The 144,179-nt window shown below is 40.2% G+C and overlaps 2 protein-coding genes across 7 annotated transcripts in view; one reads left to right on the forward strand and one right to left on the reverse strand.

Moving 5' to 3' along the window:
• LOC124870901 (chemokine-like protein TAFA-2) overlaps positions 1 to 2,340 on the forward strand; it is a 10,829-nt gene extending 8,489 nt beyond the window's left edge. For 2 of the 3 annotated variants that reach the window (XM_047369733.1, XM_047369743.1), the window contains exon 5: positions 1 to 826. This exon is cut by the window's left edge and continues 2,777 nt beyond it. Coding sequence is in view for 1 of the 3 variants with exons in the window: in XM_047369754.1 (XP_047225710.1) it covers positions 844 to 855 (12 nt within the window). In the remaining 2 variants the exon portion in view is untranslated. The other variant, XM_047369754.1, reaches the window with a different exon arrangement.
• Positions 2,341 to 19,312: 16,972 nt separating this feature from the next.
• LOC124859099 (chemokine-like protein TAFA-1) lies at positions 19,313 to 85,612 on the reverse strand. Of its 4 annotated transcripts, none has more exons than XM_047351920.1 (6): positions 85,160 to 85,608; positions 84,111 to 84,252; positions 25,620 to 25,760; positions 23,713 to 23,837; positions 20,282 to 20,357; positions 19,313 to 19,922 (listed from the first exon to the last, which is right to left on the reverse strand). In XM_047351920.1, exons 2-5 carry the CDS (start codon positions 84,250 to 84,252, stop codon positions 20,325 to 20,327), a joined length of 441 nt encoding a protein of 146 aa, XP_047207876.1. In that variant the 5' UTR covers positions 85,160 to 85,608; the 3' UTR covers positions 19,313 to 19,922; positions 20,282 to 20,324. The 4 variants fall into 4 exon arrangements, with proteins under 4 accessions (XP_047207876.1, XP_047207793.1, XP_047207708.1 ...); XM_047351837.1 differs by having other exon boundaries at positions 19,313 to 20,146; positions 85,160 to 85,607; XM_047351752.1 differs by lacking the exons at positions 19,313 to 19,922; positions 20,282 to 20,357 and adding an exon at positions 20,365 to 20,510 and having other exon boundaries at positions 84,111 to 84,255; positions 85,160 to 85,612.
• Positions 85,613 to 144,179: the final 58,567 nt, after the last annotated feature.

The following is a 144,179-nucleotide window of genomic DNA, read 5'->3' on the forward strand; positions in this document are numbered from 1 at the left end:
CATTCGCTTATCCAGAACCAGGTCGCGGGGGCAGCAGTCTCAGCAGAGACACTCAGACTTTCCTCTCACCAAACACCTCCTCCAGCTCTTCTGGGGGTTGACCAAGGGGTTTCCAGGCCAGCAGGTAGTCATAGTCCCTCCAGAAGGTCCTGGGCCGTTCCCTTGGGCTCCTTCCTTTGCCTTAAACACCTCCCTATGGAAGCGTCCAGGGGTCATTAGAAAATAATACCTGAGCCACCTCAGCTGACTCCTCTTAATGTGGAGGAGCACCAGGTTACTCCGAGCTCCTCCTGGATGGCCGAGTTAAACACACCATCTCTAAGGGAGTGTTTGGCCACCCTTTGGATAATGCTCATTTCCTCCGCTTGTATTCAGGACCTCGTTCTTTCAGTCATGACCCAAAGTTCATCACCATTGATGAGGGTAGGAAGTCCGCCTTTTAGCTCAGCTTTCTTCACCACAACGGACTGGTACAGCATCTGCATTACTGCAGTAGCCACACCAATCCGCCTGTTGGTCTCTCACTCCATTCTCCCCTCATTTGGGAACAAAACCCTGAGATACTTAAACTTGGCTACTTAAACTTGGCTGGAATGAGTTACCAGTCATACCAGCGTATCTCTTGACAGACTTCAGTTTATGTAATTTCAGACATTAAGCTAAGCTGTAACGATTGCTTGGAGCTGGAGATATAAATGTGTAAATGTCACATTTAAAATAACCAAAAGCCAGATTTTCCAACACACTGAGCTTAATTTTATGAAAAAAAAAAAAAAATCTAAATCAATTTTCCCTTAAAAAAAGCAAATAGCACTAACTCTTTTTTTCTTTACTTGTTTTTAGGTGGCGCGGTAGCAAGACAGAAGCTTCTGCTAAAGAGTGTGATCCTCACCTGGCCTGCTTAGCAATATTGGACCCCTCTCAGACAGATCGGAGAAAAAACAGATATTTAATTATATATCTCCTGGCTGAGCTTAAAATTGCAAAAACCCATTATTTAATTGGCATTCTTTGAACAGTTTTGTTTTGTGTTAATCCCCCAGAGTGAGCAATCTATCAAATTTGAGAAGAGATTAAATGATGTAGTTTTTCCAATCCAAACAGACAGCTGAAGTCTTTGTTTTTGTGCTTGAAATGCTGGGCACATTGTCATGTGTTCAATCAAGGTTTGGACCAAGCTGCTGGCAGACCCTTAAAAAGATTTTGTGGATTTTTCAGGTGGCAGAAAGTGAACTCTGTCTGTGGCTATGTCTTGCTATACCCCAAATACTGAGAAATTTATGATTACACTGTGTAGCAATTGTAGTCGGTGCTGTCCCTTACTCTTAGCTCCCTAACGAGGTCAGGTCCCTTTATAGTCCTTGCCGCAAAGAAGCACTCTTACACTCTACACATGCACACACACAAGCACATGGATAAAAAGGCAGCTTTTTTTACTCCACTGGTCAAAGACCACCACCTGCAAGGCTGTGATGGCATGAACACAAGCATGAAGTCCTGACGCGAAACAAGGACTGTTTGAAATGCTAATCATCAGGAGAAAGTAGAGAAAAGAGAAGAGGAGCTTCTTCACTGCAGAGAGTCTTTACATCAGGCTTTTTTGTTTGTCTCTCTAAACTGAGAGCTCCCATGGAGGAGACTCTTCTTATAATAATGATTTGAAACTGGTGTTTTTCTGCCTTGTAGCGAGATGTTGCCTTTAAAAGAGCAGAATGTTTATTACCACTTAATCAGTTGTCCTCTTAATATGCATAATGCACATATTCCTCCTGGACTCACCCTGATTGCCTCTCTTTTATCTCTTGAGCTCAAACATTTTGCATTTTATCTTTGTTAAAAATGTTTTATTTTTTCCATTTTTAAAATAGCACAAATATAGCAGCTGCAAATCACTCCATTTTAGGCATCACACTTGTATGAAGGTCACATGCTGTGCAGCCTGAAAGCACCTGAATTGTAAGCAGCTTGCTTAACATCACAATTATCCATTAGAATTGTTTCCGTCGAGAGAAGATTCTTTACTGAGCTATCATTGGTTTCAAGCTTTTGTGCAAGATTTGCTTTGTAAACATTTAAGTCATAGTTACTATTTAATGTTTACAGGACTGGGAATGTTGAAAAGATAAATCATGTCATTTTTGGAAGATGACCAAGTGTTCAAGCCGGCCTCCAAACAGCAAGCTGATTGAGAGCAAAATGTCTTTGCACTGCAGAGTTCCTCTCAAATGTCACGTAATAGCTAAACTCAGCTGAAGCTTGAGGCACTGCTGATGCAGTTGGGTTAAAACATGTTTGAACTCAGTTAAATAAAGTTAGACATTGATGCAAAATGCCTTTCTACGATGGCTGGCAAAGTAAGTCATTTCTATTTATATAGCACTTACCAAAGATGTGCTCAACAGAATAGAAACAGGATATGAGCATGAAAGTTAGGCTGAAAAATTATAAAAACAGAGAAGCAATAACATAGAAAAACAGAAAAACCTTAAATAGCATAATGGACACTCTTTAATCTTGTTCAGTTAAGAGCCTGTTTTCAGTTGCTTTTTAAACAGAATGTAAGCTGCATATAGCATTATGAAGTTTAGATGTTGCTTGGAGACAACAATGAGCTTCTGGTAACCTTAATGCATTCAGGCTGTAATAATGAACAAGATCTATATACAGTGATGTTTTTGCATTTTTGTCACACTTCAATATTTTAGATGATCAAACAAATTTTAATATCAAAGATAACCTGATTATTACAACGTACCATTTTTCAAGCCACATCCGATTATTGCCAGGCCTATAGAATTAGGGAAAATGTTAAATAGAACCTGTCTGACAACATGAAGTAGGTTGAAAGATCTCAAAAAGCAATACATCCTTACCAAACTTATTCCAAGGAGGTCAAAGGAACCCAGAACATTTAAAGCACTGCAGGCCTGTTGTTTTAAAAAAGATCAGTGTTCATGATTCAAGAGTATGGTGTGTGTGTGTCAACACATCGACCAAAAAGCTAACGCAGCATTTCAGAAAAAGAAAATACCTACAACCACATAAGGTGGTGGTAGTTTGCTGATCCAATTCTGCTGCTTCAGGACCTGGACAACTCATAATTGATGTTATCAGTTTTGTAATTATGAATCTGAGATTATTATTTAATATTTACTATTAACATTTTTATTTTATCAAATAATATTTCGGTCTGTTAAGGGTTGTCCTGTGAATACCAGCCCAGTAAGTCGATGGTATTAGGACAAAATAGAAAGGTGTGAGACGACCTCTGACATTATTGAACAGCATAAACTCTGCACATACATGGAATGAATTCACACAATTTCTTAAAATACAAGAATTTATTAACAAAAATAAGTCAACTCAAAGTCAAACATATTTCAATCAACAAACACTTTACTATGCTAAAACAATCCAACTAAACTACCAAGCAGAATTAAAGAATAGGGAAGACTAATGGGCTATGTACAATATAAACAAGTTGATCAAAGATGATTGAGAACCATGACCAAAAGAGTGATGCAACATTACCATGTAATATTTATGTTTGAGAACCAAGGATTATCTTGAAGAATCAGGAAATGAAGTTAAGTTAGTCTTGGAACTAACTTAGACAATAATCAGCATACTTTTAGACAACCAATCACAATGCAAGATCAGATACAATATTATTTTAATAAAATAATGTTTTAAATAATGATATGCTGAATAAAACCAACCTTCTGGATATTGAAATTATATTTGAAGAAATATTATTAAGGGAGTATTTTGGAAAAGAGCCAAATCTTTCTGGAGAAATGGGGCTTAATGGTGTTTACTTAGTTATCAAATTTAGTAAATGATGTTTAGGAACTATTATTCACTAGCTTGAAAACCAACAACCTTTCTGTTAAATACTCTTTAGTAGCAAACACGTGTTCTTACCGGTTAGCAGTTGAGCTAACAAAAGAAGCGGATAGCTTAGCACCAGAATCAACACATACCTTTAAAATACCGGGATTAATAAAAGGGTTAAAATGCATAAGCGCGGACGGCACGTTATGAGCAATGTTCTGTTTAAAATCACCCTTTAAATAAAGTTAACCTTAAAACATACAAAGAACACAAACCGTTACATGTGTCGCAGATAGCCTGCTAGCACCAAGATAGGCGAGTTTCACACAAACTTCATAAAATGAAAAACGTTTAGATCATTTAATCCTAAATCTGTCTCTGCCCAAAACACCTAACCTCATGAACCATGGTGAGGAAACGTTGTCCAAGGGGCGAAGCTTGAAGAAACGTCCACAGTCAACAAGCGGTTAGCTTTCAGCTAACCTCGGGGGTTGAAAGTGCGTTCGCTCTGTGAACAAAAGGGTTAGCTCCGGAGCTGTAGCTGGGCGGCTCGTTCTGTCCGCTGCGGTCTCTGCTGTCTTCCTTCCAGACTGGGAGAGACAGCGTCTTTGCAGGGGCTTCTCTCGAACACCGTTTGCGTGGGCTCGGAGAGACAGTCAAGCAATGCTTGTGCCTTAATTACCCCCGTTCATGAATGAAAATACCGGATACACAGACAGTATTTCATCTGTACTTATCTTTGCATATGATCGATGATCGTATGGCTTCCTTGGATCCAGTTGAAGAGTTTATGTCTTTTTGCTATCAAAAGACATCAGCGCGCTTTGTTCCCCTCCTATCCCGATGGTCACCGGTGTGGAAGAGGGCGGATGTAGCAACAGCTGTGCTTTTATTTGGGTAGTGGCGTCACAGGAAGTCCGTAGTTATCCCGTTTCCTGGCTGTGCCGGAAGAAAGTTATTGCACTTTATTTTGAAAGTTCCAGAAAGGTCCGTACCGGAGTTTAATGTTGAAATACATGGCTGTGGGTCCCAACACCAGAAAATCCTAAAAAAGGAATGTCTTCTGACCATAAGTTCAAGCACATCTGGACACCAACAAGGCCACTGGTGAAAGGCCTAAAAAACACAAATTGAAGATTTTGGAGAGGCCAACTCAATTTAAATTCCTAGATTCCCTTTAGTTTTGTCTTAAATAGCCCATTATTGTTCAAAAGCTCTCCAATGTGAATGAAACCATTTCTCCAAAGAATGTTGGGCCATATTTTCCCTACAGCAACGCAAAAGACTCATTGCCAGTTAGAATATTTACTCTGGTTAACTTTGATAACAAAATTAGTTTGATGATTTGATCCTCTGAATTGTGACAAAAAGCAAAGATATAATTAATTTTAAATGGGGGCAAATTCTTTTTTTACTGCACTGTATTTAAGGAACAGAATAATTCCCTTCACTCACCTTGTGAGACCCCACATGTCTGTTGAAGTAAAGATTTTCTGTGTAAGAATGCTAAAGATTCTTCTGTAAAGGTTAGAAGTGAACCATAATAAAACCCAACCAACCCAACCAAATTGTTAAACCTACTAATCATAATAGTGTGGTCGACTGTTTAAAAGGCAGATAAAAGATCTAATAAAACTAAAACACTGTGCTCCCCTAAGTTTGTTGACAGTATGACATCAGGCATGACTTTCAGTAGTTTAGTTTCTGTAGAATATTTCTTTAAAAGAGTTACATTTTGTCTAAATGCTTATTTCTATCCATTGATGTTCCATACCCTGTTAATCTTGTTTGGGGTTTGGCATCTTAGAGCCTATCCCAGTAAACACTTGGCGAAAGGTTCACTCTGGACAGGACACCAAAAACACAAGCACACAGAGACAAACTGCCATGCAATAATAGTTAATTAGGGGCAGCAATAACACATCGTTCTGTATTGTGCTGCTGCACAAGGTGATGGATTATATTATATTGTGAAAGGGTTCATGTGATTTAGCACTCCTCTTCCATAACTATTAATGGGCATATGAGAAAGTGCACTGAAACATTATACTTTATTTCAGAACAATGAGATTAAAATAATTACACATTCTCTTAATGTGATAAAAAGTCAATATGAGTGTGTCAGTAAGACAGTGGATGAAATAGGTGGACACTTTATTGTTATCAATGTTTCTTAGTTTTAAAATAAAAAATACAATTTTCCCATCTTTGGAGTCTTGTGAATGTTATCTTTAGATTCTCTTATCTATACAATGCAGTTACATACAGCACCCTCTGCAATTATTCTGCTGGTAAAGATATGTTAAACCTAAAAATAGATGGATATTTAGGTGCAGAAGTTTTTACTTACACTGAAAAATATATTTTTTAGATCCAACTTTTAATTTAAGCATTTGTTTTCAGTGGAAGAAAAAAAAAACACATTTATAAAAAGTCTTTCTTAACAAAATTATTGATGCCACCACTATCAGCAACCCCAACAGTTTTTGTGAAATATACAGCATGTAAAGGAGGCATTTTGTAACACACGTCTCAGTTTACAGGCAGACAGAACAGGTTATTTTGGAAGGCATACTAGGAAATATATTTTTGACCTACCATCACAAATGGAATTGTGTGGAGCCTGCTAAACTCTACTGGAACTTTAATATAAACTGCCTGGTTTGGTTAATTGAGACTAAGATGGAGCGCTTTAGCAAACACTGCTCAGAGATATGGCATAAAAAGGATGAATGTATGGAAAAGCACCTCATACCTATTGTTCAATTTGGTAAAGGATCTTTGATGCCCTCTGTCAGAAAGCTGGTATTTTCCAGGGTTGCTAATAATTGTGGAAGGTGCTGCAATATACATTGCAAGTAAATGAAAGTGCTGGAGGATCTCCTTTTAGCCCTATCTGTTTTTCCAGTCTTGCTCATTGAAGTATTTTCCTTGTTGGATTCACATTCCACTGAAATGCAAATCTAATTGAACTTAAAGGTCCAGTGACTCCACGAGTGTTTTTAAAGCTTGAACAGATCTTGGCAACTAAACTTTGGAAAGGTCAGGAACTCTGAGAGCTACAACTTTACAAAATCTCAATAGTAGATGAAGTCAATGTAAATGTCTTATTAGAGAAATATTTCCACCATTTCTACTCTGTTTACCTTTGGACACACTAGGTTTTATGCTTTTGTATATTCTTGTATGTAACCCTGACATGAATGTAGTTTACTGTCATGCCTGTAATAATAATACTTAGCCAATTTATTGAATGGGTGTAGTTTGTATCAATATTTTTTTTGTCAAGAACTCCTTGTAAGCAATAAAAGTCTGAAATAAAGAAATAATCTTTTACACCCAGGGGGACTTATGTCAGTGCTGACACCACACATCATTGACATTTGTGTTTCTAGTCTCGAAATACCAAGAGATTTATTTATTTTTTTAAAGGAGTTGTGTGACATTCATTATGCGGTTTTCAGGTATGTGGGGTCTTACAAATAGTTTTGGGAACTTTCAGAGTTGTTGATTACCTTTTTTTTTTCCTGTGATACTGTGAAAACATCTTAAGTCTCTCAGAGAGGTTTTATTTATGTGCTTTTTTTAAAGAATCAGGTAGAAACCCTCTCAGCACCTGTCAAAATGACATCCCCCAATGAAGATGACAGCAGCCAAAATAAGGTAATTAAGTTTGTAGATATTATAAAACCTACACCCTTAGTTGGAAAATGGGAGAGTGCTAATAGCTGAGGTTTGAATACTGAGAACAAAAGGCCATGTTATATTCGCAATGATAACTTAGGAAAAAGGGATTAAATATCCACAAAAGGAGATGAAAAATAATCATTCACCATTTCAGAGTTATGAGTCATTTCATTTTCATTTTACAAACAAGATTCACAGTAATTTCTATCAGCCCATTTAAGATGAGTTTCTAGATGAAATGTGGGATGGCTTCTTCAGTCTCTGAAGTATCCTGTGGCAAATTAAACAGGTACATTTCACAGTGGATTATCAACAGCTATGAATCTAGTACAGCACCACAGGATACATTTGGTGGCTTTGTCATTATGAATATATCCATCAATACAAAACGTTAATGTTGGAGGGAAAGAATTACTGTCTGTGTTCTAAGTTTGCGATTCACTTTGATTTTTAGGACATGTTTTAATGTTAGATTTTTCTCAACACTTTTCTTTCAGGTGTTGAAAATCACTTTGATCTCACTTTGCTGTCTATGTAAACTGGTATCACTTTATTTCAAAGGAGTTTGTGTTTAGAAAAAAGATGTAATTTAATTTTAATGGAAATATATCACAGCAAGGTGAAATAATTCCTTCCTGTCACAGTTTTTGCATTCACACATACATTACTTGATTCATTTCCCAGACCAATGTAGCATTGAGCTCCATTTTTATACATTGTACATTTTTAGTTTACACCACACAACAACATGATTTAGTGTTTTTAGCAATTTTGAGAGCTACCAAATATCCTGGCTGTGTTACAACTTAACACTTCCGTCTAGAACACTGTATGTTTGGAAAACAAGGAATATTTGAAGCGGGAATGTTGTCATGCTGCTGAGTTATTTATTTCATTAGCAAAATTTTACTTGACATTATTTTATCACCGCAGTTTGCAGATGACTTTGTGTCATGGTTGGGTTAATGATAACACCACAGAACATGCAGAGTACATGTGAAGGGTAAATGGTAAGGCCTGCACTTGTATAGCGCTTTATCTAGTCGAAGAACCCCAAAGTGCTTTGCACAGTTATCAGTCATCCAAACCATTCACACACTGACAGTGGTAAACTACAATGTAGCCACAGCTGTCCTGGGGCAGACTAACAGAAATGAGGCTGCCATACAATCAGCGCCACCGAGCCCTCTGACCACCATCGGCAGGAGGAAGTAAGTAGGGTGAATTGTCTTGCCCAAGGACACAACGACTGAGACAGACAGAGCAACCCACAGGTTAAAGGACAAACCCCCTACCACCGTTGCTGTAGACTTGGATTTTAAAAAACATTTTATTAAATACTACAAGATATACACTTTGAGGCAGCTATGTGGTAAGTAGAAGACAGCAGTAATATTTATGAGAATGTGCAACCGAACTAATTTGAAGACACATAGCGGGATAAGATTTGGATGGCATGTGGGATTTTATGTGTGGTTTTGCTAAAACCACATTGCTTTAGGTTATTGCTCATGTTTTGTTTTCTGCGCTTTTATTTGTGTGTGTGTGTGTGTGTGTGTGTGTGTGTGTTCTCTGGCTTGCTTCAGTCAGTCTTACATTCTGCTCTTTTCCTCCCACCTGGTCTTGGTTTGCTGTTCACACTACCTGCACTGTGTCGGTTGTCTGCCTCCACTCCATCAGTATACATGCTTCTTTGTTCTCTGTCAGATTCTCTTTTCCTGGAATAACTGGGTTTTAGCTAACGCTATGTTCTGCTTTGTGGATGAAAGTTTAACTAAAATCTGCCTGTGAGCCAGCATTTTTGTTCATTTATAGATACATTGTAGTAAAAATCCAAGATATAAATTGCTGTGAATGATTGTTTAATGTAAGTTCTTTCCTTTTTAATTTTTCCCTATGAGCTAGGCTACTTTAGCTCTTATCAAGAAGCAGAATCTATCAGCCCAAAAGTTTTGATTTTACTAGAGCAAGGATTATTGTATGTTTACACTGCCTTGTAAAAGTATTCACATCCCTTCATCTTTTTCACATTTTGTCACATTACAACTTCAAACCTTAACACATTTTATTTGGATTTTGTGACAGACCAACAGAAAACAGTGAATAATTTTGAGGTGGAAGAAAAATTATACACAGTTTTGCATTTTCATTCAGCCCTCCTGAGTCCACATTTGACTGAAATTATACCTGCAAGACTTTTGGGGTATATCTCTATCAGCTTTACACCTCTAGAGACTTCTGAACATTCTTCTTTGTAAAATAGCTCAAGCTCATTTGGACTGGATGAGGAATGCCTGTGAACAGCAGATTTCAAGTCTTGCTACAGATCAGGACTTTGAGTTCATCTAAACATTTCATTGTAGTTCTGACAGGCTTAGTGTACTTCTGGAAGGTAAGCCTGCACAGGTTGTCTTCCATGATTCCTTTGTTTTTAGCTCCTTCCATCCCATTTTTTGCATGGCCAACATACCCCCCAGACATGTCACCCATTGAGCATGTTCAGGATGCTCTGGATGGGTGTATATGACAGTGTGCTCCAGTTCCTGCCAATATCCATCAACTTCGCACAGCCATTGAAGAGGAGCGGACCAACATTCCACAGGCCACAATCAACAACCTGATCAACTCTATGCGCAGAAGATGTGTTGCATTACTTGCAGCAAATGGTGGTTACACCATTGATGCTGACTGGTTTTCAGAAAGAGTTCAACCCCGAGTCCCCAGACTCTGTTTCCACCAGGGAATGCATGATGGCAGGATTGAGGAGATCCTCGGAGTACTCCTTCCACCACCCGATAATGTCCTCAGTCGTGGTCAGCAGCCTCCCACCCCCACTATAAACAGCATTGGCGAAGCACTGCTTCCCCCTCCAGAGGCGCCAGACGGTTTGCCAGAATCGCTTCGAGGCCAACCGGTAGTCCCTCTCCATGGCCTCACCGAACTCCTCCCAGGCCCGAGTTTTTGCCTCTGCCACAGCCCGGGCCGGGGCACGCTTGGCCGCACGGTACCCGTCAGCCGCCTCAGGAGTCCCACAAGCCAGCCACAGCTGATAGGACTCCTTCTTCAGTTTGACAGCATCCCTTACTTCCGGTGTCCACCACCAGGTTCTGGGATTGCCGCTGCGACAAGCACCGCAGACCTTACGGCTGCAGCTACGGGCAGCAGCGTCGACAATAGATGCGGAAAACATGGTCCTCTCGGACTCTATGTCTCCAACATCCCCCAGAATCTGGTCAAATCTCTCTCGGAGGTGGGAGTTGAATACATCTCTGGCCGAGGGCTCCGCCAGACGTTCCCAGCAGACCCTCGCTATGTGCTTGGGCCTGCCAAGTCTGTCCGGCTTTCTCCTCCTCCAGCGGATCCAATTCACCACCAGGTGGTGATCAGTGGACAGCTCAGCCCCTCTCTTCACTAGAGTGTCCAAAACACGCGGCCGAGGGTCTGATGATATGACAACAAAGTCGACCATTGACCTACTGCCTAGGGTGTCCTGGTGCCAAGTGCACTGATGGACACCCTTAGGTTTGAACATGGTGTTCATTATGGACAATCCGTGACTAGCACAAAAGTCCAATAACAAAACACCACTCGGATTCAGATCGGGGAGGCCATTCCTCCCGATCACGCCTCTCCAGGTATCACTGTCGTTTCCCACGTGGGCGTTGAAGTTCCCCAGGAGAATAATGGAGTCCCCGGGAGGGGCACTATCCAGCAACCCTGACAGAGACACCAAGAAGGCTGGGTATTCCGAGATGGCTGAGCTGGGGGGCAACAAGCACGCACAGCGTGGGCTCGCGCTGTGCGTGGAGGAGAGCCCGACTATTTCTAGTCGATTTCTCTTGACCTCCCGCACAAGCTCAGGCTCCTTCCCCCCCAGCGAGGTGACATTCGACGTCCCTAGAGCCAGCCTAAGCATCCGGGGATCGGGCCGCTGAGGTCTCCACCTTCGTCCGCCACCTTCGTCTGCCACCCAATCCTCTTTGCACCGGTCCCTCACGGTTCTCCCTGCAGGTGGTGGGCCCAATGGGGGATGGCCTCACGTCTCTCGTTCGGGCTTGGCCCGGCCGGGTCCCGCGAGGAGCAACCCGGCCGCCTGGCGCTCTCCGCCGAGTCCCGACCCCAGGCCTGGCTCCAGGGTGGGACCCCGGCTCCGCCGTACCGGGCGACGTCACGTGCCTCAATGTACTAGTCTTCATGAAGGATTCTTGAACCGCTCTTTGTCTGACCTGTCACCTAGAGCCTGTTTGCCATGGGAGACCCTACCAGAGGCATTTAAGCCCCAGACAACGTAGCCTCTAGGATCATTTGAGCACTCAAACCCCTCCACCACGTTAAGGTGGCGGTGCATTTATGTAGCAAACCAAAAATTGTAAAATAACTTTAAATATGTTACATTTTAGAATCCTTAAAGTAGCCGCACTTTGCTGTAATGATTGAAATAGCCTATTAACCTCTGGTTGTCTCTCAATGAACGTCTGGGAAGTTCTTTCAAGACTCTTTGGAAAACCATTTCAGGTGACTAACCTCATGAAGCTAATGGAGAGAACGCCAAGGGAGAAAAGCAGTAATCAAAGCAAAGGTGGCTATTTGGTAATAATCTAAAATATATAAATGTTTAGTGTTATTTCACACTTTTTGTTTACTACATAATTCCACATGTGTTCATTCACAGGTTTGTTGTGTCTAGTGAGAATCTACAATTTAAATAGTCATGGAAATAAAGAGACCCATTAAGTGAGAAAAGCGTTCTAAAACATTTGACCGGTAGTGTATATAAACAATGTTTTAGATATTTGAGAGGAAAACTGGGAGCAAAAACAAAAGTGTTGCCTTTATATTTCTGTTCAGTGTACAGAGCATTTTATAATGCGACAAAATGGAGAAATTGTATTGGGGTATAAACACTGCTGCAATTGAAAGTATACAAATTGTTGAGCCCATGCAGTTTAGTGTTTGTGATAATGTTTTATACTTATACTTAAGTTCTTGACATGAGTTTCTTCATCAGGCAGTGTTTGGCTTAGCGAGACTTTTAGCAACATCGCTATATTTAGGGAACAAACACACAAATGTAAACAAGCATCTGGAACAATAAAGTCAAAACAGCTTCTGAAGTATGATGCAGCACTGCGGGCGGGGCCGTGCCTTCATGTGTTTAATTTACTGCAGCCTAATTTCTCAAACTATTTTTAAAGTGTCTCGTATGGGTAAATGTGATTTACTGTCAGTACCCATTTGCTTCACGTTTAAGTGTGAGGGACAAGAGGTGGGGACAGAAAATAACCTGGAGCAAGACACGGCGGTCACAGAGAGTTTGGACATGGGTCTGTTGCTGCTCATTTTACGTCTTCAGCCCGGAGGCACCTATGTGTCATAGTTAGTCTGTTCAGGTTCCCGCAAAGCTGAACCACTTTACCAAACCTATTTTTGCAAACCTGAACTAACTGTGTACTACGTGCCGTGTTGTTCACAATAGCACAACAAAAGGCACAGGGAGCTCATCTTTATTTCAAAGCTTCTCTCTCTTTCTCGTTCACAGAGATAAATCCCCTTTCTATTTATAAGGGAGGGGGGGAAAAGCCTTCAAGTATTTATCTCTCCATTCAGCAATTATTTAGCATACCTGTATCCCCGACAATTTTATAGAAGGATTCAATTTTGCGATTCCATAGGCATTTAGGCGACGCTTTCACTCAGAGTGGCACTCAGTGCTTGAGCTCATTTTTCTTCTATAAACCCGCGACACGTGATCGAGGCACAGATTGTCACGTTCATCCCTAAACAATCACATCAGGTTCTCAGCAGATTGCAACTTATTTAAGTCACCACACCTGCAAACTACACACATAAAGCGCTGTGAAAAAGTACTTACTCCCTTACAGATTTTTTTCTGTTTTTGCTTTGCTGTAACACATAAATGTAACCAATTTTAATATCAATGATAATTTGAATGAATACAAATTAGTTTTCAAGAGATTATTTTATTTATTAAGGAATAAACAGTTATCTAAACCAACCATTTGAGGCATTTGCTTGACCAACAACGTACTTGCTGCATGGCACTGTTGCCTTGCAACAATAAGGTGCTGGGTTTGAATCCCAGCCTGGGGTCTTTCTGCATGGAGTTTGCATGTTCTCCCTGTGCATGTGTGGGTTCTCTCCAGGTACACTGGCTTCCTCACACAGTCCAAAAACATGGCTGTTTGGTTAATATGTTACTCTAAATTGCCCTTAGGTATGAGTGTGTGTGTGTGTGTGTGTGTGTGTGGAGTGTTGTTTGACTTGTTCAGGGTTTACCATGGATGGATGGATGGATGGATGGATTGACTTCCTGGTGTTCATGCCACACGTCACCACCTGTCAACCCTTCCTATTTAAAGATGGACTTGCTGGTGTGCTTTGGATAACTGTCCTGCAGCATAACTAAAGTGTGCTTGTGCTTAAGGTCACATACTCAGGGCTGGAAATTTTCCTTCCGGACTTGAGAGCAGAATGGTTCCATCAATTTGTCCAAGTCCTAAAGCACCTAAGTAGACCAACATTATCAAAGTACCACCACCAGATTTGACTGAATGGGCGATATTTCTTACCGCAATATGGATGCATTCTATAGCTTTGATTCCATTAGAATATGCATTTTTAGCCCTCTGATTTAATTTACTCTCTACAATATGCCAGCTCGGGTGTTTGTAAAAAAATCTCCTTTTCCACAATACATAAAATGCCAGCCGAGTGTTCCTGCCTTGGTTTGACATAACTTGATCTAAGCCAGTGCCACAGACAGTGTGCCGGGTGTCATTGTAAATCTATCTAAGCTTTCCTTCTTGTGATCAAGTTGTTATTCCTTTGCAGGGACCCAACGGCATGAAAAGGCCTGGTATTCTCTGCATGAATCATTTAGATGAAAGCCTAAGGGGGAGGGGAAAGGAGCACGAGGCACCTGATGTCAACTTTAATTAGAATCCAGTTTGGTCCACGCTACCTTGACTTTGAAATCTGAGAGTCCTGGAGGGGGAAGTGGAGACAGTTCTCGGTTACAGGATGTGATTAGACTGTGTAATCTTGGTCACCACTGGATGCCACAGAAAACAACCACAAAAAGCAGTTGATAGCTGTTTTCGTGCAAGCCTTTGTATATTTATTCAGCCCTGGAGTTGATTTTAATTGCATTACTAAAAAGACATCCTCAGCATTGATCTTTGCTCATGCAGATAATTTTCTGTGCATTGGGGGTTTGGTCTCAATGGGTGCCATTTCACACCTAACACCTTATCATCTTATCCCGTTGCTCCAAGTTTATATACGTAAAAAGAAAGAAATATAACTTCCAAGTGCAAATATGTGGCGCATGACCAGACAGCTAGGGTGTGTTGAGCGAAAAGTGTCCCATGGGAGCCTCGAATCCCTGGACGTTCCCAGTGCGTCATGAAAAGAGTCAGGGCACATCACCGTCACTTGTGTCTTAAATCTCCCTGCTCTGTGGCACAATGTGAAACATCAGAGCCCCACAGCAGCAACTCAGAGAGCCACATGAAGACTGACAGAAAAAAGGATGCCGCTTGCTTGCATCTTGCACGCATTATAGGCATTTAGAAATCCCATGTTGGACAGAAGAACTTTCAGATTCCTGTCGAAAGTCTAGGAGTCTGAAGGAAAATAAAGCAAAACCTAACATTACTGTTCATAAATTCACACAGAAGTTGCATGGCCACCACAGCTGCCTTTGTAAGGTGTTAGAATGTGAGGACAGGTGATGATGGACAGCGTGCTGTAATTTGGCACCTGCCTCGCTGCACGACTCTCAGAGCCAACAGACAGCACGTCTTGTGCAGGGAGAGAAAAACAGCAGGGGGAATGAATACTGAATAAACGCCATTCAGATGTGCATTGATTGCTAATACACCCACACCTGGATTTACAGTAAAATATCACTCTCATTAAAGCCAAACAAGTTGTTTCTCTCCTTATTAAAACAGCTCCGCTGCATGCAGTTCACTCTTTGCTTGCAAAAGGTAGCATCAATTAAAACGACTTTGTTGGTAACAGCCATATGTCTCACTGAGCTCTTGTGCTCCTATGTGAGTATTGTTGTGCAGCTGAAATTTGTTCTGGGTTTATGTTTTTGATTAGGTCATAAAAGTCAAATCGTTATTTTCTACCTGTTACACAGCATAGATTTTTTTTTTTTGTTTTTGTTTCCAAGTATATTATTTTAAAGCTGCAAATGCATGTTGTCTGCCTGGGGCAAGAAAAAAACATGACTGCAATATTTCTTTTGACAGCGTTGGTCACTGCTTGGGCCTGTGCAGTGGAGTGAACGCTTAATCTATTTCTTCTATGCTCCCTTGGTGGACAGCCAAGATGTGATAACATATTATGAGAGTGTCAAGATTGCATGTGGATAAAGGGTTTTAAGTTACTAATTAAAGCTGTATTTGTACAAAACCATAATACAATGTTCTATCTTTTATCTGAGTAAAAATGGCAAGGTGTTTATTCTTTGCTAGAAGATACAATGTTAGAAATACAGTGCAATGTAACATCAACAAAAGAAACAGCGAGGTATTCATATTTGTCATGTTAAAACCTTAAAACCGCCACTTGTTTTTTTTTTTTTTTTAACTATTCGTGAGGTAGACCAACACAAAGTAGGGCATAAATATGAAGTAGGAGAAAAATGACATCATCACTTTTTCAGCCCCATTTACTCCAACCTGGGCTAAATAAAATCTAGTGCAAGAACACAGGCTCAAGGGGTTGGTTAAAGAACATTAGTGAACAAAATGATCATGAAGACCAAAGAACCCACCGAGCAGGTCAAGTGATAATCAAGACATATTCACACCCAGTGAAGTTTTAAAATTTGGTCACGTTACAACTGTTAATTTATTAGGATTATGTGATAGACCAACACAAAATGGTATACATTTGTGACATGGAAGAAATAGGATAAGTGTTTTTCATTTTTTTTAACAAATGATAATCTAAAAATTGTGGGGTACATTTATAGACCGCCCTCTGTTACTCTGTTACCCCTGAATAAAATTTACTCTTAGAGAATCAGTAATAAGACAGTCTCCACCCAATCCAACTGAGGTTCAGCTATTTTCTAAAGAGGAATGAGCAAAAAATGTGTGCAAATGTGGCAAAGAGTGGCTATAGACTTGGAGTTGGAATTGCAGCGAAACCCGGTTCTGCAGGCTATTGACTCAGAGCATTCTGGAAAAAGAGATATTGGGTCACAACCCCCAGCTATGATGAACTATGGTGGTTATCTAAAGTAGCTTTCACTGCTGTGCCCTGATGTACTCATACTAACAAAGGCAGAATTAGAGGTAAGTATGCCAATGTAAAAACCTTCTGAAATAAATGTGTAGCAAATACCCAGAGTATGCTTCCAAGTTTCTGTAATATTTTCAACATTTTATTGGGAACTGCAGATTTACGCTAGGGCACGTGAACTAGTAGGATAGGTCTGGTGACATCTATGATTTATGCAATACCTTGTGTCTATCACAGAAAACCCAAATAATATACATTGATGTTTGTGGTTATAACATAACCAAATCTTGCATATGAATATTTTTACAGGTGTAGTACTTACATTGTCTGCAAGTGACCTGAGGTTCATGCAGTTACTTTTTTGACTTAAAACAGTTGTGGCTGACAAGCCATGCTTTAAGTTGGCAGATACCAATTTATTTTTAGGTTGAGAAATGAGAACATCTAAAATCATTAATGTCAAGTTCTTCTGCTTTGGTAAATGCCTAAAAAAGACTTCAAATTGACTTCTGTTAATAGATGACACTATACACCACACCGGCAGTTCCTCTGGGAATAATTCCAGAGGGACTTTGGCTTTAAAAGACTTGGTCTGTATCCTGCTGTGCTCTGCCCTTACAACTGCTAGTTCTGATACCCATTCATCTGTGTGTGTAGTAGTCTTTTGAAATATGCATAGCCACACCAATTAATGAACGTGTTTCTGGCTCAGACATACAAGTTTGGGTTAATTAGTTTTTTTTAGCTGCTGATAATGAAAAGTAATAATTTGGGATTTTTGGAAGTATGGTTGATTAGTGTCTTGCTCAGGCTGGATTGAAAGATTTATTATTCTTTGCAGGAGCTATATAGCTTAGCACAAACATAGAAAGCAATAAGAAGTAGATTTTTCCATTTTTTAGCATTACTCCTATTCCTATCCCTACATTCATCCTTGTGGCCTTTAATGTGATGTCACTGCTACTCCTTAATTTTCACGGCTAAGTCCCATTTTACATATTGCTCCTCATCCTTAGGCTTCAACCATATGTGTACAATGATTAGGGAATGCCAAATGTTTCTGAAACATTTTGTGTGGCAACCATTAAAATGAATAGGTAGGGGTTGTGCTTGCAAATACTGTAAAACATGTAAATATTTTCTCATCTAACTTATTTTTTGCAGCAAAATAACAGCTGAAATGTACAATCGGAAGTGTTGCCATATTTTACCTTGTTGGACCATGTTTTGCTGAATATTGGACCATTTGCATGTTGCTGGACGCCACTATGCCTTTCCAATGTTTTCGGCCATTTTATATCCCAGGACTGTCCGCTACTACAAATCCCAGCGGCCACCGCGGCTGATAGGATGCAGCTCTGAGGCCACAGTCCACTATATAACAGAGGATGAGACGGCCCACCATTTCCTTCAGCTTGGGACCTAAACACGGTTACCGGCATCTAAAGCAGCATTCTGGAGAAGAGGTCCCACGTGGATTTCATTCATTCTCATCGTTGGCCAACGAGAAAACTAAGCAAATTAAGCTTACAGGAATAAGAAGGTTTGTAAGTTTTCACTTTGCCAATCGAAGACGTGAGTTTAACACGTAACCAAAAAACCACGGAGTTTCAAGGAGACGGATTGCCATCCTTGTTTTTGTTCCAGTCGACTGCTGACGGTCAGATCATATTTTCCCCTTTCGCCAAAGAGGCCAGAGGACGGAGATTGACCGCTCTCCTTGGAGTTTAACAGCGGACACGCAGTAACTCCCCACGCCTGTAGGAGGAAGCCTGAGTACCTGGTGAGAACCCACGCATGCACGGGGAGAACATGTAAACTCCATGCAGAAAGACCCCCGGCAATCGAACCCAGAACCTTCTTGCTGCAAGGGAACAGTGCTACCAACTGAGCCACTGTGCAGCCGAATAACAGATTTCTAAATTTAAAATGTTACAAGAACAAAAATACAGATCCCGCTGTACTATCAGGTTGATGTTTTGAGATGTATTACATTTGGCTTTTTGTTTATATTCTGCCTTAATGAGAAAAAATTAGATCATGCTGATGTCTGCTGCAGGATTAATGATGCGAACAGACTTATAAAGTGATGTACTGTATGTCTGCATACACCAAATTGCCAAGAACTGATGATGAATCAGTTTTTTAGAGTAGTGTCCCATTTTTTGTAGAATATTTTAACAACTACCTAAAATAAGTTAGTTTGTTTGTTGTTTGTTTAGATTAATTGATTGTGTCGAAAAATTAAATTACAAATTTATTTTAAAAAAAAAACATTGCGGGGGTCCTGCAGGGTTACTTTGGTAGTTATGGAAACTTAATAGATTTTGTGCAATTCAAGTTTTAAATAGCTGTTTTTGGAATTTTTGTATGAATGAACTTCTTTTAGACCAAAAAAAAAATTGTGAAATTATCATACCCCTGCAAACTGAAGATAAGTTAATTATAAGTTTAATTATTCATATGTCACAGTATTTAGATTTAATCAAGTGAAAGTAAAAAAAATGTGTTCAGGTAAGTTACAGGAACAACAATTTTAATGGAATTCAGCATGTATCAATAAAGGGTTTCATATATACAGAATCATCATTTGAACCATTTAACATAAATAAGGCATTTCAAATATTGAAAACAACCCACTGATTGCACATTTCTGTTGGGTTCATCAGTTCCAGGGCAAATGGTCGTGAGTTCAATTCGTGAAGTCATTTAGGAGATGATGAAAGGCATACAAGTAGCCCACACACTAATGGTAAAATGTGTGAAGACACACAAACATCTCTTTCACAATACATTTGTTTCATCTTCACATCATATACTCAATTTCATCAACCTTTGGCTGTTTGGGATTTTGCATGTTAGAGGAAGAGGGAAGATTTACCAACAGCACAAATTAAGTTTTTATGTACACTGGAAAAGACAAACAATTTATGCATACTATTTTACACTCCACAATATTAAAAAAAGAGAAAAAAAAAATCCTGAGGGCTGTCAATTTCTGCACTTGCTTCTTCCATGTCCTTTGATATCTTCTCTCCTGTGTTGGTATTTTGCTGCAGACATCCATCTCGCTAAGCAGTCACCCCCAAAATATTATTCCAAATGCAGAGACAGCCATCCTCCGTGTCAAAGTTGGAAAAAAAAAAAAGATGAAAATAGATTCATTACAGGGTTGTGATGAAGTTCCTCGCAGGCTGCCTGAAGCGTCAGTATTTTCAGGAGCCTCAAGCAAGATGTGCTTTATGTATTCTACATCTGTTTACACTTTTATTTGAAAGTGTTCACATTTCTTGAAGCAACAATAGGTTCATTGTCTCTTGTGATAATTGGTCCAATGACAGTGCTATAATAAGTAAAAAAAAGTGTGAATATCACAGGCATTAGCATGAAATGTCTGCTTACCCTTTGCAAAGATGAGCAATTAGACAAGAGACATAAATTACTACAGTGGTGCTTATGCATATAGAAAAAGACTGACCTTTGAACCAGAGGTATTCCCTTGCATCCTCTGCAACCAAATTTTAATACGTCGATGTTGTGTATGGCTGAGTGTTCTGACAAAAAAATGCAAGGCAGAAATAGAAGGTTAGACTATGTTGTCTAGTCAAACAAGTCAATTTGCAGTAAAATTCAGAAGCAATAACCGCTGTTTAGTTATTCCACAGCCAGCTTCACATTGCTGTACGTTTGTCTCCCTCAGCTCCGCTCTGCAAGCACATTTATTAGGCAAGTGAGTGCTCCGGCCCCGTCATTATTTCTGTGAATGTTTTTCATTTTGAGAATGAATGTTGAATTTCATCATTTTCATTTTAAGACCAGATTTTATTGTAAGTGGAACTTCCACAATGCCAAAAAAATATATATACAGGAGGAAGAGAGAAAAACACTGGATTTAAACTCAAACAAGCTGTCCAACAGCTGATCAAATGTTTAAAACCCTTAGCTGTAAGGAGTCAAAATGTGCACAAAAATCTGACTTTCATGTCATTTTCTATCAGGCTGTCACATTTTTATGACCCACGGATGGGAAAGGCAAAACTGCTTTCTGTCCTTGAACATGGCAGGATTTTTAAAATGCACACACAGGGCCTTTCACAATGCTCCATCACTGCAGAGGTTGGACACAGTGAGACATTCATTTAAAATTTCCTGAAAGATCCTCAGGCGATTGGTACAAAAATGTCATATGGGCGACCCCAAACAATTTCACCTGTACTACGCCAGAGGATCTATTTTGCTGTCCATGAAGAAACAGACAGATCCTCTATCCAATTTAAGGCTCTTGCTGATGCTGACTGCAACCCAAAAACCATAAGAGTTTAAAGAACAAAAGCCACTTCTCTTCCCACACCAAACAACGGCCCTTTTGAACTTGGTATGGGAGCAGCAAACATGGGGCAATGAATGGTGGCAGAAAAGCATATTCTCTGACGAGAATAAAATGTAGCCTGGATGGTCCTGTTGGCTTCTATCATCACAGGGAAGGCAGCTCTATCATGATCTAGAGAGCTTTTTCTTTCAATGGAAAAATAAGGCTTCAGGTTGGTCAGGGGCCTCAAACTGCAGGGTATGTGGAGATGATTTAATGTGCATCTCTCTTTACTGAGGGCCCTTATCTGTGCAGTAATGACTGGATATTTCAAAAGTAGGAAGCAAAATGATATTATGCCTGTCTGACAAAAGTCCCTCTTTTGGACTACTCTAAATGGTCACCTGATGTAAATCTATCTGAAATATTTGGGAATGGATGAAAAAACAAACACTATTTCCCAATTGTATATGCCCTTCTTAAAGCTACAGTAACGAAGCAACTTTTCCGCCACCCTCCTGGTACTTTTTAAGTTCTGTTTGGTGATTTTCTTTAGTCAGTAGTCTGGAACTTTTGATCAACTAGCGAATAGCTTGGTTTAGTTTAAATATCCTTTCCAATTAATTGCGCTCTTTATTCTTTGTTTCTTGCTTCTCTCGTTTCTTTTTACATTTTGATGCTCAATTAATAACCTGATCCAATTCCAGGAGCACAACATGTAAATGCTCACTTTGTGCCGGCCGTATACATACACACATAGACACGAGACACATATCTCTCTCTGTCTAATACATATATACATATATATACATATATATATATATATATATATATATATATATATATATATATATATATATATATATATATATTATATATATATTATATATATATATATTAATATATAGACACACACACTATATTGACAAAAGTATTGGGTCACACCACCAGGTTAATGAATTATCGTGTTCCAATCACTGCCATGGCTGCAGGTGTAAACATTTGGTGTGAAAAAAACTGACTGGCCTGCACAGAGTCTTGACCTCAAACGTCTTGAGCATCTTTGGCTATAATTTGATCGAAGGCTGCAATTCTGTTTTTTTCTAATCTAATTATAAACACACTCCTAAACATTGTGGAAGATGTTTAAATAATAGCTAAAGTTGCTGTTCCTGGCGGCTGTGGATCCATCAATCAATTGGACCTTATAGATTAAGAATAGGAAGTCATCCAAGTTCATGCACATGTAGAAGTAGACAGTCTTGATATGATGATGATTATGCCTTACAGTTTATAAAAAACTAACTTCAGCTGCTCAGAGAATTAGAATATTACTTAAAACAATTGAAAATATATTTTTATTCGAGAAATGTTATGTTACGACCTCTACAATTATAGGCAAGGGAGCTGACTTGTCAGTTGTACAGTAGACAGCCACGGTTATCCTCCATAGGGAGGGTGGGCCACAAAAGGTCAATACTAACGAGTCTGGAATTTCACAGAGTGCTGTATCCAAGAATATTAATGCAAAGTTTAATAGGAAGAAAAGGTGTGGTAGAAAACAAAGGACAAACAGCGGGGATAACTACAGCCTTTAGAAGTTATGCAGAGCTTCTTCGGGATCTTTGGGGAGATTCACAAGATGTGGAATGCTGCTTGAGTCAGTGCTTCAAAAGCCAAAACACACTGTATCAAGGACATGGGTTACAACTGTCACATTCATCCTATTAAGTCACCCCTGAAGGGGAGACAATGTCAGAAGCATATTACTTGGCTTAAGGAGAAACCAGATTGTACCGTTGCTCTGTGGTTTAACGTTCTCTTTTCAGATGAAAGTAAATTTTGCATCTATTTTGGAAATCAAGGTCCCAGACTCTAGAGGGAAAATGGAGAGGCACATAATCCACATTTGCTTGAGGTCCGGTGTGATGTTTTCACAGTCAGCGATGATTTCAGGAGTCGTTTCATTTCAACGTGTTTTATCAAGTCCAAAGCTTTACAGAGACACTGATTCAGTTTTCCCACAGGACTTGGTACCTGCCCATGCTGCCAAAAGTACCAGTACCTGGTTAGACCACTGTGCTTAATTGCCCAGCAAACTCACCTTCCTTGTCAAGAGCAGGATGCAAAAAATCAAAGCCACCAATGCAGATGGACCAAGGCTGTTGTTAAACCAACCTAAGCTTGCTTAACTGCTCAGCAGTGCCACAGGCTGAGTACACAAACTGTACAGTACAGTGGACAATGTACAGTAACTGGACATACTTAGGCTAACATTCTTTTAAAAAATCTTTGTTTTTTTGTAAAAAGAAATTGTAACCGACATAAGCATTTGAAATAAATATATCGCTCCATGTCTAATTCATGTTTTGAATTGAATAAATAAAATATGTTACTCTTCAATGTTATTCTGATTTATAGAGAGATATTTGCATCTAGTGACTTTAACTGATTATAGATCAAAGTTAATTTGTTAAGTTTTAAGTTCAGTTGACTGAACCTCAAACTTATTTTCAACAATGAAATCCATCCTAAACTGGTATAAAAGCACTGAGAGAGAATGATTAATAATTTTTCTCAGTTCTGAAAGGTTAACTTACCCTAGTGGTTTTGATCTTGTTTCCGGCGTAGCACATCCAGCCTGAGTTGTCAGGGAGCGTCTTGCATTCCTCCCCCTCCAGGCAAGGCTCCATCTCACACCACCACTTCCCAATTACTATGGATGCTACAGACAAGAGAATCAGTAGTGGGTATGTTTAACTTTAAATGAGAGTGAAACAAAATCCAGGACCTAAAAAATAGATGAGCACAAAGCCTGAATGGGTAACTCCATTTCAATTGAGCCAAGAGTTACCTCGTACAATTTAGAATTTTGTTTATATTTTTGTGCTCTCTAGTAATGCTGACCCTGTAAATTTCTTCCATATTCTATTACACAGTTATATGACCAATGAAATGTATCTTCTGTTTTGGAAATCAAACCTTTTTAAAGGTTTTTAATCCAGGTTTTCTACAGGTTTTGGTGAGATAAATTTAAGACTTATTGAGACCTCAATAAGACTCTAATGATTTAAATTTAAGACCTACATGAGTCATGAAAAATAACTTCGGTATGTTACCTTAATAACAGATAAATAATGTTTAGACATTTGTCGATTTCCACTGAACTTTAGGTGTTGGTAGTTTTATTACATAAGTTGGTTATTAAAAATAAATCTGCTCTGGGAACGATCACAAGGTTTTGATACCTTGTAATACCACCCAAAACCCAGATAACTTAAAAACTAAGCCACTAAGCCATAATTAAGTGTAACTTAAAACTTAGTGCAGACAATCTGGGTGTATTTAAGCCTTTTTATGCTTTAACTAGAGACTATAAAATTTGAGGCATTGTATTACCTTTTACAACCCAACATAAACCTTGATATTATATTTCATTCTGAACCAGGTTTTACAGCTGATCACACAAATTTATTGATATACGACATTTCAGCATCTCCTGATCCAATTTATCAAGCTAAAATGTTGGACCTTCAGTTGAAGTAGATAATGTTCAATATTTTACATTTCTTTGTCTACTAGAGTCGCCTTTTGCAAGAAACAATGAAGAATATCAGCAGCATAGAGAAAAAATATGTACATTCTGCAATGCAGTTTCTTCTTTGCATGCAATTAGACCTAAATGCTGAGGGGGAAACTTTGACTTTTCTTTCAGAAGAGAGGACTGGGAGGTGTGACTCAGACTTGACTTTAATGCACACCACACACTTTCCATCAGAAGAGAAAATTGCTTTAAATACAGGGTAAGTAGACAGTAAATGGTTTGTAATGTGAGACCGAGGGAAATAATCTGTCAGAGCTGACATCGAGAGATCTCAAATTCCCGCGGTCTGCTCACAGATTGCTGTAATATTTGCAAAAGGATTTAAGATAAAAGCTGCAGGTGAGAGGTTTCCTGGAGCCAATATGTTTTTAAGTTATGTTATACCGATGCACCAAATCCATTTCATGAAAAGGATTGAGGCAGTATTGGAGACATTTGTCAAAGCATACATGTAACCATTATTAAATACCTACCAACTGTATATGTAAACAACATTTATTTTGCCTAAATCTCTTTGTATTTTGCTGCTTTATATTTTTCTCCTCTTCCCTCAGGTATGGTAAACTCTGCCACCGTGTTTGTCTCGATGTGAAGCAAAGCCCCCACTTTCAAAAAACCTTGTGTTTGTCTGTCAGCAACAAAATGTGCTTGTGACATTATCCCTAATGTTGTCTTATTTGAGACAAGGTACTGCATGGTTGGCTTTGTATTTTAGGAGATATGAACAAATCTCTGTATCTTTTGTTTTTTTTGTTCATGGCATCACATTTGATGGAGTGCAATAATCATTTTACTGTAGAAAGCACTGACACATTGTCTAAGCTTTTTTTTTCTGCAACCACAAGACAGGATCTAGTCTAAGCTGATAGCTCAATGTTGCCATTTTATTTCCAAAATACTAACCGTCCACACATGAGGGTCTATTTCTTGTGGTTCCAGCTACCTTGCCAGGCAGACAGGAACACTTCACCGTCTGTGATCGCTCCTCAATTCGGTTCTTATTACAGCATCTGTGAGCAGCTATTACTTCACACGTGCCGCCTTCTGAGGAGGAAAAAAACAGACAAAACATTAAAATATATTGAGTAAACATCAGCCCATATAACTACACTGCCTTGCAAAAGTATTTATACAAATCTTACAAATACAAGTTTATGAAATGGAAAATAACATTTTCTTTTGAGAAAATTGTTCCATATCAATATGTTTCTTTACTCATTTATTTCATTGCAACCTGAAGCAAACCTGTCTTGCTTCAGATCTCATTATAACACACATTCTGGTCATAGGTACATGACAGGTTTCAGATATTTTCAGATACAGAGGCATTCTACCTGTCAGGTTTATAGCATGACCTTTGAGCAGGTCACAACTTAATGGTTGGGACCACAGGACTGTCCTGCCTAAATATAGTTTCATATGGTTTGATCAGATATACAGAGCAGCTTGTATAATGATGGTTTAATAATAAAAACAAATGATATGGAAACTGTGTAATTATATTTAGCTGGAAATCCCAATAAAATATACAGTTTTAGTTTAATTTATGTAATTAGTTGCTGTAAATGAACTTTTCAGAAAAAAATGATAAAATAAACTGACAGTTTTGCATGTTAAATATCTTTTTTATGTGATTAATGACCGCTTTGGTTGGTGCAGTAAATAACTGTTAACAGGTACTTTTGCGAAAGACCCAAGAAATTATTTCTGTGCTTTCCTCTCTCTCTCTCTCTCTCTCTCTCTCTCTCAGAAAGATCCCTGTAGCATGCTGAAAGTAAAAAAAAAAAGATGAATAGATGTGTTGGATTGCAGTATAAAAATTAAACCTATTGACAGAAGGAAAGGTCTGCTTTGGGGTTGTTAGAATTATTAACACTGGAGCCTCCACACAATTATCACCGAAGTGCTGGTTGTGTCCTGAAGGATCACACACCTAGACCATACGGATGTGACCCACACGGAACTACCAGCCTCTCCCACCCACCGTTCTCAGACTCTCCACAGATGAGAGTTGTGCGGTAAAGGACCATCTGACAATTACACCTGTCAGCGTGACACAAGATCAAGGAGGCTGCAGAGAGCAGGAGTGCTGAGAGGGAGAAAATATCTGGTATATTGCCAGCAAAGTGATTAGAAGTTATGTTTGACAATGAGCTGTGGGTTTGTGAAATGCGTCATGCCTGGATTTGCATATCACTTTACGACATTTGAATATTTTAGTTTTCAAGGTCCTCTTGATGCAGAGCGGTTTCTCTTAAGCAAAAATCCATCTCTGCACTCAGCCTTAAGTGAAACCCTGCTGTATAAAAAAGTAAACTGTACCAAATCACTCCAGATGATCTGATAATGATCTGAAGCTACTCATAAGTTACTTTGCTTGCTCTCAGTTAAATAAACTCAGAAATGCATTGACGAGGGGTCAATTGTACATTGTGAAAGATACCACTGAATTAATGTACATTGTTTTGAACAGTTTAGACATTCAACCACTGGATAAGGAAGGCTTGTGTGTAAAAAAAACATATAGTGCCCTGCAATAGTACACTGCTCAAAACAATAAAGGGAACACTTAAACAACACAATATAACTCCAAGTAAATCAAACTTCTGTGAAATCAAACTGTCCACTTAGGAAGCAACACTGATTGACAACCAATTTCACATGCTGTTGTGCAAATTGAATAGACAACAGGGAGAAATCTTTGGCGATTAGCAAGACACACTCAATAAAGGAGTGGTTCTGCAGGTGGGGACCACAGACCACTTCTCAGTACCTACGCTTTCTGGCTGAGGTTCTGGTCACTTTTGAATGTTGGTGGTGCTTTCACACTCGTGGTAGCATGAGACGGACTCTACAACCCACACAAGTGGCTCAGGTAGTGCAGCTCATCCAGGATGGCACATCAATGCGAGCTGTGGCAAGAAGGTTTGGTGTGTCTGTCAGCGTCCAGAGCCTGGAGGTGCTACCAGGATACAGGCCAGTACACCAGGCGACGTGGAGGAGGCCGTAGGAGGGCAACAACCCAGCAGCAGGACCACTACCTCCACCTTTGTGCAAGAAGGAACAGAAGGAGCACTGCCAGAGCCCTACAAAATGACCTCCAGCAGGCCACAAATGTGCATGTGTCTGCACAAACGGTTAGAAACCGACTCCATGAGGATGGTATGAGAGCCCGACGTCCTCAAATGGGGGTTGTGCTCACAGCCCAACACCGTGCAGGACGCTTGGCATTTGCCAGAGAACACCAGGATTGCCAAATTCACCACTGGCGCCCTGAGCTCTTCACAGATGAAAGCAGGTTCACACTGAGCACATGTGACAGACATGACAGAGTCTGGAGACACCGTGGAGAGCGATCTGCTGCCTGCAACATCCTTCAGCATGACCGGTTTGGCAGTGGGTCAGTTATGGTGTGGGGTGGCATTTGTTTGGAGGGCCACATGGCTGGAGTATGTCAGCAGTTCCTGCAAGATGAAGACATTGAAGCTATGGACTGGCCCGCCCGTTCCCCAGACCTGAATCTGATTGAAGATATCTGGGACATCATGTCTTGCTCCATCCACCAACGTCACGTTGCCCCACACACTGCCCAGGAGTTGGCGGGTGCTTTAGTCCAGGATTGGGAGGAGATCCCTCAGGAGACCGACCATCCGCTGTCTCATCAGGACCATGCCCAGGCATTGTAGGAAGGTCATACAGGCACGTGGAGGCCACACACAATACTGAGCCTCATTTTGACTTGTTTTAAGGACACTACATCAAAGTTGGATCAGCCTGCATTTGTTTTTCCACTTTAATTTTATGTGTGACTCCAAATCCAGGCCTCCATTGGTTAATACATTTGATTTCAATTGATGATTTTTGTGTGATTTTGTTGTCAGCACATTAAACTCTGTACAGAACAAAGTATTCAATGAGAATATTTCATTCATTCAGATCTAGGATGTGTTATTTGAGTGTTCCCTTTATTTTTTTGAGCAGTGTATTTCTATTCTATAGCATTTCTATTCAACCCCCTGAGTTAATACTTTGGAAAAGCACCTTTCACTGAAAATACAGTTGCAGATCTTTTCTGTATGTCTCTGTTGACTTTGTGCATCTAGAGCATCTAGAACATTTTCCTTATTCTTCTTCCCAAAATAACTTAACCTCAGTCAGACTAGGTGGGGAGGATCTGTGAATGGCAAATTTTATGTCTTTTGGCAGATTGTCAATTGGATTTTGGTCTAGAATTGACAGGGCCATTCTAACATATGAAGATGCTTTATTCTAAGCCATTTCACGGCAGCTTTGGTGTATGCCCCCTCCTTGAACCGCCACCTTAACGTGGTGGAGGGGTTTGAGTGCTCAAATGATCCTAGAGGCTATGTTGTCTGGGGCCTAAATGCCCCTGGTACGGCGGAGCCGGGGTCCCACCCTGGAGCCAGGCCTGGGGTCAGGACTCGTCGGAAAGCGCCTGGTGGCCGCGTTGCTCCTCGTGGGACCCGGCCGGGCCAAGCCCGAACGAGAGACACGAGGCCATCCCCCAGTGGGCCCACCACCTGCAGGGGTAACCGTGAGGGACCGGTGCAAAGAGGATTGGGTGGCGGACGAAGGTGGAGACCTCAGCGGTCCGATCCCCGGATGCTTAGGCTGGCTCTAGGGACGTGGAATGTCACCTCGCTGGGGGGGGAAGGAGCCTGAGCTTGTGCGGGAGGTCGAGAGATATCGACTAGAAATAGTCGGGCTCGCCTCCACGCACAGCGTGGGCTCTGGAACCCATCTCCTTGAGAGGGGTTGGACTCTCTTCTACTCTAGAGTGGCCCACGGGGAGAGGCGGCGGGCTGGTGTGGGTTTGCTTGTTGCCCCCCAGCTGAGATGAGAAAGGGTCGTATCCCTGCACCTTCGGGTTGGGGAGAGGTCTCTGACTATCATTTCAGCCTACGGGCCGAGTGGTAGTGCAGAGTACCCGGCCTTCTTGGCGTCCCTGTCAGGGGTGCTGGATAGTGCCCCTCGCGGGGACTCCATTAGTCTGCTGGGGGACTTCAACGCCCACGTGGGGAACAACAGTGACACCTGGAGAGGCATGATCGGGAGGAATGGCATCCCCGATCCGAATCCGAGTGGTGTTTTGTTATTGGACTTCTGTGCTAGTCACGGATTGTCCATAACGAACACCATGTTCAAACATAAGGTTGTCCATCAGTACACTTGACACCAGGACACCCTAGGCAGGAGGTTGATGATCGACTTTGTTGTCGTATCATCAGACCTTCGGCCACATGTTTTGGACACTCGGGTGAAGAGAGGGGCTGAGCTGTCCACTGATCACCACCTGGTGGTGAGTTAAATGGTAAATGGACTGAACTTATATAGCACTTTTCCAGTCATACAGACCGCTCAAAGTGCTTTACACTAGCGCCACATTCACCCAATCGCACTCACTAACGCTCACACATTTATACACCAATACGCAGATCGGTAGGCAACTTGAGGTTAAGTGCCTTGCCCAGGGGCACATCGACATATGACAGGAGGAAGCTGGAATCGAACCCACAACCTTCTGATTGCAAGACGACTACTCTTCCTACTGAGCCACAGTCGCCTACAGTTGGATCCGCTGGAGGAGGAGAAAGCCGGACAGACTTGGCAGGCCCAAGCGCATAGTGAGGGTCTGCTGGGAATGCCTGGCAGAGCCCTCGGCCAGGGATGTATTCAACTCCCACCTCCAGGAGAGCTTCGACCAGATCCAGGGGGATGTTGGAGACATAGAGTCCGAGTGGACCATGTTCTCCGCATCTATTGTCGATGCTGCTGCCCGTAGCTGCGGCCGTAAGGTCTGCGGTGCCTGTCGCGGTGGCAATCCCAGAACCTGGTGGTGGACACCGGCAGTAAGGGATGCTGTCAAGCTGAAGAAGGAGTCCTATCGGCTGTGGTTTGCTTGTGGGACTCCTGAGGCGGCTGACGGGTACCATGAGGCCAACCGTGCAGCGGCCCGGGCTGTGGCAGAGGCAAAAACTCAGGCCTGGGAGGAGTTCAGTGAGGCCATGGAGAAGGACTAGCGGTTGGCCTCGAAGCGATTCTGGCAAACCGTCCGGCACCTCAGGAGGGGGAAGCAGTGCTTCGCCAACACTGTTTATAGTGGGGGTGGGAGACTGCTGACCTCGACTGAGGACATTATCGGGCAGTGGAAGGAGTACTTCGAGGATCTCCTCAATCCTGCCATCACGCATTCCGTGGTGGAAACAGAGGCTGGGGACTCTGGGTTGGACTCTTTCATCACCCAGGCTGAAGTCACTGAGGTGGTTAAAAAGCTCCATGGTGGCAAGGCTTCGGGGGTGGATGAGATCCGCCCTGAGTACCTCAAGTCTCTGGATGTTGTAGGGCTGTCATGGTTGACACGCCTCTTCAACATTGCATGGCGGTCGGGGACAGTGCCTCTGGACTGGCAGACTGGGTTGTGGTCCCCCTTCATAAGAAGGGTGACTGGAGGGTGTGTTCCAACTGCAGGGGGATCACACTCCTCAGCCTCCCTGGCAAGGCCTATGCCAGGGTATTGGAGAGGAGAGTCCGACCGATAGTCGAACCTCGGCTTCAGGAGGAGCAGTGTGGTTTTTGTCCCGGCCGTGGAACACTGGACCAGCTCTATACCCTCTACAAGGTGCTCGAGGGTTCATGGGAGTGTGCCCAACCGGTTCACATGTGTTTTGTGGAAAGCATTCGACTGTGTCCCTCATGATACCCTGTGGGGGGTGCTCCAGGAGTATGGAATCGGGGGCCCTTTATTATGGGCCATCCGGTCCCTGTACGAGCGGAGCAGGAGTTTGGTCCGCATATCCAGCACTAAGTCGGACCTGTTCCCGATGCATGTTGGACTCCGGCAGGGCTGCCCTTTGTCACCGGTCCTGTTCATAACTTTTATGGACAGGATTTCTAGACGCAGCCAAGGGGGTCTGGTTTGGGGACCAGTGGATTTGGTCTCTTCTTTTTGCGGATGACGTGGTCCTGCTGGCCCCCTCTAGCCAAGACCTACAGCATGCGCTGCGGTGGTTCGCAGCCGAGTGTGAAGTGGCTGGGATGAGGATCAGCTCCTCCAAGTCCGAGGCCATGGTACTCGACCGGAAAAGGGTGGCTTGTCCTCTTCAGGTTGGAGGGGAGTTCCTGCCTCAAGTGGAGGAGTTTAAGTATCTCGGGGTCTTGTTCACGAGTGAGGGAAGAATGGAGCGGGAGATCGACAGACAGATCGGTGCGGCTGCCACAGTAATGGGGGCGCTGTGCCGGTCCGTTGTGGTGAAGAGCGAGCTGAGCCAAAAAGCAAAACTCTCAATTTACTGGTCGGTCTACGTTCCTACCCTCACCTATGGCCATGAACTTTGGGTCATGACCGAAAGAACGAGATCCCGGATACAAGTGGCTGAAATGAGCTTACTCCGTAGGGTGGCCGGGCACTCTCTTAGAGATAGGGTGAGGAGCTCGGCCATCCGAGAGGGGCTCGGAGTAGAGCCGCTGCTCCTCCACATCGAGAGGAGCCAGTTGAGGTGGCTCGGGTATCTATACCGGATGCCTCCTGGACGCCTTCCTCGGGAGGTGTTCCAGGCACGTCCCACCAGGAGGAGGCCCAGGGGACGGCCCAGGACACGCTGGAGGGACTATGTCTCTTGGCTGGCCTGGGAACACCTTGGGCTCCCCCTGGAGGAGCTGGAGGAGGTGTCTGGAGAGAGGGACATCTGGGCGTCTCTGCTGAGTCTGCTGCCCCCGCGACCCGGTCCCGGATAAGCGGAAGACGACGAGTACGAGTACGAGTACTTTGCTGTATGCTTAGCGTCCTGACGTCCTGTCAGAAAGTGAAACTCCATCCAAAGGTCTTTTGCAGCCCCTGACAGGTTTTCTTCTTTGATTGCCTTGAACTTAGCTACATCAATTTCCCCATTAAATCTGACTAGTTTCATTGTCACTTCTCAAGAATAGCATTCCCATAGCATAATGCTGCCACCACCATGTTTCACAGTCAGAATGGAGTGTTAAGGGTGATGTTCTGTCTCAGTTTTTTTTGCGTTTTGCTTATAGGCAGAATACCTGGCCAAGAAAGGCAGCAGCACACATCATAGTGGACAGACAGATAGACAACAATAACAGGAAAAACATTATAATATGTAAAGTGCGAGCACTTTGGCAAATAAAGTGCAGAAGTTGTTGCTTCAGTAAGAATAATAATAATTAAAAACCGTATCAATTTCCAAGACCTAAAACGGAGGCACTGTATGAAGGATTTCCATTGTTTGTTGCGTAAGATACAGCGGTAGGCTGCTCGTTCATTCCTTTCTCTAACAACCTCTGAGGCCTTCACAGAACAGTTGGATTTATACTAAGATTAAATTATACACAGGTGGACTTTATTTACTAATCACATGACTTTTGAAGACCATTGTTTGCGTTGGTTTTTTATTTAGGAGTATCACAGTAAACCAAACTCAATACAATTGGGAACTACCTCGCTTTGGTCTAGGTTCAAGAGGTATGAAATTCACTTAAAATAATTAAAACCTCAAGCTCTTTCTCAGAGGGGAATAGGTCTGAAGTTGTCCCTGTCATAATCTGACCGGTTTGACAGACATACATCAATTGCTCATTACTTGTTTAGCCATCAAAGCCAATTGAAGGCAGCCTTGTTGTTTTCACAGTATGTATATTTCTCTAGTCAAAATTTTACTTGATGTGCCTACCCTTTGTAATATAAAGAGGTGTTCACATGCATGCCCTTTTCTATTTGTTCTTGCAAGACCTCTCTGTTTCAATATTAACCAACTTACTGTTGCTTCAGTTTAATCGAAGAGGACAAATATTTGCCTTCTTTTTATTCAAGCTGAGTTTGTCTTTCATTGTTTTTAATTTTTAGTGTTTATACGCTGGCAATAAATGCTAATTGGAGTTGGGTGTTCGTTGTTATGATTACAAAAGTAGGGATGCGTGAAATTTCATTTGGAATAGTTTGTCACCGTGGAGATCCCTGTGGAGATGTTTTTGCAGTCTCTTAAAGTACAGTTCTAACTGAACATCAAACTAAGTCATAAGAAGCTTCTATTGAAAAGGGAAAGACAGAGAGGGAACTTTTGTGAGTCGCAATGTTTAATATGGCTAAAAGGGCTTTCTGACCAGGCGACACATCATAGGTGGGAGCAGAAAGCAAAACAATATTTGTCAGTTGTACATAATATCCAGTCAGTGGAAATAGGCGGCCCCTTCATGGTGCTAACCACACAGAATCCCGCTGCAACCGCTAACCGCTAAGATACCAATCACACTGTCACCTTGCATAACTTCAACTTGTGAATTTTGTTAGTTGACTTAATGGTTTCCAAGGTTAGCCAAAACACTAATCCGCTAAATGAAAAATTATTTCTGCTATTAGCTGTTAGTGGATTAGCAGAATTGGGTCATTATACAGTTAGCAGATAATGTTTAATTAATTAAACACAATTTGAAATCTGAAAACATTTATTAATTTTTTTTAAATGAAAAAGAGCTTCATGACAGTATGACCACCTGAGGTTAAGACAATAAATAAACAGCTCATACCTGCAAGTTACATAATTAAAGGTTTGTCGTGGGTTTGGGTCAAGTCAGTTTTGGTCCAGGCCTCTGTTTGTATGTGAGACAGCAGAAGGAGGGGATCATTCAGGCCTCTATTCACACAAGAACAGTCACTGTTTGTCAGTCACGGTTAGCTCTGGCTGGATAATTAGCACAGCCTCACATAACCATTTTGGTTGTAGAAAGTCACTGGGCATGCCCATAGCTCAGGTAGGTGGATCATCACTAAATTGATTGCATTTAACTCTGGATTGACTTTGATCTGAGCAAGTTTTCAGTGTATCTGAAGTGTCTAGTTAAAAGTCTGCATATGTCTGCATAATAGACAGGAACTAATAAACATTACTAATGTAAGAACTTCCAATGAAGGTGTCAATGAGATGGTGTGGGCGGTTAAAAATAAAATATTTTGCAAGTGAATTTCAATGCAAGGTAAAGGATGGAATTAAGAAATATTTGCTTGTAGCAACGTATATGATGTTTTGTAATTTTACCTGTGTTCCTGAAAACATCAATAGCCTTTGGTTAAAATTCTAACATTTTCTGATCATGAAGTCAGTGTGCTAGGATATGGCATGCTGTCTGATGCGCTCAACAAAAGGGCATGTCTGCACAGCATTAATCGTAATGTGCCAGTGGAAGCAGTGGGGCATCATTTGAAAACAACAGCCCACAGGGGTTTGTTCTTCTTAATGCATCGCCTTAATTGCATAAGACAGCCCCAGATTCCTTCTTTGATCTATTAAAAACACACTACTCAACAGAATTAACTTGCATTGCTTGTTGCTAGCAAACAGAGCAAAGAACGCAGGATACTCTATATTTGGAAATCATCACCTCTGAAGAATATATTAAAATCAAATAAAAATGCAAATCAGTATGGTATTTTCAAGCTGGCAGGTGCGTTGGGTACCTTCACACAAAAGCAATGCAACACTTATTAGCACTCTTCAAGTTCACCCATGATTTCAGCCTGCAAGTGCAACACGCTTCATGCTCCAAGAGCCTGTCATTGCCCTCTGAATATTTCAGAGGAAAAGGGAGAATAACATGGATAGATTTGAATGCTTTCTTCAGGTGAGGGCTGGAACCATGCAAGGGTATAATTGTTTTCTGTATTTCCATTTCTCCCATTATCAGGGACAATGAGCAAAGTCAACTTCCCAAATAACAAACACCTTCTGGGTGTGTATGAGTGTTTGCTTGCAATGTGCAGCCACATTGTGATTGACAGAGAACAAGGTTCATGCACAAATTGTCATTCATAAGGTCAAAGGTCACAAAAAACTAAAGGTCACAAGTAGAACTGCTCTGATTTTGTTGCCAGGCTCCCTTCTCCTGCCTTTTCTTTACCCTGAGCGTGGAAACAGACGCTGTCCGGCAAAAAGGTGAACACCACCACAGCCTGTTCGTTTTCAGCTCAGACTGAGATGGAAAAGTCATGACTTTGTGCTATATGTAGTGGCTATTCTGTCATGTCTGGAAGGATCTTTTTATTGTGTTTTCTTTTAGGACATATTTAGCCCCTGCATCGATTTTTCTATTGTTGGTTTGAAAAACAAAAACCAGAGGAAAATGAATGCCTGTTGTGTTTACTGATGCTGTCCATGATCCAAGTTTCTCTGGTCTTTCATGTTACTGGTTTTGGCTTTAATATATAAGCAGTGCCTTGGAGGAGCAATAATATATTTTGACCTTTTTTGCATTTTCTCAAATTACAACTGCAAACTTTACTGATAGACCCACACAATACAGAGCTATGAAAAAGTACTTACCTCCTTCCATATTTAATCTATTTCTACATTCTGTGACCCTTAAATGGTTGAGATTATGAACAACATTTTGATATTAGTCAAAGATCACTGGAGTAAATATGAAGAGTGTCATGATTTGTGGGTGTTTTTGGGTTCTTCTTCCTATTATCATTAATATTCTTGATAGGTTTTGAATCATGCTTCTGTTATTTTCCTGCTTTAGCTTTTGACTTCTAATTCATGTTTTGTCAAGTTAGATTTTTTGGATCTGGTTATGCTTTAGTTTCATGGTTTATTAGTTGTGTTTAAGTTTGTATTCAAGAGTCTTTGTTTTGCTCCAGCCACGTTTTGTTTTCTCCTGTCTGACAATTAACTTTATTCGGTTCACCTGCACCTAGCATTCAGTCTCCTCGTTTCACCTGGTTCTTGTTCTATATATACACATCTGTTCTGTTCATTCTTTGCAGAAACATTTTGGATCACCGTCTCTGTTCATGTCTGTCGTTTTTGATCATGCCAAGCCTATTTTGCCAGCCTGCCCATGTCTGTTTTTGCCGTCACCCTCTTTAGTAAATTTTTGTTAATTAAATCATTTCATTTACCGTCATGCTGCCTGCTCGTCTGCATTCCGGGGTCTTCCGCTACACAAGCCGTGACAAAGAGCAGTTTTAAGGAAAAAATATTATCCATATATTAAGGGAAAAAAAGCTATCCAAACCAGCCAATGTAAAAATGTTATTGAACTACTTGTTAAATCATGAATTAATTGTACTTAACTATATTTTTAAAATTAATTTAACTACTATACCCAGGCCTGATTACTGTCAAAACCTTGACATAAAAAAAATCCCTGAAGTAGACCTGCAAAAATGGCACATATGGGAGTGTACCAAGGTGGAAACCACTGTTGACCAATGAGAGCACAAAGCTCTGTATTACATTTGTAAAAAAAGAACAAGACTGGGATCATCAAGAATTTCAGTTACAGAATTTTTGTTACATTTGGTATAAAGTAACACAAAATTTCAGTAAAAGAACATCATACCAAAGGTTAAACATGGCAGTAGTAGTGTGATGATCTGGGGCTGCTTTGCTGCTTCGGGACCTGGACATCTTACTGGTTTTGCTGCAGGACAATGATCCAAAGTACACCAGCAAGTCCACCTCTGAATGGCTCAAACGAAGAAAAAAAAAGAAAAAGAGGAGAATGATATTTGAGATGCCTGGTCAAAGTCCAGACTTAAATCTGATTTAGATGCAACGGTGGGACCTTAAATGCATACCAGAAAATTTAAATTCCTGCACAGCGATGTGCAAACTCATCACCACCTAAAGCAAACACTTGATAGCAGTTGTTGCTGATAAGGATCTCTTAACCAGTTATTAGGTTTAGAGGGCAATTACTTTTTCACATAGGAGTTGGCTTGGATAGTTTTTTTCATCTTTTGAAATATAAATAGTCATTTGCAAACTGCTGTATGTATGTACTGTTCTTAGGTAATCTTTGTCCAATATTCAAACTTATTTGACGATTTAAGTGGGAAGAAAATTGGAAAAACAGAAGAAATCTGTAAAAGGGGCAAATACTTCTACACAGCACTGTATAATGCATAATTGTGAAATATGTGGAAGAAGGTGCTCTACAGGCAAAAAATTTAAGTCCTGATCTTGAAAATGTTTGCGTGTACAAAACCACGTGCAAACTGGTTTGTCTGAGCAAAGCCGATGTACAAACCAGGTGCAAATCGAATTACATGTAAAATCCACAGAACACCATGCGCAAATTTTCCGCGTGTTTGCCTTCATGAATATGCAAAACCTAAGATGACCCAAATGTGGAAATTTATGGGAGAAAGATATGCAGATGTTATTATTTATCACTTGCAACACAATTTATAAAGACTGAAACGAATTGCGGGTGCTGTCTATATTTAGCACTGGGAAGCAAAAGTGCAAAACTGTGATATTATTTAACAAACAACACAAAACCAGTTTGCCTCATATGCCTTTATTCCAGTCGAGCCTGGAGGAGAGTTTTTGATTGAACACTTGCTCATTTCCTTGTCCCTCACCTAGTTTTTATTCTCTCTTTGTGTTTTCATTTTTTTAAACACTTGTTTTATTGTGGCACTTTGAGATTTAATTAAATATAAAGTGCATTATACATAAAATGTATTACTATTATTATTAACACTGAACATTAACAGCTACCAGAGACCATAAAACCATCACGGAGCCAAAGGGACATGGCAGGAAAATCAAATTATAAAAAAAAACAAAAAAAGTCGCTCCTTGTGCGCAAGACAGATTATTAAATTTTTCCCCCCTCAATATTCTGTTTCGACTTTGTACAAAGAACATTCATGTTGTGTAAATTATTATTGGCCAACCTTGGTTTGCAATGTTTAGGTAAATCCCAGGCCAGCATAACAAAAGAAATCTCACACCTGACAAATTGACTCCCACTCCTGTGCCACTCCCATTTTTGTTTTCTTCATTTAGTCTTTTGGCAATTTCTTTGAAGGACCAGTTAGGTCCCTGTTTTTAGCTGTAGTAAAGGCCAGTTAAAGTAAAAAGAATAATAATGAAGAAATAATAAAATATCAAACAAGGAAACATACCATGCCTATCTTAGCTGAATAAACAAAATGTACATAGTTGTATTTTACTCATTTATTAGGTGATTGTTTCCTTTGAACAATGACATCACTTTTATGTCTCAAATTGCTGAAATGAAAGAAAAATGCACCTAGCAAGAGAACTGTACTTGGTGAACAAAAGTGCAAAAAAATATTACCTTCACAATTTAGAAACTGTACCTCAATGGTTCACAGCCCTGGTCCTCAGGGACCCCTTCACTGCAAGTTTTAGATGTGTGTCTGCTCCAGAACACCTGATTCAAATTCTGACATGACCTCCTATACAGGCATCAAGAATGGAGGGTCAAACTGGACAAAATTAATACAATAAAATCATCATTAAATAAATAAATGTTGTGAATGTCCCATAAGTGAAGTAAATGTAACATGAAAGAAATGTAACATTAAATGTGCCATTAAATTAAAGGTACCATTTATTTATTTCATACATCATTAGAAACAATAAATGTACCATTATATCATGAAATGGACTATTATGCAATTAAATGTGCCACTGAATAATTAAGTGTAATTTTAAAGACGACATGATGTAATTAGTGGTACACTTACATTCAATATTTAATGGTGTATTAAAATAAATTGTACATTTAATGGTATATAAAATTTTTTTCTATTTCACAACGTATTTATTTAATATCTTCCCTTGATGAAGCCTTTCTACGGAGCCCTCGAGGGGACATTGGGTATTTGTTTTCTTTTGTGTCCCCATGCAATACTTTTTGCGTTCCCACGCAATAGTCTTTGTGTTATTTCGCAATACTTTGTGGGATAGTTTCCAAACCAGATAACTGCAAAAATTGAACAAACACTACACCCGTTTTTGAGATTTATTGAGTTTTATTTTGAAATCGGCCTTAAATAAAATTATCTTCAATCAGACTTAAAGACAGTTATTATCCACAAGCTGTCAAACTACTGAACTCTGGACAATAATACTGCACGAAACTACATCTGTGACACTTTATTTGCTTATTGCTGCTGCATGATGTGTGCTTTTTTTTTTTGCAGGCCATTAGTGCTTTTGTTTTTATTGTTTGTTCTTATCCTAAGCATTTAATCACATTGTTGACTGCATGTTAACCTGCATATAACAAATAAACCATACCAATGCCATATCAGTGTTGTTTGTTTTGTGAGCAGTTTGTCATCTGTGCTGCTGTTCCAAAATGCACAGCTTTCTCAAGGTGATTAACAACTTTTGCGAGCTAACACAAAAGTATTGTGTGGGACCGCAAAAGAAAAGAAATTCCCCCATGTCCCCTCGTGGGCTTCCGTACCTTACCTCTTAAATCTTTAGTGCACATGCGAGCAATTTTGCTGGTCAGATGAGACTTGACACATGATGGTACTTTTTGTTTGACAAATAAAGAGATGCAGGGCTGATTCAATCCAGAATTTGCCTTAAAAGTGTGCCTTAATCACTGGTGTACTTGATAACAACTAATCACGTTTTACAAGCAGTAGACTGCGTGTTAACACCGCTGCAAACAACTCTCCTGAAGTTCGGTAATATTTGCGACTTTTCTGTCAGCTCTATGAGTTTAATAGATAACTCCTTACTTCTGACTTTACGTTGCAAATCCAATTTTACCACGTCCAGTTCTCCACCTGCGTCTGCTCCCTCCATTCTGAACGCAGGTGGAAAACATCGATCAGAAGCACTGTTGGCTTGTGGGTCATGTAGTTCATTTGACTCGCATTGTAGTGTAGGCTTATTGGAAAAAAAAACTACACAATGGCGGCGTCGATCCAAGTTTTTTTTTCTTAAAGTTTATAACAAAGTCTCAGTTTTACATTTCCAAAGACAATTGATCCTAGTTTATTTTCCCTCCTATTGGTTAGCTCGCGCTCCCGTCTGCTCCCGTTCATTTTTTATCCTGTACCGTCCCAATCACGTGATCTTTACTAATGCTGTCTCCCATCCCGTGGGATTCCCATGGGAATCCCGTGATTCGTGGGATTCCCGAAAAAATGTCAGCCTCTAATACAGACTAGCAGGCAGGTAATCCACAGACAACAGGTTCAAAAAGTTCAAAAACAAAAATAACCCATTAGGGGAAAACCAAAGTCCAAGAAAACAAAAACAAACCACAAGGGCAGATCAAAGTCGAAACAAAAAACAAAGTCCAGAAGGCCGGTGACGAAGGAGCTGACGGTCTGGATGCCGGCAGAGAAGTAGCCAGTGACGAAGGAGCTGACGGTCAAGAGGTCTGCTGGAAGGAGCCACGACAAAGAAGCTGACGATCATGAGGTCTGCTGCGAAAGAGCCAGCAACGAAGGAGCTGACGGTCAGGAGGCTTAGCTACAGGCGGTTCATCCATGAACCCCTCTCGGAACTCTGGAGCATAGATCAGAGGCTGTCCAGTCCAGACAAAACCCATGCTGGAGTAGGAAGCCTAACCGAAGGCTGGTGACCAACAGAGGGTGCTGGGTGACAGTCCAACAATGCGGGGGAAGTCAGTAGTAGGGGAGCAATGGCAGACGGACCCTCCGTGAAGGAATAGGAGGCGCATGTCCGAACCTGCTCGGAAGAGACTGCCCTTCGGCAACGGTGTTGTCCTGGGCGGGAGGAAAACCCAGCGGGGAATTCGGTCAAGCCCGGTGCAGACGTGGAAGATTCAACCAAGGCTGCAGCTGGTGTGAATGGCTCGGAGGAAGTTGCTGTGGACATGGGCGGTTCGCTGGCTGCGGGTGGTGAGGGTGCTGAGGAGGGCTTGCGGCATTGACGGTGACAGCGTCCCGGCCAAGAAGAGAAACATGCAGGAAACTCGCCAGTGGTTGTGACCGCTGCAGGCGTGGAAGGCTCGGCTGAGCCTGCTGCAGGCGTGGAAGGCTCGGCTTAGCCTGCTGCGGACGTGGAAGGCTCGGCTGAGGCCGCTGCAGGCGTGGAAGGCTCGGCTTAGCCTGCTGCAGGCGTGGAAGGCTCGGCTGAGGCCGCTGTGGACGTGGATGGCTCGGCTGAGACCGCTGCGGACGTGGAGAGCTGAGCAGTGGCTTCAGCAGGCGTGGACGGCAGGCAACGACGGCGCGAGGAGGCTGACATTGGAGTAGGTGGAGTGGCAGTGGTTCGGTTTTGGCCCGGTGCATAGCCTGGTGGCGTCAGCATCAGCTGGGATCCTCCATACACTTCTTCTATTTCCTCCGGCAGAAGAGGAGAAGGCAGGATCTCTATGTCCTTCCCATAAAGGACTCTGGCGTCCTCCTCCTGCTGCTGAATCCATCCCAAAAGGTATGACCCGAGCAGAGACAGTTAGTGAGATGATCACACTTTAATGAGTTGAGCCAACTCACAGATACTGGTGCGGGCTTAACAAGCGATCCAGGTAACAAAGTTTATGATAACAGTCCTGGTTTCTGGATTGCAGGACAAACTCCGCACGGCAAGGACAAACTGACTAAAGACTAACTTAGATCAACCAAATTAGACTAAGGACTCCGCATGGAACAAAGGACAAAGATGAACGTAAATACAAACAAAGGTGGACGTGAAACAATAGGGCAGGTAATCAGGGGTGAACAGGACACAGGTGTGGACAGACTAGGAGACCGAGAGGCAGGAGAACCAAATAGGGATAAACGAGAACATGAGGAGCCAGACAAGACAAACAGTAAACAAACCCAAGAGACCAGAAGATAACAGATCTAAGAATACAACTAAAAACACAGTCAACACCGTAGAACCTAGAAAATAAAACACCAGAAACAAGGACTCAAGAACTAACCATGCTTAGTAACAGAGAAACACCTTATTAAATGTAAACAAATAACAAACCAAAATTCCACGTCGTGACAATCAACTATAATTTTATTTGTCTTTCTTAGAACGGTAATACTTATAAGGTGAACATATTGTTTTAAAAATCTGTTTCTAAGTGTTTTGGTGTTAAGGACTCGGGCTGCAGAATATCTCAGATGCCAACAAATAAGGCACCAGCTTCACTGTGTTTAGCACTGTTTGAAAAAATATCTCAAAAATGTTTTACAGAAAAATAATGCTTACTAATTTGTTGCCAGTTTGCCTTCATCAGAACATTGTTCTTAGAGAAAAAAATATATAACAGAGATTTTAGACCAAAGAGATTCTTTTCAATTTGCCCTGTATCAGATATAATTTTTCTTAAGAATGAGGCCTTGTGCCTCAGTCAGATAACATGCATAAAAAAGGTAAAATAAAATAAAAAAATGTTGAAAGTATAATAATTCCAGATATGCAAAGTTTTAATACACATTAAGACTGTAAAATGATGTTTTCACTGTGGAAAATACTTAAAAGAAATCAAACAACTGCTGTTTATTAAATAAACAAATTCATTGCAATATTTTGGAGAAAACTTTAACCTTTTTTTTACAAATAGCTTCAAGGTTTAACAACTCACAAACTATGCTTTACAGGAACTGACATGAGGAGAAAAAAGATGTATACCGTGCGCACAAAATACTAATATTTGCCCACAAAATACTAATTTGTGCCCACGGAGTACTTATTCGTGCGCATGAAATAATAATTTCTGGTCACAAATTATATATAATGTGCGCACGTAATATTAATTTGTTACCACAAAGTAAGATGCACTGTTATAGACTGCATCATCATTGGGTACTTTGAATCAGTACTTCGTTTCCACAAAGTACTTTTTTGTGACCACAACATAGGTATAACGTGCGCACAAATTAATACTTCATGGGAATTAATTAATATTTTGTGCGCACGTTATATATATGTATTTCATGGCCGCAAATTTATTTCGAACGCACGAATAAGTACTTCGTAGGCACAAATTAGAATTTTGTGGGAATAAATTAGTATTTTGTGTGCACACTATATATTTTTTCCCATGCCATTTCCTGGGCGCTTTTTTTCCTTATCTAATTATGAGGTTGTTCTAATGCTAAAAGTGCATTGAATATCCTCGCATTTTGGGTTTTCACAAATAGCAGGAACAACGTTTTCAGGAATCTCAAACTGTGCGTTAGAAAGTCTCTGTTCAACTAAAGAGAATCAAATGTAGTGCAGGCTCATAAAGGAACTGTGAAATGGGTGTGGGAGGGTTACGGGCTGTGTCCCTGTTCACAGGGTGAGATGTCCCTTTCCAGGGTCTGGGATGCTTTGCTGCCGGTCCACTTCTTTGTCGAGCGTATAAGTATTCTGTGCAGGTGTCTGGTTCCTATCTGCCAGGGCCTGCTATGGCCTTAAGGAACTGGGGCTACCTGCCCTTTGCTGTTCTTGGGCACTGAATGTTACAAGGTTTCTGCCCTTCTAACCATTCTAAAAACTTTGCACCTCCAGGTGACATGTTCGAACACGCACTTACTACTGTCAAAATAAGGTGAGATCTTTCCATGTAATCCATGCAACATTCATTAACTGCTACAGTTAAATCCGTAAAAACTACAATAAATATCCTTTTGTGTAATCCGTGCAATAATTATTACAATACACAGTTGAAGCAGTAGAGTGAAACAAGCATATTCTCATATTCTAGAACTGAGAGACTGGAGAGGCCTGTGTACCATCACATATTAACTGTCTTATATTTTGCAGAAGTATAACCAAGAAGTGTAACCAAAGGAATAATTTATGATGATTTTCCATTTTCAACAAATATTAAATTAAACAACTAATCTTTGATTTTCAAGTTAAAACACATATGATTGAAATATGATTGAGAACTGATAGTTAAAATAGAAAACATTAAGGTTTAGAAATTCTCAATCAGCTACATATGAAAGAGATAATGTTGTGTTGTGTATGAATAAAAAGGATTAAGTTTAAGTAATGGTTTTAAACTGTAAAGGCTGTAACTAAAAGTTTGAGCAGCACCGATGTAAGAATTAAAGCCTCTGTTTAAGAGGAAGTGTAATGTTGAGTGAGACAGGAATAGAGCAGATGTTCAGGAATTGGGGAAGTGAGAGCTGCAGCTTACAGCACAAGGCTGATGACTGAGGCGGGGGTGCAGGTCAAAGAAGAGGCCAGCAGACAGCTCAGGACTGAGGTGATGATGGCATGTCTGATATGGACACGACTCTGGAAATTCCAGAAAAAGAAGATCACCTTATGTCACGGGTGACCAATGGGACAGCCATGGCAACAACCACTGGCCAATGAGCACAAAGAGTTTGGTGGAAATGCTCTATAAAATGGGCAAGAATAGAGAAACTAGTTGGTTGTTTCCTCGCAGAAGACCAGCGAACAAGATCGGACGGAGAAAAGAAGCTTAGTTGGAAAAGGAACAGAGACACAGCCCAGCTGATCGACTGCATTAACAAAAAGGATCAACCCGTTTGCCTTAGAAGGACCGTGCCTCAAGATTAAGAATCTGATTTCATCTAAAGCCTTTTTATCCAGACAACAGAAGTGAACTTGATCGGTGAACAGCTGATTGCTCTAAGTTTCAGGCTTCTGGAAGTCCTGAATCAACCTCATTTATGTCTCCGGGTTTCCTTCAACTCTTCAGCCTCTGGAAACTACTGTCTTCGTATAACAACAAAGATCCTGTTTAACCATCGAAGTCTGGAGCATCAGTACCTGCCACTTAAAGGAAGAAAACAGAAGATTAAGTCGTATTCCCTTCAAGAAACCACTCTTTGTTACCAGAAGAATCTTCTCCATCAGGTGCATTGATGAGCCTCCATCTTCAAAGCCTCTCCAAACTCACTAGTTTTAGCATCAGGGAAAGACAGGTTGAATTGATTGATTCATTCTATTATTGAAATTATTTTGTGTTGCCGAATTTAAGCTGTTACTGACCCCTGCAAAACCGTTACTAATTAAAGAAAGCATATAAAAATTCTAGTTAAATCGTGGACATTCAATTATTTCAGTCACCGTATTTTTGGTTTTTCATTGGTGGTAAAAAAGCCTTGTTGCCTGGTTCTAAGATGATTTAGGAGGTTTTTATAGGTTGCTTTAGCCAAGTTTGTTAAAACAGAGCCCTTGGGGCGCGTGCCGAGCCACTAAAATTAACCTAGCCCATATACCAAGAGCCAGTTGTAAAATTAGGGAATGAGCAGCCGTGAACAAAAGTGACTGTTGAAAGTGTGGATGACTGCGATAGGCTACTCAGTCGTCCAGACCTCCAGTTGAAGAAGGGCGAGACTTTTGTATGAAGGCTGTCAGAGGCTAGGCGAGTCATTTTCCGACACCAGCTTAAACAGAACTTTCAGTAAACCTGCTTAGTAAAACCTTTCAGGTTTAGGCAAGTCCGGACCCGTTGGATGGAGAGGTGGATTGAGCAATCCCTTTAGACATAGGGAAGTAGGAGGGAGGGGTTAGCTCATCGGACGATGAAACTACACATAAACATACACACAAACACGGAAATGCTCAGGCAGGATATGTGAAAACTAAACACTGGGAAACCGAAGTATGTTGGGACCAACAGAATGTTACAAAGCAGATGCCAACTTTAGGTTGTTAGCAGCTAATGGTTGCCAGGCATATATTCTCTCAGTGCTTACAAAATATTCATATCGTAAATACTACAATGCCAATTACTTAAAAGCTGTGAGAGTTTTTGTCAATAGGTTTTGTCAACCAGGCTGACAAAAGGTGAAGAATCCAAGAACCAATTCCTGTCTTACTTTGACATAAGGGGCTCAAACACATTAATTTCCGGTGGGCAAATTTGTAGTTTATTATACTTACTTCTCCAGACAAAGGCTAAGGACCACTCTGGAGAATTGACCTTTCGCAAAACCCCGCTCCCAAACGGTCCTTGTCCAATCACACATCATTAGCATTTCTAGCTATGTAAGCTAGGTCTGACATTCCCCAAGATGGTGAAGCGATGCGCCTATGGTTTATGTAAATCAGACAGTAGGTATCCCAAGAGTTTGTCTGGGGGAGTTGTGTTTTTTCCCTTCCCAAAGCCGAAAACACAACTGGAGCGGTGCCTACAATGGATAAAACGGTGTGGAAGGCCTCACTCCCAGCTGAATGTCTCAAAAAGTAACAAGCATACGTACGTCTGCTCAAAGGTAAGGCAAGTATTGTCCTGCTCTAGAGGTGATAATATCACGGTTATGAATAATATTTGTTAACATTGTGTATTATTTAGGATATTGTTGCCAGAAGATTACCCTCTTACGTTTAGTAAGTTCATTACCTAACTTTGGTAAATGTCTAAGTAGATGTTCACTGTCGTGTTGGCTCTTAATGCTGGTAACCCTCTAACGTTATGTTTTTTCAGTTTAACTACATACAAGTAATTAGCTAACTAACATTTAATGTTAGCCTCCTAACAAGCAACTTAAAATAATTTTGTTTTCATCTTTCATTTAGCATTTCCTGAATGGGAAGCCCACCCCTGAGTATCCCAACCCTGTAGTTGCTGTACAAGTGCTGAAGCAGACTAGGGAGCAGCTCGGAGCCAGTCGAAAGCCACCCAAACATTGGTTGGTCTACATGCTAATAATACTTTATTTGAAAAAAAGGGTTGCACTAGCCCGTTAGGTAGAATGAGCAGTGAGTGCTTATAAGTTGCACTTCTCATTACACCACTTTGAAGAGCAACTGGTGTATAGGCAATGAATAAATACTGTATAGGGATTGAATGCTTGTTTATTGCACTTAAGGCACTGTAAATAACATGTTTACCAACTTGCAGGTTAAATAAATAATAATCATGGACAAAATGTGTATACAGATTAGGTTTTGCTGAGCTGAATGCTTCCAGCTCCAGCTCCTGCACTGATGATGCTGAAGAGACTCAACAGCATGTTGATGACTGTGGTGAGTGATATGTATAATATTAATTAGTTCCATTTTAAAATGAGTGTAACCCTGCCCAATCTCTATTGTACTATTTTGAATATAACCCTCCACGGCATATTGTAACCCCTTTTGCCTCGATCTGGAGGATATTGCGCAAGTATTGCTCCAAAACGAGTCACTAACACGCACTGGTAAATAAGCTATCCCTGTCATGACATGCGCTAACACTCCGTCGGCTACAGAAAGCTTGACGGGCGTAGTAACAGTAACTAAGGGGGCGGGGCTTTTGCGAAAGGTCAATTGGGACACACTACGCACTCAAACCCATCAACGGGAACGCGCAATTCAGGGACACAAGGGTGGAAGTGCGAGTATTGGGACAGGGCCAAAGTCCCACACTGACACCATGACTATGTGTGCAAAACCAGAACTTTTTGTAATTAGAAAGTTAGCCCCTTCACTTCCTCCATTTGCCTTCAGTTTTTACCCCGTTCATCTCTTGGCTGACTATAAAGGAAAATTCCAGCTTATTATGTACATCAGTGTGTATACAACTGGAGTTTTTCAGCTCAGTTTGTGTTGTATGCTCTAGGGCATAGCATGAGAAGAGCTTGATCTACTTTTACTCTACCTTTTATTTCTTATAATAAAAGTTACTTATTTCTATCATCCACCTGCCTCTGGAGCACCACTCACAACTTCACATGATAAAATTAAATGTAAAAGACCTCCAGCTGCAGCTTTAATTAATGGAGTAATAAGAACATTTTACCTATTTTATTTCACAACATTTACAAAAGCTATGCAAGATTCAATGACTTTCAGTTTTCTTTAGGAGATTCTGGCCTGTGTTGATTTATATATTTTTTGACCTGTTGATTTTTAATGTCAGCAACTTCTGTGAGGTGACTGAAGGCTCCAGGAGCTTCCATAACAAAGACAGATAAAAGTCTGAGCCTGATACATATACATCACTGGGTTTCTAGTGTCTCAGAGCTGGTTTGCTTTTTTTTACTGGGCTGTATCATCAGGACAAGCTGTGCTGGAAACTGAATGTAATCTATTGCGATTTAATTTTGACCTGAGTGATCAAGACACATAAACTAACCAACCAATCAGTTCTAATGGCAAATAGCATCAATCAGGATGCTGATAAAGTATTTTGTCTCCTTTGACTTAAACAATTTTGTGACTTTGTCTGTGAAGCATTTTGTTTAGTCTAACATAAAAACTGATTACTGGAAAAGTTGTTTTATTTACAGTAATTTTAGATGTATCAAACTTTAGAATATAATATAAATATAAATAACTTTTGTTGTCCCTCAGTGGAGAAATTCAGGTGTACCAGTAGCAAAGTGACAGGCAAGTCAAAGCATGTAGATTCACACGAAGGTAAAAATATAAAAACAGAAAGCAATAATAAGAGACTATAGAGTAAAGGCAAATTTACATCATTAGAAAAAAAACTGCAGCTTTAAAATTGCTACCTCAGATTCAAAGAAATGTGCAACTGAGTAGGATAATATAAATAATGTACAACAAGTGCATTTATATTTGTATGAATTACAACAATTGACTTAGAATTGGAAAAACTGTGTAAATAACAGCTGGGATGTAAATACTTATCGACTTTGTTGGGAGCAGCGATGGGATGTAAAGTCTGCTGTTGGGAGGAAGGATCTGTGATAATGCTCCTTCATGTAGTTAGGATGCCGCAGTCTGTCACTGAAAGACATCTCCAAGCTCTCAAAGCTAAACTACATCAGCATTTTTTGATATTTAAAAATATATATTGCTGGTCACTGAGGCAGAATATTTAACTGCTGGTGCTAATTGACTCTTGCAGTATTTGACTGTGTAAGCGGTCCCTGACTATCTCCACAGAGGGATTAAAAACAAATATCAAAGTGAATGCAAAGCCTGGGATTTTCTCATTTATTAAAAGGAATAATGAAGTATATATGAAAAGACATGGTCACAAAATCCCCTCCCTCACCAAGGGGCAGGAACAGCATAGTGCCTTAAACAAACTTGTTTAAATATCCTTGTATATAGAGAATATCTGCATTTTCTTTGTTCGACATGTCATACGGTACTAAATGAAAATGCAACGAGAATTAAATAAAACACTTTCCAATATCCCCTCCTTGAACCGCCACCATAACGTGGTGGAGGCATTTGAGTGCCTGAATGATCCTAGAGGCTATGTTGTGTGGGGCTTAAATGCCCCTGGTAGGGTCTCCCATGGCAAACAGGCTCTAGGTGATGGGTCAGACAAAGAGCGGTTCAAGAACCCCTCATGATGACTATATGATCGAGGAACATGATGTCGCCCGGTATGGCAGAGCTGGGGTCCCACCCTTGAGCCAGGCCTGGGGTCGGGACCCGTCAGAGAGCGCCTGGTGGCTGGGTTGCTCCTCGCGGGACCCGGCAAGGCCAAGCCCGAAGGAGAGACGCGAGGCCATCCCCCAGTGGGCCCACCACCTGCAGGGGGAACCGTGAGGGACTGGTGCAAAGAGGATTGGGCGGCAGACGAAGGTGGAGACCTTGGGCTCCCCACGGAGGAGCTGGTGGAGGTGTCTGGGGAGAGGGACGTCTGGGCGTCTCTGCTGAGTCTGCTGCCCCCGTGACCCGGTCACGGATAAAGAGGAAGATGACGAGACTTTCCAATATTCCACATTTATCTGGATGATAATGGTATTTTAGGAAGCCATACATTGGATAACACATTTTAAAAGCTAACAAGCGTCAATGAACAACTAAATTACTTACTATTAAAATGTTTTAACATGAACTGTTACATTTTTCAAAATACTTTTCAAATGTTTCTCAGACTTCCTTCAAATGCTTAATAAGCAGCAGATACGTTGTTAATTTGATGAAAATAAAATGTCTAAAATTTGCAGTCATCATTTTTTGTCAGCTATATGCAAAACATTCACATTTTCAGAATCAAAAAACCCAGTTTGACTTACTCTTTTAGTGCATCCTTGAAGATCAGTATTAGCTAAAACTCAAACTGAAACTCAGACAGCCACCGATGACCTTGAATGATAAACCGAGTTTGTAACAGGGGCCTCAGGAAACTATCTTAAAAATGGGAATATAGCAAATTAAAAAAGGTATCATTATGATTTTTATGTGCAACTTTATCATAGATATCAATGTTATCCTTATTTTGTAAAAATGTATCAAAATGTATTAGCTGCTATTGTGAAGATTTTCCAGAAAGCTTTGTTGATACTTTTACAACCAATACAGGTAGTCCAAGAAATCTGGCAAGCTGGCAAACACACAAACCAGAACATTTCAAAGACAACACATTAACTAAAACTTACTCACTTTGCATTGGTCGCTAGGCAGCTAGTGGCAGCTGATGCAGACGATAATAAAGACTACTCACATACGTTTACTTCTGCATCTAGTAAGGACAGAAAATATTTTCAAATAGCTGTTTTTACTCAGTCTAAAATACAGTCACATTCAACTCTTAGTGTAGTTCTGTGATTAAAATTTTTGTGTTTTAGGGTGTGTCTCAGACAATGCACTCGATGAGCAATCAAAAAAGTTGAGTTTTTTATATTGAGATCATCACATGCAGTTTTAATGATAATTTAATTTTAAATGGAAGTACTAACCATCAGAAATGTTATTATGATGATAATTAGAAAAGCCAGTAATCCTTTTGCATAAACAGTAAAAATGTCAGGATCTGGGTTGTGTTTGTGCTTGCTACATGTGCTCATTCTCAGGTGATGCTGGAGCTCTCAGGTGTGCTGGGTGACAGGTGCGACTTATTCCACTGATTACTCTGAGGAGTACTTAAGCAGGAGGCTGCCAGCACTTCGATGCCAGAGTGTTTTGCCACCAGTTGTACAAGCTCGAGCCAAACACTAAGTTAATGCTTCATACTTTGACCTTGTGTAACTTTGTTTTTGCTCCTTTGCAGATTTTGAAAACCTAAGCTTTGGATCTATGTCACTGAGTTTGACTACGTTTCTGGGAGTTATTTTGGATGATCAAGCCTCCCTATGTTTAGTGGATTTCTATCCTATCATCTGTCTTCGTTTGGATTTCGCATCAAGCTGGCAGTTTTTCTGCTCCTGTCGTCTCCTGGACCAAGTCGTAAGCATAACCTGTCCACCCTTCAACATAAACCTCCGCACACCAAACTCATTACTGTCCGCTCCGAGCTCACACCGAACAGCACCCAGGAGACCTTCTATAGACTCGCCCTCACTAATCCTGGATCCTGAATCTCTCTACCCCTGGGGACCTGACCACAGGTATCTAGTTAGCCGTACTCACGATCATTCAGGTTTAATGTTCTTAGTTACGTTTACTTTCTGTTTCCTCGTATTTACCCAATTTCTTCCCCTCTCTCCTTACAGTGTGTTTTTCGACCATTACGTTCCTCGTTATCACCCTCAAAATAAACTACCTTTTATTCATTCTGTTCTCCGGAGTGCTCTCTGTATGTGGGTCAGATCTATTGCTAACATAATGACAAAAAAATCAGACTACAGAAACTAGTAAGTTATAAATGATAACTTGTAATGAGGTGATATTTATATACCATAGAACTAGACTGTCTCATGATGTCTCAGTAACCTGTTATTGTCATGTTTTTTGGCAAGCTCCTGACCAACATGCAATAAACTCTCAGGAGACAGTGATCAAAGTTTAACATATTTATTACAATACAAAGTAATGGTAATGTCTGGGTCTGGAGGGTACCTTGAACACAGGCAGGGGGATTCACTGTGAGGAAAAGGGGGAAAGATGACTGCAATGAGACAATGGTAGAATGTAGAGAGTTGTGAATCTTTGAGTTTGAAGTTCCAACTTTTACTGGTCATGGAAGAAACTTGTCGTGAGGTTATGGCTCGAGAAGGTTTGAGCAGTAACTCCAAGAAGCTTCATTCAGAGGTTGAGGTAACCTTGGGGAAACAGAGTGTGTGGTTAGCATACAGCCAGGAAATAACTGGGAGATTAAATACAATACAGCTCCTCCTAAGGTCCAGGTGATTGGCTTGATGAAAAGCAGGTGTGTGTGAGCACACCGTTCAACGCCACCCTCCAGAGAAACCTGCAGCTCAGTGGAAGAGAAACACCAAACACATTGATTCCCCCCTCAGAGGCATCCAAGGTGTCATAGGAACAGAGGGACTTGAATTCCCAAAAAAGAGATTGATCCAGGATGAAAGAACGAGCAACCCAAGAGCGCTCATCAGGACCATAGCCTTCCCAATCAATGAGGTACTGCCCACCACAACCTTGCCCACGTTGAGCCCATGATGATCTGTCAGATTGAGAAGGCAGGATATCCATCAATGTTCCAGGAGGGTGGAGCTGGCTCGGAAGGAGGGTACAAGGGGCTGGAATTGACTGGTTTGATCTGAGAAACGTGGAAAGTGGTATGGATACAGAAACTGTCAAGAAGGCAGAGACAGACAGAGGTGGGACTGATGATTGACTCTATTTGACACAGACCAATGAACCTGGGGGACAGTTTCTTGTAGATGGATTTAAGAGTAATATCTTGAGAGGAGAGCCAAACGTTTTGTCTAGGTGTATACTGGTGTGCAGGGATTCTTTTCCGGTAGGCGATCTTGCGGTTTTGTTGAGCAGTGGGATAGACAGCAGAGCTGGTGATAGGCCAGATGTGTTTACAATGGTGAATGTGATGATGAGCTACACTATCAGATGTCCTTTCGGTTGAAACAAGCGAGGCTGATAGGCAAGTGATCCTTTGAAAGAAGAGAGGCCTGTAGCAGTAGGAGACATGTGAGTTGTGAGCATATTCAATCCAGAGAAGATAGTGGCTCCAGTTGGTAGGGTTGGAGGAGGTAACGCATCTGAGGTTCACATGATCTGTTTGCCCATTGAATTGGTAGACACATTTGCTGTGGTCTTGAAGTGTTTTTGAAAAGACAAGGATGTCGTTTAAGCATTGAAGACAAAAAGGTTCAGGAAATCATGGAGGACATCATTTACCAGGGCTTGGAAGATGGCAGGGCGTTAGTAAGACCGTATGTGAAGTGACCTAGAGGTGTTCTGAAGGCTGTTTCCACTCATCTTCCTGGTGTATACACACAAGGTTATAAGCATTGCCGAGGTCAAGTTTGGTAACGATGGTTGCTCAATGAATGGGTACTAAAGCTGATGAGATGAGGGGAAAAGAGTATTTACTACGAACACCGTTACCTGGAATATTTCTCTCTAACGTGCGCTCACTTCCCAACAAAATTGAGGAACTACAACTGCTGTTGGGAAAAAACAGGGACTTTTATTAATCGGCAGTTTTGTGCTTCACGGAGACGTGGCTGTGTGGATTAATACCGGACTCTGCGCTGCAGCTGGCAGGATTCCAGCTCTACAGAGCGGACAGAGACACGGAACTCTCCGGCAAAGCGAAAGGTGGAGGAATCTGTTTTTACCTCAACAGTGGTTGGTGCAACGACGTGACAGTGATTCAGCAGCACTGTTCTCCAGACCTGGAATCCTTCATCATAAACTGTAAGCCTTTCTATTCCCCCCGTGAGTTCGCTTCGTTCATCCTGGTTGGTGTTTACATCCCGCCGCAAGCTAACGTGCAGGTCGCACAGCGCATGCTCGCCGACCAGATACTGAGTGTGGAGCGGACCAACCCGGACTCCTTAGTAATCGTCGCTGGTGACTTTAACAAAGGTAATCTGACCCACGAACTCCCCAAATATAGACAGTTTATAAAATGTCCGACCAGAGAGGACAACATTCTGGATCACTGTTACACCACCATCAGAGACGCTTATCACGCCGTCCCACGTGCTGCACTGGGCCAATCCGACCACATCATGGTCCACCTGATTCCTGCATACAGGCAGAAACTAAAGCTCTGCAAACCTGTTGTGAGGACGACAAGGAAGTGGAGCAGTGACGCTGTGGAGAATCTCCAGGCGTGTTTAGGCTGTACAGACTGGGATGTGTTCAGGACTACTACCAACAGTCTGGACGAGTACACAGAGGCTGTGACTTCCTACATCAGCTTCTGTGAGGACAGCTGTGTACCATCATGCACCAGGGTGAGTTACAACAACGACAAACCCTGGTTCACAGCTAAACTCAGAAGGTTAAGACTGGATAAGGAAAAGGCCTTCAGGAGTGGGGACAAAGACATATACAGAGAGGCAAAGTACAAGTTTGGCAAGGCAGTGAAAGAGGCCAAACGACTGTACTCTGAGAAGCTCCAAAACCAGTTCTCAGCCAACGACTCTGCGTCTGTCTGGAAAGGGCTCAAGCAAATCACCAACTACAAGCCGAAAGCCCCCCACTCCATCCGACGCCTCGCCAACAACCTGAACGAGTTCTACTGCCGCTTTGAAAGACAAAGGGACAGTCCTGCAACCATCCCCCACGACGCCCCCCAACAGCTGCAGCCACAATCCACCACCCCCATCTCTCCAACCTCAAGAGGGGCCTTGGCACCTCCAACCCCCACCCTGAAGTCCCTTACTTACCCACGCCGAGGACGGCTCTTTCCATCCAGGAGAGGGACGTAAACAAACTCTTCAGGAGACAGAACCCCCGGAAAGCTGCTGGTCCGGATTCTGTCTCACCAGCCAGCCTGAAGCACTGTGCTGATCAGCTGTCTCCAGTCTTCACAGACATTTTTAACACCTCACTGGAGACATGTCATGTGCCAGCCTGCTTCAAGTCTTCCACCATCGTCCCTGTTCCCAAGAAGCCAAGGACCACAGGGCTTAATGACTTCAGACCCGTCGCCCTGACCTCTGTGGTGATGAAGTCCTTTGAGCGCCTTGTGCTCTCACACCTAAAAGACATCACCGACCCCCTCCTGGACCCCCTGCAGTTTGCCTACAGAGCCAACAGGTCTGTAGATGATGCAGTCAACCTAGCCTTTCACTTCATCCTCCGGCACCTGGACTCCACAGGAACCTATGCCAGGATCCTGTTTGTGGATTTCAGCTCTGCCTTCAACACCATCGTCCCAGCTCTGCTCCAGGAGAAACTCTCCCAGCTGAGTGTGCCCGACTCCACCTGTAGGTGGATAACTGACTTCCTGTCTGACAGGACACTTGTAAACTGTAACTCTATGCGTTACATTAACGCTCAGCTTGGACTCCTGCTTTACTTGCACTGCCATACTTGCACAATGATCACCTGCACTGTTGTATTGCTCTTGCATCTTATACTGCTCTATATTTACTCTCACTCACTTAAAACTGTGCACATATATTTATATTACATTATAGATATGTTTAAACTGTTTAATTTGTATTGTATTGCACTGACTACGCCAAAACAAATTCCTTGTATGTCCAAAAACGTACTTGGCAATAAAGCTTTTCTGATTCTGATTCTGATTCTTTACTCTATATTATGATCTGATTTGTGCTTACTGAACAGTCAGTTGTGATATTCTTCAGGAACATGGGTGAGCCATGTACAGCAGGCATCATCACTGTCAGCCAACAGGAGGAGATAAGGAATGGCACACTGCAAGCAGGAGGAGTGGCAGTTAGTAGACCAGGACTCAATTCCTGACTCAGTCCAACTTAAATCTGATTTACCAGTGGTAGTCAATAGCTAACGAGTAGTGAGATTTTGGAAAAACAAAGCAACACTATGGTTAACCGAGATAACTGGTTCAAGTAGTGTTGTCCGGTGGGTGATTTGTGGGTGTCGTTTACTATCTATAGCTGTGACCTTTATGAGAGAGAAAAAGGGATGGTTTCAGTGTTGCATTGGCAAACAAAGGATGGATAAATTATATTTTGTTCACAACCAGAATCTATCAGGGCACAGAGAGTTAGTGAGTCATTGTTGAAAATCACAGCTGCTGGGAGTGTAAGTCAGGAGTATACACCTGATATGGGTTGGTCTGTCAGTTCCCGCAATTTTACAGACCAACCCTCCCTTTTGGCTGCACAGGGCAGGATGCTATGAAGTATCCAGGGGTGCTATAGTATATACATTCTTTGGCCTCAATTCTTTGCTGCCTTTCCTTAAGTGAAAGTCTGTTGTGACTATTTAATTTTTCCTTATTTCTCTCTTTCAGACAGTTATCCAATCTGGTTGCCTGTTTGATGAGCATGATCTCCGAAGTCCATTTCATCTTGTATGGGCTCATTAAGAGTGGGAAAATCTGACTTTTAAGAGTGCTTGGGTTCCATCCTGGGGAGGTGGCTATATTTTGAAAATCTTCAAAAATGTTAAACTGATTGTTGGCCCTGTTTTGTTTTTCATAATTTTATTGAAATTTCAGTGTCACAAGTGGGATGATCAAAAGTAATTTTAAGTTCCTATTTAGCAGCCTATCTCACCGGTGATATGTTCTGGGATCGGTGAGGCAACCGGAGTCACTGGTGCAGCGACTCTGGGAGGGACTCCAGGAGAAGGAGAGGAGGTTAGACAGCATGTTTTGGAGAAGAGAAGTCAGTTGGTCTAAGCGTTGATTGGTTGTGTTTTATTGTTCACTAAGAGACCTGAGAACGACTTCATGTGTATTGATTAAACTGTTTTGTTCAGTAAGGTTGTTCCAGAGAGTTTCTTCTGTCACTCTGGCCTGTGTGTTCTGTCATGTTTTGTGGCAAGCTTCTGACTCACATGCGAGAAACTCTCAGGAGATAACAAACAAAGTTTAAGAGATTTATTGCAATACAAAGTAAGGGTGATGTCAGGGTCCAGGGCGTTCCTTGAACATGGGCAGGGAGAGGAAAAGGATGAGTATAATGAAATAACAGGAGAATGTGGAAAGCTGAGAATCTTTGGCTTTGTCTTACTGGTTGATGTTTTAAGTCAGGACAGTGTGAGCAGAGTCCTGATGGTGTTGGCCCATGTGGTGAGCGAGGCGCGGAATGGTGTTAATGGTGTAGCATTGGAGGGTGGACGGGTTAATGGTGGGCTCAGACTGAATGCGATTTGAGCGTCAGGGACATCTGGTTTTCATGCAAAGTCTATGGTGGATGTGAGTCTCATGACATTGAGAGGTCCTGTGGCACGTTTCCCCCGTCTGGCGTAGCGCTGTATTTAATGACATTCTAAACCAGCTGATCACACATAAAAACAGCTGTTCGGGCGCACAAATATTTCCCATAAACACTCCAAACAATACCACTATGACCATGAAACAGCCTGTTTGGTTCTGACATTTATTGACGGTCCTTACCCACGAAACAGCGTCTGTAGGTGAAGGGCGCAGGCAGAGCCGCTGTCCGTAATCAGACTGTGGCCTCGGATTAAACAGGAGGAAGTCCACAAATATCCAACCTAAAACTAATAAAAGTCCGCAGTTTTGCGCTTTAAAGTCTGTATTCTAATTATTGCCATGGCTAAGATAAAAACTTCCTCGTAAAAGTAGAACTTCTTCAGGCAAACTCTGGAGCTTCACCAGTCCAAACAGCAGCTACACCCAGTCTCCTAGCTGCTTCTCTTGCCACCCCCCACCTGAGTGGAGCGGAGCGGAGCCGCAGCTCCTAAAACGAGCCAGTAGAAAAGGGGCATTGTTGTTGCGGATTGTGCCCGTCCTGTCATTATTCAGCAAATATCCAAGCCCCTCTTTCTATTGTATCTGCCATTGTACACAAGAGACCGGCAAAGGAAAATAACCAAGGGTAGCTCCTCGTAACGCGCGTCTGTGTTTTTGACACTCGTCTAGAGCATCCGACAAAGTGCACAAGCGTCCAAATTGAGGCGTTCGGTCTGAACGCACCATTACACTTGCTGGTCACGGAAGAAACTTGTGATAAGGTTATAGCTCAAGGAGGTATGAGCAACAAACCCAAGAAGCTTCACTGTCAAGCTGAGAAGCATGGTAGCCTTGGGAGATAAGCTTGGGAAAACAAAGAAAGCACATGTTTAGCATAAAGCCAGGAAATTATTAGGAGATCAAAACACAAGAAATAACACAGAAAGCTAGAAGTACTGCATAGATTGACACTCAGGCGTCAAATGACCAGCTTCTCTCAAGCTCCAGCTAATGAGCTGGATAAATAGTAGGTGTGCAGAACACGTCGATCAGGTCCGACCTCCAGGGAAACCTGCAGCAGAGTAAAAGGGAAACACTACACAAGTACAATACCACCCAGATCCCGGAAAGTTTTTCAAAACATCGGCCGACTATCAGCCTTTTTTTTATGTTAACAGACTAATTTCAGAGCTTTCTCATATCAGAAACATAAAGGGGAACAAAAAAAGTTTCATATTATTTTCATTTTTGTTCATTTACCTAAGGTACTTCATCGTCCTTAGGGTCACAAAGAACAGACTTGTGCCTTTTTGATGGAAATATGGGGTTTGTTGGTGCATTCTAGGCTACCCTGCAGTGAGATGGCGAGAACATGTGAACTATTATTATCCATATTTATGATCAAGATATATCAAAAGACCTTAAATACGTATTTAGTTTTTTATTGCAGTAGTCAAATCTCAAACAGAAAAAATAGCTGCTCTTCATTACCATTATTATATATGCACCTTCTTTTTTACTTCCCTAATAATCCCCTTTATCATTTTGTGCTTGTTGACATGATAAACCTAGCTCCTCATCCGGCCTTTTTGTCATAGTTCAATTTGTTTTATTTTTTTTGTTATTATTTCTGTGTAAGTAACCACTTTTTGAAGCCATGTTTTTTCTTATAAAAATTAACTTGTCATTCTGGTTTACTGGAATGACATGTTCTCTTACCTTTCCCATTTTGAGCTTCTGTGTGGTCTCATTTTTATAACCTAGGGGAAAAGGAAGTCATAGGTTGCCATTTAAAAAGGGAACCTATGACTGAATGAACTAGTAATGAACTAATTAATAAATAAATTATGTTTTTTCCACACTAGTGGTCTAGTAATAAACTATTTTATCTTAACTTTGGTTTTTAATCCTTTCATTCATTCATTTTCTATACCTTAATAGAAAATACAGTGGGTCACGGGGGAGCTGGTGCCTATCTCCAGCAGTCTGTGGGTGAGAGGCAGGGTACACCCTGGACAGGTCGCCAATCCGTCGCAGGGCAACACAGAGACATACAGGACAAACAACCATGCACACACTCATTCACACCTAAGAGCAATTTAGAGAGATCAGTTAACCTAACAGTCATGTTTTTGAACCCAAGACCTTCTTGCTGCAAGGCAACAGTGCTACCAACTGCACCACTGTGCAGCCCCAAGGTTTTTGATCCTTACTGAATAAATGTACTGAAATTAAAGGCTGGATGCACCTTTTCTATTTGATATGTGTATATTGTACATTGTAAACTGTAAATTTGTATATTCTGTAATGCAAAAACAGAACAAAAGAGCAAAGTGTACCGGAGTCAAATTCCTTGTTTCTATGCACGAACTTGGCAATAAAGCTGATTCTGATATTTAAGAATTTTTCTACTAAGAAGGTGCTATTGCATGAACAGATCAATTTATTTCAAGGTTTTTTCATCTTTACCTGGAGTGTTAACAAGTGTGAAGTGTGCTTTAGATGCCTGAGTAATTTAACTAGCAATTGCTCTTGCTGTAAACCAGCAGTTTTACTACCCACACATTTCAGATAAAGAAAAGAGATGTAGTAAAAAGCTCAGTTTACATTAGCCCTTGATGCAGGTGATCTACTTTATGTGATATATCCAAAAATATCTCTGTCTAAAATGTAACTAACATCTTTTTGGTACTGGTAAAGTCAGGTAAATGTAACACAGCAAAGTCAAATGGCATGCTACATCTCAAACAATCTTTCTGGCTGTCTGTTTACTTACACAGACATATATTTACATTTTACTCTCAAATGTTCTAGAGCATATGAATACAATGCTGGGACCTACACACATAACCACATCTGCCATCAGGTAAGTGCCTTATTAGAAAAGCAGATCCCCAACACATTGTAAAAATCAGTAAAAGCTGCTTCAAAAACTGATAAGTTATGGACAGTGAATCCAGATAAGGGCAAATGCTGTCAAATCAGGCATGACATAAATGTGTAGCACCGGGTCTCAATCCGTAGCTGTGCTGTACCGCTTGCCTAATGAATGAGAAAAGGGTTCTCATGGGACCAGTAAATGGTTCTTCAGACGTGATGAAACAGCCATTGCACAGAGGAAAATGGTCAGTCTGTCTCAATAGAAATGTCACTACGCAATAAGTATGCAATGACTTGCTGTCTACTGTAATGAGCCCAGACCGCACGGCTGTCTCTGGAGACGTTGATAGCAAGTATATCCTCTGAATGGCAACGCTTTTCTGCCATCTGTTCCAGGAGCTCAAGTCAGTGAATGCACAAAGAAAAGAACCATATGAGCAATTCATACAGGGAGTCTGAACACCACATTTCATTTAGCTTAAACCTAATTAATCTTTGCAAAATGTTTGAATTAAATGAATACAGCTAATGCCAGAGAGGATAGAACTAAGAGTAGTTGCACTTGAAATGGAAAGCCTTGGGGACTCAATTTAGCAGATAACCAGTTTCTCTCTTGAGACTTTGGATTCAGGTGACTGTCAGCCAATGACACCATGTGTATACCCTGCACTGAATGTGTATGCTCACAGACAAGTGCCAAATGACAATCTTGATAAGCATGTGACATTTGAATGTCTCCAAACACATACTGGGCTGAGTCCATGTCAAATGCAATTCCTCCAACTCCTGTGGTTAATTATTTTGTAGCTTTAATGTCATTTACTAGAGACAGCAGGGCCGGATCCCCAACCCAATGCTGTCTGTGTATTAGAGCACCACGCCTGTCACCTTTTAATGGAAAATACAACCAAGGTGACCCATAATAGGTTCCACTTTTCCCCCTGTGCATACCCTCTGCAGACATCCAAGCCAGCAAGGTGCAGCATTTCTGTCGCTGACAGGAAACAGGAGCACCAGATTAGAGAATGTCAAATTAATGCAGATGAAAACCTGTGAGATGCACCAAACGTGACTGCATGGTGTCAAACCGAGTGACTATTTTTCCCCCTGCCTTCTGCAAAAACATCTGAAGTCCCAGCAGTACTGTTGTTATTTTAGACATAAATGATAACATGAAAAGCAAGCAACATATTGCCTGATAAACTATAGCCAAACCTTTGGTCACTCATGCCAATGCCAAACGTTGGTTTCAATGGTGCAAGGAGCGCAAATCTTGGGCTGTGGACAATATGAAACATGTATTGTTCTCTGATGAGTCCACCTTTACTGTTTTCCCCACATCCGGGAGAGTTACGGTGTGGAGAAGCCCCAAAGAAGCGTACCACCCAGACTGTTGCATGCCCAGAGTGAAGCATGGGGGTGGATCAGTGATGGTTTGGGCTGCCATATCATGGAATTCCCTTGGCCCAATACTTGTGCTAGATGGGCGCGTCACTGCCAAGGACTACCGAACCATTCTTGAGGACCATGTGCATCCAATGGTTGAAACATTGTATCCTGAAGGCAGTGCCGTGTATCAGGATGACAATGCACCAATACACACAGCAAGACTGGTGAAAGATTGGTTTGATGAACATGAAAGTGAAGTTGAACATCTCCCATGGCCTGCACAGTTACCAGATCTAAATATTATTGAGCCACTTTGGGGTGTTTTGGAGGAGCGAGTCAGGAAACGTTTTCCTCCACCAGTATCACGTAGTGACCTGGCCACTATCCTGCAAGAAGAATGGCTTAAAATCCCTCTGACCACTGTGCAGGACTTGTATATGTCATTCCCAAGACGAATTGACGCTGAATTGGCTATAAAAGGAGGCCCTACACCATACTAATAAATTATTGTGGTCTAAAACCAGGTGTTTCAGTTTCATTGTCCAACCCCTGTACATATATACAATATACAAATATACACATCTATAAATAAAAAGGTGCATTTGCAACATCTGTATGCTGTTGTTTGGTACTCTATTAAATGTTCAAAAGAGACACAGCATTGGGGAAGAAATTGTCTCTGTGGCGGCTGGTTTTAGTAAACCTTCCTTTCTTCAGTTTTATGAAGTCTGCCAATACCATATGCCCCACACAATGATGTTCCCACCTCCAAACTGCAGTTTTGATATGGTGTTTGGTGAACAGGCATAGAAGCCATGGTCATTGAATACATTGCATTTTTGTTTTTGTGGATCAACTACCTAAACATTCTGCGACCAATATGGGAAGAAATTTGTGCCATAAGAAGCTGAATTTGAATTGCTCTGACTGAATCTGTATTTGCGTAATTTGAAATTAAATGCATAGGTTTGAAAATTGATTTCACTAAACTGAAACTGAATTTAATGGTTTGAAACTGAATTTATTTGCTTTGAAAATTTCTTTGGTTTGTATTGAAAATTCTGTTTGACTGCTTTCACTTTCAGTTCTATAATTCAATTTCAGTTCCAAAATTTAGTTTTTTGTATCACACATCGGGGTCCTTGAAACCACAAATTAATCAAACACAGATTCACCGATTCCTGGATGTCATTCACTACTGCTGTGTCCAAATTCAGGGGCTGCATCCTTTGAAGATCACATTTGTAGGCAGATTACGTCATGGTGAGGGGACGAAGGGTATCCAACTTTAAAGGCTCCTTCAAATGTGGCCGACAAATGCATCCATCTTTTCACCAGATTTGAAGGATGGGTCAGGTGTATCCTTTGTGTCCCACTCTATCTGATGATGTAGAATGTTCAAATGGAAGAAAAATAGGCCGGAGGTGAGAGAAAAGCTGTGAATGAAATTGGATATATTGCGTACTCTTTGAAACAAAATGAACTTTTACAATGTTTTTAGACAAGAATGTAGTTGTCAGTCAGTCATTTTCCATGCCGCTTCATCCATAGTGGTTCCTGGGAAACTGGTGCCTATCTCCAGCAGTCTACGGGCGAGTGGCAGGGTACACCCTGGACAGGTCGCTAGTCCATCGCAGTTGTGTAAACCTGAAATATCTGATCTGTTTATCAAGGTATCGCTCAATTGCACAAGTGTGCTGACATGTTCTGAGATGTCCAATGCCCTGGCTGGGTGTCCCCAATGAGTGGAAGTCAAATGGATATAATTCAATCAGATGATATCTAATAATAATGTTTGGTTTATTTATTATAATTATAATAATAATAAGTATTATTATTTTTATTAGTATGCTCTACAAACAAACTGATTAGAACTTTGTTCCTAAAGTTAATATGTTACTGTTTAAGTTGTTAAAAGCTTTACAAATAAATTAAACAAATGGTATTTGTTATTAAAGTATTTTATCTACAGTGTTAGATTTTTATCTATGAATACAAAACTTATTTTGAACATTTTAAATGGCTAAATAATGAACAAGATCATAGAAACAAGAAATTTAAGCATTTTAAACAAAATAGGATTATAACCCATCAGCAATATGTAAAGGGGTAAATAAAAACAGTATTAACCTTCTGCCTGCATTTGTTCGGCTTCACAGATCTGTGTTTCACGCTAACACGGTTGCTAGGCAGTAGAAGTTACGCTGAGGTAAGGGTAACGAGGCACACTATGCTGGCCCTGTCCCAATACTTGCACTTCCACCCTTGTGACCCTGAATTGCGCGTTCCAGTTGATGGTTCGAGTGCGTAGTGTGTCCCAATTTTCCAGAGTGGTCCTTAGCCCCGCCCCCTTTGTGCCCTCAATCCACACTTTGGCTAAGCACCCATCTAAGCAGACTTTGCCGAAATATATTACCCACAATTCACTGCAGATGACGTTCTGAGGGAGGAAAAACCAATTACAACCATCAATGTAATCAACCATCAAATCAGAATAACGAGAACTATAGACAGCTAGCCGACAAATATATTTTTTTACTGGTTTTCCAGTCTCAACATTGTAAGATACCACTGGCTTCAGAGTGAGTCTGGGCAGTCAGTAGGCCATAACACTGAAATACCTTTCAAACAGACACTGGTGCAGCTAGAGTCTGGTGTATAAGCCTTCGCTTCCTGCACTTTCTTCTCCTCAAAACAATTGCTTGTTGCAGTTTTAAATAGTTTTTTTAACAACAAGACTGCGAAAACATGTTGTTTAGAATTGCTTTCAAAATAAAATTTAAAGTAACTCACAATAAATGGAAATTGAATTTCCTTAATCAAAACACCAGCCCATATTTGCACAACTAGAAGCACAAAATCAATACCACACTTTTTGCAAAACACTATAGACATTGATTTGTAGAACACTGAACACAACGTTAAATCTACTTAAAACTGAAATATTTCACAATATTTATATTATGCAAAGAAAGCATACACTTTTCAAATGACACACATCCGAGTTTACTTTAAGACACACCACAGTTATTAGCACCATAAAAATGGCAGCAGGTGAGTTCACCTGTTTTTAATAAAAATAGATGGAGTCTTAAGGAAAGAAGGAAGAGGAGAGTGGGGTTAAAGAAGACGAAGTAGGAATAGGTAGATGAACAGGTAGAGGAAGACATGAGTTAGACAGAGAATCTGCAAATATATGACAAGGAACAACTTTATCAAATGTCTGTACATGATCAGCCAAATCAAACACCATAGAGTGATGCTGAGCAAGACTGGAGGAACAGTGTTATCCAGCATAACATTTTGAAAACCTTTTGCAATTGCTAAAAAGTATTTCTTGAAACCTTTTTCAATCATCTCAAAACTGTTAACATAAAACCCACTTTTCAGACTGTATTCTCAAAGTCCTTGAATTTTACAAAAATGAAAAATGACCTCAAAATACTTTTAACTGTGCTTAAAACCCAGCAATGGCCTCTCACTCACAAAGCAGTCAAAATGAAAACACTGCCTACGAGTAATTACACAGGATGTCAAACAGTGGGGTTTAGCATATTAGTAACTGAAAAACTAACAGAAACATGAGTAATAAAGGAAGAAACTTTACTGAGTACTGATGACTGTAACAGTAATTCATGGGCAGTGAAACATCTGTGTTTTGAGAGTGTGAACATGTATTACATTCACTTTACTGTATCATAGTACAGTGCACACATAAGATATGAAGTTACTGTTATTCTACAGATACGTATAGTTCACTTAAAGTAGAACGTTTCATTTGTCTACTCAAATGTTATTCCGACCTCCATGTAGGCAGACCTGAGTATATTGTAAAAAAAAATACATGTTACGTTATCTGCAGCATTTGTGTTCTGTAGTGTTTGGTGAATTTATTGTTGAACTTAAAGAGGCTCAAGGAGCAAAATATGTTTTGTTAATAAGCACCTTTATGTGAACAGTGCTTGACATTCTTAACAATGTGTTTGAGATTATGAGAAAATTTAGTTTTTGTAAAACAGTGTATATTGTTTTCAAAAGTATTTAATTTTTCAAAAAATCTGAATTGTTCTGCTATTGGCTGTGTGGTTGTGCTTATTGTGTTAAGTGTTTGAAAAAGAAACCTCTTTGTTTTAAAAATTGTAACAAAGGTAATGAAAAACCTTTTTATAGCCCATTAGTTATGACTAACCTGCGGGTTTTAGCTGAGACTAGGGGGGAGGAATACAAACAGATTTCAGCTGTTTTGTTGCCTTTACAAATTCCCTCTTTTATTCCACGTTAATCTACATAATGTATGGACTTATTTGATCTGATTTCTTTGTATTTGTTGATTGCTTCTTACTGGCATTTCATGCCAAGAGCCCTATTAGAAATATATTCCGCATATTATTTGTACAGTAAAAATCATTCATGTGTTCAGTAGTTTTTCCCCCATGCTTTACTAATAGTTTCAACACATATTTTTACACCAGTGGAAGTCTACACATTTGCGTGCAAGTGCAATTTGCAGGCAAAGAAAACTACCCGTTGCTACTCTGAAGGAGCAGTGCCCATGACAAATAAAAATGCAGAAATTCTTGATATATGGCTGCTGTTTTTGACAGCATGTCACACGAGGAGCTGTAAGATTGGTCCTGTGCAGTGGGCCAAGGATGGCTGATGCTTTATTAAAATACAAAAATGACTACTCGCAGAGTAGAGCCAGTGTTGTTTTAGGATGCATCAAAACTGCATGCAACAGAGGAATCAACAAATAGTGGGATATAGAAAGAGGGTTACTCATTTGCATTGAGGCCTCAAAGCATTTGTCTTATAAAGGCACATACACAAGCATAGGACACTGCAAGACTGGTCCTGATCAAGGCTAAAAAAATGCCATTGTGTGTCTCAAGGAGCAGTGCTCATTATTGAAAAAGGCATGGGTTATTTGGTTTTCACGATGGAGATGTGTGGCTTGTTGAATGTTACCGTGGAGAGCAGTAGTCCAAGTTGCAGCTTTCATGTCTGTTAAACACAAATGAACAAAGGCACTTTATCTACATTGTTCTCTTGTTGGATGCCTCTGCTCTACAACTTTCTAAAAAAAATAAGAAAAACTACATCCCCTGTCACTATGATGTAATTCATTTTCAAATGTCAAGCTGCTTCTGTCCTTCCATCTATGGCCCTTTTCCCCTGTCTAGCAAATGTGTCGAAATGGTATTTCGTGCCCTTAGATCGCCTGCTCTGATGAAAGAGATACACTGAGTGAAAAGACAAGAAAACAGACAGAGCAAAGTCTAGAGAGTGGCTGCTTTCCTCTCATGTGATTGCTGGTCCTCCAGACGGAGAGCAAATGTGGTTGTGAAGTGAATGTATGTAATATGCAAAGACATAATGACTTTTCCTGATTTATTCCATAAAGTCTGAAAAGAAAGACGCAATAATTATCTAAGACCTCCGATCAGGGGAAGAAACATGGCAGACATCCTATTCCGCACAGCATTACTGCCACATGATGATCAGGCTGCAAACAAGGAAGTGCAAAACCATATGTTAGCGTATGCTAGAGGAATATTTTACTACATACATATATGGAGATTTTAAATTAGAAAGGTGCCTTACTGCTTCATTGTGAGCAGTAGGATACAGATTTAGATTTGAACCCAGCCTTTTTCTTGTTATTTGAATTCTTTTTTGCCACGTGACAGCTTTCTGTCAGTCCCTCCATCATATTGCTGTTATATGTGCTAGAATGTAATACTGAAACTTTTGTGCATTTTATCACACATGCACACCGCAGTGTCTGCAGGAAAGGTAATTTGATCTGTAGTGCAAATATGCTAGAAGACTTACGGCGCACTAAGGCTTAAAAAAAAAAAACATGAAATCTACCATAGAGCCTGATAAACCCAATATTAATTACTCTGTTTATTTTTGATGCTACTCCCCCCCGCCCCCCCCACCCCCCCACCCCCCACCCCCCGGAACCAATTAGTACGTTGAGATGCTTCTTTCCAGCTTAATGAGGTCTAAGTAATGATAATAAATTTCACATTCCTGCCAAGCATTCAAAATAGGTTTTCACAATAGCAAATCCATTTGAATTGATTTCTCAACAACTCTATTTCAAAAGAATTTGTTTTCCTGAAAAGAAAAATCAAAATTAGGAAACTGGTTTTAGTTTTTAATGTAGCAAATGTACAATAATAAATAAGATGAGATTGTTGTTAATGCTGATTATTATTTGGGGGATAACAAGAGCTTCGTTGTATAAAAGAGTTCAGAACTTATAATGCAATTTTTAGGTGTATGTCAACAATTTAATATATTATAAGATATATGAATTAGTGATTAAAGGTCAATGATTTCCTAAACTCCCATCTGAATTACTGCAATAACTGGCCAACATCTACCTGTAGTGGGTGATGTGTTACGGTGTTGGTTTCTTTCCACAATGTGACAATCTTGCGACTCTGTTATAAGGGCCAGATTAGTGGAGTGTATGGGTGATAGTTCTTTTGACAAATTCTTTCTCATGAGCTGTGGGTCTTTGCAGTTATTGCAAAGTTATATACCTTGGGGCTTTTGAGCCGGTTCTATGATCAATGCTCTCTTTGCGTAGCCCGACAGTTTAGTGGATGGCCATGTCTTGATAGGTTTGCAATTTTCCCATACTCTTTCCATTTTCAGATGATGGATTGAACAATGTTCGATGAGATATACAAATCTCAGGATATTTTTATACAGTCTCACTGTCAGGATCTGCCAGTTTTGGCTTTGTTTTGGTTTTGTTGTGAAGTGTTTTTGCCTTATGTTGTGATTCTTAGTTTGATTATAGTTTCTGTCATTTATTCTTTCTGCCTTCTCCTTTGTATTTATTAGTCCTCCCACTCACTCGTTTAGTTATGTCCTTCTGTCTTCCTGTGTTTTACTTTCCTTCACTCGTGCCCCTTAGTTGTTCCTCCCCTTGTCCTTAGATCCCCTTCAGTTATTGTTTTACTCAAGGTTTTGTTTTCCTTTAGATTAGTCGATCTCCCCAGCCTTACTTCTATATAGTTTTTTCTTGCTTAGTTCTTCATGTTTATTTTCTCCCTTCCCGGTTTATTATTTTAGTATAGTTCTCTTAGTTTAGTTTCTCATATTTATTTTGCTTCTGTCAGATCATTAGTTGCAGTCAGACATTTAGTGTATTGTGTTTGATTACTTGTTAGTTAGTTCCTTCTTTTGTGCCTTCTGTTTAGTAATTATGTTCATTTATGCCTGGGATCTGGTAGTAGCTTTCCCCAGCAGGCCTGTGATACTTAGTTTTGGTACTTTGATACTTAGTTCTTTTCTCCATATCCTTAGTTCCTTTCTGTTTATTGTTATTGGTTTTTAGTTTTTTCCCCAGGTTTGTTATTTTGTATATTTATCTTTGCTCTGTCCCTCCTGTTGATTTCCCTCTGCTTGTAATTAGTCGTATTCCCTCCTCAGTCTCCCAGCTGTTCAGTTCCTCACCTGTTACCACTTCCATTTGATTACCTGCCTTCCTCTCTCATTGGTCCACACTCCACCTCCCTCTGTTTATGAGCTGGTTTGTTTTCTATACTCTTTGCTGGTTCCGCATGTTATGTTACGTCGCTTCCCTTGTTGTCTTCCCGAATTCCTTGTGGTTTTGTTTCTGTTTGCCTCCTGAACTTACGATTTGGACTACCTGCCTGAACTTTGTACTCTGCCTACCTACCTGTAAGTCAGTTTACCTTCATATTAAAACTTCATCCACTTACCATGTGGCCTCCTCGACCTGTTCTGCATTTTGGTCCTGCTACCAAACCTTCAACACTGACACTCACCCTTTTTTAACAGTCTCCACAACCTTATTCTCTGACCTGTGTGGCATGCACCTTTATATAGATGATTCTGTGTGCTTAATAAAGTTTTCTAACAAACACCTTCATCAAATCAATAATTTACCTGCAACTTTTTAATTGTGCTTTATTTTCCGCTGCCCTATTATATTAAATCCCTTTACAATACAATTATGTTTGTGGTTGCAACATAACAGATTATGTAAAATATTCAAGAGATAGAAATACCTTTGCAATTCACTTCACATATTCATGTGATAAGGATGGGGACTGATTTTCAAATGTCCATTCATTTGTTTGAACAAATGAGGTCAAATAGGTCATACAAATAAGTTTGATATGTAACCTTGTTATTTTAACTAGCAGCTGAATGTGCGTTGTTTCACCCAGAATATATCAGTAATGCAGTAAGTTTTCTGCCCTTAAAGATAAAACAGCTTTTACGTTGAAGTTGGCAGTGGTTGTCTGTGGTTGCTATCACAAGCAGTTGTCCCGATGTTGGTCCTTCTCTTACCAAGAGGGAGAAAACACTGCTACTGAAAAACCTCAGCTGCCAAGTGGTGAGGGCTCTTTGATTTTAGATGACAATGATTTATCAAAAGGAGAAACTGTCATAAATCTTTTTTATCCTCAGTCTCCCAACCGAAACCTCTCTCTGACCAGCTCTGAGAGTAAAATGATTATAGGTAGAATAACTTAATGGCTTCAAATCAGGCGCAGTTCAGGATAGCTGATTTACTGGCAGATGAGTAGTAATGTCTGTAAATAACTTTTTATTTTTATTTTTGATGGTTTCTTATTTGATTTATGAAGAAACCAAGATTCAATGGGAGGTTATTGGTCGTTATACTGAAGTTGCTTGTCAGTGTAGGATGGAGAGGCAAAGTCAAAACAGACAAATGCACCGAGATCATGAAAAAAACATGCAAAGCCAAAGACCATAACTTTCAAGAAGTTCTTTGTGGAATCCATACATTAAAAAGTAGCAAAACTGAGTGCAAACAATATTGCCTAATGTTTGCGAAATGAAAAGTAAATGTATTGTCATCTGAGATTACAGCGCTCACCTAAAGCCTCATCTACTTTCCATCCCTTCAGGAATGTGCCTATTCCCTCTGCTGACTGGTGGAAAACAAACTCAAGTATCTACTACTGGCAGAAAAATCAACACTTCCGTTCCATCACAGAGGATGTTATTTCAACCCTAACTGTTAAACTGTTAAAAAAGCCCTGAAGAGTTAATCTTCGTTTAGATGAACAAAACAGTTCTGAAACTGCTCAGGACTGCTTTGCTCAAATCTGTTTACATTTTCATTATATATTTGCTCACATTGGTGCATTTCTTTTTCAGCAACTTAGAAATTTGTTGATAGACTGCAATGTTTTGAGTAACAGTAACAAGCATTATTTGAGCAAACTGCAAAGATGATTTGCAAAATTTTTGGCTGGCTTTCACTTGGTCTCTTTGATTTGGTACATATGATGTGGGTACATGGGTAATATGCAATGGCGATAAAAAAAAAAAAAAAGAAATTGCAATTAAAATTAAATAGTATTTTTTCTTGAAATGAAAAAATACATTTATTTATTTGATAGGGACAGACACACATTGACATAGACCAACTGAACAAAACAGCAGTCCCATGTTTGCGTCATAGTGCAATAGCAACAGCTAATTCGCAGCATTTGTCCCTAGATGGGCTTTTTTTTTTTTAAAGTACCTCTAAAAATTAAAGTAATAATAATTTAAAATAGCACAACATAATGTTGACAACATCTACAAACAAACAAAAAAACAGTGAAACATAAAACATCAAAAATGGGTACAATTCTGTTTTTGACATAACCAGAGTTTTGTTTGTTTTTTGAACGTACTGAAACTGGTTACAGACTTTAAATCAACAGGAAGTGAATTCCAAACTGCATTTCCTCTCACAGACAGAGCACTTTTGATATAAAACCTTTAAAGCCCGATTATAGAGACTTGCTAATGGTTTGAGTATAGTTTGACCAGTCTGAGACCAGACAGTGGCTCCATATGAAAAATGTGAGAGAATCATTGAGTTAAAAAATATCTCTGCACAGTGAAGTGTTAAATAATTTCTAATAATTTTATAACAATTTATATTTATATTGCTCATATGGAAAACAAAAACCTAGGCATCATTGTTGGTTTTTAAATTGGGCAGGGGACGCAATTCTCTATTAAAAGTCCTCAGTACACTCAAGACCTGGTTGTCTTAACTTTCTGATTATAGCATTTTTAAACAGTGAGGACATAAGTTATCATTAATTAAGGAGCAACTTTTGTTCCAAGGGGAAATTGTTAAATTAAAGGGCGAGAGTGCTTACACATGAACCCACATGAGCGTACCACAGGAATTATTACCAAGCAAGGAGATGCTCAGTGCTTTGTAGAGTGTTTAAATTATATTGGATTTGTATGTCTTTGGCTCTGCTTCATGTCTCATACAGTAATTGAGGGGATACCTACAGAATCTGGCCTTTACAAGCAGCAAACATGCAAAATCAATCAAATTAACAATGTCAAAATGCAAAATAAAAAATATTAAACTGGTTTCTTCAGCCTTATCCTCATTAGCATGTAGTCTATTTTTGGACTGTCAGAGTCATAGTCTGGCTTAATCATGAAAGACTCATTCTCTTGCAGCTGTAACGGTCCATCAATGTGATCCTCATATGCTACTCTATCACAGCTGTATTTCTTTCAGACTAGATGGAAATCTGTCAAAGGTCCATTGTTCAGCATAGTGCTTACTAAAACCAAGAAATCCTGTTGAAACTTGACTCTTTTTGTCTGTCCCTGATGTTTACTGCTATTATTGCCATCTACTGTCAGTCCTTACAACCCCTGTGACATCAGTGACCTGATGTTGAAGATGCAAAAGTAACAGTTTTAATTTTATCTTCCTTTATAAAAACCTGAAAACTTGCAGTGGAGTTTTTTTTTTTTTTTTTTTTTTTTCAGCTGTGTCTTTTTTACAATTATAAAGCTCTGGAAAAGGAAATGCACCTGTGGCTATTTGCTGTGTTCAGATTTTATGACAGGGGGTTCTTAGATGTTAGATAGTTTCCTTGTCTATAGGAAGATGTCATATCAGAGTTAGCTTTTAATAAAAGTAAGTATATTCTTGCAGTTATAGAAGCTTACAAGATACCTGATGTTGTCTTTATCAATCCCCTTCATCAACGGATTTAGCAAATTAGCAAAATTAGCTTTTTAGAATTTTTCTTTGAGGGAAACAGCTTGTTTGGCAAATTCAACATATGTTTGACCTGTCACAATCAACAGCTACAAGAGGTGAAAAATGCAGAAAAACATCATTTCCGATGCTGTTGTACAAATAACGGGAAAAATAAAAAATTATGTGTACGCTTGTCTATACTGTCCTTTCACCACTGCTGGGACTTAATTTCAGCTTTTCTTTTAAACTAAGGTTTTTTTTGAGACTACATCTCTGAAGTTCTTTAGGACTATCACTCCGCTCTTCCTCAACATTGTCCACAAGAAGATAAATATAAAATTCGACGTATCGTTTTGATGTTTCCTAGTTATGTGATTATCAAAAATGCAGCTACAAATATAGGCAAAAATCCAAATACTTTAAATTAAAGTCTGGTTTACTCCTATTAACATATGATGAACAACAGTAGGACAAATAAAAGCTCTAAATGTTTAAGAAAAATATATTTAAGCTTGGATTGCATCAATAACCCCGAAAACAGGAGAAACAGAAAGCATTTCTACGTTTAAATACAAATAAAATTTAATAAATTTGGTTCTGTACCTCTGTAACATTTGCTCAAAACTCCTGTCAAATTTACTTTACACTGGAGTGGACAACTTGCAGTAATTAATATATTTACACATCATCATTATGTATTAATTAATAAACTGTGTTTAGAAGGTGCAGATTCATTTACAGTGACAAATAAATGTTGCTACCTTTCTAGAACATTCAAAGGAGCAAAATCATTTTTTTGTGTGCACACAAAATAGCTGTTTGAGCTTTGTTTTGGACTATTTTTGGATTAAAGTGAAACAGGAGCACTTTCATCATGATGCAGGGTTTCAGTGTCAACTATCCTTGAGCTATGTAAACTGTCACAGCAACATATTTAGAAAACTGCAACTAATTGCCAACAAAACTAGCACCCAAAACTCTTGCTGATGACCCCAGGAGGATGCTCCTCTTCATACACCCAAGAGAGACAAATTGGTTTGAAACAACCGACTGACAATGTCACTCTGAGGCAAAATGTGCCTCACTCTTTTCCATTATACTGTAGGTCTTTCATATATGCAGTCCTAATGATGTCTTAGGAAAGCACTTGGCTGGAGGCAGCAGTTCACACACTTCAAACTTTAACGTTAATTTACTAATTTTGTGATTGGAAATAGTCTATTCCTAAGAAACTTTATGGTTTAGTGCAACAACTCTTTGCTTGCAGGTTACATCATTCGAACTGTAGTGGTGTGTGGATGAACTCTGTTTAAACCTTGAACATGGACTTAAAATATGGCACAGCCTGTTCATTGAGGATGGATCAAGGGGGCTGTAGGAATAATCATTTGATTTAATTTTATTCAGTTTGTGTTTACAAGGGATGCACAGCATCTTGTATGTGTAATTTAAACATAAAGAGAATGCTCTGGCAAGAAACTTGTGCCATCAGAAACTGAATATGAATTGCTCAGACTGAATCTGTATTTGTGTAATTTGAAATTAAATGCATTGGTTTGAAAATTAATTTCACAAAAAAACTGAATGTTATGGTTTGAAACTGAATTCGTTTGTTTTTAAAATGTATTTTGTTGCATTAAAAATTCAGTTTGACTACTTTCACTTTCAGGTCTGTAATTTAATTTCAGTTCCAAAATTCAGTTTTTTTGTGTCACACATCTGGGTCCTTGAGGATAGCCACAGATTCATCAAACACCAATTCATTGATTTAAATTTCACATCAGGTTAAACTTCCTTCACGGCATGTTGAGCTGGAGCAGTGCAGCATACACGAGCTTGGCGGATGTGAATCACCAAGTCAAATGAGCGTCTAAGAATCATCATGTAGACAAATGATGGTCAAACAGTAGCACTTATATATATTTTATATATGTATATATATATATATATATATATATATATATATATATATATATATAAAACATGCCTGTTGGGTTAATTGGTCACTCTAAATTGCCCTTAGGTGTATGTATGAGTGTGTGCATGGTTGTTTGTGTGTTGCCCTGTGATGGACTGGCGACCTGTCCAGGGTGTACCCCGCCTCTCGCCCATAGACTGCTGGAGATGGGCACCAGCTTCCCCACGACCCACTATGGAATAAGCGGTAGAAAATGATTGACCGACTGACTGACAAATGTAGCGACATTTTCTGGTGTTTTTGGAGACTTTTGGAGACTGACGTGAAAGAGATTTCATATTTGATTCTTACTTTTCTCAATGAGCAGCATGTGCTGCTGTGGGTGCATCCCACATTCCAAAGCACTCACAGGTGACCCAGTCCTCAATAACCAGTCCCTCCCAAAAGCACTCAGAGCAGATGTTCACGCCTCGTGTCCCAACTGCAAATAAATCTCACATGCGGATCCCACACTGGCTTATAACTACTTTTAACCATAGATTTCTAACAATTTCTTTGTTAGAAATAGTCTGGTTGTGGTAGGCTCTTTAAAGGAAGAATTAAGAAAACAAAACTGAAAGTATAGTCAACAAAAAAAATTTTTTATAAACCTGGATCCTTTCCATAGGTCACAAGCCTCAGTAGAGGACATATGGAACTTTGAAAATGAAGTAAACAAAAAACAGAACCAACAGAAGGAAGTTGATTTTTAGTTCTAAAAATATTTAATTGGGCTACATGATATTAGGAAAACATAACCTTATGATACTCTTGGTGAATATTGGGAGGACAATATCGAGTGTAATTAACTGAACATATACAGCAAACAATGTTTAGCCAGGCAAACATTGCATTCAAGCAATCCTTTGTGATTGTGATGAAGACTGATTTAGTATCCTGTGAAGATTTTATATTTAGGGTGTTTTTACTCACTCTTTATGACGTTATTCCTCTCTCCCAATTACCCATTATAATCACATGCATGTGGTCAATTATACAAATTAAGTATTGAAATTATTTAGAAAATTCTAGCAAATTTTTGGACAGCCAGTAGTTACTTTCATAAATGAGGATATGACATCACTGCACTGGACCGTTACAGACTCAATATAGAGCGACACGAGACATATTACATGACCATTAAACATCTTCTCTCTCGTTTATCAGAAACAAACTTCTCAGTTTAATGAAAATAAATTTAAACCTAAACTTGCCAGGGTTGTGAGTAATTCTGGGCTTAACTGTATGTTCCTGGAAAATATAACCAGATCAGAGTACCTGAAGAAAACCCACTCTTGCATTGAATGAACATGCAAAATTTGGCCCTGGCTCCGACAGAACAAAATGCAATTTTGGCTCATTTTACCTTCATTCAGCATCAGCATAAAAAGCCAACTAAACATATAAGCAAGGAAAGTATAAAACCAACACTTCCTCTTTCTATTTAGAAATGCAATCAGCAATGTTTATAATATCAGTAACATAACTTGAGGAGATTTCACATAACAATTGAAGCATTCCTACAGATTATCTGGTAAATATTAAAGGTTTGAAATTACTTATAAATGAGTGTTGATTGTCCCTGTGAGCTTATCCGTGCACTTGCATAAACTATCCTTTTTTGTCCCCAAAAAGCAAAAGGGTGAACAAAGTGACAGGGAGAAGAAAAGAAATTGCATAGCGTACTACACGGAGAAGATGTCATTCAATTTCTACAGCGCAGTGGCCAGTTTTACTCCTCATAGCACTGAGGCTTTTGCCGCTATGTTGTCCTTGTACCGGTATCAATAGCTTTTCAGCTCGCCTACCTAACTAGATATCATTGCAGTCAAAGTCAATGTTTTGCCTGAATGCACCTTTTATGCTTTAATCCATTATTTCTTAGTATTTCTGTGAATAAAAGAGATTAGAATGATACACATTAAATAAAGCGATTTACAATAACAGCCTTTAACATGCTTATGAGCTGATAAACTGTGCTTACTGTCAATACCTCTGCTATTAGGACACTGAGACTCTTGCTGTGGTTAAAAATAATAACAAAAAAACATCTGGTGTAGCCTCCGAGAGTGAAAGCTGGGTAATTAATTACGCTGTGGGCCACAGAAATTCATTTTACAAGTAAGTGATGGCAACCCATAGCCTCAACACTGAATTGGCTGAAAAACTTCAATTACACATGCTGTTTAAACAAATATCCACAAGCTTAGAGGAGATCTTGCTTATGAATAATTCACATCCTGAAAAAGTGAATAAACGGGAAATACTAGAATGTGTAAAACCTACTTGTATAGCTCTGAGCATACAGTAATAATTAAGCTACAGATTGTCTCGATTAATTTATGTTAGAATATATATATTTTTAGGGCCAGTAGAAAAAAATCCATGAATACTTCATAGCTGCTAGAACTGATAAAAAAACAGATTAACTTCAGCTTTTTAAAGTAGGAAATCTTTTTAAAAGCCTGTAAGAAGACAGTCCTTAAATTTAACTGAATGGCCAAAGGTTCCTCATCACAGGAACATGTTTAACAGCATCTGGACAAAGTGGGCTTTTTCAGCTCCAGTTGTGGAGAGGCCCTAGGCTGAAGCTGAATGCCACTTCCCATTGGCGCTGCAGCGGAGCAACGATGACACTTCTGAGAGCATGGTTGAGAGGAGGTCCAGGGGAGGGGTGGAGGAAGATGTATGTCAAAATAATGTGCCTCCAGGATGCATTATATAAGGCTATTAAATTGTCAGTGTCTAAAACAGTGTGGTGCAGATACAAGCTTTGTTTTTGACAGCCGGGAATCCATTTTTAATGTTTGTTTCAGCGTGAGGTTTACCAGCGAGTGGTTCTTTTGTTGGAGCACAGAAAAAAAACGTCCTGATTGAGAAAAAGGTACATGACTGGTTTTTAAAGATGCACCAGTCAGATTTAGTGGTGGATTTCTCAATCTCTATTTTATTTTAAAGAACTCTTACCTGCCAAAATTGATTTCTGGTGAATCAGATTTTACAAAAAGGCTGTTTCCAAATTTATATTTGGCAAAAGGTTGACCTTTATCCTAATTCTGATTTCCACAAGGCTGCCAACATTTCCTAATCCAGCAATTTCCATGACAGATTTTAAAACTCCAAAAGGTGGAAAAACAGAGTAACTTTGCTGTCTTCATATTTTCCGTTATCTGTTGAAGGTCCTTCTCCCTCTTGCTCTCTTGCAGCATGAGTGAGTATTTATCCCTCAAAATCCAAATCAAACAGTGCATTCACTGATCGGAAAAACACTGCAATTCTGACTGGCCATTCACCAGTCATGCAGTGAGTCAGCTGACTCTAGTCATTGTTCAGATAAATTACACTCGGGTTTCTTAATGATGGAAGAAGGTTTTTTAGGTTTAAAGAGTGTAGGATTAACAAAGACTGGTGAGGAAAACATTTATAATATTATAGTAAAAACTATGCTTCAATTAGAATTGTATTGTTTTGATTTTCATTTCCCCTTATTACCGTGCCAGAGCACAATAGAAAAAATAAATAAAAATACTGTTCAAAGAGCAACAAAAAAGAAGAAAGTGGAATAATCAGCTGTAGTTCATAATGTACAGTGAGCTGTTTGAGGAAGCTCTAGCAATAGAAATGGAAGATTAAACTAATGAAATATAAGAGCAAACAATAAAGCATTTGTCAAGCATAGATACAGTATAAAGAAACAATGCAGATGAAAAAAAAACATTACAAAAAACCATTACTATGGTTTCTCCAAGAATTAAGAATTGTACCAAGTTTAATAATAATTAGCCAAAATTTATAGTGTTTGTTGGTCCCAACTTTACAGCTAAATTTAAAGGAATAGTTCAGTAGTATTGAACTGAGGTTCAATTAAAATGTTATAAAAGGTTAAAACTATAGAAAGTATCAAAAACTATTAAAAAAAATTCTAATTCTTGTTCATTATTTCACAAATAGAAATAATTCTGGTTCTCTTACCTGACCTAAAACGGGGAAAGTTTAGTTTAAGTTCTTGTCAGACAGAAATGAGACAAAATGCCTGTATCTCATTTGATATAATGCATGCGAATATTTGGTTTCAGCTATATAACCTTTCAACAGAACACTTAAAAAATCCTAAACAAAGCCTTTAAATAACAGTAACAAAATGAAAACGCACTAAGAAAGCTGACAAAGGGTGACTATGAATGTGGTTAAAGTCTGAGTAAAGTATTCATGATTTAAATCTATGTACGGTGCACATTTGTGAGCTGTGAGCTCATGTCCTTGGGTTTGGAGCATATCTCATCTTGTTATGTACGTTCATTCAAAGCTACACCTTTTACAGCAACTGCAAGGTGGGAGGTAAAATGCACTAAGCTGTGAATCAGTGACCTTTCAGTTATGAACAGTTTGACCCCACAAAGTCAACTGTTGGTGGATGGGAGTTCACAAAGGAGCAAGGCCACCTCAGGCAGCCACTATTGTTGTTGTCCTTTCTCCCAACACCTACACATGATGCTCTGCATCAGTAATAGCTTTGTTTCTTTTTTCGGGGTAAAACACTGCTGCTCAACACAAACCTTCGTTATTTTAGTACAAAAGCATAGGTGCCTTTTACCCCAAAAATATATGATTTGTCAACCTTGCACAACATGTTATTAATTTGTAGAGGATATATTTAGGTTTAAAATAAATTTTAGTTTGTTTATTTTTTTAAGTCAGACAGGGAAAATTGACCATCTGTGTTTTCCTCTGCACATGTTTGAGGGTCGAGAAATGCATGACCCCAAAAGCAACGTCTCTCTCCACTTTGTGAATGCACCGACACACACAATCTGTTCTCTTTTGAGCACTGTTCACGCTCTTTGCACCGAATAAATACAGCACCTTCTGAATCATGCCGCAGAGAGCAACACTGACTGCACCAGGAAGGCAGAGAAACAGCCCAAAGCTTATCTGAGAGAGTGGCAGGCAGCAATCTGTAAGCAAGGCTGCAGGGTGAAAAGCAGGGCACCTTGTCTGAATCACTGAGCATGCACAAGAACCTACACTAGGGTCATCTAGCTAATGGACTTCTCAGCACACTTTTCTTCTAACAATATAAAAAATCTAGCACTATAAAAAAAAAAAAAAAAATAAGGTGAATATCAAAATAATGAAAACTAATATTTCTTACAATTAACTTCTATCACAAAAGCTTATAAAAGGTTCACACACCAGGTCACAGTTTAGCAGGTCCCCAAAACACTACAGAAGAATGACTTTGATACATCTCCCTGTGGAACTAAATTTCTATTGGCAAGGACACGACTGATCTCTCGCCCTCTGTAATCTCGATTTCCTCTGGCAATACCAGCCACTGTGAACCTGTGGCATTTTGCTGCCTTTAATGATTGGCCCAATGGTCTGCAACCAATGGCCTTCTTGCCACCAATTCATGACCCGTCAACCCCAATACTCCCACCAATCCACCAGGCGCACAACACACACGGCACAGAACAAATGTCCCAGTGTCAGAAACAATCCAGACAACCACCCCATCCTCCTCTCATAAAGCTGGCATCTCATCTGTCCTGGAGTGAAGAGTACGCTAAATGGAATGACATGGCATTTACACTTTCCAGACAGAGGGTCCTGAAGCATTCAAATTGTTTGCACTGAACTCGATTTTTTCAAAGATTTACCTGAATGCACATTTAAAATATTAATTCCATTTGCCTTTGTTGTCAAGACACCACTTTTGATGAGATATCCTATTGGTGAGTGTCTTCTGCTACATTTTTCTTCCTCCAGCACTCATCTAGACATGTTATAAAATGAAGGTTTTGGGAACAGGTAGTCTTAATATTGAGCGTATTAAAAGGACCTCTTGCTGATATGCTTGAGGTGCGAAATAACAGTGGACCTGCACACATACATATGCAAGCTACATCAGCCTTTGAACTTCTGAAGGCATTCAGCTTCAGCTCCTCTGTCGAGTGCTGAGATCATAATTATTTACCATAACCAGGGCCCCATGTCCCTGCCTAAGAAAAACAAAAGTATGCCTGCAATGCTTCGATCATTTTTCATTCAGTGCAATTTCACAGGGAGCACAATCACACAGATCAAATTGAGAGAAAGCAGTCTAGCATGAATATCTTGATAGCTCAAGAAGAAAAGGACAGGGACATTCATTGTCTATCTGTGTGATCTTCCAAATAGAAATTCTTTAGCTATCTGATGCAAGTCTTAATGAAAATTGAAAATTGTAAAAATGTATTTGTTAAACTGTCTACTATCTACTTTAAAAGATATTAGCCTTCATAACTCAACCAAACTGGTTATGAAAAGTCAGATCAATCTCTTGTGCACTGGGTTTGAATGTCAGGTGGTTCCTCACTTTGGTTTCAGAACTGGGCTGTTAATGCAAACACGGTACGCTCAAAACGTTATTGAAGGAAGCAAAACACACTTTAAAGATGGGTAGAAGATATAGGATGGTGTCTCCTAAATCAAACACAAACAACCTGGCCCAAAGTACGATGCAAACAAATATTTAAACTCTCTGAAGTCCAAACAGGGAGATCACTCCAGGGGTCTCAACACTGCATACCCACAAAGCAGGGCCTGAAACTGGCGTATGTCACCTTACACGCAAAGGTTGTGATCTATAAAATACAAACTTGACAGGAGAACGTAAACGCTGACCAATACGTATGCTTGTTTTGGAGACGGGAAAGTGGCAATGCTGATGGAAACGTGGGGTATTAAAGCCACACTGCATCATGGTTCCACTGAGACATTCAGTGTCACTCCATATCAAACTTTAATCATAGATCGACTTTATCACAAGCATTAAAAACCGCAGTGTTATTTATGCTTCAACTGGTGAGCTACAATTACAAATTACAAATACATAAGGACCTTTTCAAATAAAACAAAAAGGCCTATAAGCCAATTTAAATCTTCAATCAAAATCTGCAAATCAAATTTTTCTCACCATCACATTCCTCTCTCAGATAATCATCAGGGGAAATGTGTCTTGAATATATGAGCTGATATACTGGGATGAGTATTGGAGAGGCCGATCCACCAGAACCACGCCATCCCTGTTGAGTTACAAGTGTCAACCACTTTCCTGGCAACTGGCTCTTATCAGCGCAAAATAGCCAACAGGTATGTGTTTAACATGATCAACAATTTACTTTCTTCCTGAAGCCACGTTTAGGAACAACATAATTCTGTGAAATTATCCATGGGTCTGGGATATTGCAGCCATTGCTAAACGCAATAATGCCTGCTGACCTGGATGGCATTGTTAGTATGACCAGTCGATACATCAGATTTCCCCACACTGAGGCTACCAAACATGATAATTTTTCGACTCTCCACCTCACACACCAACACCTCGATTTTTACCTCGGTGAAATTGTTTTCTTTTTTTTTGCTCTTTTCTCCATGGTTGTCATTGTTAACCGATGAATAACATTGATCAGCTGTCTCATTTAAATGCACATTGACATTTATGAGGTGCTTTGCATTGCCTATTTATGGTTGAAAATGGGCGTGTAGAGGGCAGAACATGAGGCCGGAACTTGTGAGCAAACGCTGAGGTGCATCTGTGATTTATAAAAGGGGAAATTGCTTTTGTAAGTCTGGTTTTCTTTGGCGCACGCCTTTTTTGTACACGTTTAGTATAGATCCTAGACAGTGTTTTATAAATGAGAGCCCTGTTCTTACTTGGCCAGGAACGGATTCCTTGATGAAATAAAATGTATGAGAATTTATGATAATTTGGTTCTGTCTGTGTTTCTCTGAACCCAGCACAGCCACTCTGCAGCAGAAGCTCACGGAAAAGGACTTGTTATTGGAGATATAGCCAATCAAATGTAGACTTTGGTGTTGCCATGGCAGTTAGTTAACAGGGAGGAAATATTATATTATCAAATTTGAAATTTGCATCTGCAGAGTACTTTTGTCACAACAACAGGTGTTTTAAATAAGACATATTGGAAGGTATTGGAAAAAGTCATTATTTTCATAAACCGTCTTACAGCTAATGTTGGGCACAATGCTGGCGCCATGGTACAACGTGAGACCCATGTAAGGTAAGGTAAGGTAAGGTAAGGTAAGGTAAGGTAAGGTAAGGTAAGGTAAGGTAAGGTAAGGTAAGGTAAGGTAAGGTAAGGTAAGGTAAGGTAAGGTAAGGTAAGGTAAGGTAAGGTAAGGTAAGGTAAGGTGAGGTAAGGTAAGGTAAGGTAAGGTAAGGTAAGGTAAGGTAAGGTAAGGTAAGGTAAGGTAAGGTAAGGTAAGGTAAGGTAAGGTGAGGTAAGGTGAGGTAAGGTGAGGTAAGGTAAGGTAAGGTAAGGTAAGGTTATTTATATAGCGCTTTTCAGTAACAAGACATTCAAAGCGCTGTATGGAGGCTTCAGCCCTTGACACAGCTCTCCCCTGGTTCAAGTCCCGGCCACATTGACCTGTGCTGCATGTCTTCCTTAACCGCATTTCTATCTTCCTCCTTTCAAAGAAATGACAAAATCAAGGCCACTAGTGCCACAAAACAAATCTTAAAAACAAAAACAAGAACAGCTAAAGTTGGGATTATTTTTCTTCTAAATCATAAAATCTAGCTGACCACCTGAAGTGTGTAGGAGAGCAAAGAGTCTTTGTGAAAACCCTGTCACAATATTGCACATCTGCCTTTCATTTTAATGACATAGGAAGACATGATGCTGTAGAAAAAATAATGCTCCTGCATTGCCTGCAGTTGTTTATTTTCTTGAACACAACTGCAACTCAAATATCACAGCAATGACCCAGTAATCACATTATTTAATCTCACACTATGCTATGCAGGGACTTCATTCAACTTAGGTTGCAGGATGTTTGTAACTGAAGGGGAAACTGATTAATATGGCAAATAATAATCTAACCACTTGACAACACCCAGTAATAATTGAAATTTCATTCCCAGGTGGTCAGTTTCTCTTAATATGAAAAAGAAAAAGAAAATGAGACGGTAATGTCCTGGAAAAGTAACATACCTGCTCATGGCGCAGTCGAACTATATAAATTCCCCGCAATTGATCCATGTGCATTCACTACCCAGAATGCGAGAACATCAAAAGCGACATATGTACTCTAATTAAGTGACAGGTATTGATGTTCCAAAGGATTTCCTCACATTTAGACCCACGTAAAAGAAATTTCTGAACACCACCAAACATGTCAAGATAGGAAACTGTGTGACATTAGCTTCAGTAAAAGATTAAAATCCAAAGCTTCTTTCATGCCACAAATCATGTTAGTTAACCAAACGCATGATTAGGAAAGTAAAAACTTGATGGGAAATAATTTAATTACAGACTGTAGGTTTGCTGCATTCCATTAAAATGCATACAAAATCCACATGATTTAAAAGAGATAATGGCAGTCACAGAAAAAAGACAAGATTGTCTTGAAATGTTTTTTGTAACCGGGCTAAAAGAGAAAGCACATAATGACTCACCAATCATGTGAATCGTGGTCCGGCCAGGCCTCGTCCCAGGATGCTGCTGGATGGTGTCGTAGAAGGTGGCCTGACACAGCTGGATGGCAGTTACGCTGACCCAGAGGTACAGGCAGAGCAGCCAGGACATGACAGGACACATCTGCTGAGGACCAGCAGAGGTGGAATCAACACACCAGACATCATGTTCCTTACCTGTGACATCCTGCTCTCAACACAAATACAAATCACACTCACTCGCCACTTTTTTCTGTTATTGTCCTCAGTGCCCCATAGTGGATTTGTTTTTAGCCATCCAGATGTATGATTACGATTATATAAGTATGAGTTCTTCACTTTTTCTTCTCGGTTTGCCCTGTCTTGTCCCCAAGGCAGCACAGCAAATGTGGTGTGATCCCTGAGGACTTTTTTACCATGCAGCACAGATTTCCCCTGACAGGCTGACTCCCTTTAACTCCTGAGCTGTGCTCCTCAGCCTCACAACTAAAAGAAAAAAAAAAAAAAAACTTAAAGAAAGATAAGATTTTGCAAGCTGCCAGCTGCAGAGCCTTTTCTTTCGCTGCCAGAATAATGTGACAGTGACAGGGTGTTAACAGGAATCAAAAAGGCTTGTAATGTTTCACCATACTCTTCAGTTATAGCAAAAGAGAAGATCCAGAGGAATGTTTCTGGTCACATATGGCTATAGATACTTCACTGTTTCTCATCTGTAAGATATGGTGTTCTGCATCCTCTCTTAAATGCACTTATTTTTATAAAATATTATTTGGGAATAGAGTTCATTTCCATGCTGTGATTTATTTTATGATGCTGCATTTGAGTGAGAATCAAACTTTTATTAAACCACAAGAAAAAATTATTTTTGTTGCATTCTGTACAATTTCTTACTTTTGAAATATCTTTGTGCCTCTGGGAAATATCATGCAATTTTAGTGCAATCACTGTAAAGTAATTAAAGAAAGGTATTTTCACTCCATATTACAAAGAACATTATTTTGTAAGTGCAGGTCTTTTTGGTCAAATAAACCAAACAAAATAAATTGTCTTACCTGAACAACCCAACAAACAATCTGCAAATATCTCAACAGTATGCCATAAATCCACCCATTTTTTCTGATTACGTTGATCCCGTCCAGGAACTCTGAAATTGACTGGAGGAAGGCACTCCACTGACTCTACCTCCCTCCTCCACACTTTGATAGCAACAGTCCAGTGGTTCAGAAATAAACGTCAAGCCGAGTAAGGAAAAAAGGAAAATTAAAAGCTTTTTTAGTTCTTCACCCTGAAGAGCTGCTCCCAGTGACTCTGAATTTATTTAGCCCCTCGCATTTTACAAGCCAGATTAGAGCGCTCCTTAATTAACTGTATTGGAATCTTTTCTTTCAGCGTCCGCATCTTTCCAGAGAGAGGCAGCCTCCGAGCAGCAGCTCTCGCTGAGTCCCTCCTCACTCAGCAAGCACTGAGACACAAATGTTCCCATGCAGCTTGGCTGAGTGTAAAAACTGTATCACATGTCTTAAAGCCAGACTGCCTCCGGATTAGATGGCATAGTGCAATTCCATCTGATCATGTGCTTCTGACAATTGCAAATCAGGGACGCTGGCACCACTCATTTTGCTGCAACCACATGATTAACAAGTATTTGCATTTTGAACAGTTTTTTCTCCCAGGGCTGCTCTTCCATTTATGGTTTATCCTATCAGCTTCCTTGTGTGAGTTTCATGTTACTCCACACTGCTGAAACATATAAAATATCTTGATGTGGTTAAAGTAATTCCAAGAAAATCTGAAGGATTACCAGAAAAAGGGAGAAAGAAAGGATAAAATATTCTCAAACATGACAAAATGCCTTGTTTTTTCCATGTAAAAAGTGATTTCCTGATAAATTATTTTCAGAACATTCCCACCTTTAATGTGTAAAACCTGAACAACTCAAATGGAAAACAGCCTGAATGTTTGTGGTAAACCCAGAAAAATATAAGCATAGTACATCTTAATTTTGCAATATTTGACCACCACAAATAGGAGATAGTTGTAAAATATCTGTGCTTATACGTGACAGAAAGAACAAAGCCAAAAGGATAAGAGACAGAAATAAACAATCAACAAAAGCCATAAACCGTCAGGTCCAACCAGACACAGAGTGAATATCAGCCACTAAGTCACATAAACCAGCTTTATTGAACTTTAGATCTCTGTCAGGAAAATCATTTTTAATCAATGACTTCATTACTGACCACAATTTTGATGTTCTGTTTTTAACAGAAACATGGTTACATGAATTTAATGAAGTTCCCATTCTGATAGAGTCAATAGAGTCTGATAGAGTCGACGGCTCCAAACTACAATTTTCTTTGTGAGAGCAGATAGCAAAGAAAAGGTGGAGGGGTGGCCACTTTGTTTAAAGATTTATTAGAGTGTAAAAAAGTATTTCTGGGCAAATTTGACTCTTTTGAATATTTGGCTCTCCAGGTAAAGAACCCTGTCTGAACCATGTTCTTGAATATTTACAGGCCTCCTAAGTCCAAAACAAACTTTTTCAGTGATTTTAATAAGCTTTTATCTGTGATATGTGTTGATTATGACTGTTTAATTATTGAGGGAGACTTCAACATTCACATGGACAATCCTGAAGACAAAAGTGTAATAGATCTATGTGACACTCTTGGAAATTTTGGTTTGACTCAACATGTTAAACAGCAAACGCACAAACAGGGACATATTTTGGACTTGATCATTACTAAGGGTCTAAACATTTCTGTAACTGATGTTGCCCTATCTGACCACTTTTCTGTTATTTTTGAAAGCATCATCTCTAATGACTCAGTTAGCCAAAGCGACATGATAAGAAAACGCATCTTTAAGGACAGTGCTGCTGAAACCTTTAACCACATTTACTCTTCCACCTCCACTTTGCCCTATAACACTGTAGATGAGCTGGTAGATAACTTTCATTGTAAAATCTCGGACATCACTGATTCAATTGCTCCAATTAAAGTGAAAGTTGTTTCTGGAAAGAAAATGTCTCCTTGGAGAAGTGCTCCACCAATCAGAGGTGAAAAAAAGGAGTGTCAAAAAGCTGAACGCAGGTGGCGAAAGGCTGGACTCCAGGTTCACTATATTATCTATAAAGACAGACTATACAGAAATAACCTACAACTGACAAATGCAAGGGAATCTTTCTTTTCTGAGATCATCAGCTAAAACATAAACAATGCTCGTGCATTATTTGCCACGGTTGACAGGTTAACAAACCCTCCTGTAACTGTAGCATCTGAACTCCACTCTACAAGGGCCTGCAATGAATTTGCTAACTTCTTCACAGAAAAAACCCAAAAGATCAGAAGGGCAGTCAGCACATCCACATCAACTCCAGTACCAATATTGTCTCCAACTAGAACTGATTTTGACAAAATTTTCCAATTTCACCAAATAAACGACAAAAACTTAGAAGAAATCGTACAGCAACTAAGCTCTTCTTCCTGCTGTCTCAATCTTTTACCCAGAGGTTTCCTTAAGAAAGCTTTGCCTGTGATAACATCTGATTTAACACAAATAATAAATACGTCCCTTTGGTCAGGTATTATCCCCAAGGCCCTGAAAACAGCAATTATCAAACCTCTATTGAAAAAGAGCAACTTGGACAAGCTGCTACTACAGAACTACAGGCCTATATTAAACCTCCCCTTCATCAGTAAGATAATTGAAAAAGCTGTTTCAGCAGTTAAACAACTTCCTAACAATGACCAACCGCTACGATGTCTTCCAGTCAGGCTTCTGTGCTCACCACAGTACAGAGACTGCTCTTGTCAAGGTGTCCAATGACATCCGTATAAATGCAGACTGTGGAAGAACCACAGTGCTGGTATTATTGGACCTTAGTGCAGCATTCGACACTGTTGATCACTCCATTTTATTAGAGCGCCTGGAAAACTGGGTCGGCCTTTCTGGTACAGCACTCAATTGGTTTAAATCCTACTTGAAGGACAGAGACATTTTTGTGTCAGTAGGTAACTTTACATCAGAGAGCACAAAAATCACATGTGGCATTCCCCAAGGGTCCATCTTAGGGCCCCTTCTATTCAATATCTACATGCTCCCCCTAACTCAGATTTGAATAAACAACAACACAAGTTATCAAAACTATACAGACGACACACAGCTATACGTTACGATGTCACCAGGTCACTATGAACCCATTCAAGCCAAAATTTTCTTCAGCTGAATCAAAACAAAATTGAAGTAATAATCTTTGGACCAAAGGAAGAGCATTTAAAAGTTACCACACAGCTTCAGTTAATACAGCTAGAAACCACCAGTCAGGTTCAAAACCTGGGTGTAGTGATGGACTCAGACCTGAACCTTCAGAGGCACATAAAGACAGTAACAAGGTCGGCCTTCTATCACCTAAAGAACATCTCCAGGATTAAAGGACTAATGTCTCAGCAGGACCTTGAAAAACTAATTCATGCGTTCATCTTTAGTAGAATTGATTATTGCAACGATGTCTTCACAGGTCTGCCTAAAAAGTCAATCAGACAGCTGCAGTTGATCCAGAACGCTGCTGCCCGTGTCCTCACTAGAACTAAGAAAGTGGAGCACATCACCCCGGTTCTAAAGTCCCTATGCTGGCTCCCTGTAGCTCAGAGAATAGAGTTTAAAATACTTCTGTTAGTCTATAAATCACTGAATGGCTTAGCACCAAAATACATTACAGACTTGTTGTCAGTGGATCAACCACCCAAACCTCTCAGGTCTTCTGGCTCGCATCTACTCTGCATACCCAGAACTAGAACCAAACATGGAGAAGCAGCTTTTAGTTCTTATGTTCCACTAATCTGGAATAAACTGCCAGAAAACTGCAAAAGCGCTGAAGCCTCAAGTTACTTTAAATCAAGATTAAAAACTTATTTGTTTAGAGTGGCCTTTGACTGTGCCATCTAAACATTATTAGTTATGTTTTCAGTCCACTTTTCCTTTAATTTTCCTATCCATCATTCTCTTCTCTTTATTTTATTTTATTTTATTTTTTAAATTACCTCTGTTGTTTGATTTTCTGTATCATTGTAATGTTTTTCCTTATGTACAGCGCCTTAAGTGCCTTGTTGATGAAAAGCGCTATATAAATAAACTTGACTTGACTTGACTTGACCACTCTTCTATGCAAAAAGGTTCTAAATAAGTCAGATTGCAATAGCTTGTCGTGTACAAAATCAATCACCGAACAAATAAGACTCAGATCTTGGTTCTAGCAGGGTAATTCCGAAACTTAGGTTGTTGATTTTGATGTATGTTCTGGATTGTTTTAATGCTGAAAAATAAAGTTAATCTTTATCTTAAGCTTTCCAGAGAAGACCCGAACATGTGCCATCATAGACTGGTATTTCGAACTATTCATAATTCCATTCAGTGTGACCAGGGTCCCAGTTCCAGCTGAAGAAAACCAGCCCCAAAGCATGATGCTTTCACTACCATGTTTAATCATGGTTAGGATTGTATTTTTGGTGATGTGCAGTGTTGTTTTCCCACACATGTTTTAAAATTATGAGCAAAAAGCAAAACCATGCTTTATGGGCTACATAGTGGAGCACTTGGTAGCACTGTTGCCTTACAGCAAGGAGGTCCTGGGTTGGGGTGTCTTTCTGCATGGAGTTTGCATCTTCTCCCCGTGCATAAGTGGGTTCTCACCGTGGGTACTCACAACATGACTGTTAGGTTAATTGGTTTCGCTAAATTGCCCTTAGGTGTGAATGATTGTGTGCGTGGTTGTTTGTCCTGTGTGTCTGTGTTGCCCTGTGATGGACTAGAGACCTGTCCAGGGTGTACCCTGCCTCTCGCCCATAGACTGCTGGTGATTGAACAGCGACCCATTATGGAAGAAGCTGTAAAAAATGACTGACTGACTATGTAAAACTTAAAACAGGCTATCTGAGGTTTTAGATGCTAAACTAATATTAAATAATATTGTTTTTTACTTTATAATATTACATTCATAAACTTATATACTCTAGAATAAACAAAACAAAAAAAATACAAATATATATATATTTATTAAAATAACGAACCTCTGGTGAATTTTGAATTTAGTTATGTACAAAGCTCAAATGAAATTCTGTCCAATTAATTTATAGAGGCCATTAACTTTAACATCCATTGATGATTATCATATCATAAAAAAGTAAACATTTTAAAACTGCACTTGAACCAACTACAATAAAGAAGATTTGCATTTCAATTTATAAAGTAAAACTATGGAATAATTTGGAGTTTGTGATGTCTTTGATGACAAAGGTGCATCTTTAGACAGTTGTTTTGTTTTGTGTTTGTTTTGTAAACATACACAAATATGGATTGTCATCTTTATTTATTCTGTTGGACTGTAACATGGGAGGAATATGCGTTCAGATATAGTACCAACAACCCTTAACAAGGTATTAAACATATTTTCAGCCTACGTTTCTATATTAAAAAAGGGGTTTTATTGGTCTGATGTAATAATCTAATGTTAAATGTCACTTTTTCATTAGATGTAAGCGGAAAATCATCATAATTAACAGAAATTGGCTTAAAGCATCAGTTTGTGGGTAATTAATCTATTTGTGTTTCACTTGGTGATCTAAGTTTCTAAAGTAAGAAAACTCTCAATAACATTATAATTTATAATGACTAAGGATTTTTTTTCTTCGTTCTTTTTGCTCATAGAATTTGTAATATGTTTGTTTCCAGTTTGTCTCAGTTTTTAATTTGTGAAGTGAATCACAATATATGTATACTGAACTAAGATGAGAAAATAAAACTGGACTGAACAGAACAGAACTGAAATACATTGAAAAAGATGAGTGAAAAGAAAAATTCTAAGCTGTGTACAGAAACAATAGTCTATTCAATGGAAGGTAATATGCACCTGCAGCTGGAGAAGTTCTCGATGGAGACATAATGATGGTCCTATAAAAGGCAGGGAGGTGAGTGTTGTTATTCAGAGTAAATAAGCACTACACTATATGAGTGGGGAAACAGCTCGATCTGCCCCGTTCTCTGCCACCTTTACTGCCTTCGGAGCTCTTGTTTTGAATTGTGATCTATTTTTTTATCACTGGCATGCAGAACATGCCCAAGGCCCACAGCTCACACTGCAATCTCTACGGCATAAACACTTGACAATTTATATTGATGCTTGCTAGGGAAGACAGAGTGCATCCTCAGTTCAGGAAGGAGTGAAGAATACCCACAGTGAAGCTATATCACAATGTTGCATTAATGTTTGAGGAATTTGGCATCATTGTAGAGGGGATTTGGACAAACTGTACATGAGGAAGGCAGACAACATAAATTGCTGTTCTTGAGAGGGATTCTTTCCAGAGAATATAGTCATTAGTTGTTAAAAGACCCCATCTTCCTATGGAAAAATTGTGTTTTGCCATTTCTGGACTGAAGATTATCTGAGGCATTTGGTTTAATGAGTCAGCTAAGAAATGGGGGGAATTCTCACAAAAGACAACATTTACTCTGTTGCAAATAAAGATGAATGAAATCAATGGTTACTGATAAACAAATGTGTCCAGGTCCTGCTGGGGATGAGAAAAGATGTTCTAAAACTGAAGTACCTAATTATAATGAGTTGCTAAAGATGGAGGAGCCTCTCAACAGCTAAAGACTAAAATCTGTGTGTCGGTGTATCCTTAAAAAGTCAAAATTCATTGAAATTCATGTATCTAAAATTAAGACCTTAAAGTGCCTGTGATACGCTTTTCCCACAAACACAGAAATTAAAAGAAAACATCTTAATATCAAAGCAAATGGGCAGTTATTGAATTCAATTCAGTTCAGTTTATTTATATAGCGCCAATTCACAACACATGTCGTCTCAAGGCACTTCACAAAAGTCAGGTACATACATTCCTATTAATCCTAATCATTGAACAGTGCAGTCAGAGATAGATTTTTATTCAAATTGGATAAAAAGTTTTTCTATCTAAGGAAACCCAGTAGATTGCATCCAGTCAGTGACTTGCAGCATTCCCTCCTCCCGGATGAGCATGTAGAGACAGTGGACAGTCACTGGCATTGACTTTGCAGCAATCCCTCATACTGAGCATGCATGTAGCGACAGTGGAGATAAAAAACTCCCTTTTAACAAGAAGGAACCTCCAGCAGAACCAGGCTCAGTGTGAGCGGCCTTCTGCCACGACCGACTGGGGGTTTGAGAAAACAGAGCAGAGACACAAAAAGAACACAGAAGCACTCATCCAGGAGTACTTTCTATGGGAAGGAAAAGTAAATGTTAATGGATGTAGCTCCTTTAGTCGTTTCATCTAGAAAGAAAGAACAGATAAACTCTGGTGTGAGAATGTAGCGAAGAGAGTGAAAGTGGTCATTATGTCTCCAGCAGCCTAAGCCTATAGCAGCATAACTACATGAAAAAGGATAACAGCATAACATAAGCAACTTTAACAATAAGCTTTATCAAAAAGGAAAGTTTTAAGCCTAGCCTTAAAAGTAGACAGGGTCTCTGCCTCACGGACTAAAGCTGGGAGCTGGTTCCACAGGAGAGGAGCCTGATAACTAAAGGATATGCCTCCCATTCTACTTCTAGAGACTCTAGGAACCACCAGTAAACCTGCAGTCTGAGAACGAAGTGCTCTGTTAGGAACGTATGGAACAATCAGATCTCTGATGTATGATGGAGCTTGATCATTAAGGGCTTAATATGTGAGGAGAATTTTGAATTCTATTCTGGATTTAACAGGGAGCCAATGAAGGGAAGCTAAAAAAGGAGAAATATGATCTCTCTTTTTAATTTTCATCAGAACTCTTGCTGCAGCATTTTGAATCGGCTGATGGCTTTTAACTGCATTTTGTGGACATCCTGATAGTAAAGAATTACAATAGTCCAGCCTTGAAGTAACAAATGCATGGACTAGTTTTTCAGCGTCACTCCTGGATAGGATATTTCTAATTTTGGCAATGTTCCGGAGCTGAAAGAAGGAAATCCTAGAAACCTGTTTAATATGGGAATTAATTGACATGTCCGGGCCAAAAATAACACCTAGGTTTTTTACTTTATTACCAGAGGTCAATTTAATGCCATCCAGGTTAAGTGATTGACTAAGCAGTTTTTTTTTAAAGACTCCGGTCCAAAGACAACAACTTCTGTCTTGTCTGAATTTAGAAGCAGAAGATTTAAGTCATCCAAGTTTTTATGTCCTCAAGACATGCTTGTAGTCTATCTAACTGGTTGGGCTCATCAGGATTTATGGATAAGTAAAGTTGAGTATCATCACCATAACAGTGAAAATTTATCCTATGCTGCCTGATAATTTTACCTGTTGGAAGTATATATATATAGTAAAGAGAATTGGCCCAAGTACTGAACCCTGTGATACTCCAGAATGAATCCTGGAGTTTAAAGATGATTTATCATTTACATGAACAAACTGGAATCTGTCAGACAGATAAGATTTAAACCAGCCTAGCGCTGTTCCCCTGATCCCTACAGCATATTCCAGCCTATCTAAGAGAATATTATGATCGACTGTATCAAATGCTGCACTGAGATCTAACAGAACAAGTACACATACAAGTCCATTATCTGAGTCCATAAGAATATCATTAGTGACTTTCAGCAGAGCTGTTTCAGTGCCATGATGAGCTCTGGAACCTTACTGAAACTCTTCAAACAGGTCATTGCTGTGTAAATGCTCACACATTTGATTAGCAACTAAGATAATGGCTCAATAGAGCTATGACTATGTAAGTTTAGCAACTGTACTAAAGAGAAACCTAGGATTATGCTTTTTCTCTTCTATTATTGATGAGAAATATGTAGTTCTGGCTTGGCGAAATGTCTTTTTTATACAACAGTAGGCTATTTTTCCAGATTAAGTAGGAATCCTCTAGGTGTGTAGAGTGCCATTTTCTCTCCAATTTTCTAACATTGTGCTTTAAAGTATGCAGCTCTGAATAAAACCAGGGAGCCAGCCTCCTATGAATAATTGCCTTCTTTTTCAAGGGACATGATAACAGGATTAAAGATGCAATGAAAGACAATTGTGACACAAAATAAGCACATTTCAATGTTAAATTTTACATGTCCAAAGTTGCCCGGAAGTGACGTTTAGGGGGAAGTCTCTGGTTATTCACTGTGTGAGTGTCAATGATAAACTGCTCAGGTTGAAGCCATGTTGCGTTTAAAACAGCATGAATTTGCTGAAACGGTGCATTGCTGGTGTTGGCAGCAATACTGCGACAGCAGTCATTAGCCTGCACTATTTTCCTGAAGCGAAGAGGATCAGAGCTGCTTGAATCAGAGCTGGAAAACTGACGGGACAGATGGGGTGGTCCCACCAAGCACTACCAGTTGTGATCAGAGGACATTTAGGCAAACTGCTTCAAATAAGAAACCTCTGAATTAGCATGAGAAATTATGTCAAAGGTCAGGATATCTGACAGACCAAGGAGAATGTTGAAGTAGAGTCTATATCCACGCTGTTCAGTGGATCTGATGGGAAAAGACCGCCAAAGAAAAGGTTGTTGCTGCTGTTGCTAAACGGATCAGGGCTCAGCAGGTAAGAACACTTCCTTGTCACAAAAGCACATTGAGATATCGTCAATTATTGTTAATAATAAAAAATCCAAAATGATTATGTTATTATTAATGATAATAATCTGAAATTATTATTATTAAAATAAGATAAATTACACAGACATACAATATATTTAAATAAATGTTTGATCTATTGTCCCTTTTACGCTGGCTCATTTTGACGGTCTCACTCTACGTGGAATGGTACCTGTTGTGTTTCCACTGATCCACTGATGGCTGAAGCTATAGCGGCTGAAGCCCCGCCTCCAGTCATCAGTGTAGTTCACTGTGCTGCTATTAACATTACTGTGTGACATAGTAAAATTGAAGTAATCTGCATAAAATTATAGAAAATACATAATTAAATAGAAAATAAAAATATAAATAAATACTAGTAATGTTTGTATTGTTGTATATGCAAGAATGTCTTATATATGTTTTTCATGTATAAAATATATTAACTGGGATAATTATCCGGACCACAGCCCAGCCGTAAAAATGAATTATGCCCAGGGGTTCTTATGTGAGGGGGTGTTGGCAGGAGAAGCAGAGAGGAGATGCACTGCTGTCTGGACTGGTGTAGCTCCAAGGTTATAATTTTGTTACATTTTTGGGCTTTATGAGGAAGTTTTTGTCTCAGCCATGACAAAAATGAGGACAAGGTATTTAGCGCGAAAGGGCGGTGAAGTTAGTTTTATGTTGGATATTGGATGTTCGTGCTCTGTGGATACAGTGACTACTTCTTCCTGTTTGATCTGATGAAGGCAGTCTGTTAATGGGTAGCTGCTCTATGACTTCTCCCTCCTCTTGCAGACGGTGGATTGCTTAAGGATCGTCAAAAAATTTACAAACAAAACATGCTGTTTCATGGTGGTATTGTTTTGTGTGTTTTGGAGGAAATGATCAGCTGATATAGCATCCTACCTGCGTGTAATTCAGAAAGTTGAAGTGTCCTTTTTTACTTTCTTTCAACCTTCAAGATTGGTTTATGATTTGTAAATAGTAAAATTATATTCCGATTTGACTCGCTCTAGTAACTGTGGTCCTTAATATTATTGTAGTTGCTTTTGAGTTTTATTAACTTTTCCCTGTACTACCTTGTTTCTCCTGGTCCCATGGCCAATCAGTGAACAGCAATCTGTTCACGCCACTTGTAGTCCCGACTCAGCCCCAGTCGGACCTGCTCAGGAGCAGGGACCAAAAAAGTAGGTCCAGGTATGGAAATAACACTTGCAAAGTGGGCCAAGTGGAATCAAATAGGGCCAAATCAAGCCAGTGTAAAAGGGGCACAAGAGCAGCGCTTGGTGTGACAAAAACTCTTAAATAGGAGGTTTTGTGGATTTTAAACACAAGCACCAGTTTTACAACTCCAATGAGGGGATAGGAAACATGTTTCGTATGATGTTTCCTGACTCACATATCACAAGCACATTTTTTTGCACTTGTTCATCCAACAATTGAGCCAGAAAGCACTTGTATCACTTTATGTTTAAACAACAGACAAAAACTAAACTTGAATGTGTTTTATTGTGTGGCACACATGCTATGCTTGATTATAATACAGCAGGTTTTTCTTAGGTCTTAAATTTAATTCAAGGTGGAATTAAAAAGATCTTAAAAAGTCTGAAATTTGATCTGCTGAAACCTGCAGCTCACAGCTAAACTGCTCAGATCATAAGCGGTCTTGTCTGATCTCTGAAACTGAGCAGGGTTGGGCAGAGTTAGAACTTGGATAGAAGTCTCCCTGGGAATACCGTGTGCTGTAAGATGTGGGTTTGTTCCCCAGTCCAGTCACATGCTGAAGTGTCCTTGCAGGAGACACTAAACTCTCCTGTGCCTCATTGCATTTTCATGTGTGACTGAGGGAACAAAAAGTCCTAAAGGAATGAAAAAGAATGGATTTGCTGAAACTAGATAAGATGAAATAGGTTCTATAAAATATGTTTGGAGAACATATGAAGCCTTCTAACAATTCTCAATGGAAATGCCACAAATATAGAAAAACTAAAGTTTAGCTTTCTTTATTACATTAGATAATATAAGAAAAAAATGACTGATCAATACAATGTCCATAAAAGATTCGCTGCTAATACAGGTGAATGAATTTCTTGATTTTTAAAAGCATCTGTATGTGGACATACAGCAACATACAGATACAACAGCTAATAATAATAATAATAATGATTAATTAATATTTATCAAAAATTATGTTTGAAAACCATAATTCAGAAACATTATTTCTTAACCAAAAATCCTTGCTTGCAAATAGAAATCAGAGATGTCCTCTGATGTTGTGATTATGAGTTCAAAGCACTAATTACAATAAATTAATTATAATCAATAATTTATAATTATTAACCCAAACCACGTTAAAGGTTTAATCCACACTCTGCAATTCAATAGCACTTATCAAACCAGCTCAGCATAAACACTTAATATTGCATGCAACAAGTTAATACCTTGGATTAACTATTGGTGATTCTAAATCACCTTAAACTATGCCTTACCCTTACCAGACCTCTAAATACACCTGTCCGATTTCATATAAAAAGAACGAAATTACTTTGACGTTGATTTCTTCTCTTCACTGACTTAAAGATGAGTTGTAGGTCTAATGAAAAACGAGTGTGGGGGGGGGACAGGGAAACGGGGAAAATATGAGGAACCATTGTAGTCGACTGAACAAGACATGGAGGAAAACACATCTCCTTGGAAACACCTCTCTGGGTTTTTCACCTGCGCCAGAGTGTTGGCGGGGTCTTCGATTGGTTTTATTTATCTTCTGACCTTCTTATATGAGACCGAATTCCAGCTTTCAAGCTATTCCAGGAATGGCTGTGTGGAGGAAAAGTTAAACTCGCCTGCAAGAGTTTCTGTCGCTCCAGAAATGTGCCTCCGTTGTGTCGTCCTGTGAGACACGCTGAAATGGCAAGAAAGTTTGGTTTCCATGGATTTTATAATCCCCGGTGACGTCAGAGCTGCGATGCCTGTTGAGCTGCGCATGTCGAACTGCGCAGCCTAGTCGGTCTGTCCGACCAAAATGGATGACCTCAACAATGGACATAACACACTGTTGTTAAAAGTATGTTTCTAACAACAAAAAATGTTAAATGAGGGTTTTTTATGTTTCAGCCCGAAAAAAAAGTTTGTGCGTTTTCTCACCTAAATGTAAATTTAAAGGCCTAACGGTTTTGACTACTTGTGATCCCAAATAAAACTACAACTAAAGAAAACGACTTGTGTGGTGGTGTACAGAGAAGGGGTATAGTTTTATTTTTTATTAGCTATATATGCATGGTGTCACATAACTGGCTCAGACTTATGGATTTATTTAAATTAGCATCTGTAACTAACAAATCGAGGATTAATAAAGAAAACCTCTGCTCAGCGAAAGGCTGGGAGGAGCAGTTCACCTGTAGCTCATTATGAGCACACTTCTCTATGAGATACATAGACTGGAATTTATGATTTATGAGATTTTTACTCCATGCTGACTAAACGTAATTGGGTAAAATCTGTATGCCAGACTACAACCTGTTCTAAAACTGTAATAAAAAGGATGCAACAGAGATTAATCTTAAGAAACATCGATTTGAGCACCTTAGGTTCAACATCTAACTGAATCATCAGGTCAGCTGAGATTCACAGGATTATGTAATATTTATACACGTAATATACATTTTAAACATATGACAGTGTGTAAACACTTTTTAAAGCTAGTTTTACTCTGGGATATTTTTAGTGCTACTGACTGCAAAATGCTTTTAGCTCTGTGAGATTACTGGACTCATCTTCTGTGAACAGATTAAGTATGTCCACAGATAGTCCATGATCATCTTGTCAAGAAACTCTCTGCTGCAATAAAACTTGTATATTGTGTTTTTAGAACGTCCATTGCCAACTTACTTACTGAGTATTTAAGATTAAAAAATCAGTTTCACCTTGAGTTCTCTTTTAATAATCAGTCTCATTTCTACACTCATAACTGCTTTAATTTAAATGAATTTACTTGTACTCTGGTACTTTTACTGAGGTCTTCCATGAAGAATGTGAACTTTCCAGGAACCATTCATTCATTGCCTGAGCCAAACATAACAGACGGGTGTCTTGTTTTTTTCTTTAAGAACAAATCCCCACATAGACAAAAAAAAAACTTTCAAATATTGAAAATTTTAATGGTGACATCTAATCCCTGTTAATAGAACACCGATGTTAGTCATTTCAGTTCAAAAGTTTTGGATCAAATTAGTTTTCCATGTCATCAGAGAGACTTTTGTAAACCTCTTTATTAAACACATGCTAAAGCAACTTTTTTAATGTTGTCAGACAGTCAAAACAGGTTATGTTTTATAGATTTTCTTAAGCTTGATGAAGGTTATGTGGATAGACAGATAAACAGGTAAATTCTCACCTTGTGCTGATTCTAGGAATATAAACGTCCCAACGAAAAATACCTGCAGTGAATGTAAATACAACCAAATTTAAAAAAAGAAAGATAAAGCCTAGACATATGAGCATACTTGCGGTCACAAGAACAATAGTAACATGTAAAGCTACCTGAAAACAAATTAATGATGTAGTTTCTACTTATTTGTGTGAGATGAAACACAGAGCAGATTTGATCTTAAAAAGAATGATTCGAACAAGATATTTGTATAAACTGAATTAAATTTGAGAACAAATTATGTGACATTATGGGGCTTTTAGAAGAGAAACGTACGGTGGCCGGGGGGTGCAAAACACTTGTACAAGTAACGGGACAAATTTACATTTCAGAAAACAAATTTACATTTCAGAAAACAAATTTACATTTCAGAAAACAAATTAACAAGATGCAACACTTTTACAAGTACCGAAACAAAGTTCCATTTCAGAACACAAATTGACAATTCAGAAAACAAATTTACATTTCAGAAAATCAACCGGAAAGGGAATGTACCAATGCCGAGGACCCGGAAGTCAGCCTCAGGGGCTGCATCCTTCGAAGGCCGTATTTGGATTGGTCAAGCAGGGGAAGCCATGGCGGACCATAGCAATAAAAGCTGTGAGTAAATTGTGAAAACTTACACTTTCTGTGACACAAATTAACTTCTACAATGTTTTTAGTGCGGGAATATAACTATGTAGACGTGAAATATCAGCTTGATTTATCTAGACATCGCTTAATTTCAAACGTGATCCGACGTGTTCGGAGTTTTCCGTTCCCGGCGTAGTAACTGGCTCGCCTCGCCAGCCCTACCGGCGGTGAAGCGAGCTAAACTTGGAGAAATCTGACCGGACTCCCGGCACTAAGCTCCCGCTGGCAGTCATCACAGTGAACGTTTAACACAAGTGATTTCTAACAGTTTATGTTATTATTTTAATTGTTACTGAAAATCAATTTAACATTTCAGGTGATATTAAGGTTAACCAGAATAAATGGACAGTTTTATGTAATCTAACTGTATCGCTGGACAGTGTGATTGAGAATAAATAAGCTTTTCAATATTCATTTTTGATGAAGAAATGTGCCTTATGTTTTAAAAGTTTATTTGTAATTCAGCTAGCATTATAATTTCTGATTCCAGGTAAACCAGACGAGAAATACACCTCCAAATGTAAGTGAATCTCAGTAAAGAAGTTAAAAGTTTGAAAGAGCTTGTTTTAGACATTTGCATAGAAATATTTTTATATTTTCTTCAAATTAGGACAACTGTAAAATTAAAAAAGGCTTTATCTTTGCTCTGATATTAAGCAAGATGTTTTTTTTTTTGGTATTTTCATATTTTTTTTTAGGTACAAAAGAACAGACAGGCCAGTTTATTAAGCTCAGGGTGAGAACCACCACCTTTTTACTGGAGCTAAAAACTCAGACACCGTGGCTTGGAGGTACAATAACAACATTCTTTGCAGTTGGTTTCTGTCCAGTTCCAATAACTCCTATCTTTCTAACTTTCATAAATATCCATCCAGTGATTAACATACTTCTTTCGGTTTAGGACAATTCTGGAGAAGATGGACCAGCAGGGGAAGGTCACCCCCTTTGCAGGCCAAAACAATGTGGGACAATTTGAAAAAAAAAAAAAAAAAGAATTGAGTATGTTCAGAAGTTCTCATGTCACACACAAATAAAAAAATATTTCTAAAAGTCTTGTTGGTTTCTCTGTTTAGTAAATTTTTTTTTTTTCTTCCATCTAACTTTGGGATTTTAAGTATCCAGGTTCAGGAGAGGGAGTCAGTGAAAAGCCCACTGCTGCTACTTGGCCCTGGTTTGTCCTTATGGATGAGGTGTTGGGTCAGAGGTCTTCCACAACACCTACTGTCCTGATTGCCTCCATCCCTGAGGAAACTCCAGGGCCAAGCGGTGCGGTGGGCAACCAGATGGAGAAGGAAGGCAGTGAGCCAGCAGTAAGGGGTCAGAAAAGAAAGAGGGACAGAGATGATGGAGTTGATCAGGGAGGACATGAGGGTACAGAGAGAACCAGAAGAGAAGAGGGCACAGAGAATGGACAGACTGTTTTTCAAAGAATGGCATCAAAATAAGTTGCTACATAAGAAATATTACGTTTTGTTCAGATTGTTTCTTAAAGTTTTAAGGTGTTCTACTAAATTTCAAAATTGTTTTTGTCACTAATGTTATTTACATTTGATCTAACAATACTTCAACTTCATTTAAAGTTATAAACAGAATTTATTATGAAAAATACAAACAGCACTTTAAACAGAATGGGGGAAGAAAACATTCAAACAGATCAAGATTACAAGATAAAAGGCATAAAATAAAACTATGTACAAGTATTTCCAATGGCGACAGCAGGATCAACCTGAGTGACCGGTTCCTGGAAAAACCTCTTCAACAGAACAAAGAGGCAGATGTTTTTCTGAACAGAAAGTCTGGCAGTGTGGCTAAATCTTTCACAAAGTCAGAGACTTGGATGGATGCTGCAACTGAGACCTTTGGTTTGTCTTTCTGGATGTTGAGCGAAGCATCACACAGGTGGTCTGCAAATGTTTGTGATGCCTCTCTCCGCTGTCCACGTCATCGTCCATCAAGTGGGTTTAAAGGGCTGGCTGAATTGACGGCTGCCACATCACTAAGATGTAATCGGAAAAATGCAGAATTAGAAGATGGTGCTCACAAAATATTATAATTAGTTATACCCCTCAAAAATTAATCACATCTATAATATTATACTTGGCTGACACAGTAGTCATGTCCTGGTGGTACCTCCTCCAGGGCGGATACCTCAGCTGAAAGCCGGTCCTGCCAGAGAGCACTGCTCACTGCCTCAGTCCCAACCTCACCCTCATCCTCTTCTACAGCCTCCTCTGGGTCATCCTCTGGGGCCATGACACATGACATCCCCAGCACCAAGGCAGATGTTGTGGAGGATGGCGCATGCTGTTATGACCTGAAAACAATTTAAAAGAGGGTGCATATATGTGTATGTGTATATATCATGTATAATGTATACAGGGGTTGGACAATTAAACTGAAACACCTGGTTTTAGACCACAATAATTTATTAGTATGGTGTAGGGCCTCCTTTTGCGGCCAATACAGCGTCAATTCGTCTTGGGAATGACATATACAAGTCCTGCACAGTGGTCAGAGGGATTTTAAGCCATTCTTCTTGCAGGATAGTGGCCAGGTCACTATGTGATACTGGTGGAGGAAAACGTTTCCTGACTCGCTCCTCCAAAACACCGCAAAGTGGCTCAATAATATTTAGATCTGGTAACTGTGCAGGCCATGGGAGATGTTCAACTTCACTTTCATGTTCATCAAACCAATCTTTCACCAGTCTTGCTGTGTGTATTGGTGCATTGTCATCCTGATACATGGCACTGCCTTCAGGATACAATGTTTGAACCATTGGATGCACATGGTCCTCAAGAATGGTTCGGTAGTCCTTGGTACAAGTATTGGGCCAAGGGAATGCCATGATATGGCAGCCCAAACCATCACTGATCCACCCCCATGCTTCACTCTGGGCATGCAACAGTCTGGGTGGTATGCTTCTTTGGGGCTTCTCCACACCGTAACTCTCCCGGATGTGGGAAAACAGTAAAGGTGGACTCATCAGAGAACAATACATGTTTCACATTGTCCACAGCCCAAGATTTGCGCTCCTTGCACCATTGAAACCGACGTTTGGCATTGGCATGAGTGACCAAAGGTTTGGCTATAGCAGCCCGGCCATGTATATTGACCATGTGGAGCTCCCGACGGACAGTTCTGGTGGAAACAAGAGAGTTGAGGTGCACATTTAATTCTGCCATGATTTGGGCAGCCGTGGTTTTATGTTTTTTGGATACAATCTGGGTTAGCACCCGAACATCCCTTTCAGACAGCTTCCTCTTGCGTCCACAGTTAATCCTGTTGGATGTGGTTCGTCCTTCTTGGTGGTATGCTGACATTACCCTGGATACTGTGGCTCTTGATACATCACAAAGACTTGCTGTCTTGGTCACAGATGCGCCAGCAAGATGTGCACCAATAATTTGTCCTCTTTTGAACTCTGGTATGTCACCCATAATGTTGTGTGCATTTCAATATTTTGAGCAAAACTGTGCTCTTACCCTGCTAATTGAACCTTCACACTCTGCCCTTACTGGTGCAATGTGCAATCAATGAAGACTGGCTACCAGGCTGGTCCAATTTAGCCATGAAACCTCCCACACTAAAATGACAGCTGTTTCAGTTTCATTGTCCAACCCCTGTATGTAAAATGGATCTAGGTCAAAACGTACGTGAGGTACAAAGGTGCCGTGCACCTCCAGCGCTTGCAGGAAGATGGCCTTGAATCTGGTTTTCATCATTCCAAAAACACGCTCTATTATAGAGTGTGTTTTTGGAATGATGGCTGTTAAAGCGCTGGGCTCCCACACCTTGTCTTGTCCTCTTGTAGGGAGTGATGAGGGGGAGTGGATATTGGAGGCATGGGTACCCTCCATCAGCAAGGATAAAATGCCCTGGAGGAGGATAAACTGTACTGTGGACTGTGGTGGAGCACCCTAGAGTTATGCACTGACCCAGGCCAGCCCACATACGTGTCAATAAAATGGCTCTCAGAAACTGCTTGCAGGATTATGGAAGGTAAGAGTTTCCTGTTCCTGCAGCACTGACCATCAGGGCTGCTTGGACACCTGAAGCGGATATGGCAGCCGTCAATTGCACCCACAGCTTTAAGAAATGCTCTGTGGTGTGCCAGCCCTGCAAACTCACGGGACACTGCCTTAAGTCCTCAGAGGTCCTTAGAAGGTAGATGACCTGGTGACGAATAGCCACCATCTCCTCTGTAACTCTGGACGATGCGATGGACAGTAGAGTGAGGTATCCCAAATACTCTGCAGACCACTCTGTAGGATGTGCCACTTGCCAGCCAGAAAAGAAAAACCAAGGTCTCAATAGTAGCACCCCATCCATGTCGCCTGTCCTGGTGCACAAGAATAAGCATCACTGCCAGAGACTCCCTGCTCAGCCGAAAATCAGGCCTGGTGTCCTCCTGGTTGAAGAAGCGATCAGGACTGGGACACTCAAGTTGATCCTGCAGTAAAGGGGTCTGGTCTAGAAAAGGGAAGAATGGAGATGGAAAAACACATTATTTTTTTAAGGCATAATTCTGGATATTTTAAGTGATCAAAGCAAGTAGATACTAATACACCAAAAACACTGCATTATTATATAATTATCTAAGAACAGCCAGAGGGGATCAAATACTTTATAATTCCCATCTATCTTAAAAATGAAAGTTGTTGTTTATATATATATATATATATAATATGTCGACATACATTAGCCATAAAGTTGCTATCTATTTGTTTATTGGCTAGAAGCTATAAGTTAAATCAAACATCTTTTTTACCTGAACATGATTGTCTCTGGATTGTACCTGGAATCAGAAATTATAATGCTAACTGAATTATAAATAAACTTTTAAAACATTTGGCACATTTCTTCTTTAAAAATTAATATTGAAAAGCTTATTTATTCTCAATCACACTCTCCAACGATACAGTTAGATTACATAAAACTGTCCATTTATTCTGGTTAACCTTAATATCACCTGAAATGTCAAATTGATTTTCAGTAACAATTAAAATAATAACATAAACTGTTAGAAATCACTTGTGTTAAACGTTCACTGTGATGACTGCCAGCGGGAGCTTAGTGCCGGGAGTCCGGTCAGATTCTCCAAGTTTAGCTCGCATCACCGCCGGTAGGGCTGGCGAGGCAAGCCAGTTACTACGCCAGAGCACGTTTGAAATTAAGCGATGTCTATATAAATCAAGCAGATATTTCACGTCTACATAGTTATATTCCCACACTAAAAACATTGTAGAAGTTAATTTGTGTCACAGAAAGTGTAATTTTCCACAATTTACTCACAGCTTTTGTTGCTATAGTCCGCCATGGCTTCCCCTGCTTGACCAATCCGCTTCGACCCGAAATAAATGATGGGAAATGATGGGCCGTGAAGGATACTCACGACCCATCCTTTAAATCGGGCAAAAGAACACATTTATCGGCCGCATTTGAGGGAGTCATGATTCATGAATTGGGACAGCCTTCGTCGCCGCGCTGTAATGTAATCGGCCTACAAATACGGCCTTCGAAGGATGCAGCTCCTGAGGCTGACTTCTGGGTCCTCGGCGTTGGTACATTCCCTTTCCGGTTGATTTTCTGAAATGTAAATTTGTTTTCTGAAATGTAAAAGTGTTTTCTGAAATGTAAATTTGTTTTCTGAAATGTAAATTTGTTTTCTGAAATGTAGATTTGTTTTCTGAAATGTAAATTTGTTTTCTGAAATGTAGATTTGTTTTCTGAAATGTAAATTTGTTTTCTGAAATGTAAAAGTGTTTTCTGAAATGTAAATTTGTTTTCTGAAATGTAAATTTGTTTTCTGAAATGTAGATTTGTTTTCTGAAATGTAAACTTGTTTTCTGAAATGTAAATTTGTTTTGCATCTTGTTAAATTGTTTTCTGAAATGTAAATTTGTTTTCTGAAATGTAAATTTGTTTTCTGAAATGTAAAAGTGTTTTCTGAAACATAAATTTGTTTTCTGAAATGTAGATTTGTTTTCTGAAATGTAAACTTGTTTTCTGAAATGTAAATTTGTTTTGCATCTTGTTAAATTGTTTTCTGAAATGTAAATTTGTTTTGCATCTTGTTAAATTGTTTTCTGAAATGTAAATTTGTTTTCTGAAATGTAAATTTGTTTTGCACCCCCCGGCCACCGTAGAAACGGGCCCAAAGTATCACAAATCCTCTACCTTACCATAGGAAGTAGGTGCTTATGTACAGCACCTTGAGTGCCTTGTTGCTGAAAAGCGCTATACAAATAAACTTGACTTGACTTTTCTACATATTTTTTCTTTGTTTTGGGCCAAAGCCACTTGAAAAGCTTAATTTCAGTCTTGTGTGACCAAAGCACATAGTTCTACTTAAAGTCCCACAATAGCCTGGCAAACACCACATTGTTTGATTTGTAATGGTAAGACAGAAAAGGCTTTACTTGGCCTGGCCTCCAAAACCAGGTGTTTGGAACTTTTCCGGTCACATAAAAACAGTCCTGTTGCCGAAATGACATGAGCACCACCCAACTTATTAAGTCAAACTAACAGGAAAGAAATGCTACAGCTTCTTTATTATGAATATTATAATCAATATGTTATAACATCTTAACAGAAGTAACAATAATGGTTGCTTTTCTGTTTTAAATATATACATTCATGTTTAACATTTTTCTGTCAATGCCGTTATAATATGCATTACTAATATTTTTACTTAAAATTACCATACAATGAGAGTCTTATACTGACCCATGCATACTCCAAAACAACCAGGTGCAGTTCTTTGAGCTTTGGAGATTTTTATGACCTTCCTTACCATTATCTTGTCTGTATGCAGTGGCAAGATAATCTTGCATCCTCATTCAGTGTCACAATGGTGGCTGTTGGAGTAGGATATATGTGCAGAGAGGCAGTGAGTAAAAAAGGTTTTAATAAAAAAGGAAAAACTTTGACAGGCATGTGGTAGCAGACACAGGTATGAACATACAGTCCCCCAAAGGTGTAGCAAGGCAAACAGACAAGGGCAGGCCTGGCATAACAAGTATAGTCCAGCAAGGAGTAAACAGAACAGAAGGGTACAGGTCCTTCTCAAAATATTAGCATATTGTGATAAAGTTCATTATTTTCCATAATGTCATGATGAAAATTTAACATTCATATATTTTAGATTCATTGCACACTAACTGAAATATTTCAGGTCTTTTATTGTCTTAATATGGATGATTGTGGCATACAGCTCATGAAAACCCAAAATTCCTATCTCACAAAATTAGCATATTTCATCCGACCAATAAAATAAAAGTGTTTTTAATACAAAAAACGTCAACCTTCAAATAATCATGTACAGTTATGCACTCAATACTTGGTCGGGAATCCTTTTGCAGAAATTACTGCTTCAATGCGGCGTGGCATGGAGGCAATCAGCCTGTGGCACTGCTGAGGTCTTATGGAGGCCCAGGATGCTTCGATAGCGGCCTTTAGCTCATCCAGAGTGTTGGGTCTTGAGTCTCTCAACGTTCTCTTCACAATATCCCACAGATTCTCTATGGGGTTCAGGTCAGGAGAGTTGGCAGGCCAATTGAGCACAGTGATACCATGGTCAGTAAACCATTTACCAGTGGTTTTGGCACTGTGAGCAGGTGCCAGGTCGTGCTGAAAAATGAAATCTTCATCTCCATAAAGCTTTTCAGCAGATGGAAGCATGAAGTGCTCCAAAATCTCCTGATAGCTAGCTGCATTGACCCTGCCCTTGATAAAACACAGTGGACCAACAATAGCAGCTGACACGGCACCCCAGACCATCACTGACTGTGGGTACTTGACACTGGACTTCTGGCATTTTGGCATTTCCTTCTCCCCAGTCTTCCTCCAGACTCTGGCACCTTGATTTCTGAATGACATGCAGAATTTGTTTTCATCCGAAAAAAGTACTTTGGACCACTGAGCAACAGTCCAGTGCTGCTTCTCTGTAGCCCAGGTCAGGCGCTTCTGCCGCTATTTCTGGTTCAAAAGTGGCTTGACCTGGGGAATGCGGCACCTGTAGCCCATTTCCTGCACACGCCTGTGCACGGTGGCTCTGGATGTTTCTACTCCAGACTCAGTCCACTGCATCCGCAGGTCCCCCAAGGTCTGGAATCGGCCCTTCTCCACAATCTTCCTCAGGGTCCGGTCACCTCTTCTCGTTGTGCAGCGTTTTCTGCCACACTTTTTCCTTCCCACAGACTTCCCACTGAGGTGCCTTGATACAGCACTCTGTGAACAGCCTATTCGTTCAGAAATTTATTTCTGTGTCTTACCCTCTTGCTTGAGGGTGTCAATAGTGGCCTTCTGGACAGCAGTCAGGTCGGCAGTCTTACCCATGATTGGGATTTTGAGTGATGAACCAGGCTGGGAGTTTTAAAGGCCTCAGGAATCTTTTGCAGGTGTTTAGAGTTAACTCATTGATTCAGAGGATTAGGTTCATAGCTCGTTTAGAGACCCTTTTAATGATATGCTAATTTTGTGAGATAGGAATTTTGGGTTTTCATGAGCTGTATGCCAAAATCATCCGTATTAAGACAATAAAAGACCTGAAATATTTCAGTTAGTGTGCAATGAATCTAAAATATATGAATGTTAAATTTTCATCATGACATTATGGAAAATAATGAACTTTATCACAATATGCTAATATTTTGAGAAGGACCTGTATATGTAAAGCATGGCATAGGTGAAAGCAATGGGACTGATTGCGTGAAGCAGATGGACCAGATGAGTTGATAATGATGGCAGTGGCTGAGAGTAGAAACCAAAACATGACTGGAAACAAAACAGAAATATGAGGACACAATCTAACCACAGGAAATGTCGTGCACTAACAGAACTAAAAAATTACCATGAAGAGAATACAAAAATAAGTAAGAAACTAAATCTAAGGAATGAACCATAACGCACCGCCTGGAGAGCATAAACACTAACAATCAGAGAAAAGACCCAAAAAAACCCTCAAATGTATACAAATCATGACATTCAGCATTGTTTGTCACAGTTCCAGTTGTTTAAAGCTTTTTAAATATTGATTGTACTGTTGATGTGGGGATGTTTAGGCAAGTAGCTGTTTGCTTGAAGCCACATCCTGACTTGATGAAAATCAACATGTGTCTTATTTTAATGGCATGGAAACAGTGTCTCGTCACATTTATACTTAAGGAAAGCATTAAGTTAAGGGTAAATTATTAAAACTTCCTAGGTACTCTGATCAGCTGTAACCAGTAAAGTAAAACAATACTTGAGTTACATTTATTTATAGGAATTGTTAGGGGTGTCAATAAGTGGGGATTTGGTAATTTTGCAGAATAACAATTAGTTCTTTACATGGGATTCCCCCCCCCCCCCCCCCCCCCCCCCCCCCCCCCCCCCCCCCCCCCCCTTAAAAGTGACATATATTTAGATTTGTTTTTAGCTTGAACTACATAAATGATGAATACAAATTAAATGTCTTGCACATTTTTATATGTATCTTAATATAAGATAACCCTACCAACTTTGATTTGAAATAAATCAGTCAACAAACCATGACAAAATATCTGTTTATAACTGTTTATTTTATTGTGCATCACACCAATAAAACAATTTTTTTCTGACAGGTTGACCACCAGTTTCTGTCTGAAGAAGGTTCATGCACGGTTGATTTAATGGACCTCACATTGACGGTTCTGACGGTTGCTTTCAGAGAAGCAACCCAAAAAACAAAGCTGATAGTTTCTGCTGTAGAGATCACAGAAGTTGTCATCTGGATCTAAAATGGTGTGTACAGATATAACCAGGAAGGAGACAAGCCCTAAGGTCCTGTGGGCTTTCGGTCAGGATGTTACACACACAACAGAAATGAGACATGTTCCAAAGCAATATGCTTTTCATGCTTGCAGAAAGACATGCTTAATGTAGCACCTCTTACAAATAATGGCAGCTTTATAGATTTTGTTTTAACGCCTGTCTGATTCCATGTCAAATTCCCTTTCCCGGTGGCATGCAGGATGAGGTGTTTATAGCTACTGTGTCTGGAGGGTGGCCAGGCAGAGCAAAATGTCAATAATTTGTTGTGTTTTGCTCAGAGCGGGAGAGCTAGTGGAGAAACTGGAGAAGTTTCCTGTGCAGCATACCCCTCAGCTGTACCTTCCCTTATCAAACAAGGAAGCGCAGAAAATGTTGAGCTGCCTTTAAAAAAAATTAAGTGACATTTAGTGATGATATTGCTGCTGATTACAACAACACAATGCCCCAGGGGGAGATTTCGATTAGACATGGAGAAGATGCCATATTGAAGATCATGTCATTTTTAGGAGTGGAGATTCTTCCAGATAAAAGTCACATACTTCCAGGGGCATTCCTGCTATAATGCCACATAAATTACTGCATGCACCCATCTGTTTGTTGCAGAGATCTGGCACAGAAAAGACAAGTGGTGTGCAAATGATTTTAAAGATTCAATGATTGTGGAAAAAATGATATTGCTGTTGATTTAACAACAGAAATTCCTTTTACCCTGAAGACAAATAAATCACTGCCAGTAAATGTCGAACAGTGAAAAAGTGAGAAATGCTTTTCAAATTATGAATTTGCATTTTCATTGAGTGTTGTTGTTTTCCGAAGCAATCTCGCTCCTCCCTGGAAAGGTCAATGGGAAACGGTTGGTGTCTATTTTATCTGCTGGAACCAACTCTCAAGTTCAGCGAAGTAAGAAATAAGATTATCTTTACAGAAGCTAGAGTGAGAATCTGGCCTTTGAATCTTATTCAGTTGAGTATTAATGTCTCAGAGGCTGGAAGCAGCCTAGACTGCTTTTAGAATAACTAAAGTCAAAAGTAAGATTTTTTTTCAGTTCGCAGATTTTCTCATGTTTAATGGAAATTGGGCATCTTTGCTTTTACATAAGTTGATTTGAAAATTTTAATAGATTATTTTAAGGATATTATTCTTTTCTGTTATATCTTAGGTAAGACTGAGGCATATTGCTCTGAAACGAAACAACTCATTAACTTCCCAGATGCAAACCTGGGGTAGGAAATGAGAGAACTCAGGTGAAAAACAGAATGGAAAAGCAAAAACAGTTCAGCAGCATAAAGCATGCCTTCTTCTGTGATGTTTTAAGCTTTGATTAAAAGCTGGAAAAACAGATGTCTTTTGCACTCATTACTTCCTGAGACTGAGTGACATTTACTTGAAGCTACTCTATTAGATGCTTACATTAAATCAAATGTCATTGCATGCACATTATCAACATTCTGCAGAAAAATAAAGCTAAAGTGTTGCAAACTCATGCTAAAATAATGTAGATATTTCAACATAAGTAGCCACACTTTTAGCCCAAACTGCTGATGACAGTCTCCAGAGAGAGCAGATGCTGTTGCCTTCTGGCTCTTTGCTGCATCGTTCCAATCCAGTAAGTGCCTCTGTGCCTCCTGAGATTTGCTATTGTAACAATCTGCTCTTTCACGTGGCGTCCAGGTGAAGAAAAACACAACTACAATAGAAGACCTTTATTCACTCTGGCAAAAACGTCATCAGCAGCCAGTGGTTATCTAGGTGGAATGCACATGGGTGTTAACAGCTTTCTTTCTTAGAAATCACACTGATAAAACACCAGGAGGGGAGGCTGCAGCTTCTCGAAGGATTTCAACAGGAATCTGAAATCTTGCAAGAGGACATTTTCTCTCCGAAGTCACAGTCAATCATTTGTAGAGCCTTTATTGTGTCCACCTCAGTTCATGTGCTTGACATGGCACACTGAAGTCATGCTGATTCAATCATATCGTGCATCAGGACAAAATTGTAGTTGCTGATGTAATTGAAATTGTCAGTCTTCTTCTTGTAGAGTCGTCTCCAGAGATGGAGCTGCATTTGTCCAAACGTTTACATCAACACCTGAATGACACATACATAATAATTTACCCCTGTACCGGTAACGGCCATATGTTAAATGCCATGGAAACACCAGCTGATGAAAAGCTTATGTAAGGGCATTTTATTACTGCTACAAACCCAATACTAATGAGATGACTTACACCAGAGTATAGCTGCATCCCAAGAAATTATAATTGAATCAAAAATGTATTTATTTTAATAATTAAATCCATATATAGATCAATTATACACATAGTGATGTCTTTCAAGCTTTTATTTCTGTAATTTTGATGATTATGCCCTACTGTGAAATAAAGCGCAAAATTCTGTTTCTGATAAACAAAAGATTGTTAATAGCAAGAGACTGTGTTATGACTATGCTATGATCTACTTACTCATTGAGAAGACTGCTGGTTTACAGCTGGGCAACAGACAGCTGTCAAGGAGTCAAAAGTTGAGTGGAAGGAAAAAGTGTGCTAACACGGCTCACAGGAAAGTAAGAGATAGAGAATCTAAACTTTTTGAGGTCCAGTGTAAAGTTTCCAGTCACTGATGATTTGGGAAATTGTGTCATCAGGACGTGGCACCTTACCACACTGTCAAAGGTACCAATAACAGGTTAAATGACCATATTTTCACTGCACTTGATTGGCCAGCAAATTTACTGGACCTATACCCATTAAATGTGTGTTTTTATCTGCAGCAACCCATCGTACATGAAAATAATATGGGTATCACTTTTTCAGTTAAGATTTAAGTTTACAAGATGAACCTGTATTTTAATCCTTTTAAAAATTGACTCGTTATGTGGTAGTTTGTGTGATATTTAGTTGCTGTTGGAAGAACTTAATAGAAAATTCTAGAAAAAAAAGAGACATGTTTGATCTCTGTCACTCTCCTGTGCTGCCTGAAAGGAATTTTCAGCAGAAAACCTCAGTCTAACCTCATGACAAGGTCAGAGTGTCTCATGCAACCTTTTGTGAAAAGCACTCAGCAAAACAAATGGACCCTAAACTGTTTGATACCTGCTGTTTGCACTCTAAAAGTAGCTCAGTGAAGTTGATTATGGATTCCTGCCCTGGCACTCTCCATCCCAGAGTATTTGTTCTGGGCCACTGCTGACTGAATATGACTTGAACAGCTGGAGTAGCCTCACCGGCAGCAGTTGGCTTAAAAGAAAAACAGGACCTTTTTTGTGAAGGCAGTAGGAGATATTTTAGACATAGAACAAAAAGAAAACTGTTTTATTCATGAGTCTAACTCAAATAAAGTTTAAATTATTGGTGCACAGCAAATTCAGTCAGTCAGTCAGTCAGTCATTTTCTACCGCTTATTCCATAGTGGGTCGCAGGGGAGCTGGTACCTATCTCCAGCAGTCTATGGGCGAGAGGCAGGGTACACCCTGGACAGATCGCCAGTCCATCGCAGGGCAACACACAAACAACCATGCACACACTCATTCATACACCTAAGGTCAATTTAGAGTGACCAATTAACCTAACAGGCATGTCTTTGGACTGTGGGAGGAAGCCGGAGTACCCGGTGAGAACCCACGCATGCACGGGGAGAACATGCAAACTCCATGCAGAAAGACCCCAGGCTGGGAATTGAACCCAGGACCTTCTTGCTGCAAGGCAACAGTGCTACCAACTGCACCACCGTGGAGTTGGTAGCACTCATCAGTGTTAAAATGCTGGTGTTAGGCTTTTTCAGAGTGAAGTGTTGATGTATTGGTGTTGATTTTGGTAGTATCAACTCTCCACTAATGAAACATAAGAGTGTTGGTGTCAAATCACGGAGTTGACGGTATTTAACACTAATGAGTGACACTTTGAACATCCGGGTACTTGGACAGGTACCCCCCGTGAAGGAATTTGTCAGCAGCCATTTTCTCACACTCACATGGCGCATGAGAAGGAGAGACTGGTTTTTAAAATTTCACAAATTAGTCATTGTGCCATTGCTACTTTTATTAAAATGTGTTTACGCTGACTCGTTGTTTCTAAATTTGGGGACAGATTAAAATTTATTGGCATTTATAACAAGTTTTCGGCGCCGTTTTTTGCTAACTTTAAGCAGACCTGCCCGAACGTTAGCGTTTATTTCATGTCATGTTAAAACATCGTGGGTTAACATTAAACTAAATTCCTCTCTAAAATATAGTTTTGAACAATTTAGGTTAAGTGGCCAATTAATTTTAAATGTTTTTTCTAAACAACCTCTGTCGTGTAGCGGGTGTTAGGGGTTAGGGGTTAGGGTGGGCTTAGTGGGTTAGGGGTTAATATTTAACACTGTAAGAGTTTATTAGACAACACTGTCACAGTGTTAATAATTTTAAGTCATCCTGTAGTGTTAATATTTAACACTGTAAGAGTTTGTTAAGCAACACTGCCTAGTGTTAATAATTTTAACTAAATAAAAAGTGTTAATTTAACACTTTGCCAGTGGTTCCCATATAAACCCTGGAAAGTGTTCATTTTAACTCTGAGGGTGTTAAATTTGCTATTTCAGATTTGCTGTGTGGTGTTGGAACCTTCAGCATCTTACTTCCTTTCCAATTTTCTCCTCTCCTACAGCTCCATCTAACATCACACTGTGTAATAACTGTGTTTGGCCAGAGCTTGCAGAGTGGTCTTTTTACAACCAAAAAAAAAAGAAGTGTAAAAATACGAGATGTTAATGTTTTGGTGTTGCATTATATAGGCGGGGATGGTTATCCTTCTAGTAATTGAAAAGCTACTCTGTAAAAATATAATTTCCTCTAAAAAGGTCTAAATGCCACCATGGATATATTTCTTCCATAAACAATTATTTTTGTTGTATAACTATAACTTCACCAAAAACAAGTGAAAATCTAACTGAACCGGGGCGCATGATTGGCATATTTACGTTCTTGTAGATGGTGTCTGTGTGTGGCATTTGTAATGGAAGAGGTCATGCAAAACCTTTACTTATCCGACAATTCCTACAAGTTACCATGATATGGAGGACAATTATCTTGCAATAGCATCCTAAATAACCCAGGGTGACCCAGGATAATTAAAAATGTAAGAGAACAGTAACGTATATAGAAAGCACAATTTTAAGTATAACATAATATTGTACAACAAAGATATTAGGTCATTGCGTCATTTACAATTTAGCAAAGGGATTATCCAAATGTTTTGCATCTGTTTTATTCTCCCCTTTTGTCTTTCATGCTGTAAACTGTATTTTATAATGGATGAATTTCCAAAACATCTGCTCTTATTCACATGTTTTAAAGATTCATTCAACCGATAATAAAACTGAAACTCTGACCGAAAAGTACCCTATTTAGATTACTTTTGTAACTGTGATCACTTCTAACCCTTTTATCACCATCATGTTAGCACAGGTGGGATTTTATCCGAACATTTTCTTCTTTTTGCCCTCTAAACTATTATTGCAAAGTCCTGAAAGTTGAAGCTGTCTTAGACAAAAGCATAATTTCAAATTCATAAAATCAAATGAATTCAGGTTGTCCATATATAATTTTGATCATAAGGGCGTTCTTATTCTGTTGAAGCATATTAGCTGACAAAATCTTCAATCATGTAAATGTATCTCCTATCCATAACAACAACAATGATGCAGCAAAAAATATAACCTGATGGTGCATCATTATGGGTTGCAGCTTGAGCCTTAAGTTAATATCCTTACCTATTAAGTGAAGCTGAAGGCTACATAGTCAAGTTTAAAGGGAGACCCATAAGCCTAGATTACCAATATAGGACTCACAGACACTCAGTAGGCTCCTTGAGGGGAAATAAAATATCCAAACTTTGTCTCCAAAAAACAGAGTAAATCACATCAAAGTGAGCTGCGTTACATTCATGTTCCTAACTTAGGAAAACAACATTGTCCATCTTAAAGTTCTCAAAAAGGTGATTTCCACTGTCTTCATTTGAACTTATCAATGCACATCACTGCTGGTGACGTAGTTGTTGGGAGCAATATGTTGGCTGGCACATAAGTAACAATCCTGAACTGGAGCAAAAATGACATCTATCTTTATTTCACTGCTTTAAATTAAATTTTTTGCCACAAGCGGTCACTTTCCACTGTTTTGGACTACAGGTGGGGATTTGTGACAGAGTCCCTCAGTGGTTGCTTGTTTGTTAGGTCTCCAAGCAACTACAGTCAGACACCTGCTGCTGTCAGATCAAATTTCTCCTGGCATTGTCCTCCTCACAGTTTAAATTGCCTTATAAACCTTTACAATAAAGCCTGAGTTCAGAGTTTCAAAAATAACCTAATCACTCTTTGGCAACCTAGCTATGGTCTCTGCTGTCTTGAGCTTGCTTACTGTCTTTCATGCTTTACAAATGTTTCTTCATTTAGGTCATACAAATAAAAATATCGATTCTGAGATAAAAGCCTGACAACAATTGAAAAGGGAATTTAAAAAAAAAGAAATTATACTGATACTGATTACTTTAAGAACCTTTCTAATTCCGATCTAATTATTGTCTACAATAAGAAAATGTGGTTATGTGACTTCATTTTTATCTACCATCACAAGTTTGCACATAGTTATACTGATTTTATTAGAGGTTTTAATTTAATCTTTCTAAGAAGACGACTCACCCAACCAGGGATCAGGGGCACAGTCAATGGAAATAGGGAGCAAATTACAATCTTTAGAAAATTACAAACAAATAAATGCAGTTATAAAGGAGATGTGAATTATTCCCTATAATTAATCAATAAAATTGTAATGCCCCCTGATACCCATTTGAGAAGTACAGGGACATGAAATTACTTGTTTAAAGGTTTGCCTTGGAAGCAGGCAGGGACAAAATAGTTAATTTGCTGTCTTGTTTATTTTATGCAGTAAGTTGTACAATTATTATCCATCAACACGAAAGCCATGGCTTGTATTTCTTTTTATAGAGGCAAGTAACTTTTTTCTTAAATGTTTTACTGAGTAGAGTAATGAAACCAACTGCATAGGAAATGTGTTCACTTTATTTAGGACAGATTCGAATATTTTATTGGCTTAATGTTTTGTTTCATTGAGCTGTATGTAAATATAATTAACTGTGAATAAAAAAAAGAAACACTCTAAAGAACTCTAATAAAAGTGAAAATAAATAGATTCTACATGTATAGTGGCATCACACGCATAGACATTGAACTTGTTAAACATTTACCTTTTCAACAGCATTGCTTTCCTGCCTCCATAAATGGCCTTTTATTCGCCTTTGGTCTCACAGGAAGAGCACACAAGAGAGCATTAATTCTTTGTTGGAAATGTTTCTAGGACAGTATATATAACATTTTCTCATAATGTAGTGGTACCAAGGTCATGGTCATTTCAAATGTTCCTATTAGACTGTGTTAACCTTTTTATTTAGTAGCTACAAGGAGTTCAGAATTGATCTCAAATCACAAAGAAAAAAAAAAATTTAAGACAAAGCCACACGAAGTCGAACCTTTTAATCTGTCACATATTTCTTATTATATTTAAAATGTAAAAATGTAATTATTTGTGTCAGCGTTTATGATACTTTTCAGGTTCAGACCCACAAAAAATAGCCCTGGTACAAAGACAAGCCTATCACTAGTTAAAGTGTAAAAACAATGGTAAGGCAATTAATCAAGGTCATAATAAGAACATTCTTCATATATATTCTATATGCTATTTTTTAGTATTTAATCCTACTCTTTTTAGCTATTCAAAGAATTTTTGTGAGACAGACACTTTTAGCTGTTTTTTTTAATTAAATCTTGGGATATTATCTCAACAACCCTCAATGTTTCACCATCTTCAGAAGAGTCCTCATCCTTTGTTACTACTGATAAAGACTTTCAACAAACGTTTTGCCATAATTATTACAAATTAGAGAGCAGCGTTATTGTACAAGCACACACGACTCCTTTGGCAATGATGTATGAAAGAAAATTAAATATAAATTTTGAGGAAGAAAACAGTACTTCTAATGCAGCATTCAGTAAAATGAAATAGGAAAATGGTAAAATTAATAGAAAACAAAGATTTTGCCCAAACTATTAAACTGGGCTTTATTTCACTATTACTGTGCCCACAATTTTTTTGTACCTCCACAAGCATAACAGGAAAATAGCTAATATAAAAACTGAAACTGTATCCTTTCCTGTGTAAAGAGATAATTACATATCAAGTTGGCTGTTTGAAGTACCTCCGGTGTATGACTCCTGTGTGGTGGGAGAGGAAGCATTTTTCTTCCAACCAATGGAAGAGTGAGTCAGTTTTATGACTATAGGGAGCAGAGGGTGGCCTTTATTTCCCTGAGAAGAGTCATTATTATTGCCCTGCAAATTTATGGCTTGCTGCTGGAGAGAACCTACCAGCAAGAGTGCCTGTCATTTCTCTCACTATCTTATGCATTATTGATAAGTCCATGGTCCTATCATCCATTGTGTGGTGTTGCCATAACTCAGAAGCAGAAAACAACTTATGTAGTATACTGTGGATGTGAGGAGTAAGTTTCACTTTTGTTCTCGGCACTTTATGTTACACTATTACTAGGGGACTTTTAAACAGATGATAATAGAATAATACCCTGAACGCGCTAAACTTTTCAATCAAAGTTAGGGAAGTTGAGAAGTATCAGTGTTGTTTTCATTTTTTAGTTTATGACTGAGGAGATGTCAATAATGCTTAATCTTGAGAGGTTTTCACAAGTTTTATGAGATATACACCCATCAGGCTTTTACAGGCCAATAACAATTTCTGTTTTTCTTTGAGGCCTGATTTTTTGATTGTAACTTTTTCCAAACTTATTTGCGTAAACTTGCTTTGGAGTTGAAAACCATAAAATGTCACAGCTTCCATGACAGAATAATTATTTTCAAATTCAGCAGAAAATTTGTGGGATTACATGATTATCCCCATTAATGCTGAGAAAATCTAATCAAATCAACTTGATTTATAGAGCAGATTTAAAGTAAACAATGTTGACCAATATGCTCTATTATAAATCCCAAAAATGCTTAAAACATTATATAGCTAAGAAAGATATAGAGAAACACAAAAACATACTGAAAAAATTACTTTAATAGCCAAACCTTTTAAATGCAGTTGAAAGCCAGGTAAAATAAATGTCCTAATATTTTGGCATCACTACAGCAAAGGCCTAATCTTCTTCACACACCCATCTGCAATGAGGAACACTAAGAAGTAGCTGTTCAGATTGTCTAAGAGCTATCACTTTAGATTTGTATTCTGTTGCTGGGTCATACAACCCTTTATAAACAAACATGACATTTAAAATCAGCTCTGGATTAAAAAGGAAGCCAGGGCAGAAAAGTTTTCACAGATGTTATTTATATTGGCTGTTTTCCTGGTTTCACTCAAAGGTCTGGCAGCAGAAATATGAACCCACTGCATATGGGACAACAGATGCTGACTGATGTCAAAATGAAGACAGTTACAATAATCTGATCTGGATGTAACAAGAACTGTGATTACTGTCTTGATTGATTGGATGGATTTAAGCTTAGAAACACTTCTGAGTTCTAACAATCAGCTCCTTACCATCTAGTCAATGTGCTGCTCAAAATTTAACTGTTAATCAGCATGAGCCTGGAGGTCACATACTAATGTTCTGCTTGTTATGATTTGCATATTGTCTGCACTGTAACAAAATACAGTACACCATAGGCAGATGATACAGCAGAAGTCTGATTTGTTGCTAAACTAAATGACTGTTTTTTTTAAAGGAATGTAAGGTGAATTTATTCAACTCAAGTTAAACATGTACAAAAGACTGTTTAAACCTGAACTATTTTGTTCTATTGAAAATTTATTTTCAGAAGCAAAGAGAATATAAAACGTATTAATAGTTTTTAGTTCTTGATGTTTCCCATATGAAACAAAGTTTCTCTTTTTTTCTCTTTTTTTGCAGAAACGTTTTTCCTTGGCGAAATGTTTCTTGGTTGTTGTATATGGGCCATTTTGGGTAATGGTGGTTTGAAATGAGATGCTAAAGACTGGGCTCACCCAGGCTACTATTTATCCCAGAACCACCAGTGGTAAAGACTGATTTTTATGTTTTGTCTGTTTGTTTTTTACATTTTATGTAACTATTTCACAAGTAGGACGTTGTGTCCTACAAACATGATGCTTCTTAGATAGCGTGTACGGCCATCTTGAAGTCAAAACGTCACATAGAGGGCAGAAGACAAGAGTAGGTTTAAATTAAGTAGGTTATTGGAGGAATGTAGAGGCAGAGGTCTATGAAATACACCTAGGAAAAATTATATATCTTAGGGGATTAGGTCAGAAGCAAAATGGGGTCCCACTGTCTGGCGCTCTGGTTAGGATATATAAAAGCTTCCCTGCTAATTTTCTTTGGACTTTCCTTTAGATAAAGATGAACAGATACAGACAATTATTTAAAATATGTAGAATTAATAATGTATTATAAGACTTTTTATTTTAATGTAGTAAATAATCATGTATTTTTAAATAGTTTTCAAGAAAAAAACTACCTTGTTTGCAAGCAGAAGGGAAGATGACAACATTGGGAGTTCTCTTCTGTTATCAGATTAGGATAAATTATTGCAATTATTTAAATAATCTGCAGTTACATATGAGGATAATTAGGTCATCATGTTGTTAAAATAGCATAATTCAGATCAGCCACTTTCAGCTTTGAATGCATTCCCTTGACTCTGCCCTTCACCTGGTTATGGCTGTCGTTACTGTCTACAGAGAAAGCAAGAAAAACGAACATCTGCTGCTCAGACACCCTTCATTTTCCTCTCATATTTCCAGCAAATTTGTCATTTACAGGCACATAGACGCACAAACAGTGTAGATGTGTGCAGATGTGTAATTATAAGCTATGCAATTGCTACACACAATAAACAAGTTAATCAGGGATGTTTTATTTGGTACCTCCCACACATGCTGCCTCTTACTCTGTCTCAAAGCTCCTCTCACTGAAGGACCCTTCAGACCAGCAGTAATCATCCTGTTCAGAAAGCTGAGAGACCTGCGCTCTAAAAGAAAAAAAAAATAGTATAATGATGCATGCATTTTCAGTCATGCTCTTCACTCTATGACGATGAGGTTAATTTCAGGGAATTGGAGCAGATTTAGTTTTTTGGTTGTTTATGTAAGATTTACAAGGGTAAGACTCCCAAATGAAAGCAAAATTGATTGGGCTAGCTAGGTTGTCTAAATTTGGTTTCAAATCAGTTGCAAGAGTATTTTGTAAGAAATAACCTTTAAAGAGTATTGCTCTCATTTACAAGTCAATAATGATATTTTCGGGATAGAATGGGTTTATCTGCATAATTATATTATATTTAGGGTGCTGCGCAGTTGATGAGTTGGTGAACAATTGCTTTGCAGCAGAAGATTTTGGGTTTGAATGCCATGGAGTTGGCATGTACTCCTCGTACATGATGGGTTCTCTCTGGGTACTCCGGCTTCCTCCCACAGTCCAATAACATGACTGTTAGGTTAATTGGTCTCTCCAAATTGTCTTTCAGTCTAAATTGTTGCATGCATGACTGTTTGCCCTGTGTGTCCCTATGCTGTCTTGTGATGGACTGGTAACCTGTACCCCACCTCTCACCCAATGACCTTTGAAGGTCGGCACCAGCACCCCACCCTCTTTCGTTCTAGAAGGATGAACTCCTTTTAAAGGACTTTAAACGTCCTTCAATACTTACAATAAAAACTATCAAAGAGGCATCCTTACAGTACCTTGCAAAAGTACTCGTACTCGTACTCGTCGTCTTCCGCTTATCCGGGACCGGGTCGCGGGGGCAGCAGACTCAACAGAGACACCCAGACGTCCCTCTCTCCAGACACCTCCTCCAGTTCCTCCAGGGGGAGCCCAAGGCGTTCCCAGGCCAGCCGAGAGACATAGTCCCTCCAGCGTGTCCTGGGCCGTCCCCTGAGCCTCCTCCCGGTGGGACGTGCCTGGAACACCTCCCGAGGAAGGCGTCCACGAGGCATCCGGTATAGATGCCCGAGCCACCTCAACTGGCTCCTCTCGATGTTGAGGAGCAGCGGCTCTACTCCGAGCCCCTCCCGGATGGCCGAGCTCCTCACCCTATCTCTAAGGGAGTGCCCGGCCACCCGGAGGAAGCTCATTTCAGCCGCTTGTATCCGGGATCTCGTTCTTTCGGTCATGACCCAAAGTTCATGGCCATAGGTGAGGGTAGGAACGTAGACCGACCAGTAAATTGAGAGCTTTGCTTTTCGGCTCAGCTCTCTCTTCACCACAGCGGAACGGCACAGCGCCCCCATTACTGTGGCAGCCGCACCAATCCGTCTGTCGATCTCCCGCTCCATTCTTCCCTCACTCGTGAACAAGACCCTGAGATACTTAAACTCCTCCACTTGAGGCAGGAACTCCCCTCCAACCTGAAGAGGACAAGCCACCCTTTTCCGGTCGAGTACCATGGCCTCGGACTTGGAGGAGCTGATCCTCATCCCAGCCGCTTCACACTCGGCTGCGAACCGCCACAGCGCATGCTGTAGGTCTTGGCTAGAGGGGGCCAGCAGGACCACGTCATCTGCAAAAAGAAGAGACGAAATCCACTGGTCCCCAAACCCGACCCCCTCCGGCCCTTGGCTGCGTCTAGAAATCCCGTCCATAAAAGTTATGAACAGGACCGGTGACAAAGGGCAGCCCTGCCGGAGTCCAACATGCACTGGGAACAGGTCCGACTTAGTGCCGGCAATGCGGACCAAACTTCTGCTCCGCTCGTACAGGGACCGGATGGCCCCTAGTAAAGGGGCCCCGATTCCATACTTGTGGAGCACCCCCCACAGGGCATCACGAGGGACACAGTCGAATGCCTTCTCCAGGTCCACAAAACACATGTGAACCGGTTGGGCAAACTCCCATGAACCCTCGAGCACCCTGTAGAGGGTATAGAGCTGGTCCAGTGTTCCACGGCCGGGACGAAAACCACACTGCTCCTCCTGAAGCCGAGGTTCGACTATCGGTCGGACTCTCCTCTCCAATACCCTGGCGTAGGCCTTACCAGGGAGGCTGAGGAGTGTGATCCCCCTGTAGTTGGAACACAACCTCCGGTCACCCTTCTTATGAAGGGGGACCACCACCCCAGTCTGCCAGTCCAGAGGCACTGTCCCCGACCGCCACACAATGTTGAAGAGACGTGTCAACCATGACAGCCCTACAACATCCAGAGACTTGAGGTACTCAGGGCGGATCTCATCCACCCCCGAAGCCTTGCCACCACGGAGCTTTTTAACCACCTCGGTGACTTCAGCCTGGGTGATGAAAGAGTCCAACCCCGAGTCCCCAGCCTCTGTTTCCACCACGGAATGCGTGATGGCAGGATTGAGGAGATCCTCAAAGTACTCCTTCCACCGCCCAATAATGTCCTCAGTCGAGGTCAGCAGTCTCCCGCCCCCACTATAAACAGTGTTGGCGAAGCACTGCTTCCCCCTCCTGAGGCGACGGACGGTTTGCCAGAATCGCTTCGAGGCCAACCAGTAGTCCTTTTCCATGGCCTCACCAAACTCCTCCCAGGCCCGAGTTTTTGCCTCTGCCACAGCCCGGGCCGCAGCACGCTTGGCCTCACGGTACCTCAGCTGCCTCAGGAGTCCCACAAGCCAACCACAGCCGATAGGACTCCTTCTTCAGCTTAACAGCATCCCTTACTGCTGGATTGCCGCCGCGACAGGCACCGCAGACCTTACGGCCACAGCTACGGGCAGCAGCATCGACAATAGATGCGGAGAACATGGTCCACTCGGACTCTATGTCTCCAACATCCCCCGGGATCTGGTCGAAGCTCTCCCGGAGGTGGGAGTTGAACACATCCCTGGCCGAGGGCTCTGCCAGGCGTTCCCAGCAGACCCTCACTATGCGCTTGGGCCTGCCAAGTCTGTCTGGCTTTCTCCTCCTCTAGCGGATCCATCTCACCACCAGGTGATGATCAGTGGACAGCTCAGCCCCTCTCTTCACCCGAGTGTCCAAAACATGGACATGGAGTCCCCGGGAGGGGCACTATCCAGCACCCCCGACAGGGACGCCAAGAAGGCCGGGTACTCTGCACTGCCACTCGGCCCGTAGGCTGAAATGGTAGTCAGAGACCTCTCCCCAACCCGAAGGCGCAGGGATACGACCCTCTTATCCACTGGGGTAAACCCCAACACCAGATGGCTGAGCTGGGGGGCAACAAGCAAACCCACACCAGCCCGCTGCCTCTCCCCGTGGGCCACTCCAGAGTAGAACAGAGTCCAACCCCTCTCAAGGAGATGGGTTCCAGAGCCCACGCTGGGCGTGGAGGCGAGCCCGACTATTTCTAGTCGATATCTCTCGACCTCCCGCACAAGCTCAGGCTCCTTCCCCTCCAGCGAGGTGACATTCCACGTCCCTAGAGCCAGGCTAAGCATCTGGGGATCGGGCCGCTGAGGTCTCCACCTTCGTCCGCCACCCAATCCTCTTTGCACCGGTCCCTCACGGTTCCCCCTGCAGGTGGTGGGCCCACTGGGGGATGGCCTCGCGTCTCTCGTTTGGGCTTGGCCCGGCCGGGTCCCGCGAGGAGCAACCCGGCCACCAGGCGCTCTCCGATGAGTCCCGACACCAGGCCTGGCTCCGGGGTGGGACCCCGGCTCCGCCGTACCGGGCGACGTCACGTGCCTCGATATTTTGTTCTTCATGAGGGATTCTCGAACCACTCTTTGTCTGACCCATCACCTAGAGCCTGAATCAACCTCATTTATGTCTCCGGGTTTCCTTCAACTCTTCAGCCTCTTGAAACTACTGTCTTCGTATAACAACAAAGATCCTGTTTAACCATCGAAGTCTGGAGCATCAGTACCTGCCACTTAAAGGAAGAAAACAGAAGATTAAGTCGCATTCCCTTCAAGAAACCACTCTTTGTTACCAGAAGAATCTTCTCCATCAGGTGAATGAATGAGCCTTCGTCTTCAAAGCCTCTCCAAACTCACTAGTTTCAGCATCAGGAAAGACAGGTTGAATTGATTGATTCATTCTATTATTGAAATTATTTTGTGTTGCCGAATTTAAGCTGTTACTGACCCCTGCAAAAGCGTTACTAATTAAAGAAAGTATATAAAATTCTAGTTAAATCATGGTCATTCAGTTATTTGAGTCACCGTATTTTTTGGTTTTTCATTGGTGGTAAAAAGTCTTGTTGCCTGGTTCCAAGATATTTTAGGAGGTTTTTATAGGTTGCCTTAGCCAAGTTTGTTAAAACAGCGCCTTTGGGGCTCGTGCCGAGCCACTAAAATTAACCTAGCCCATATACCAAGAGCCAGTTGTAAAAATAGGGAATGAGCAGCCGTGAACAAAAGTGACTGTTGAAAGTGTGGATGACTGCAATAGGCTACTCAGTCGTCCAGACCTACAGTTGAAGAAGGGCGAGACTTTTGTATGAAAGCTGTCAGAGGCTAGGTGAGTCATTTCCCGACACCAACTTAAACAGAACTTTCAGTAAACCTGCTTAGTATGACCTTTCAGGTTTGGGGAAGTCCTGACCCGTTGGATGGAGAGCTGGTTTGAGCAATCCCTATAGACATAGGGAAGTAGGAGGGAGGGGTTAGCTCATCGGACAACAAAAACACCAGCAAGCAAATTCCTCTTTTTAAATCACAGCTGCACCTCAGTGTTTCCATACAAGGTTCCACCTCATGTTCTGCCCTCTGCACACCCACATTGAACCATAAATGGTCAATCCAAAGCACCTCCTGAATGTTTATTTAAATGAGCCAGCTGATCAGTGTTATTTAATGGTTGACAATGGCAACGTAAGAGAATAGAGCAAAGAAATGCATAATCACTGAGGCAGAAACTGAGGTGTTTGGTGACTGAGGTGTAGAGTCGAAAAAATATCATGTTTGGTGGCCACAGTGTAGGGAAAAGTATCGACTGGTAAAATTAACAATAATTAAACATTATTGCACTTAGTAATGGCTGCGATATCCCAGACCTATGGATAATTTCACAGAATTATATTGTTCCTAAAAGTGGCTTCAGGCAGAGAGTTAATTAATAGTTGATTATGTTAAACACATACCTGTTGGCTAATTCCATCTGGTAAGTCCAGCGTGTTCATGGTAAAAGCTCTCAAGTCTAAAGAACATGAAAGTACTATTTAATCCAATAAAATTTGCTGAGGGATTTAAGGGTTAGTTTTTCTTAAGCTAATTATTAAAGTGTATCCGTTGCTACACAAGATGGAAAAAGAAACTATAATTTCCTGTGGGGATGATGGTATTTAAATGAAAGCAATCCACCTGGTCCTCAGCTCTTCAGATGCCAAAAGTGCACAATGACTTTTGTGAATGTTCTTAAAGCCAAAACAGCTCATTTAGTGTTCTTTGCTCATGGCTGACATTTAGGAGTTAGTAAAAGTGGAATTGGGTGTTCACTCTAACTAGCGTTGTTTGAGGGCAAGCAACAGATAAAAAGGTTGAACTTTTGTTTGTGTGAGACAGTATTTTATGAGAGAGAAAAACTGTTTTCTTTCCGCCTGCACAACAGTTTTGCACGGCTAACTAAAGAGAAAGAAAATTAGCTTTAACCTTGATTTGATTGAGATTTTACATGCGTGAGTAGCATTGTTGGAGCCTTGTGTTGTGATGAATACATAATAATACTTTGCAAGCTGCACTGTTTGTGATTCTGTTGCCTTTCTTCCTCAATCCTCAATACGTTTAGGCCTTACTTGTGATACATTTGAAGGCACCAATTAACACCAACAGGATATCTCAAGTTCAGCACATGATAATTTGATTTAATCACCTCAACCAATAACTAGTCATCGGCTTTAGATACAGCACATTTATGTTGTTACAGTTTGACTTCATGTACTGCAAGGGAGGATTGTGTTGCTTTTCAACAATTATTAGGACAACCATCATTGATATATGGAAGATAATAAATTGTTATGGAAGTGGAGCTATATAGCCAGATATAAGAATGAGGTTGCACAAAATGTCCTGTGCTTGGAGATAGAGGCTGTGAAACCACTGCATCACTTGGTTTTCAGGATGTTTTATCTTTACCTCCAAGTACACAGGCAACAGTTACACCTAAAATGATCCGCTGTATTTGATTTTTATTTTTTATTAAATGTATATTGGTATAATAATTATTTCTTTTGCAAGAGGCAGGTTTTTTTTAGTTTTTTTTTTTTAGGTCTGGTAGCTTATGTTCTTCTGGCAGGTCATAAAGTGTTGAGTCTACAGAAGACATTAGTATACATACACTAATAACATTATACTGTTGTGCATATTGAGTTAAAACCTGAAGGGGACCACTGCCACTCATCTAGAAGTAAAGCAATTGGTTACCATGGATACTCTTAAAGCAAGCAAATGGTGAGGCATTTCTGAACAAGGAGATGCATTCATTTCCTATGCCTACGTCGCACTATTGTGTAATTATTATTATTTACATGGTGAAGCAAGACACAGTGCCGTTGGAAAATAAAACGTTGGCATTGCCTTACTGAGCATATGTTGCTTAGCTTATGTTGTCTTCTACATCTGAAGAAAGATATATTCTCTCAAGCAAAGGAAGACAATTTACCTTCTTTATGAATAGTTTATTTTATATTAAATGACAAATCCATGACTGTTACGTGTAAGAGCTAATGACCAAATATAGTTGCAAATACTGATACAGTTTATTGTAAAACTGGAAAAACTTTCAATGTATTACTTTATTAAACTACATGTTTTGGAGATGTTGTTGCTGCATGTTGGTGCATTTGTTAGTACTATTGCCATGCAGTAAGAAGGTTCTGGGTTCAACTCCTGGTCTAGGGTCTCACTGTATGTAGTTTGCATGTTCTTTTCGTTCATGTGTGGGATCTCTCCATGTACTTCCGTTTCCTTCCACAATCCAAAACAGGAATGTTAGTAATGGTTGCTTGTCCTGCTTGCTGCCCTCCTGACCTGGGTGTGCCCCTCCTGCACTCAATGATTGCAGGAGATAGGCACAAACCCCCCATTGCCCGCACCTCACCCACTTCTACACGTTTGTAGTCTGTTATGTTGTCCACTGCAACATGTCCAGTTGTTTTGCCAGAAATGTTTTACAATCCCACCAATGTTCTTGTTCCGGGCTTACTATTCTGTATTAAGGTCCATGCACATAATTGTTTTTAATAAAATCTTATTCTTTTTTAACCTTTACTATGACATTTAAAGTTATACAGATGGCTGCAGCACCTCCCTGTCTGTCTGTCTGTCTGTGCTAACTAAACCTTCTCCGACTCAAGTATTCACAGATGGTGTTGTAAAAGGACGTGCTCTTTGCATAGTTAAACCACGAGTTAAATTTTATTAGTCTTTATTAGTCTTCAATGTTAAGCTACTAAAGCAGGAGAACAACTTTCTTTTACTTAGTTTTGTTAAAAAACAATTAACTGGATCAATGGTGAATGTTATGTTGCCAACTTATTAACTTAAGAGTTAAATCAAAACAAATCCAAGCGCTTCAGCAAACTGCTCTGCATAGAAAATCATCAGCTTACTTGGTATATGTTTAATAAATGCTGTTTTGCATTTTTCATTATTAAAGTGGTGTAAAGGTAAAAAAAAACAGCTTTGGCATAAACCAAAATGATAATTCTGAACTTGGAAATGTTTTAACATGAGTGTAATCTATTTTTGTCTTGAGTGCACACTGACTCGCCTTTAGCTGGATAAAATAGTCTTTATTTTAACCAAATGAAGACACTGAGAGAGTTATCTACAGCCGGTAAGATATTTACTGGACAAAAACCTTTGACACACCATTTTATAAATCTCACAAGCTACAACATGAAAATATGTTTTAATAAACTAATCAATTTTATTTGTAGTTTTCAGGTTCCACCTAAGTAACTGTTCAAAGACTTATTTAAAAGTAACTGAATGCATAAAAGAAAAGCTAATCTTGTTAGTACATACTGTACCCTGCTTACAAAGCTATCCTGTGGTAATTTACTCCTGAGAGAGCTAAGAAGATCTCAGTTAAAGACATTTTATTGACTTGTCCATATGGTTTATAGGTTTCCAAATTGTTCCAATTCTCCGTAGAAAAACAATGAGAATTTTATCACACACCTCTGGTATAGAGAAGCAGCTGTGACAGTCAAAACCCCATGATGTCAGACAGACTGTCCTTGAAACACAAAGACCTTCTGAAAACATTGATTCACTTCAGCTGATGCAGCAACCATTCACAGTTACAAAGACCAGTATTCTGTAAGCCCCTCTAGCAAGCATCAATAAAATAATAACATAAAAAACTTAAGTTATCAGAATAACTTAGGCATAAAGGTTTCCTGCATCTCCAGAGAAAGCAGCTGTCTGCAGTCCTCCTTCTTTCAGTGACAATTTCATTTTGAGGTAATGACACACTTAATTTGATGTGATACTAGCCAGAAATGGGTAAATGACACAGCTCGGCGACAGAATTCATGTATAACAACGATCCTGCTGTGTAATTATCCAGATGTGGTGAATGAATCAGGTACTGTATAGAGGTTTGCAGCTGATTTGCGCCATCATGTTTCATCCTGCTTTTCATTTTGAGCCACGGACAAGCTGTTACGCCTCACTTGCTCTTCTAATTATTTCTGCTCCTCTCCCTTTTCCATGCCTAGCCTTTCTGTCTTCCTCGCAGTCTGAGCCCATGACTGGTGTCGATCCCATAGGACTTGCTTCTGGAATGCCTATTACAGGATTCTGCGGAGGGGGGATTGGGAACGATCTTAAATTCAATAGTATTGTTTCAAATCATGGCTGAGGAATTAAATGAAATCTTATGATGTTATCTCTTGGTATAAATTGGTCACTCAAGTGTTTCACCCTGATAGACTGATAATACAGCCCATTTAACATTTAGCATACAAATGTCATTGATAATATCTGAGTGCTTATGTGCACAATGTTTAAATGCTGCCATTGGTCCTTCCCTGTCCTTCAACAAAATTAGCTTATGTAGCATTGTAATTCAGAGTAAAATCCAAAGGAGAGATTATAATCCGCATGAAAATCCTTGTGTTCTTCCTGTAAAATGCACTAAACAACACTGCTGTCCCCAGACATGAATGCTTTAGTGGTTGTCTGTGTTCAACAGATAAAGAGGAACAATGGTTTTAATAAGCTGTTGAGTCCCCAAAAACCAGTCTTTCGGCATGCACATTTGTTCTCACAAAAGCTAAATGTATTTTGAGTGGCAGATTAAGGATTTTGGTCAAAGCCTCTGTATTGTCGACTCTGAAAAGTGGGCTAAATGTGTGTTTGCATGATAATTTACGCATTTTTTGGCTTGACAGCAGACAAAAAAGACCAGCTCTGTTCCTGGTTTTGGGCAATGTGTTTTACAGATTGTTAATTATGGGTAACCATAATCTCATTAAGTCCTTTTGCTTTGCGTCTCAATTTCCTTTGAAAGCATTTGCCATGATTGAGAGTTTGGGGGTTTAAGGTCTTCTTTTGTCTGCATTCAAGATGTGTCCATCACCATAAGAACAATGTTGTGTCCCATTTGTATTCCAGTAAGACAACTTGTGTCCAGAAGCAATAGCTCAGCTATTCTGGGCCAAGAAAACTGGAAACTCAACTTAGTCTGGAGGTCTGAAACTTGATCGTCATGAACATTCTTGTCTCATGTACTAAGCAGCGGAGAAAGCTGGTAAGTGTAGATTATTTTAGTAAATGATTAATGTTGTTCCCACTAAGTTAGGATAGTGTTGCAAACCACAAATGTGTATTTTATAAATGAAGTTTCCTTAATCATATTTGTCCTTTAAGAGCTGATAGGCTGGCCAAGAAATAAAAGCCTGGAGGTATGACAAAGCCCGGCCAACCCTTTGGCAACCGCCAGCTTGCCACATCCACTAAGTCACTTTTTGAACCAATCTTTTGTCATCTTTTATTTTTGGTTAAGTTGGGAGTTACAAGTAGTCCTGGTTTTTGGTTATTAGTTGTCAGTATTTAGATAGGCAGCAAAGAAGTGGGGCAATCTGCCTGGTCTAAGGCTTCTTCATTATTTTGTTTATTTTGGTAAGGACTCCCTTCACCTCTTGGGTTTTTTTCTGAATATAATTTTTATTAAACCTCAGTTCAGGCATTGGCACTGGTCTAGACTTGTATGTTACAAGAGAGTAATATACAAAAGTACATAATTGACTGCAGACTATAATGTTGTTGTTAAGGTACCGCTACACCCTATACATACAGAATTTTATTTAATTAAAAAGGAGTTAACGACAGCTTTTAAGGTTGTCTATCTCTTTGTAATGCTACCATCAATCAAGTATTTAAAGTAGCTAAGTCACAGGCTGCAGATCTGACAGCGAGCCACATATCCTCATGTGTATTTGATTTACTAACCAGGGGCATCAGCAGACTGCGGGCTATTGAAGGTTCAGAACAATCTGTTCCTGTTAGCTGTAACATTAAAATAATAAGCAGACACATATCTCTCAAACTAACCATTGTAATAAATAACTTTGAGTCATTGCAAAATAAACACAGCTTCCCTCCAATATCCTTTTCTCTCACTTTTCACCAAATTGAAGCTGTCATTTTACTAGTCTGTCTATGTTCAAACCCTGACTTATATTTTACTAATGGATCATGACCGAAAGTACAAGACCCTCCAGGGACTATATATATCCCTTCTGGCATGGAAATACCTTGGGAGAATTCACTGGAGAGTACTGATGGAGAAAGATGTCTTCAATTCTGACCTGGAACTGTTGCCACCACAGCCTGATTTCTGATAAGATAAGAAGGAATAAATGGATGGATGGATGGATGGATGGATGGATGGATGGATGGATGGATCGATGGATGGATGGAAAAAGCCCTTCCTTTTTAGTTTTATACAGAAAATCAACATGAACTGGTGTTAACTTATTATTACTTTTTCTTTAAACATAAATGTGTATTTATATTTTTAGTGGGGTAAATGTTATACCTTAATACATATCAAAATACTTCACAAACCAAACAATTTAAACATTTGCAATAAACATTATTTTTTTTTATTTAACCAGCAAAGACCCATTGAGATTTAAAATCTCATTTACAAGGGTGACCTAGAAAAAAGATTGTGACTAAGATAAAGATGACTTGATTGAATTACCGTGTGTTAAATTAGGCTTAAGCATAATGATTTGAATTCATAACACAAAGCATATTTTTAAGGTTAGAGTTAAGGTGAGATAGCTACTTTTAGGCTGCCTAGGTGGAATGGATACAATGTGGGCATGTGGATTTCAGTCAGTAAAAAGGGGAAAGGCTTGAGACTTGACTTGGAGTTGGAATAAAAATGGCATTAGAAAATCACAGCAAACTCAACTCAACAGTGATGTTACCATGTAAATTCTGTAAGAACATGAATGAGTCTGCTTGTAGAGACAAACCTTCAGAGAATTATCTGCTAAATCTGGTGCTGCCCGCAGTTTTGTGAAACTCAGCCGGTGAGCTCCAGCACATACAGTTCAGCTGCCTGTCCTGCATCTTTTATGTTCTGTTTACGCTCACTGCTTCATCGTGCACCATCTTTTGGCCACAGCAGAATCTGTTTGTAGAGAGGTGGTGAAAGGAAAAACAAGACCTGCTTTGCAAAACCGAGCGTCAAACAGACACAGAGTTTATCTGATGAACACAGTAAAGTGTTTAACAGATAAAGAGCCGGATATTTCCCCCAGGTAATGGTTTAAACAAACAAAGCTGTAGAAGGTGGGTTAAAAAAATGCACCGCTTCTTCTTTTGCTTAATAGCAAAACACTGAGCTACACATTTCTTTAAATAGAGTCAAATACACATTACAAGCTGCATTTATGGACACCCTGGTAAAAATTTTTAAAGGGGCTTAAAATTAATGTTTAGGTTACTGCTGTAGCATATCATATTTATAAATGTAAATCTCTAAGTAACCATGTCTTTTTATTTCCTCCATTGTTATATATTTAGATCTTAGTTTCTGTACTCTGAAAGCATGTTCAGTCATAGTCAAATTCCTTGCTTGTGGACTCAAACTTGACAAATAAAGTCAATTCTGATCATCTCACAGTGAAAAAAGTTGAAAATTCAAACATTTATTTTAACAATATTTACTTAACAAGTTCAATGTAATGAAAAAAATGTTTCAACTAAATCACAGAGTGCACAACTACTGGTAGACAAATTTAAATAGTGAATAAGTTTCATTGCTTTGTCATTTAATTCTGATGGTTTTAGTTGATATTCGTACTGATGATTTATCTTGAGTTTTCATTACTGTTTTGAGTACTGTTTTAGGGAAATTTTGTCTATGATTGTGTATTTTATGTTTTCCACCTGGCCGCAAGGCAAATTTCCATGTGGGTTGTCAAAATAAGGTGAGATATTTCCATGTAATCCATGCAACAGTTAGTAACTGCTCACAGTTAACTCCATAAAAGTTATAATAAATATCCTTATATCCTTATGAGTAATCCATGCAATAATTATTAAAAACACACAGTTGAAGCAGTGGGGAGTGAAACAAACAGGTTCTCAAATTCTGGAGCTGAGAGACTGGAGAGGCCCGTGCGGAGCCACATATTATCTGCCACATGTTATCTGTCTTATCTTTTGCAAAAATATAAACAAGTATATCCAAAGAAATGATGTATGATGATTTTATATTCTTTCACATGTATTGAATAAATCTTAATCTTTGATTAATAAGTTAAAAGATGTATGATTGAAATGTGGTTAAGAACTGAGAATTAGAAAAAAAACAAAAAACATTAAGGTTTGACATTCTCAATCAGCTATATATGAAAGAGATAATGTTGTGCAGTGTATGAATAAAAAGGATGAAGTTTAAGTAATGGTTTTAAACTGTAAATGAAGTAAACGCTGTAACTAAAGGTGTGAGCAGCACCAATGTAAGAATTAAAGCCTCTGTTTAAGAGGAAGTGTAACGTTGAATGAGACAGGAATAGAGCAGATGTTCGGGAATTGGGGAAGTGAGAACTGCAGCTTACAGCACAAGACTGATGACTAAGGTGGGGGCGCAGGGCAAAGAAGAGGCCAGCAGACAACTCAGGACTGAGGTGATGATGGCATGTCTGATATGGACACGACTCGGGAAATTCCAGAAAATCACCTTATGTCATGGGTGACCAATGGGACAGCCATGGCAACAACCACTGGCCAATGAGCACAAAGGGTTTGGTGGAAATGCTCTATAAAATGGGCAAGAATAGAGGAACTAGTTGGTTGTTTCCTCGCAGAAGACCAGCGAACAAGATCGGACGGAGAAAAGAAGCTTAGTTGGAAAAGGAACAGAGACACAGCACAGCTGATCGACTGCATTAAAGAGAGGTTCAACCCGTTTGCCTTAGAAGGACTGTGCCTCAAGATTAAAAATCTGATTTCATCTAAAGCCTTTTTATCCAGACAACAGAAGTGAACTTGATTGGTGAAAAGCTGATTGCTCTAAGTTTCAGGCTTCTGGAAGTCCTGAATCAACCTTATTTATGTCTCCAGGTTTCCATCAACTCTTCAGCCTCTGGAAACTACTGTCTTCTGAGACATATGACAACAAAGATCCTGTTTAACCATTGAAGCCTGGAGCATCAGTACCTGCCACTTAAAGGAAGAAGACTGAAGATTAAGTCGTATTCCCTTCAAGAAACCACTCTTTGTTACCAGAAGAATCTTCTCCATCAGGTGCATGGATGAGCCTCCGTCTTCAAAGCCTCTCCAAACTCACTAGTTTCAGCATCAGGGAAAGACAGGTTGAGTTGATTGATTCATTTCTATTATTGAAATTATTATGTGTTGCCAAAGTTAAGCTGTTACTGACCCATGCAAAACCGTTACTAATTAAAGAAAGTATATAAAATTCTAGTTAAATCGTGGTCATTCAGTTATTTGAGTCATCGTATTTTTTGGTTTTTCATTGGTGGTAAAAAGTCTTGTTGCCTGGTTCTAAGAGATTTTGGGAGGTTTTTATAGGTTGTCTTAGCCAAGTTTGTTAAAACAACGCCCTTGGGGCTCGTGCTGAGCCACTAAAATTAACCTAGCCCATATACCAAGAGCCAGTTGTAAAAATAGGGAATGAGCAGCCATGAACAAAAGTGACTGTTGAAAGTGTGGATGACTGCGATAGGCTACTCAGTCATCCAGACCTACAGTTGAAGAAGGGCGAGACTTTTGTATGAAGGCTGTCAGAGGCTAGGCGAGTCATTTCCCGACACCAGCTTAAACAGAACTTTCAGTAAACCTGCTTAGTAAGACCTTTCAGGTTTAGGGAAGTCCGGACCTGCTTGGATGGAGAGCTGGATTGAGCAATCCCTTTAGACATAGGGAAGTAGGAGGGAGGGGTTAGCTCATCAGACAACGAAATGTGGCGCCCGAACAGGGACCCTGACAGAGATACCCAAGTAGTGTTAAGAAATGCAAAATACTGACCATGAACATATTTACTCATATACAGATATGAATACTCCTGTTGCAAGATACCAGGATTCAATAGAACTAAAATCATCTTCTAATTCCACTGATTCTGCTCTTGTGATTGTCCAAAGGTCAATGATAGAGAGATAATGATAAAATGTTAAAAAGTATTCGAGATGTCAAAAGTGATGTGTTCTTTCCTGAGAGTACCTCAGTCAGGTCAATAACCTTGAAGGAATAGACTGGTACCAGATGTTGATATTCCTGTTTGAAATGTTATTTATTCTTTGTTATCTGAAAAAGGTTAAACAGAAGAATTTGAAAAAATAGTAGTCTGTTTTTTCTAATGACAATCTAATATAGATGGGGCAAAAGCACTTTCTTGGGTGTGCTTCTGAGAGCTGAGTCATTGATGAAAAGTGATGAAGGAGATATAGAGAAAGTCAAAGAAAGATTGATTAATTGGAAATACACCGCTCAAGGTGGCAGCAGGTTGGAGTAGCTCTGTTACTTTTGATTCTGATTTATTCTTTTTTGGGAACTATTCCTCAGTTGATTTTTGTTTTTTGTTTTTTGGACAACTGTCCTCTCCGGTGTCAGATGCTGTGCAGCTTGGAGGATTTTTCCTTATACTTTCTATTTTTGGACATTTGTTATGATGCATTGCCATGGCAACGGGGTTGTTTCTTACAACCGGGAGCATCTGATTAATATCTCAAAAGCTCAAACAATACTTCAACTACAACCCCAAATCCCTGATGAGTTGAAAAGGAGACGCCGTGGATGCAGAGCAGGAGCTAAGAGAAGAGAGAGAAGGAGGAAGTTCAAACCATCTCTTCCGTCGATTATGATGGGCAATGTGAGATCGTTGGGAAACAAGTTGGATGAACTCCAAGCCCTACAAAGGACCCAGCCAGAGTACCGGGCATGCAGTATTATGTGTTTTACTGAGACATGGCTGCAGGATCATATCCCGGACTCCAGCGTCTCTCTGCCTGGCTTTTTAACCAAACAAGCAGACAGAGATTTAAAGAGGAGCGGCAAATGTAAAGGAGGTGGAGTGGAAGTACTTGTGAACAACAGATGGTGTAATCCAGGACATGTTACTGTAAAGTGTCGTCTCTGCAGTCCAGATATTGAACTGTTGGCATTAAGTTTTCGTCCATATTATTTACCCAGAGAGTTCACCAGTGTTATTTTGGCAACAGTTTACTTTCCACCTTCTGCTGTTGCTGACACTGCATGTGATGCCATCAGCTCAGTTGTTGCTAAGCTACAGACACAAAACCCCAATGCGTTTGTGGCAATTTCTGGTGATTTTAACCATGCTTCACTCTCTGCTACATTTCCAACGTTTCAACAGTTTGTCAGCTGTTCTACCAGAGAAAACAAAACATTGGATTTGTTTTATGCAAATGTCAAGGACTCATGCAAGACCTCCTCTAGGCAAATCACAATCTTGTTTTTCTCTGCTCGAAATATATGCCCCTTGTTCAGAGGTAACCTGTAATAAAGAGGACTGTGAGAAAATGGTCACAGGAATCTTAAGAAGCTCTGCAAGGTTGCTTTGTGGCTACAGACTGGGACGCACTGTGCCAGCCACATGGAGAGGACATCAATGCCATGACTGAGTGTGTAACCGACCATATAAACTTCTGTGTGGATAACATCATCCCCACCAGAACTGTGAGATGCTTCCCCAATAACAAACCTTGGATCACCAGTGACCTGAAGGACCTGCTTAACAAGAAAAAAAGAGCCTTCAGAGAGGGAAACAGAATTATTGAGGATTATACAGAAGCAACTTAAAGTCAAGATAAGAGACAGCAAGGAGGTGTACAAGAAGAAACTGGAGAGCAAGCTCCAGCAAAACAATATCAGAGATGTGTGGACAGGGATGAAGAAGATCACAGGCTTCAAGCAGAAGGATGATCAGACCGATGGAGGTCTGGACAGAGCCAACGAACTGAACACATTCTTCAATAGGTTCAGTTCAGAAACAAGCTTCGCATCCTCTTCTCCTGCTCGCAGCCAAACAGACATTCCACCTTCCTTTGACCCACAGGACCCACAGCTGTCCAGTAACACCTCAAATGTTTTATCTTCCACCTCAGCCCTAGACCCTTCTGCTTCTACATGTTTGCCTTCAACCATATCAGAAGATGCTGATGCTTCCCCCTTCCACCTGTGTGTCTCAAGAAGTCAAGTGAAGATGCAACTGGAGAGACTGAATTGGAATAAGGCTGCAGGTCCAGATCATGTCAGCCCTAGAGTCCTGAAGGACTGTGCAGAGCAGCTCTGTGGGATTCTGCAGCACCTCTTCAACCTTAGCCTGGCTCAGAAGAAGGTTCCGGTGTTGTGTTGCGATGTTTTATTCACAGTAACCTTCTTTTATCTTTCAACAAGATAGTTTTTTAATTGCATACAATATAGTCATTCAGTTTAAAATTGAAGGCTTGATGTCGTGATTCTGTTTTTCTGCAGTGAGACATTTATCCAACAATTTCCACCATCACTACACCAGCAAAAACTTGACCTAACTTTGTGAAGAGTTACAAGAGAAGGCAAAATACTGTCCTATTGGCAAAATGGGGCAGCACAAATTGACAGCAGGGGTACAAATAATTGTTCCTCCAGTGATTTTGTTAAACAGTATTTCTTTACATGTTGTTTCCCCCCACTGAATAAATGTAATGGGTAGACTTTTAAAATATTTTTCTGAACAGGATTATGCTGCAAATAAAAAGATTTATTTATTTTAAGGGTTTGTACACATCTTTATGTGGGGTGTTTTATGCAATGCATGATAGGACAAAAATTTATTTATGATCGAGTCACTGACTATACAGCTATCCCTCCTCTGGAGCAAACATAAGGCAACAGTCAAAAGGAATGACTCATTTTTGACAGAAAACACCTCCAGCAGAGGCTGGCTCCATGTGAGTGGCCATCTGAAGAGAGAGTTGAAAGGATAGAACAGAAATACTAAAAACCCAATTGTACTGGTTCAGGAGTACTTCCTGTGAAGAAAGAAGGGCTGGGCTAAAGTTGTATGGGGCCCTAAGCAGAATTTAATTGAGAGCCTCTAGTCCTGTTAAGAACATCATCACCACCAACAGCAGTCAGATGGATTCGAGGATAGGGGTTGAATTGGCTGAGCTTAAAAGCAGTCACATAATTGGTTATTATGTGATGAGGTGTATTTGTGAACAAACGTAGCTAAAACACAAAGAAAAGATTACAGTTGTAGCATCAGATCGAAGCAATGTTAGCACATAATCAAACCATAAAGATTGTTAGATTACTTTTACAAAGTAAACATTAAAATTTTTAAAGAATTTAAAATATTTTAATATATCTATGTGTAGCTGAGGAAGCTTATGATAGAGGGCTGTAAGGCACTGTACGCGTTTAGCACTGCTCTCAACCTGGAGTGTCGGCCAGAACACCACTTAGGCCAGGATTGAGCTTGGGACGGGATGTTAGACTGAGGTGCAGCAGCCAGAATAATGAAGACAGGAGGCAAACTCTTTCAACTGCTCTGTATTCCGAACTTAGGGTGAAACAGCTTACAGGTCTCTTACAGCAGCGAGTGTTCGCTGTATAGGTTCAGCTGAGTTCAAGTCCATTTACATAGCGTGCAGATGGGTGTGTATGTGTGGGTGTGCATGTGTGTGGTTTCCTAGAACAAACAGAATACACAAAATAAGTTCTAGTATTCCTATCACTACACATTACACCACATCATTACACATTACATAATGAACAGAGTGGATACAATACAGCCAGCTCGGACTTAGCAACAGGCGAACAACATAAAATAGATAAACCTCTAACTGTTCATATAGTCCCCATAAACATCCAGGTAGGTACAGACGAATAAACCGTGCTCAAAAATGATCAGCAAGCACTTGTGCCTGCCTCCACCGCTGACGGCCCAGGAGCTCATCTCCGGAGTAAACCACTTGCGGTAACAACCCATCTTGCCGCCCCATAAGCAGGCAATTTGGCGTCACAGGATTTGGGTCTCTTACATCGGATGAGACATAGCCCAGCGGCTTCAAGTTGAGGATCCCCTCCACTTCCACGAGTACTGTACAAAGGACCTCTTCTGTGACCGGCTGTGCTCCAACCGTAGCGTACAGGGCTGTCTTCACTGAACGGATTTCTCGTTCCCACACCCCTCCAAAGTGAAGAGCTGCAGGCGGATTGAAGTGAAACTGGATCTTATATGGAGCCTGCAACTGCCGAAGTTCCACTGACATGGCTGAAAACGCTTCCCTCAACTCAGCATCACCTCCTCGGAAATTTGTGCCCTGGTCTGAATAAAGCTCTGATGGAGTCCCTCTTCGGGCAATAAACCACCGCAGGGCCATCAGAAAGGAGTATGTGTTGAAAGAAGTTAACACATCCAGGTGCACAGTTCGAACAGTCATACACTTGAATATTATCCCCCATCTCTTCTCTGATCGACGGTCCACTTTAACTTCAAAGGGTCTGAAGCAGTCAGTTCCGTTGGAAAAGAAGGCTGGCTTGAAGAGGCGGAGTCGTGCTACCGGCAGGTCAGGCCTCGCCCTCCATCTTTGACCATCTGTGCAGGTTTCCTGGAAGCGCCGAACCGCTTCTCTGCCTCTTAGGATCCTGTATTTGCGCCGCATCTCTGCAAAAACTCGTTCTGGTCCAGGATGCCGTAGTCGGCTGTCAAAGTCCTAGATGAGCAGCCTGGTTACTGGATGTGATGGATCAAGAACCAGCGGTTGAAGGTTGCCAAAGGTGAGGGCTTCAGCTCTACGTAGACAGCCACCCACTCTTATAAGTTCCCCGCATTCCTCCAGCTCTGGAGACAAGGTTAAAAGACGGCTACTTCATTGGACTGGTTTAGTCCTCAACAATGGGACAACTACCCTTGGCCGCCCCATGAAGCTCCTGGACAGTTGCATTGAGCATCTCCTGCCATGTTTCATGTCGAATCTCATGAGGTGTAGTTGCGGAGGTCACAGCACAGAAGGTTGATTTGCGAAGCTCAGATGCATCTGGGAAGGCTTCAAGGCTACTAGTTGGATTCTTTGTCCATTGGGTTTGTGGTAGACGTAGGATGGGAGGACCTTGACTCCATCGGTTTGGTCTTGCCAGCTCCTTCAGTGTCTTACCCCATGTTGTGTCATCTGCAGGATTTTGGGCAGATTCCACATATATGCCATATATGCCAGCTGGACAGAAGGGTCACTCCTGAATCTCAGCGATACGCGTACCTACGAAAACCTTGAAGCGGCAGGATTCAGATCACAGCCATGCGAACACCGTTGTAGAATCTGTCCACATCACTGTCCTCTCAATTGGCAGAGACAACTCATTCTCCAGCAGCTTGCAAAGTTGGACTTATATAAGTGCTGCACATAGCTCCAGCCTCGGAATGGAGTGCAGACATTTTGGGGCTACCCTGGAGCGGGCCATCACAAAGGACACATGTATTTGATCATTTTCTCCTATCATTCTGAGGTACACCACAGCACCATAAGCCTGCTCCGATGCATCACAAAACACATGCAGCTCTCTCTGTTTCAGCTCCACTGGTGCCTCATTGGGTAAATATGGTCTAGGGAGACGGATTTCAGGGAGACATTTCAGCTCCTGTTCCCAAGTGTCCCAATGTTGCAGGAGGTCAGGTGGGAGCTGGGTGGTCGTCCCAGCCCCGATTCTTCTCCCATAATCGTCTGACTAACATCTTAGCCCTGGTTGTGTAGGGTAGTATGAACCCTAAAGGATCGTACTGACTGGCCAGTACTCTGTAGATGATGCGCATGGTAGGAGTTGCATACTGGACTTGACGGTGCTTATAGCCAAGCAGGTCTGTAGCAAAGTGCCAACTAAGACCCAAGGTTGATTCTGGGCTCTCCGTCTTACTCTCTGTAAGCCAGAACTCAGCACTGTCCGATCGATCTTCTTCAGGTAGGTGACTAATGGCACATGATTCATTGCTGGCCCATTGCCGCAGAACAAACCCAGCCGATGACAGGATGGCTCTCAGTTGATCCACTAATTCCCTGACCTCTGTGGCTGTTGGCACACTGTGGAGACAGTTATCCACATAAAAACATCTCTCTATGGAAGTTCTTACCTCTTGCCCTGGCTGACTGTGTTTTTTGGCATGCCGTTGCAGGGCAAAGGTGGCGCAACATGGGCTGCAGGTAGTACCGAAAGGTAACACCTGGCATTCATACACTGCAGGCGGTTCATGTTGCAGGTTGCGCCACAGGAAGCGCAGAAGAAGGCGATCTTCGGGCAGTAAGTGAACCTGATGGAACACAGCCTTTATATCACCACTTATTGCCACGGCATGCTCACGGAACCTTAAAAGCACCCCGAGCAGAGAGGCCCCAAGGATTGGACCAGGTAAGAGGTGGTCATTCAGAGTTTGCCCTTGGTGCTGGAAGGAGCAGTTAAATACTAGTCTATGCTTGCCATTGTGGCTGACGAGGTGATGAGGGATATACCACGCTTTATTTTCTCCCTTCACCTCTCTAGGTTCCACTTGTCGCACATATCCCGCCTTTATCAGTTTCTTTATTTCTGATTGGTATATCTCTGTTTTCTCTGGGTCTTTGCGAAGCCTTTTCTCAACACCTCTCAGATTTGGCATGACAGCCGCAGGTGTGGCATGCAGGAGGGGCATGTCTCTGCTTTGCAGCAATGGTGTGGCATAGCGTGAAATGCCATTGACCTCCACTCGTATGGTTTTGGTCTCCAGAAGGCTCAAAGCTTGATTATCTTGCTTGGAGCGTGTCACCATAATATCATTCCTAAGAGGGATGATATCTGTTCTCCAGAGCTTTTCCACATGTCTCATCAACTCACTCACTTGAGGGGGAACAGAAGTTACTAAACACTGCTGTGACCTCTCCAGCTGGTGTATGATTCTAGAAGGACCTTGTAGCGTCCACCCCAACCGGGTATGAATAGCAGCTGGGCCTCCTGGAGGACCCAGTCGTACAGCCTCTGTAGAAGTTATGAGGTGTGGGTGATCACTACCTATCAGAAGCAGAGGTTTCATCTTCTTAAAGGGCTGGATGGGTAAGCCAGTCAAATGCCTGTACTTCTTCTGGAGCGTGAGTCAATGGGGTAAGTGTGATCTGCTAGGTCGATACATTCCGTGGTGAAAGCATTATGGATATGGTACTGGATCCTCTGCCGAGCTCAGGGGGAAATGGTGAAGGAAACACAGGAACTATTCAGTGTTTGAACATCCTGTCTGATTGTACGTAGGGGCAATGACTCTGGTATGCCCTGCAGTCCCAATTTCTGGGCTGCTGAAGGCAAGAGCATACTTCTTTCGGAACCATAATCTAAGACTGCATATGTTTCCAGAGTTCTGTCTCCATGATGGAGAAGAAGAGGAACGACTTTCAACAGGACTCGACTACCCTCTGTCAGTCGATCGAGGTACAACACCCCTGTTGAGTTCTCCCCTCTCTCCTGGCTTACCGAGGCTAGTAATGGCCCCTTTGCTGTCTCTGTGTTAACGTCATGAAGAACTTGTAAGTGTCGACCCTGACACAGGTTACAAGGCTTCTTCAGGTTGCACTTTGCAGCATAATGTGAGTGTGCACATCGCCAACATCTTTTGTTGTTCCTTATCCAATCTGAGACTTGCTCCCTTGTCAATTTACTTATGGCTGTGCATCGACTCAGGTGGTGCTCTTTAACATCACAAAAAGCACAGTAGGGGGGTGATCTGGTTTGATTTTGTGAACTACTTGGTGGTTTCGGTCTGTGATTTAAGCTGTCTGTGCCATGTAACACAGCCACTGAGCGTTTGCCAAATCTTCCTTCCCCTTTCTGGCTGCTTGGTTTCTCCCTTAGTCCCCTAAGAGGTAGTTGACCGTCATAATCCTGACACCAAGACTCATATTTTAGCCAGTCAGCCAAATCAATAAGGGTGTGGTTACGCCCAGTGTTTGAACATACAGGTCCTTCTCAAAAAATTTGCATATTGTGATACAGTTAATTATTTTCCATAATGTCATGATGAAAATTTAACATTCATATATTTTAGATTCATTGCACACTAACTGAAATATTTCAGGTCTTTCATTGTCTTAATACGGATGATTTTGGCATACAGCTCATGAAAACCCAAAATTCCTATCTCACAAAATTAGCATATCATTAAAAGGGTCTCTAAACGAGCTATGAACCTAATCATCTGAATCAACGAGTTAACTCTAAACACCTGCAAAAGATTCCTGAGGCCTTTAAAACTCCCAGCCTGGTTCATCACTCCAAACCCCAATCATGGGTAAGACTGCCGACCTGACTGCTCTCCAGAAGGCCACTATTGACACCCTCAAGCAAGAGGATAAGACACAGAAAGAAATTTCTGAACAAATAGGTTGTTCCCAGAGCGCTGTATCAAGGCACCTCAGTGGGAAGTCTGTGGGAAGGAAAATGTGTGGCAGAAAACGCTGCACAACGAGAAGATGTGACCGGACCCTGAGGAAGATTGTGGAGAAGGGCCGATTCCAGACCTTGGGGGACCTGCGGAACCAGTGGACTGAGTCTGGAGTAGAAACATCCAGAGCCACCGTGCACAGGCGTGTGCAGGAAATGGGCTACAGGTGCCACATTCCCCAGTCCTGGGCTACAGAGAAGCAGCACTGGACTGTTGCTCAGTGGTCCAAAGTACTTTTTTCGGATGAAAGCAAATTCTGCATGTCATTCGGAAATCAAGGTGCCAGAGTCTGGAGGAAGACTGGGGAGAAGGAAATGCCAAAATGCCAGAAGTCCAGTGTCAAGTACCCACAGTCAGTGATGGTCTGGGGTGCCGTGTCAGCTGCTGGTGTTGGTCCACTGTGTTTTATCAAGGGCAGGGTCAATGCAGCTAGCTATCAGGAGATTTTGGAGCACTTCATGCTTCCATCTGCTGAAAAGCTTTATGGAGATGAAGATTTCATTTTTCCGCACGACCTGGCACCTGCTCACAGTGCCAAAACCACTGGTAAATGGTTTACTGACCATGGTGTCACTGTGCTCAATTGGCCTGCCAACTCTCCTGACCTGAACCCCATAGAGAATCTGTGGGATATTGTGAAGAGAACGTTGAGAGACTCAAGACCCAACACTCTGGATGAGCTAAAGGCCGCTATC

The sequence above is a fragment of the Girardinichthys multiradiatus genome, chromosome 1, assembly GCF_021462225.1.
Source record: "Girardinichthys multiradiatus isolate DD_20200921_A chromosome 1, DD_fGirMul_XY1, whole genome shotgun sequence".
NCBI classification, from domain to species: domain Eukaryota; kingdom Metazoa; phylum Chordata; class Actinopteri; order Cyprinodontiformes; family Goodeidae; genus Girardinichthys; species Girardinichthys multiradiatus.

Excerpts from the sequence above, each read along its gene's own strand:
- LOC124859099 (XM_047351752.1), bottom strand. The coding sequence starts at position 84,252 with ATGTGTCCTGTCATGTCCTGGCTGCTCTGCCTGTACCTCTGGGTCAGC. Across the intron at positions 25,761-84,110 it reads GACCACGATTCACATGATTG|AAGGCGGCACGTGTGAAGTA; the intron begins GTGAGTCATTAT and ends TTTCCTCCTCAG. Across the intron at positions 23,838-25,619 it reads TAGACCCTCATGTGTGGACG|CATCCATAGTAATTGGGAAG; the intron begins GTTAGTATTTTG and ends TCTTGTCTGTAG.